We start from the raw sequence: 123262 nt of genomic DNA on the forward strand, positions 1-123262 counted from the left end.
GTCCCTGAACTCCACAGTGTTCAGCCTACAAAGACACAATTTAGAGAGGATTTGCCAGCTGTGCATAAGGTTATAGAGGAGCTTTGAAAGCCACACACGGGGCTGCTCATGTCCTCTGCAAGCCCTCTTGGTGCTTTCAGGCTTAGTTAGCAGTTTCCATGGCATCCTTCTGATGGCTGATCATGCTGGGGACAGGCTGTTTCAGCAGTAGCGTTTTCTGCAATGTCATACCATGTTAACCACTAGGGGGCACCAGTGGGCCTTAATGTTTTAGGTTGAATAAAAACTGTGTTAAGCATTTTAATGTACCTAAAGTTAGCATCAAATTATTTGTCTGTGGATTTGTTTGTACATGATTGCGTAATTTTTACTGGGAGTATAAATAGATGATGATAATGGCTAAAAGATTAGGAAAGTCAGAGATTAATTAACTGCATAGGAATAATTGAAGCTTACTGTAGGTCTTTTTTTAGATAATGATAATTTGTGTTGTCCATTTTTGTGTTCTTGATTTGTCTGTTTTTTTTTTCTTCATCCATTCATTCCTCTGTTTTTGTTTCATGCATTCGCTTTGCCCGTTCGTTCGCTTTGCCCGTTCGTTCGCCTTGCCCATTTGTTCTTTGCCTGTTTGTTCACTTTGCCCATTCCCTTGGCTTACCTATTTGTACGCTGGACTGTTCGTCCACTTGTACATTTTCGTATTTTGTCCCCCGTGCCTGCAGGCGAGAAGCCGTTCGAGTGTGAGGTGTGTCACAAGCGCTTCAGCCGGCGGGACAAGCTCAACATGCACAGCCGCTCGCATACGGGCGAGAAGCCGCACAAGTGCAAGTACTGCGCATACGCTGCCGCCGACAGCAGCAGCCTGAAGAAGCACCTGCGCATCCACTATGACGAGCGGCCTTTCAAGTGCCAGATCTGTCCATACGCCAGCCGCAACTCCAGTCAGCTCACCGTGCACCTACGCTCACACACCGGTCAGTCCGCCACCGATCCTCGAGGCTTCAGGTAGAACGGGGTCATAGTTCAGGCTCACTTTTGAACGTGGGATCCACTGGGAACAAGGGAGGGAGGCGTGTGGCTTAGTGGGTTACGATGCTGTACCTGTGATCGGAAGGTCATCAGTTCAAATCCCAGTTGGTAACGTGATTTCACCAATGGGCGTAAATTATGGGGGGGTAGTAACCCCCCTAATAATTAAAACCAGCTAATAGCGAATTATCATGTCTCCCCTTAAATGGGTGGAGACCTCAACCGCCATAATGTTCAAACCAGTCTTTGGGCCCATGAGCAAGACCCTTAACCCCAAACTTGCTCCAGGGACCTTGATTTCTCTTAAAAATAAGCTAAATAAATAAAATGGAGTTTTATTTTCTGGAGTCTTTGTCTGTTAATGTTTGCTGGCCACAGGCGATGCACCCTTCCAGTGCCACCAGTGCGAGGCCAAGTTCAAGATCAACTCAGACCTGAAGAGGCATATCCGCATCCACTCGGGCGAGAAGCCGTACCAGTGCGAGTTCTGCGATTACCGCTGCGCCATGAAGGGCAACCTCAAGTCGCACGTGCAGATCCGGCACAGCACGGCTGACTCCTTCCGCTGCAGCCAGTGTGACTTCCACTGCGGCAGCAAGATGGCGCTGCGGCAACACTCGCGCGAGCATCAGCCCGCGCAGCCCATCAAGTGCGGCAAGTGCAGCTACTCCTGCTCCAGCAAGGGGGCGCTCAAGATTCACGAGCGCATCCACTCGGAGGAGCGGCCCTTCAAATGCGACGCGTGTGGCTTTGCTACCAAGCAGCGCAGCAACCTTGTCATCCACCGCAAGAAGTTCCACTCCGAGGGGGCCGAGAAGGGCGGCGGAGGGGCGGGCAAGGCGACCCGCGGCGAGGAGGCTCCCAAGCCCGTCAGCTCACGCTACCGTGCCCGCCTGGACGCTGCCCGGGCGTTCTGCTGTGATGTCTGCGGCGCCTCCTTTGTGCGGGAGGATTCGCTGCGCAGCCACCGCAAGCAGCACCGCGACTCGCAGCTCTCCCTACTGCAGGCCGCCGATCCTGGCCGCCCCACGGACCCCAGGGCCCTGCAGCCCCCCCAGCTGTCCGCCTACATCGTGGGCCACCCGCTGGCCCAGGAAGGCACCTTCGTCCCGGCCGCTGTGGATGTGCCGCGGGCCAAAGGCGACCCCGTGGTGCTGAGCCCCACTGGGCCGGACATGGTGGTGCAGGCACCCATGATACAGCAGGTGAGCTTGCTGACGCCCGTCCAGCACGTCCTGCCGCACGCTGAGGTCGGCGAGGCCCTGGAATCCCAGGCGGTGCTGCTCACCCACCTAGGCCCCGGGCCGGGGGACCCGCTCCACCAGGCCCTCCTGCAGAGCGCTGCCGTCAGCGGGCACGACTCGGCCAGCACCCAAGCCTTCATCACAGCCTGTTCCGACCTGGATGGCCTCAATGCGCTCATCCAGGAGGGAGGCACTGAGGTGACAGTGGTGACTGAGGGCAACGCCGCCGTAGGCGTGGCTTCCTCTGTCGCCGCCTCGACTGCCTCCCGGGATCTGACCAAGCAGGTCCCCGGTGACTCTGTCCCTGGTGCGGACGCCGGCCTTGTGGTCCCCAACCTGAGCATCAGTTCGCAGGGCGTCATCATCCACAGCCTACCTCTGGTGGTCTCCGCTCCCTCGCAGGTGTCACCGCAGGGCATGTACCCAGATGCACACGCGCTGGACATCACCATCGAGAAGTGATTCGCCGGCCCGAGCACAGCAGACTGGTCTGTACGTGCTGCCAACTGAGAGATATTTATTTTCAGAAGCTGCTCGCTGGAGACGTGGGATCCCAGCATCACAGACACTCACAGGCTGGAGGTCCTGCGTTCGAAGGACTGAAACACAAATAGGATAGTTATTTTTTCAGAATTAGTAGACTTTGGAATTTTGCCCCACTGCCTTTGGGATCGCAGAATCGAAAAGCTTTGTGTCAGAAATGCAGACTCTGTGGTTCAGCGCTGGCAGTTTCCCCGTCTGTCCATATTTCTGTCTAACAACACGGCCCACACTGAACACACTGAAACCTAGTAACTGCTGCATTTGATCATTCCTCAAGGCTTCCAGTGACACAAAACCAGACACGTTAAATGTGGACTGTTTTCAGGTTGATCAGAAAAGGCAAATAAAGCTTAAATCCTTTGGTTAATTAGACTTTTCTTTCCTGTTGATTGTGGGTTACAGTGAGGTCCTATATAACTGTGTGAGATCAGAACAAGCTTTGGTGGCTTTGAAGGTAAGTGAGCCTCATAGATGGTTAATCGGTCGCCATTTCTGGTCGTCCTCGTTCTCTTTAAGCTTGCAGTGTGGTCCGTATTTTCATTGTGCTGTTGATTCCTTGGCTGTCCTCATCTGGAACTGGAGTCCTTTTTGTTTTAATTGCCATCTTCTGAAGTTGTGGTGTTATGTACAAGCTTGTAGGCTGGTGTGGTCACTGTCGTCCTCATTCAAGCCCTTCCGGAACTGCAGTGTCTGTGTTTTTAAATATGTTTTTTTTGTAATATGGAATTTCAAAATAATTTTGGTGCGACTGCCTCAGAATCAAAATCTTTATTGCTGCACGACCAAGGCTGATGGATTCTTTGCTTGCTGCTGTTGGAGACGCCATGACAATAGACAACTAACAATTATGCAATGATGCAGACAGAATAAATACAAGGCACAAGACAGAGAGGAGTAAACACAAGGTATGTGGTGGTTTGTACAAATCAGACAACTGTCCGTATCTAGCTGCATGTTATCTGTGTTGTTGTTGTATCTGTCAACTCTCTGCATTGCACTGCTTTTAATCTGCACAAACTGCTCTATGTTTCATTTTTTTTCTCTCTCTCTACCTCCTTCCCCTTCTCCTCGGGTGAGAATGGTGTTTTTTTTTTTTTTACCAGGGTATAATCGAATTCACTTCATTACACGAATGCAGGGAGGACATGTTAACATGCAGATGCGATGCAAACCCACAACCCGGGAGGTATGAAGTAACAGTGCAGCCCACAGAGCCACTGCACCCGGATTGCCTTTGCAACTTGCACAGCATCCCCCTGTTCCATATTGGGAAAATGCAGAACGTATAGATTAATATGGCACAAAATCATATGAAAAGCTTTTCTCTTTTGTGCACCTCTTTTAGTCCTAAAAATATCGTTTGTGACATTTATAATTAACTGCTTAAATCCACTAGGTGAAATCCTTTTTCCACTGATCCTCTACAGCCCCCAGGTCCTTACAGTATCTGGAAATGGTCCCGCTATAGATATTCTGGAATAGATTTCACACATCAATGCTAAAATGGTCAGTGATGGCTGCTCTAGTACATCTCTGATGTACTTGGTATTTTTGCATTCAGCAGGACCTCTACTGAGTGTTAGATTATGAAAAAGCTTTATATCTCTCACTGGCATCTTTATGTAAAGACAAAGGTGCGCTTTTTGCATGAAGAGGATGTTATTGTGGGTGCTGATTGTCTTGCTTATGTCTCAAAATGAAACGTACGTCAGCAGATTCCTATCTGAACAAACCCGTCTCATTAATGGGATAACGGTATTAATAGTGGCTGGTGAGTTTACAGATCTTAGAAGGCTCAGTGTTATGAATTACATTTTAACTTTTGATTTTTTTTTAAGGGTGTTACAAGGATATTTTTCCTTTAGACCTTAGAAGCGATTGCTGATATTGTATTGGGTAACGCTTTACATTAACTGCACCTTCATAATGTGTTCATAATGCATTCAAAGAACATTCATAAGCAGCATGTAAGTATACCTTTACATCCTAATATGCTTTAACGGCTTTCATATACAATAATAACAAACATTATTATGCAAATTATAATGTGTATTAAGGTATACTTACATGCTGCTTATGAATGCATTATGAAGGTGCACTGACTTCTATGTATGTTATTTAAAAGCATTGTGAAGGTGCAGTAAATGTAATATTGTTTATAAGCTGTTATTACATGTTATCACACCATTTTGCTTCTAGGATTTCGTTTTGGGTCCCTTGGCTGCCTTTGGCTGCCGGTCATTCATGCTAAATGCTACAGGCTTGTGCAGGTGATGCACACCCCCCCCCCCCCCCCCCCCACAGGAAGCAGGATGAAAGCCGCGCGTGTGATTTTCCTCCGCATGCTCCACTGTTCTCCCAAACTCCGGAAGCATGCGCTCAGGCTAGCTGGTGACTGTCGTATTGTAACGTCATTGAGTTCCCTGCCCTGAAGTGGCGTCTTCCTGCTGCCCCCACAGCGGAGCCTGCACAACCTTTCGCTGTTCAAACAAGGTATATAACTGCTTGTTATAATGATTTTTTTTGTGTAGCAACTGTTTTAAATTAGTTTTGTATAGTAATTTGCTAATTTCAAGGCGGTGGCCAGTTTGCCTTAGGGAGCAATGTTTGGCTCCTTCGGTTTGAATGCTGTTTTTGTGATCAGAAGGTTGGTGGTTCAAATCCTGGTATCAGTAGCTTTGTTCTCTATTAGGTCGTCTGTGCTCCAGGGACTGTCCGTGTGCGACTTCGGATAAAGTGTCTGCTATATACGTAAAAATGCAATGTGTTTACGAGCAGTGAGCTGAAGGCGGTGCTCCTTGGGGTGTGCTTCCATTCACACGGCGTGAGACTGGAGGGGGGTCATGCGTTTTTGGACAGTTGTGCAAAAAATTGTGCCATGGTGATGGACAGCATAAGACGAATAAGAAAGCTGGAGTGTGAAGCCAGAGGTGCATGGTGGCTCTGGCTTTGCTTCTTTCTGAATGGTTTGCCTAATTATACAGATCATGTGCAATGTCTATGAAAAAGTGTAGGAATTGACTTTATTAACTTTTTTTCCTCTCGTAACTTTTTTTTGTTGGCTTTGTGTAGCAGCTGAGGCATATATACAGATATTTAAAGTATTTTTTTAGCGTTTTGCGGGTGTGTAGTCAGGGGGTTAGGATGCTGTGCTGGTGATCAGTACTTTGCCAGTTTAAAGCCCAGGTGTACAGTACCCCACAGCTTCCAATAGCAGCGTATATAGTGGAAACCACTAACACTGGAAGACAAATTAGTAGTAGATGTTGCCCTTGTCTCTCACAGCTTGGACATCAGGTGCTGCTTAATGATAACATCTTGAAGGTGAATGCTGAGATAGCATGGCATGCCCCCCCCCCCATCAGTAAGGTTTCCTTCCAAACTCGAGTTGCAGGTACAGGTCTACTTTTCTGGAGGACGTTCTATGGGGAACAGCTGCACAGTCAGGAAGTAAGGATGGTGCTGTATGTCGTGATGGAAGACCGTGAGCTCCCTGGCCAGAAGGTCAGAAGTAAACTCTGTTTATTAGATAAATATTTACGATTTATTTATTTAGCGACTGAGAAAGTCGGATTAGACCCAGGCTAAGGGCCCCCTAATGAAATCTCTGTCGACACTGGGACTCAAACCAGCATCCTTCTGATCAGGGACAGTGGCCCAACCCACTGGGCCACACTCCACCCCATATTTAATGCTAAATCGTGAGGCACCCACTGTCCTTTATGGCACAGTGTGCCATCTACATATTTTATGACTTCTACGAGAGTCCTCTCTCCGGTCCGTCTTTCAGCCTTCCTCGACAGATTCATTTGGGCTCCATATAAGACACCAAGCAGAGGTCCTTGCTGGACAGGAATCCTGTCCATCAGAAGACACATACATCCTGCTGGCAAATTACAGATGCTGATCAGTCTAACAAAATGCCAGCTGCACACAGATGGAGTACAGGTTGAATTTGTACCCCCAACCCTGTAAGTATGTTGAAACAGCGCCACCTACTGGGCCAATGTACTTCCCCCATTACCCTGTCTGACATTTTTGAAGAAAGCTTTCAGCATTGTATGTTCTTTGTAACTACTTGTTCATGTTTTTTTTTTTTTTAAACCAAGTACCAAGTCACTGCCTTCTGCCAGCAATAATTGCCGGACAGTTAAAGACTCCATTTAAAGAGGCCATCAGAAGGACAATTGATAATTGATTTTTCTGCCATTAGTGATAATGGCTTTTCTGAACTCATTGCGGCCTTTTCCATTTCTTCCATACAATATTGGGGTATTCTAAGCCTGCTGACGCAAATCAACTATCTATTAGTTAACTGCATTTTCAAATGAAATAATTTATGTAACGTAAGATTTTCTTGTTCTGGTCTAACTGGACAAATAGGTAATCATGCTGGATTCTTAAATGGGATTCAGCCTGTTAGATGTAAGTGATTGAAGCTTTTGCTTACAAAATATTTGAGCTTTTGCTATATTGTGGTTTTTTCGTACTTTTTATTTATTTTGCAGCTCACACAAAGATCTGTCCGACTTCCCAGTGCGTAGCCAGTGGAGGGTATGGTTAGGGTTGGGTGGCACTGGATATTAGGCAGGGATACACCATGGATTGGATGTCAGTCCATCAATGGGCACACAGTTACACATACAAATACACTGTGGGCAGTTTAGATATTTCAATTAGCCGATCTGCATATTGTTGTATTTGTTGAAGAATAATGACACAAATTTCTTTCACACACACACACACACACACACACACACACACACACACACACACAGACCTCATATGTGATATGCATGCATACATATACTGTGTGGGCAGTGTGGTTAACTTTATTTTCCATGCACTGCCTATAGGAGGTGCTAAAGGCTCAGCTAGTAGTTTGCTATCATGATCTACACTATGGATCAGCTACCAGAACAAAATTTAAATTGCAGTATCAAGTTGTCTAAAAATGACATTTGTATGTGTGCCATTTTAATTGGTATTTTTAAGCTGCTTTTTTTGTTTGTTTGTTGCATGCCCCCTGTCTCGCTGGTCTTATTGATTGACGGGGGGGGGGGGGGGGGGGGGGGGGTGGCTTGTAACATTCCATCATGGCCTGAGATGGACACTGTGTGGGAAGGACAGGAGGTGATTTCTGATACATCTCTTTGATCTATTATCTGCAACCTTCCAGAGCCTAATCCTGAGGACTCTTGAGGAGAGTGTGGGGGTTGATGAAGAAGTGGGTGGGGGAGGGGGGAGATGATTGTCTTCTCTCACATTCTGAATGTGATGTCAGCCGTAAGCCAAGTTTGTCATACCTCAGCCAAAGTGTTTGTCACAGAGGATTTTAGTTTTTTTTTATTATTTATTTTAAACCTCAGATTAAAAAAAACACACACTCACACACACCAAGCTTTGGTAATAAAATTCAAGTAATACAATACAGTGTTTGGTATACAACCTTTATATATTGTATGTTGTATTTATTGTTCTTGCACCTGGTTAAATAATATTTACATTTCATTGGCTCTGTACCAGTGCTCAGCACAGTGATAATAAAGTTGAATCTAATTTATTCAAAATTGTGAATATTAATTTAATCAAAAACGTGAACGAGAGCTGACTGGACAGATCGCTGCTTTTTTAAAGAAAGGCACCATTACCTTAAAGTCCTCTTTAAAATATTCAGCACCCATTCCCCAAATAAATAGACACTTATGTGTGCACAAAATGTCTTGCACAAAGGTGTTCTGGGCCGCTCTGCTTTGTTGGAAAGGTAGCAGGAAGTTTAAATAACCCTCTGGATATGGTGTGGCACTCACTGGATACTTCCTTCCTCTGTTTGGGATATCAGCTATTGAATGGGGTCATAAATGCCTTCCCAAAAAGCAATTTCCAGTCACGGCCGCTTAAAGAAATTGCAGTTGACGCACATTCTCCTGTGATGTGAAGCAGCCCCAGCAAGGACAGGAAAAAAAAAAAAACTCCGTCTGAAGTCAGAGTTCTAATTAGCCGTTGCTGAGTAATAAAAGATGCAGCAGAGGTCAGAGAGGCAACAATGAGCCCAGCGAGAAGAAATATAATGTTATCCACAGATGTTCAATATCCACTGATAAAGACAGGCTTCATTTGCTGGGAGTTGACATAAATAGTTCGGTTTAACAAAAGTGACAGTTGTCATCATATTCGTTTCTAGAATTTTTTACTTTAATGTTAAGCGTATGTTAAAATCCATTGTGTGTATATTGTTTTTTTTTCCATTTATTACTCATATATATATATAGCACACCATGATCTCAGTGGAAGTCACTATATGAAGCGTGTGTGCTTGGATATTGTCTGACGTCGGTTTGAATTTTTCAGACAAAAGGATTATTTAATAGCTAAAGAAAAAAGGATCAAGCTCACTTTGCGATAGAGGAAAATTTTGACAGTCTGAAGCGACTGTAACGGCAGATGAGTCACAAAAACTGGGTTTACAGTAAAAGCGGGTTAGTGGAACCTCTGACAGGAATTCCACTTGTGCAGCAGCGGTGGTAAGAATTGCATTTGACAATAAATGGACAACAGAGGGATTAACATTCCACAGGCGGTGGTCATTCGGCCCCATTCCGGCCCTCGTGAAAGAGATTCTCTGAGATATGAGTATGTGTGCATGTGAGGTGACATGCTAAATGTGACATGCTAAATTCGGGCTACCTTTATTCGAGCTTCCCAGAAAGGGAATTCATCCATTTATTTAGCAGGCACTTTTAACCCAAGTAGCATATAACTGAGAGAGCAGGGTCTGCCAGTCCTTGGAGCAACTGGCGAGTAAGGGACTTGCTCAGGAGCCCAATAATGAAATCTGTCTGCTGACTCTGGGAATTGAACTAGCACCCTTCTGGTTGCAGATATAGGGAGCATACATAAAAATTGTAATATTTCCCTATACCATAAATTGCTTTGGATAAATGTATCTGATGAATGAGTAGCAGGTGGAGACACACACCTGAAGATGCATGTCCTGTCAAGTTAAACTTCCTGTCATTATAATGTACAGTATGCAGGCATACAATGAAACAAACTAGCATTCAACTGTAACTTTAAAAGCGGCTTTAAACATCACACGACAAGTCAGACGCATCAGACAATAAGGAGTAAATATATACTGTGTATGGTGGACCTTTTGACTATAGCTGTGCTTTGGGTTTGTTTGTACATGATCTCAGGTAAAAATGCATATTTAAACAGCTTAGTAAAAGAACGGTGCTTAAAAAGAACTGGTGTATCAGGCAGAGCGTAAGGCTGTTCTTTCATGCTGATATGTGCAACTGGTGTAAGTTATTGGTGCATATGGTTGGCAAACAGTTATGAATTTAAATTGTTACAGACAGGCCTATGGGCCCTAGGTCACCATGGTATTTTATTTTTTGGTGTACATAAATATATTTGCTGTTTAAAATAGTGCAGATCACTGTCCAGATTATAAAAGCAGGTTCATGTGTGCAAAATGAGTTCGGAGTTTTCTTGTCTTTTATTTCAAATTATTGATCCATAATAGATTGCAGAAGATCAGCACTGGCTCATTTTTGTTAAGTTCTCTTCTGCCATTAAACATACCCTCAGGGCGTAGAAAACATCAGCTACTCAGTGCTTAAACCCTCCAAGCTAAAAGGCCTAACCACTGTTTGAAACCAAACACAGACGCTCTCTAAACAATTTAAGGATCTTCTGTTTTACAATTACTTCTCTGGAATGTAATCCCACTGCAGGCAATTCTGTAATCCAGATTACACCTCTGACAGACTCATTTGTGCTTTCTCAAAAAAACACACTTTTCAAAATCATTTACGTTTAAAATCTGCCAGTCAACAGGCTTATTTATCTAAGAATAATAGTAATGTGATACAAGACTGGCTTTGGGTCTGGTTTGTGGAGTCTGTTAATCTCTGCCCATACTGCGCCTGTAGTCTGGTCGCCTCACACCTGGTCTCTTTTTTACATTTTTATTTGTTTAGCAGATGCTTTTATCTGAAGTGACATATATTTATGGAGGATCAGAGTCAGACACTCCCTAGAGCAATGGGGGCTGGGCATAAGGGCCTTGCTCAAGGGCCTAACAATGTAGCCACTGCACTGGTTTTGGGATTTGAACCTGTGACCTTCTGGTTACAGACACAGTATCCAAACTTGCTGAGCCACACTCCTTCCGTTGTAGTTTCCCTGGCAGCTCTGCCTGCCCACGCGGCCTCTGCTCCGAAACCAAACTTTCACACCCACCCTTCGTGGTCGAATCACCTACGATAGAGAGCATCCTCTGAGCGCTCAGCCAAAGTGTGTGTGCACCTTCGAGCGAGCGGGGATCTACAAGCCGAGCTCCGTCGCCTGTTTTGTTCCTTTTAATTTTTGTTGCCCTGCCTAACTGTAACCCCCCCCCCCCCCCCAAAAAAAAAAAAATCATACAAAAGCTCAGAGTGTGATGAAAGTGCGAGCGTTTGTGTTCAAACACGTTTACACGGGGCACAGAAGGCCAGGGTGTGCTGCAGGAAGCGAGGAGACCTTGGAAACTTTCAGCCCCTGTCAGGTGTCCCATGCTTGGGCTCCTGGGGGCGCCTTCATGCCGCTGTCATCAAAGATACAGCCGCACCGAAAGCGGAGACGAAGAGGCCTACTGTTAGCTGAAGAGCCTTTGAAGGAGCAGTGCAGAGGGGCCAGCGGAGAGCAGGCCGGCCTGGGGACAGGCCAACGACGGGACACACATTTCCTTCAAAACATGGTGACTTACAGGCATGTCGCTCACTCTCCAGGTTTACGGCTCTTAATAACCTTAGCTGGTGACCCTGATGACTTGTGGAAGGTTTGTATATCAGCCAATAATATAATAACTACCGATAATCTAGTAATATGCCAGTAACATAAGAAATATCTCAGTTCTTAATGCAATAAAAGTCGATAATGTAATAACTTATTTTAAGTTATTACATTATTGGTTTGGAAAATGTTTTATATTATTGGCCAGTTATTACATCAACTTTTATTACATTAGGAATGAAAAAATTATTAAGTTATGGGCAGTTGTTACATTGTTGGCTGCTATTAGGTGACAGGGACCCCGTGTTGGTTGACGCGCTTCATATCTGAACACTTTCTTCCCAGTGATGCTGAACCATGCGGAGGCTGAGGCTGAACCGTGCTGAGGCTGAACCGTGCTGAGGCTGAACCGTGCTGAGGCTGAACCGTGCTGAGGCTGAGGCTGAACCATGATCAGGCATGGATCTTCTGTCTGCACTCTTCCTAACTTGACTATCCAGCAAGTTGCATGTTTTGTATACAATTCCTTGCACATTCCGTCAGGTCATATTGTCTACAAAATCATTCCATTTGCTATTTCCTCCTCATCATGTTTCTATCATTGTAAAAAATGTATTATTCATTATTGACTTTTTTTTTTATCCCTTTGCCCTTCTATTAATACTACATATTATCTGTATGGAGTTTTCTGTGCTGGACTGACTCTGCAGTTTGTCCCATCGCACCTTATCCCAATGCCTTTCTTACATAGGGAAATTACAAACATATTTGCTGTCGATTGCTTATGCAAATAGCCTGCTGCTGAAACACAAAATACACACAGCGAACAGCGAGAAACGAAATAAAAAGCAGTAGAAACAAAAATATAAAAAAGTAAAATGGAAGGATGGACAAACGAGGAAACACAGGCTTTAATTGCCATATGGTCGGTTGAACAGATCCAGCGGATCCTGAGGAATAAAAAAGTTGTTATATATAATTTGCCGTAATAGCAAGCCACTTGGAAAAAATGGGGCACATGCGAAACACCGAGCAATGCCGCTTGAAAATCAAAAAACTTAAGCAGGACTACAGGAAGGTGAAGGATCATAATAACATGTTTGAATTCAGCAAAAGAAATACTGCGTCGCGCTTTGTGATGATGTCAGTCAGGGGTGATCACTGATGATGTCATTTGGCACCGGTACCAGTTTTTATTCCAGTGGAAAACCGGCACAAAAGAAGTACCAAACTTTTGGTATTTTATGGAAGTACCGAAAGTACGGTACCTGGTGTGGTGGAAAAGCGCCCATGGACACTATCCAGTGAACTGAGACAAAGACTGGACTCCTTCGGTATTGTGTCTCTTTGGAGAGTCCTTGGGTAACGCTGGTTTGACTTTGTGTCCAATGAGCAATTGCTAGAGGAGTCCCGAATGAGGCACATTACCTGCATTGTGAGGGAGCGTCAGTCACGGTGATCCGGCTCACAGGATCCTCATTGCTGAGGTCCCGAGCGGCTGGACCAGGCAAAGGAGGAGCCCATGTAACACCTGGCTGTCGGCAGATGGATGGGTATTTCTGGAGGGTGGGACTGGACTGCATGTCAGCCTGGTACCAGTGCAGGCTCCCCAGCCTGACCTGACCATGTTAATGTGACCAGTTACACCAAAACAAATGCCCTGAAATCGGGCGGTACTTGGAGCATAAAGCTGATTCTGATTCTGAGATGTCATGGCCACAATTAGACAGCTGTGAGGAAGCTAAATGTTTTCTTTGCTTGCGTGGACTTCAATTCTCAGGCCAGAAAAATGCTGGAAATGTGATGTTTGCACATGGAAGGCACACTGACCCATGGCCCGGCCTTCCACTCCACCCCCGTGTGCTTTTTACAGCCACAGCTTGCCTTACTTTTATTCATACATCCATTTTCATTTTCCCGCAGCCGCTCGGCCTATATGGCATCGTTGTGTTTGTACGGTCAGGCCAATCGATCGATCGGCGATCCAAGGACGATTCCTCGTCCCATCCCTCAGGTCTGCGGCCTCGTAACAGGGCTTGGTGAGGCAGGAGAAGCCAAACCGGTTTAGAGACTGGAGTGTATTCTGGGCACGGGTGTCACTTTGAAAGGACTTACTGCTGACTCTGAGGTTGTATAATTACGTGGTAGGGAGGGAATCTTTTGTTGGGGCCCCCAGAAACCGTTTTTTTTCTTTTTGTTTTGACTAAGAATGATGACATTGAATATGAGGCCAATTAAACTCCAACTCTAGTCTCATGTCACCTTTCTATTGGTGTCAACCGGACGTGAAAGTGCCGCCCCCCGCCCCACCCCAACCCCATGACCCATTATTACGGTCATATTGGGTACTGGGCCATTACAATAAGTGCTCACGGTCCATAAGAGGGATTTTCCCAAAGACCCCCCCCCCCCCCTCACAACTTCGCCTGTGATGCAGTCTGCTGTTTTTTAGCCATGTCACACTAGAATGAGGAAGGATTTGACTCAGCGCACTTTGGCCCTCTAAGCGACCACGGGACACAGGAAAGGCGGTGTGTCATACCTGGAATTTGCCGGAACCTGCATCTTGATGTCCCGCACAGGTAGACCTCCGGGCATCCAGCTTCATACTACTGCGAACAAACTGGTGTCTTCAGCGACCACATGCAGGGGTCATCAGTGAACACTCCTCTGCTCTGTTTATGTATTTATTTTTAGGTTAAATAAGGCTTTAAAAATATTCTTCTCTCATTAGGAGTAACTCTGCAAGCCTGTAACTGATAAGCAGCTGGAAGATGAATGTATGACTGATTATGTGAGTAGTAATATTTTTCTAGTTAATTTTATAGAAACTGCAATTTCACGCAGGTAAAGTGGTTCAGGTCGAGTTGTTTGTATCTGATGGTTATAAGTTCATATCCTTCACCCCCCCCCCCCCCCCATTGACTGCTCTCTTCTGTTCTGCCCTAGTCTACACTGTCTGTTCACATTTTCCACTATTTTAAGAGCTGTTCTCTTAATCTCTGCTGGATTTTTACGTCAAAGCTTCCACCTTTTATGTTGACTACCAGCTAAGCTATTAAGCTCTAGTGAAGTCAAGTGGGACTTTATTGTCACACCAATCATATTCTGTACACAGCATATAGTGGCATGAAATAATGGCCCCCAGATGATGGTGCTACATATATACATAAAATGCATATATAGACAGGACAAGGACAACATTGACACACAATGTCACTATAAACAATGTTGGAATGTTTAGAATAGAAAATAATGGAAGAAGCTGAGCTCCACATAAATAGCTAAGCATTCAAATTCAGTGTTAGATAGGATCTTCACTAAACATTATTTAGTTATCTAACCTGACAGCCTGCAGTGAGTGGGAAGGCAGTGCTGTGCATTTTACAATGGAAGCGTTTGATCGTCTCCTCACAAGTGCGTGGATGTGCATCACATGCAGGTTTATCTTAGGAAGCGGCGGAGCTCTGGCTCTCAGCGACCTCCCGCTGGTGTGGAACGTGACCTTTCCCAGCCCGCAGTGTCAGTGTCGGAGGTGGCCTTTCATACCCTGCACAGAGTAGATGAGAATTAGTTCTTGTTTGGATTGGTCAACAGAGGCCAGTGACTCGCCAGGTACAGAAGAATGGACGTGGATCCCCAGACTATCTACACACACATGAACTACGCCCCTCAAGGACCTGCCCTTAATGCCTCAGTGGGCTATGATATTGTGCTCAGAAGGTCGCTGATTCAAATCCCAGATTCAGCAGAGTGATGTCACTGTTGGGCCCCTGAACAAGGCCCTTAACCCCCAATTGTGACCCAGCTTCCTCAAATGTATGCTGGTTTGGGCAAAACGCAATTGCTAAATAAATAAAATGTAAATATAGGGGGACCTTGTGCTAAGCAATTTCAATGCTTCAAATGAGCTAACAAACGTAACCAGAATTTTATCCTTTCACTGAGTTAATATTCCACTTTATTTTATGTCATCTCAGGTTTTACTGTTTTCACTCCTTCATATATCTCTGATACATTTTACCGGCTCTCAGTATTAGACTGCAGAGTTAGCAGAGGCGACGTCCCGGCCACTCTGTCCTTAGGGAGAAGGCCGCCTTGTTTTGTTAAGCTGGCAGGAATGTGTTGAGGACCTTGGACATCTGCTTTATTAGCATATGTGCCCCCCCCCCCCAAATGCTGGATTTGTAGGTGGTCTGATGTAACCTGACCCCTTCTTCTTTATTTCCTCAAGGAAGGGAGCCCCCACCCCTCTCACTCAGTCATTTTTTTACTATTATTACCACCTCCAACAACAACAATAATAATAATAAAAATAATAATAATATTAATAATAATAACTATAATCATCATTATTATTATTGATAATATTATAGATTGTTATAGAATATAAATATTTAGATTTAGTATTTAGATAAGTTCTAAACTATCAAGAACAACAACAATAATATGTTACTATTGTCCTTGTTTTCATTGCTGCTGTTGATAGATTAGAACTTATCTAAACATGTAAATATCTATATTCTGTTATTTTGCATTATAATTGTTTTTCTTTTTTGTTAGATGTCGATTATTACTTAGCCACATGTGGCGTGTGAGGCGTCTGACCATGCAGCACAGCAAATTCCTGGGACATGCCAATGCCCTTGGTGTCCTGAACTCCTTTGGATGTTTCTTTCTGCGTCCTGGGGTAGCAGTGGACTCAGATTGTGTGAAATGGTGAATAACAGGTTCATGTATGTTTGTTGGGTAATGTGCTGTTGGCCGGGTCTCAGCGCCCCTTTAAGTACACGTCGGCCCTCTTGGGAGACCCCCCCCCCCCCTGCACGCCCCCCGATCCGCTGCTTGCTCTTCTATGCTAATTGGGTCTTCGTTTACAGAAAGTGCGGGGGACCCGGCGTGAGGATTATCTGTTTGCGCTGTGACATTGGATCTGGCCTTTAAAGATGCATCCCACCCTCAGCACATAAGCGCAGTCCCATTGTGCCCTTTGTCACGCAAATCGCTTTATTGTTGCACTCAACTGATGGTAGGGTCTCCATTTTTGATTGGTAGGAAAAAAATGCAGCAAAGAATTGGAATCAGGCATGTTGATTTTGGGTGTGGGACCTTCTTTGTCAGGGATTCCAAATATTTCTCATTCGTTTTAAAAATGGGAAAAAAAAAGAACATTTCAGGTCTGCATAACTGTGTATTTGGAATTAAATATGAAAATGTATGATTTATCTTATTCAGGTTCCGAAGTCAGGCTGTTCTTTTTTTACACATGCCACCAATGCCCTACTGTTTACACTCTTGTCATAGGCATACACCTTCTTTGGGGCAGCTCATTTTTTTTTGGGGGGGGGGGGGTTGGTCATCTTGAGATGCAGCATTGTTTAGATGGATCTCACCTGTCGAGATGGGGCTTTGGGGTATTTCCTGTTAGCACAGTGTAATAGAAGGGGGGGGGGGGCAAACTCAGGAGAGAAGAACCATTTCTCAGGAGCTTGTATTGATAAAGATCAAATGCAGAGGTTTCGAGACCCCCCCCCCCTCCTTCCAGAAATCATCTATTAGAAAGGTCTGCGTAACCTAACACCAATAGGGGAATGCACTCAATCATGCCTATTGTTCCTGCTTACATACAGTTCCTTTTGGGCAGATAAGTATGTCCTGGCTATAGAGATAACAATGCTTTAAAAGCTCGGATGGGGCCAAAGCGTCAACACCTCTGCCGCCGAAAAAATTCCAGTCCAGATTAATGCTCCTAGGTTGGAGAGCAGAGGATGTGTTCATCAATAGCCAGGAACTGCGATGCCACCGCGAATCAATTACATTGCATTTGCTTATCCATTGTGAATAATACGAAAATAAGCACAGGGGCCTCATTTAACATTCAAATGCAGGCAAAATCCTCAATGTGACATCAAAATTATCAAAATAAGACTTTTTTTTTTCCCTCCCACTGTTCGACCGTGTGTAGTAAAGCAGTTTATAAAGTACCTGAGTGGAGATGGTCCCTGGACACACAGGATGTACCTACATCAGTCACCCATAACTATTAATGAATACTGTTGCATTACTTTTGTGAATTTTTAATAATGCTTCATGTTTTTGAAGCTTCAGGAGGGTTCTGTCGCAAAATAAAAACTTTATGCATAATATAGGTCCGTTTCTCGCTGACCTGTTCCTTTTAATAAAGACCATCAATAAAATGTATGCTCAAGCGATCTTTAAAACTTTAGGTAGTCAAGTAAAGTGATTGTAGTCACAGCTGAAATCAAGTGAGAAAAGATGTCTGCATTTCGATCGCCTTAACTGAACAGCACTTCAGTTTCATTTACGCTTTGGCACTTGCTTTGATTTGTAGATGCTACTCTGTGCAGTAAAAATGTGGTAAAATAAAAGGTGTTGCTATAACCATCCGTTGGCACTAAAATTTCAAATGACCGAATGATACATGCTTCACGGTTCCTGCTTAAAGCCTCTGCCTGCTTTTTTTTTTTTACAGGAACATTCCTGTTCTTTGTATCCTCAGGAAATGAGGACTGAAAGTTGATTGTGCTTCATGTTCAACCAATTTCCAGGAACTGGTCAAATGGCCTTTAGGCTCTGTTGTCAGATATGTGTGTAGATTGGTCAGCCCTCCCCCCCCAAAAAAAAAAAGATAAAAAAAATTAAAATACAGCCGCTCCCATATTTATACCATGGAAGGGGGTCAATATGGCTGAGAAGCTTCTCTGACATCTTTTATGTAGCGGAAAGGGTTTACGTTTCATTGTGTGGAAGTAATATCGGCCTGTGGTGTTTGTGGGCCATTTGATAACCATTCAGTACACTGGCCACAAGTTTGCTTTAGAGGCCTTGAGCCTTTTTGCATAATAGTCAAAAGATGTTACTGGTTTAGCCACTAATACCCCTGTAAACACATAACACATAGGTTTAATAATTTTGCTTAGATCAAGTCCAAAAGTTTGATTTGACATATACTTACCTTTTGAAAACAAATTATGACTTTCTACTAAATATAATGCTAGTGCAAAATATATCTTTTTTTTCTTAACATTTTCAAAAATGTAGTTAATATTTATAGGAATAATATGCATCAGATATGACTTTCAGTTATGTGTTTTGCTTTAGTGTTGTATAGTTATTTGAAAGCATTTTGACGCATTTTGAAGCAAGCAAGTAGCCCATTTTACTACTGACAGATGTTGTTGTTGACCTTTCCTCGCCCTCCGCTTTTGGGAAACGTTTCTAGAGCCTCTTTGTGATGGACTCTGATCAATTAACTATATAAAACTGAAAACTGGTAAAGAGGTGCCCCGTGTGATAATGTGTGTGACTAACATGCGGTATTTTTGTCGCATGGCATCCGTTTTTTCATCCCGAAATGCTGTGTTTCATCTAGGTCACAGGAGGAGCAAATAATCTCTTCCATATGTGAGGTCTTGCACGCAGTTAACAAGGTGTTAATTGCATAGTTTGCGCGCGATACCAACGTAAGTGTCCTGCTAACTGCAGGGCAATCTGACTATGTGCTCCTCCGGGGGATAATGACACTTTGTTTGCTGAAAAATCACATTTTTCTGGAATGCAACAGCACGGCACATCCGGCAGGCTTCACCGCACACTGTGTGTGTGACGTAGACCCAGTGTCACCGGCACAGTGTCACCGGCAGGCCGCTAAATGGAAGAGAGGTTTTGTTTTTGGTCTGTGAGCATGTGGCGCTCAATCATATCACAGAAGTGGGACTTTATATGGACACTTTATATGGGCTAAATGCGCCAATCAACCAGCTGTCCAGCTGCTGCTTTCAATGATAATTCTGTTTTTTCAGTTTGCAGTGCTTGGGGTGGCGGGGTGGCGGGGTGGCGGGGGGGGGGGGGGGGGGCGTGGAGGTCGGGAGGGGGGCTAATCCTTAACAACTGTGCTCCTCTGGTGCCATATCTGCGCCACGGCCAGCCAGGGGAATGCAATGGATCCCCCTTTGTCCCTGAAATTGTTTTAATTAGCTACTCCGCGGGGGTGCGGAGGAAGTGGTTGGATGCGCTGGTGGGATCAGGAAGATCAGAGGATTTCCAACCCCCCCCCCCCATATTGAATATAAGTCCCCCGACATAATAACACAATAACATATAGGAACATATAGACATCTTTACTGATTTTGTGATGAGTGATCTACACATTATTCATTATAACAGTGCACTTAATTTAAAAAGTATACTCTTACACACTCTTTGTGTATATGTGTATTTTAAAACATGTTTTTTTTAAATGAGGGCTTAATAATATTTGCATTCATTTTGCATTTACATAAGTATAACCACACATATTACATAAAAAATATATGCACTTTTTTTTTCAAAGACATGTGATTCTTATAAATGAGTTGAAACAAAAAGAAAAAAGGGCAAATTGTGAAAAGTAATGAATTGTGCGTGCTGAGGTCTGATGTCATAAAAATAGGTATGCCGTTCCTTCCTCTGCTCTGGAAAACTTCTGTGAGAAAGTTTATGGGTCTTTGCGTTTGCCTGCAATGTCTGCACCATTCCATCGGTGGTGCTGTTGTGCAGCAATTACACTGGAAGCTGCCTCCGTGAGTCCACAGATGCGCTTCGATGAAGTGCAAACCAGTAGTCCAATAGGAATGGGAAACATGGAGCTGGGGTATGTTAGTCAGAGAAATGAATGACCCAGACTCTGACACACAGTTAAAAAAAATAAAAAATACACACACACACACACACACACACAGTATGCTGCATTGTACCCAGTTTCATCAACCTCTAAGTGGCAACAGCAAATAATGTGAGAGATGTAGTGAGGACTCAAAGTAAGGTCATAATATACTGCCATGTAATATAAAAACAACCAACGTGTCACTTTTCTCAAATGCACATGTTGCTCCAAGTCTGTTCATCCTGGGTGAAAAAAAGTAGCAAACTTGTCGGAGAAAAAAAATCAGAATGGCACTAATCATTAACTTGCCCAGATCTCAAATTCCCAGCTTAATTTCCTGTTTGTCTCAGGAAAGCTAAACTTGCCCCTCTGGAGAAGTGGATCTGGCAGGTGTGTGCCCGCCACTCGAGTTTGGGCTGACCCACCTTCATATTCTGAGCCTCTCTCCACCAGGATGGGGCCTACCCAAAATAGGCCTCCCCACCAAGCTGTCCAGAGCCACTGGTCCCACGTCTCCCCAGGCAGAACAAACAAATGGGGATTGAGTGGCAAATAGCAGCACCCAGTTTCCCTCCAACCCTACAGACCAGCCACGGCTCAACCAGTTATACAAGCAAATATTATTCAAATATCAATCATACAAAAATATATCCCTTACGACTGGCAGAAACTCATTTCTGTATTGATTCGTAGTGTTGCATTGTGACATTTTTTTTAAACATCTGCACTCTGGTACTCATTTGTTATTGTGGGATGTGTAGTTTACATTATAGTAATTATAGGGCAGTTAGGTATTCTGCTTCAGGGTACGACCCAAATGTAGAGAAACAAATATAGGTTCTCCTTTGTTCTCATGGAAAAAAAAACAGCAAATTTAGAAACTGGCCTAAAGATCGTCTGCAGAATCAGTTTGCAGAACAGGGACATTCTCATATTTGGAGATTTTTTTGCAAAGATCCACACTCAATACAACAGAGAAGAACATCACACAGCGTCAAAATAAGCATGAAAAAGCAAAGCCACCAATTCTAATGCCTGTAAAGCCTTAAGCCAGAGGGTGAGAGACTATCAATGCCATTCTGTGCCTTTATCAAGCATGCAACTGCTGGAATTTGTCATCTATTGAAATGGAAGTGAAAGACTCCTGCTGGACTGGAAGGTGGTCTGCATTCAGGAATCAAGATCTCATTCATGCAAGCGGAGAATCACTGTTTATGCCAGCTGTTGGGACACATCTGTTTAATTAAGGTGTTCAACAATAAGATTGGGCAACGTGAATTAAAAATGAGAAGAAAAACAGAAGAAAGGACCTGATTGGTCATTTTCTGTTGATACATTTGACCCCCCCAACCCCCTCCAGCTCCATACTCCTGCAACTCAAATGCGACCCCCCCCCCTCCCCAAAAGCAGGGGGTGGGGGGTTATTGAAAACCATCTGAACCTCTTTTAGTTGAGTGCTCAGAGAAGAGTGAAGACAATTATTCAAGACGCATTCCTCTAAAATGGACCCCCCTCCCCTGCCCAAAGTATGGAACGCCAGCTGTGACGAGCGCATTTGTTGCAAGACTGCTTTGTTCCCACTGCCGTGGCCGTTAGTTAAAAATGGCGATTGAGAAATCAAGGGTATGAATATGCACACCTTCTAACCTGCTGTTTAATAATTACCCCCGCGCTGGTGATGCATGCTCAGGCATACGGACAGCCAACCATTAAGCTTCGTGCTAAGTCACCTCCCGGTGGGGGGGCGCATTGAACATTTGGTCAAGGGTACTGTAAACACGGATATGTAGCCCCCCCCAGAAAAACTTTTGCCCACACTACCCCAGTCTCCTTATCTCTTCTCTAGCTTGTACTTTCTTCCATAGACGTGTGACTCAATAGAGAAGAAATTGACAAAAATGTATTAATCCCAAAGGAAACACAATGCACACATTTAGACATTAATAGACAGTAACAATAATTAATAGCAGTGCAAGGAATGTAAGGGAAAGTATTGCACAGAATTCCATAGTAATGGCTCAGAGGTAGGTAATATTTTGCACAGTGGATTGATATAGAAGTGCTTTCTGAAGATAAAACGATAGTTAGGAGAAATTGGTAACTGATCACCTTAACTAACAGCCCCCACAAGAAGGTCTTTGGGAAGAAGTTTCTTTTCTTTCTTTATTATTCTTTCCAAGAATAATAAGGCTCTATTACCGGGACAGTTTCATCACTATATGAATTTACTGGTTTTACCAACCTCAAGAAAAATAATGGTTTACATTGAAAAAAATGTATCATTTTACTTATTTATTTATTTGTAAATTTTATATGAAATACATTTCTATATCAAATATGTTTAATATATTTATAATAATATATAATAATGTGCAAAAGTCAAAGAAAATGTATAAAGCTATTTATCTGGGTAGTAGGTATATATTTGCTCAGAAAAAAACACACAGTTTAGCATTAGAATATATACAAATGAAGTGTAACATAAACAGTAAATATAACAGAAAAAAACATGCATTTCTTCTGATCTCCAAAAAGTTACTGATATCTTCTAGGATGGCTAGATGAACACCGCTTCAGTTCCCGAACATCTCCTCAGGGGCACCCCAACCATTTCATATATTTATTTAATTAATTAATCAACTTAATCAGTGAAATAATTTGATGAGCCAGACATGTTACACTAATGGTCCAGTTATGTATGAGTTTCATGCAATACTGTGGTAACTTAATAAGAGATTTTGAAATAGCTAAGCTGGCACATTTTGAAAAGAAGTAAAATAATATTTTTACACCAACATGAACATAATTTAAACATAATTTTCTTTGAATGCCTTAGATTCTTGTATAGCGCTGCATATTTTTATACATTTATGATTTATTTAAATATATTGTTATGGATGGATATTGTTATTTCAAATATTTTATATATAATTATGTATGTGTGTATATATTAATAATTTTTACCTAATTATAAGTCAATTATAAGCTAATTGTAATTAATTTGTCTCTTCAACTGACAGGAAGCTGAACGTAATGTCACCGTAAACAGGTAGGAAGCCAACGAATCAGTGAAGCCCAGCGTCTAACATGTGTTAACTCTTTGCCCGTGGGCGGCCATTATTCCTGCTCAGGTGTGGCCCAGTGTCTCAGGTCAGTTGTCGTTGGCGAGATATTAATTGCCTGTGAGTTGGTGAGAGATCCAATTGCCCGCGCGTTTAATGGAGCATACCTTTTCCAAGACGGGGCTCCATGATTCCCGTGAGATTTGGCCCTTTTTCGCCTCTTTGGGACTCGAGCTGTGTAACGTTTAAAAATGCCCTTTAGTGATTGGTTGGCTTTGATTCGTGAAGTGCCTGCATCCTTGTATGCCATAGGGGCACCTTGTTTTGCCCCGAGGGCATGCTTACAGTTATTTAAGAATGTCTTTTTACAGCATCTGGGCCAGAACAAAACACGTCCCACCGTTTCAGCTACAAAGGAAAAACGATGCACTAGGAATGAGCCTGCAGAATATTATGCCTTTGTTAGAGCTGACATTACCATTACAGTTGGTCTCCCATTGTCCCCGAATTTGTTCAACACTTTTTGGTTTCAAATCTCTGCTTGTGAATTGGTGAATTATGCTCTTTTGGTTTTTTATCGCATGACAGTGTTAAGGATCTCGGTTTTTATCTATGTTGACACTATAGTGTTAGACTACCCACATGGAAATAAGTAAAGAACAGTAGTATTCTTCTATAAACATCTAGCATTAAAATGTCTCATGAAAGGGAAGACATTGCAGAATTGTAATTTTTTTGATTTATCTTTGAATGGTCAGACTTCCGCATTCCACCTATAACCTTTTATTAACCTACTCCTAGCCAAGATGCTAAGTATGCATGTGCTTTTTTTGGACAAAAATGAATGGACATTGAATTTGAATATGCTCTATGAGCAACACATTCCATGGGTAACACATGACCACTCCACCCTGTTATGGCGTCCATTTCTATAATGACGGACTAGGAGCAGGTCAAGGTTAATTATGGGTTTGTCATTGCGCCATTAATGTACTATGTGTTGATAAGACTGTGGTCTGAAGCCATACACCTTCCACATAAGCGGCTCTCTGTGCCTTTACAAGGTGAACTCAGCTATCCAAACATGACCGCAGTGGGTTTGTGTGGTCCCTGACAGGCTGAGACCCAAACAGGACTCATTCATGGACTGCGTTTGTTTAAAAAAAAAAAAAAAAAAAAAAAAAACTCGCACACAATTATTTTCAAAGTGAACCAGCTAAGAAGAGGGACTAGGGCTTAACATAGGGAAAGATAAGTTCCTTCGTAAATTTTCCTGGTTCTTCCAAACACTAGAGGCTAGCTATGTATGGAATGCGTCCATATTCCCCAGTTGATGAATGACTTGGGATAGTTGAGTAACTTAATGTCTACCTTAAAAATTGGCAATACTGGTAGAGGGGACAACACCATCAGATATATTTTTGTCTTGATGTTGATAAACAGTGTAGTTCTTTAAACTAGTTATGTTTTTTGGCTTGTCTAGAGTTTATGTGTTACCAAATTAATCCGAGGAATGATTAACAATGGACAGCGTTTGTAGTCTTCCCATACTGAGAGATAACAGAACCGATTATTTAGCTATTACGTTCTCACACAAATTTTTGGAATCTTTTTCCTATTAATTTTTACTTACGTAGTTGATGCCTCAGGACTTCGATTAGCCTTCACTTGTGTAGTGTTGCATGACACATTTCAAGATCGTGGCACAATAATTTGTTTGTCAGAATAAACAACGAACCAATGTTGACCACAGGCATCTCTTTAAAGAATAGGAAATCAAGGAAGTGAGTGTACAAAAGATTTCATTCATTGATCAGCCTAGCTTGAGATTGTCAACACAGATTCCTCCCTGTGACTGTAATTGAATACTTGTTGCAAAGAAGAATGCACATTAATTTGTCTGGGAGATCTCGCCTGACAACTTTGGTAAAGTCCACTATAACAACCTTTAAGGGCCCCCTGACCCAGGGAGGGGGTGACCTCTGACCTTATTTGGGCCTCTTTTATGAGGATTTTTTGGGTCCCTGCCAGATGGCTAAACTATCAAAGGGTTTTTTATGAGAAAAATCTGCCAACAGAATGGAGTAGTATATTTCTCTTATTGTGAAGGTGAAGCCGCAATAGTATACTGAATAAGAAATGTAATTCAAATGCAATGTGAATGCAGCTATTCTGATTTAGATGATGCTATAAGGCCATGAGATCATGTGACCAGCGTGTTCATAATGGCTCTGGAAGTCAGCGTGCACATTTTCAGGCTGACTGAAAAACTGACGTTGACATTTTTGCCTTTTTGCAGTTAACCCCTCGTTTTGTACAGATAGGACACATGACGGTCATGTGACAGATGGTTCTCGTTCTGTTTCTGATTGGCGGACGATGATAACCCACATTCTTCTCAGAATTCAATCAGCCCCTCACAAACCAAACCTCAGATTTCCAAACACGCACTTCATGTGGGTTTTGGGTCATTTTCCAGCAAATGCCACATTTTCTCTGCATTATTTCTAATTCGAAAATGATGTCGCTCTACTTTCCATAATAAATGATGCGTTTTCCGTCATTCTCATTACCGTGAAAGCAGACAGCAGTGAACACTAATCTAGTTAAAAAGCTCTGGTATCTCTGTGCTGATCTAACCCAGGGTTGTCTAGTTTTGATGCATATGAAACAAGACAATCATTGGTTATTTTCTGTCACAAATTTTAACTACTAGCTGACAATTCTTACAGCTGCATTTAACTTAAAAAATGTACCCCAGTTCAGCTCAGTCATTGGGGAAATGATCAGAATGAACTATAAGTGGACTAGTGACCAAAATTGGGAGAAAACCTAGGATTTTTGGCATTAAAAATTACTACACAAATATTGGCAGTAGAGTTTATAAATAAGCAAAGAATGTTTACAAACATCATGCACTGCACGATGAAATAAGCAACTGGAGCAACAGCTGAATAAAGTCCTGTAATCTCTAAAACTTGGAAGCGTTTCCACAGTTTTGGCCACCAGCGTATTTTAAGTTAAATTTCGTGAAACTTGCATAACCATTCAAGGACTATGAATGACGGAATAAAAACAGAAAGAGACAGTTATAGCGACTGACTAATTTGATAGATATTTGAAGCATATTGATAGTTTCACTAGGTATATCTCTGCTTTTGAAAATGACACATTATTTATTCTGCACAACACATTCAAGAGATCAATAAAGGCAAAATCGTTGTTTAGGGGTAGATAACCTGGATTGAATAGTGGGAGCCTCAGCGACCAATATGTTGCAGCAATCCTGATCAGGCTGTTTTTAAGGCTATAATGTTTGAATTAGAGTGAAATTCTCCATGTAGGCTGCAGTATATGCAACCCGATGTAACATGTAAGTGTATATAGCATTTCCCAGTGAGACTCTCAGGCTGTTTATAGATGTCTCTAAACATTTTATAAATGCCACCCAGTAACAGATGGAGCACAGGGTTCAAAATAGAGAATGGACATTCATGTAGAGCAAATTCTGTTTTTCATGGGGGAAGGAGATGTACATCCCCCTGGTCGCGATAACTTTCTATTTCCACATCATTCTGGCTCCGGGATTTATGAAGACAGGACCACACATCCTGTCCACATTTTCAGAATAAAGCTTAGACCCTTTTGTCGCTTTCATTCACTTTTGCTGTTGTTTGTTCAACCGTCAAATGAAAATGAGACAAAACAGAAATGAAAACAAACAAACGTGGCACAGTGTTCCCAAAATGGATTTGTCTTCAGTATACATACTGGTACAATAACATCCCTCATTGGCATCCCACTTTGCAGGAAGGAACTCTTTCTGTTAATGACAGCTGCTGTAAACATCATCCACCCACCTTCACCACCCCAGGTCTGCCCCTGGGTCTGATCACCCCTCTCAGTCCAACTAGTACAAAATCTTTTTATGTCTTTTGGGGGAAATGTCTCCTGGACCCACCAAATATTTCCACCTGAAGGTCTGAGAACAAAGTACTTTTAGCTCAATGTTCTTCAGTGAGCCCCATGTTATGCTGCAGTCTTGTTATTCCTTTTCTATGAATTTTTAGCAATGATGTTCCTCTATACACAACACTTCAGTGCAGTCGACACAGGCTGGAGTGTTCCTACCACTGGCTTACATGTAAGCTGTCTCAGAACATGGAACTGAAAAAAAACTGCACAATTTGCAACCTCTTGTGTGTTCCTCAGTCTTCATAAACCCAAAGGGTTTGAGGCCTGTTGTTTTAATGTGCCAATTCCTGTTCCTGATTGCATTCAAAGGTCGTGCAGGATCTGAAGTCACTGGAAGCAGTTAATGCAGGTTATGGGGGGGTTATATGAATGGAGGACCCCGGCTCGACCAAGCAGAGACGAGGGTAACTGGGGCAAATGCTGAGAGCTTCAGGAACCAATTAAGCTAAGGATCACTGTTTACACAAAAAGGGGTACCTCCTGGTCTTTGTTACTAATCAATGCATAGCTCTCAAATTTTCTTCGAATTCAATCCTCCCAATACATTATGCACACTGTACATATGTGGCCTTTTTAGTGTTAAACATGTTTATGATAACATATTAAATATGATTATTAAATGCAATAAGCAATATTCATATAAATGCAGACTAGGAATGAGAGTCTAAATTATGAAACTTTTCATTTTTAATTGCATGTAAAACTTGTTTTCTACAGCTTTTATCCCATTTTGCTAACATGGACGACCAAAATGGTAAGATTACTGCCCCTGGGCTTCCAGATACCGCTGCCCATTCTACTAATCTGGCTCAAACTTAAGGGAGGATCCTGCAGATCATGTGAGCAAATATCACCTGGGTAAATAGTAATTAATTAATCAGCTAATACAACATCACATAAAGAACAAGTACAACAACAACAATAATAATGATAATAATCTTCCAATCAGATTACAAGGGCCTTATCCCACAGAGCTGGGGGGATGGTATACATTAAATGGGATACCAGTCCATTTCTGCATTACTGGGCACATGCTTTCACACATGCTAAGGCAGATGCCAATTAGCCTGCCTGTTTCAGTGGGAAACATCTCTAGTGCTGGAGGTCTGAATTCTATTCCTGCTCTCTTTGGGCATGGTTTGCGTTTTCTCATAGCCTACATGTGCCCTGCGATGGACTGGCATCCCGTCCAGGGTGTCCCTCTGCCCCGTTAGAAGACGGATCGGTAATAATGGAATTCAGGGTTCTAGTCATCCACGGGCTGATCTTCCCAGAATGCCGCCCCTAGAAGTCGGCTAGCAGAGAGGTAACATCCGTCAGAGGGCCTGGCTCTGCGTGGTTGGTGCCTCGGCGAGGTGGGGAGGCCCCGGGGGGGGGGGCGGCCATGTCTATTTCCTGTTTACCTTCCCCCTGGTGGGGCTGCCACTCAGACACAAAATGCACAGGAGTGTGTCCAGGACCTGTGGAGTGGAGTTAAGCGGTGACCCCTGAACATGGGGTCAACACAACAGCAGGCAGGGTGCTGTGCCAGCGAGCGACCTGGCAGCTTGGTGACTACGTCAGTCGATGGAACATTCAAGGCTCATATATTAGCCAATAATATGTTTTGAGTGACAGGGATGGTGAACTCCGGGGCCAATCAGGTTTCAGCTGAGTCAGGTGTCCCTGTGGCCCTGTGGCCCTGTGGCCCTGCCCCTGTTTGTTGTTGATAAATTAAACAGTTTCACTAATTCAATTTCCCTGACACAATAATGTAATTAATAGTTTAAATGGATACATAATTATCAATCAGGGAAGATTTAATCAACAGTTGGATTACATTTTCCCCCACAAAATATTTTTTCAAAGCAAGACAAGATAACATGTAACTAACAAACATATCATCATATTATTATACTATAACACATTTTGTAGTGTTATGCTGTTGACAGTGATACTGAAGTTTTTCACAAATGTTATGTTTGTGTCATCAATGAAAGATATATCTCACACACACTTGTGGTAAAAAGTTAAAATCAAACCCGAAGTCAGTAAGCAATGGCTTGTAAGATATCTGCTATTCCAAATCCAATTTCAGTTTTATCAGAAACAGATAACAGAAATGTACATCTCCATTGTCTAGTGCACACTGGTGTAACATCACGTATTGTCCGGCTGTTTCACGAGACTTAAACACTTAAATAAAAACATATGAGTACATCAGCGCTGTGTTTATGAATCACTCTCCAGTGAATGTCTAGTGAATCCACCCCCTTGATGACACAATTGATGCTTCAGTAAAAGACTGTGTACCTGATTCCTTGTTGTGTACCTGGTTCCTTGTGTTCTCTGGGTTCCTCTGCTGTTCCGTTGAGTGACAACACAAAGGACACTTATATCCTACACCCTGTATTTTCACAAAGCCTCACCAGTGACCTTCCACTTAGTTGATGGCACTCTTCATGCTCACAAGCACTTTGTAGGTTTTGAAACACCCCTGCACTCTTCATTTACTGGATGTGAGTTGACCCCCCCCCCCCCACTCCCTCTCCTCTTCCCCCTCAAAGGTAGATCAAGCCCCGCCCATTACGATCAGGGACACTGCCTTCCTAGGGTTTTGCACCCCTTGGCCTGGCTTGTTAGACTGTTGTCTCTGTAATCAGAAGGTTGTCAGTTCAAATCCCAGTGTCAGTCCAGTGTTGAGCGAGGCCCTTAGCTTTTTGGTGTTTGGTTTTGCCTGATGTGAGTTAGCTTACCTGTTCTAGCAATACAGTTCATTATTTGACCAGAGAGTCAGGTCATTTCCAGAACCCCTACAACAGTATGCAGTATTAGTTAGTAGTGTTATTTTTACACCTGAAAAGATGCATCAGTGTCTTTTGCTGTTCCTATGTTATATTTATTTCGCAGATGCTTTTGTCCAAAGCGACATCCAAGAGAAGATCAGAGAGCAGGGTCAGTGCATCCATGGCCCAGCCAGTTGGGGGTTAAAGGCCTTTAGAGTTCAATGGTAACATCTCTGCCTCTAAGTTATTCACCCCTCTTCCATTCTATGGGTCTGGAGCCCAGGAAACACACAACACAAGGCAGGGAAAACACCATAGACAGAATCTTATCATATAAGTTTGTTTTTATTAAATACTGGGTCTTCCATGTACATATCAGTAGGCTAAGGCTGGTTCCTTAAGGCTCCAACAATGATGTATGAGCCTTTTATGTCAAGGTCACAGTAATGGTCACTGTACCATTATCTCATAGAAAGCTGAATTTAATGGGGTGGAAGGAAGAATCAGTGGGGTTTGAGGTTTGAGTTCCACCCCATTTCCTGTGGATTTCTTCTGGGGATTCCAACCCAAAGACATGCAGTATGGCTAATTGGTGTCTCTAAATTGCATCATGTGTGTGTGTGTGTGTGTGTGTATGGGGGGTCAGATATATACACATTACATTGTGAGGACCAAATGTCCCCACAATGTGATAAAAAACTGACGTTTTTTTTGACGTTGTGGGGACCATTTTTCAGTCCCCACAAGGGGAAATTCAATTTTATAAAAATATGTGAATGCAATTGAAAAACTAAAAATGCCAAAAGACTTGTATTTTGTTTGGTTACTTATGGTTAAGGGTAGGGCTGGGTAGAGCTTAAGGTGGGCTGACCTGGGATTAGGATTTTGCCCATAGAAATGAATGGACAATCCCCACAAAGATATAAATACAAACGTGTGTGTGTGTGTGTGTGTGTGTGCCCTGTGATGGACTGGCATCTGGTCCAGGGTGTACCCCAGCTGTCAGCTCCATGCTGCCTTGGATCCCTACAGGTGACCCTGGGTAGGACAACCATTTAGAAGATGGAGCGATATATCAGGCCAGCTAAGGAAAATCTCAGAAATCAGGTAATCAGCTAACCCTTCAGAGACTGAGTTCTGTCTTCTCAGCTCCTTCCAAATTTCCTTAATTACAGTACAACATTATTGCATTTGTCTGTATTGGTATTGAGTACCAGTCAGAAGTCCTACTGAACTTTTTCCTACTGAAAATCATTTTTTTTCAAGATAAAGTTCTTAACCAAGCCTCGAGATTATGTAAGTGGATGTGGTGCTGCGGGAGATTATCTGCCCCCCACAATCCCCCCACTCAAACTCTATAAAGCTGTTTTTGGATGAATAAAATTGAAGAGTAGGAGCACTTTTCCTCCGCACCAGGTACCGTACTTTTGGAACTTCAAAAAAGTAAAAAAGAGTATGGTACTTCAAGTTGGTGTAAAAAATGGTACCACCACTGAATGACATCACAATGCAAGGCGGGGTATTTCGTGCTGAATTCAAAAAATGCCTATAGCATGTTATAGGGCAGGGAGATGTGCAATATTAATACCAACATCGCATGTCATGCACATGCAATTCTCATATTACAGGGTCATACAGCAGGGTTGCGATCAGGCTTTTTCATACCTTCGTACTGTCCAGACGTTATAGTGCAGGGAGTTTCACTAAAACATTTTTACTCTGTCATAGGAAACAAAACGTAGCAAGCTTTGCAATTTTAATGATTGTTCCTTTTCAAGATTATCTAGTACATGTTTTAAAAATCAGTTTAAAGTTTATCACTGCTACTTTACATGAGTTCTGCATGTGTTCTCCAAGCAGATCGTAATTATTTTCATCCTTGATGTTTAAATCACTCATAGATGGGTTTGTGAGATTTTTTTTCACATTTTGCTTTATAAATATCCTAATATTTATTCCAACAAAATCACATCGTGATATTTGAATTTTTCTGATATTCACCCCTCTTATAATAGTGTGTGCCCTATTATATTATATTATATTATATTATATTATATTATATTATATTATATTCTTGTTATGTGATCCAGATCTTCTTCCGATTCTTGCAATTAAAACTTAGGTCTCTTAATTTGTCCATGCTACATAATTATTACTATTACTATTATGGTACATTACTTAAAAATCTTTGCTCCTGAAATACTGTTTTGCTACAAGTGTGTTAGCTGCATGATAGCTTGCACTTGGTAGGGCTCTGTAAAAATAAAATGTATTAATCTGAGTGACCCTTCTTCAGAACTTCAAAGTTCTATGAGGGGATTTGGGTCTCTGTGGTCACCTCTGCATCCGAGAGACACGCGGTGATGGGATGCAAGTCGCTACCTGCGACTCCCTCCCGGAGAGTCACCCATTTGGATAGTGCCCCCCCTAAATGGATACCATAGGGGGGCGACTCGCCTCGCAGAGGCTCTGAACAATGGCTCCACCAAGGGGGTGTGGGGGTGTCCCCTGGCATGCCACCAGAGGTCCATCTGTGCTCGGCCTATGTGCATGAGATAAACCCCCACTCACCCCCAGCACCTCCACCTGCTGTGTTAGCCTGGGTGCCCCCCCCCCTCCAATTCTTTTATCATTATTTCTTTTCCATACTTGTCCACCTTGGTTTGTCAGTAATCAAGCGGACGGTGTGTTGCAGTTTCCCGTTGCAAGGCTGCATTGCTGCAAGACTCCGCATGTCGCATGTAATGCAAGGCCAAGGAAGTTTCCGGGTGCATGCATGATGCAAGAGGCACTTGTGCGTAATTAAGTATATCGATGCGCATGCTTTCCATTGTATACAGCTGACACAGACACACAGGATCCTCCAGAACACCCCCCCGCACCTCGGCCCCCGTACCCCGCAGTGCTGTTTTTGCAGTTTTTTGGGCCATAAAGAGCCCCCTCCTCTGCCGGCCGCTAGCTGACCCACCCCGCAGATGGCTGGGGATCAGAGGCTGTCAGCACACTTAGGAAAGCCAAGAGCCGTGGGTCCCGCCCAGCGGGGGGGCACGGCCGCTTGAATGGAGGCATTTCCCCCCTGCTCTATAGTCACCCACTGGGCATTTGTAAGATGATTTGTGGCAAATTTGTTTAATCAATATGGAGGTTCCCTCTTCATGTCTCCCGGGTTTTCTGAGATGCTCCGCATCAGAGAGGATAAACTTACATTCAGCACCCTCCAGGGCACAAGAAAGCGAGTGCAAGCAAAGCTTTGGATAAAGTGGTTTGGTGGGGGGGGGATGAGTAGGATTGATGGACAAGTTCTGTTTGGGTTTGCATGGAACGTTTTGTATGGATGATCAGGACGGGCTTGCGTCTAACGGGTGCCAAGGAGATGATGCCGTGTAATGCATGTGCGTTGCTATAGCGATGAAGGGGACACTGCTCCAGGGGGGAGGGGGGGGGGTCTCTGGCGTGTGCCAAGATTGTATGCCGTAGGACAGGCGGCTGAGAAGACAGGTGTCTTCAATCTCAGTCACAGACTTCCATTGCTGTGTAGTCACAGGACAATGCAACAATACGAGAGAGAGATGGATGGATGGATGGATGGATGGGCTCAATCTGAGCCTGCACCTTGCGTGTGTGTGTGGGGGGGTTGTATGTACTACATCGTGGGGACCAACTGTCCCCAGAATGTGGTAAAACCTTTTACATTTTTCAGGTCCCCACAATACCTTAATTTACAAAAAATCTCTGACTGCAATAAAAACACTAAAAATGTCTAAAGTCTTGTATTTTGCTTGGTTACTTATGGTTAAGGTTAGGGCTGGGTAGCGGTTAGGGTTGTCATTATTGGGATTAGGGTTTTGTCCATAGAAATGAATGGACGCCCCCCCCCCAAAGATGTGAATACAAACATGCGTGTGTGTGTGTGTGTGTATGTGTGTGTGCGTGCGTGCGTGTGAGCGAGCGCCTTTGAAATGCACACATCCCTCTGAAAGCGTGGTCCAGCAGAAGAGCGTCACAAAGGGCCGGTCCGCTTTGGGCACCGACTGCCCCATTCAGCCACTAGAAGCCATGTTCACTTCACAGAAGCCTGACATGCAAAATGCTGTTCAAACAACCTGCATTTGCATCTATATAGACAGATGAAAAACACATTTGCCCTTTAATGCCTTGAACAGGAAGGACAGAAAAAACATATACAGGATATATGACAGAAACCAGTGGTATCCATGCAAATCCGGAGAATTATGGAAACCAAAACCATCATAGCCACACAACAATGTCACTGTGATATATTCAGACCTGCAGAAAGATCTTTGGGGCAAGCAGGGACCTCCTGTGTAGGACAGTCTGATGCATTAATCTGAATGTAATTCTGAGTGTTAATACGGCTTGATTAAATAGAACAATTACTCGCTGTCTAAGCTTATCAGCATTTACCTATGTTTATTATTTTAAATTAATATATTAATTTTGTTTTGTATTAATTGTAATACATAACAGCTGGACAATAAACATGAACAACAAATAATGGATGAAAAAACAAAACAGTACAGAACAATAACTCCGTGCAATAACAGGTCTACAGTATACAATTGGTGCAAGACAGGGTATATAGACAGCAGCCAATACCAATGTATCATTGAGGTATTAATGCCAAACCTGTGCAATTACTCTTGAGATACTTCTCTTTTAGGGTCCCATATTGCTGGCTTTTTAGCAAACGCGTGCATTATTTCTTTTTATTTATTGTTTTTTTATATTAATTAAACCGCGTATGATTTTAAACAAAATAAACTGCATTATCGATGTGTCTTTGAGGCTATCTTGCAGAACTTCTTGAATTAGTCTTGGAATGCTGCTCTTTTGGGATCCCCTCTTGCTAGCTGTTCAGCAAACAGATGCGCGTCTTTGCGTGGACAAGCTCTCAGGACGACCTGCACCTTCCCCCGCGAGACGGGCCTCCTCCCCCACGTGACCAGGCCCTATCTTACACAAATAAACAATTCGGAGGCGTCCCGAAAGAGCCGCCCCTTCCCCTGCCGTGTGAAAGCCGCAGCTGAGATCACTTCTCAGATAAGATAACGACCGGCCCAACCTACAAGTGAAGGCATTCTGATTTTGTTTTCTTTTTTCCCCGCATTTGCATTTGACAAATAAAATCCGGCGGGGATGAGCCGAATGTTTTTAATCCAATATTTTCAATTTGAATAATTTTGAAACTCTTTCATCTGGTATTTGCTTGGCGATGCGCCAAACGGCGTGGTGTTATTTACTGACAAACTTTACTGCTGCATTAACACCAAATTATAGTTTGCAGAATTTATGCGAATTTTACAATTATTCACTTTGGATCCTCCGACGATGCAGATTCTAGTTTAATATCCTTGCTTCTAATGTAGCAGACAGGAGATAATTATAAATAATAATAAACAATATAAGCAGTTTAGTAGTATGGCTAAAATATTAATGAAGTTTTTGTATGACGCCCAAAAGTCATATATGCGACATATATGCACATTGCTGCAGTAGTAACTCTTCTTAGTATTAACTGACATGTACTGGTTTTTATTTGTACTATTAGGATTTTTGTAGATTTTGTAAACAAAGCTGTTGCTTTATAACATCGCTGTAATTCCTCGTTAGAAAAGCCGGCTAAAAATCATCGTGTTGTCATTTTCGGGGTCGATTGAACAGTAATAATGCGTCTCCTGGACCACACAATTAATTTCCAGCAACAAAGGTATGTATGAATGGCTCTCATTGAATTCTTTTATTTCAGAAATGCCCACCCCCGACCCCCCAAAAAACCCGTAAATGGTATCAAATTTTATTTTTCGTTAACCGAGCTTTCAAAAGCCATCCATCGTGTCTGGTATTTTATTGCTTTTTATGTCTCCTTTCCACCAACAATAGCTCGTAGGACACGCACGTCCTAAAATCCAGGCGCCCCGTCATCTCTTAAACACTGTAGGTATTCTGAAAAGCGTAGGAAACTTATGGATGAATAAGTCTGAATAAGCGAAGATTAAAGACACCTGAAATTTGAGATTATTGACCTAATGTGTGACATGTGCTAAAAGGAATCTCTTTCCGCCCTTTGGTTTCACACATCTGCTTTGTTATATTTGCCCAGCCTATTTTATAAGACAAATATATATAATGTATCCTACATCACTTCCTGAGGCACGCTTGATACTTAAAGGTCCGCGTATATATCTTGCTTTCTCAGTCTGCTTTGGATATGTGCCTACGCATCTCCATAATCAAATTCTCATTTCCACAGCCTCCTTTTTTCAAAAGGGGAAGCCGCATGGAAAATAATCAGCAGAACATCCCATAGTTTTGAATGGAGAGCAACAGATGTCTGACAGAAGAAAAGGCTGGTGGACCACCCCCAAACCCTCTCCCTTATGCTCTGCTAAAGGAACCATTTAGGTGGTTACCATGGCACTGATAAGACACTTTCATCCATTCTGCGCACTGCGTGCATGCTGATGCTAGATCATCATTCCGTTCTGCAGAAATGACAGGGGCTGCCGGCCCCTCAGCTCACGTAAGGGAAGCGCAACTCTGGCCATATTAATCACATTCTTTGCAATGTTCTTTGCAGAATTCCTAACACTGGTAACATAAAACTAATTACCAGTTGAGCAGTATAGAAGTCTCATTCGGAGCTGCAGAAGGTGCTTGATTGCAGTTATTGTCTGAAGATGGTGTGCTGCAAAACATTAGGTTTTATCAGTGCCATCATCATCTGTTTCATTAAAAATAATATGTTACTTCATAAATGAAAAGCACCGTATCTGCTCTGGAATATTGAATAAAGAATTCTGGATGTCAATTGTTCTTCTGTTTCAAATAATTTCACAGAAAATTGTGATTCTTTTTAAAAAGTGGAAGGATTCCATACCCTTGGCTGCATCTGTATTATTATTATTATTGTTGTTGTTGTTGTTGTTATGTGGTTTTTCTTATACTAGCTCCCCCAGGAATGTTTATGGACTGCCTGTATCAAGCCCAGTTCCTACAGTTATGCAGTCAGGCTTTTAATGTTGCCACCGTTTTGCAGATGGTTGCATGTATGACTCATTGACAGAAGTGTGAATGATTAGCTTTGCCTTTTCTAGCTTAATTTTCTTTAACTTGTCTTCACCACATCACACGTCGCTCGGTGGCTGTGGGGAAACAACATGTCACGTCAGCCATGTGGGCCCTGCTACACAAATGTTTGTGCACATGAATCTTTACACTGGGTCTGTCTCACGAAGCCGAATTTCTTGCTTAGCCTGATAACTTAAGGTACCCAAGTTTAAATAGACTTTATCTTCATTCACTTATATTCAGCCCAAACTACCTTAAATACGACAAGTTACCCGGCTAAACAAGAAATCCTGCTACTCCTGGACAGTTCATTATTTTTTTACATCTGTACTCCAAATACTGTAAGGAACAAAGCTGGTGGCAGTGTGTAGCGGACTGGGGGGGGGGGGGGGCTCCCGGGTCAGACTCCCGGTCTCCCGGGCAGGTGTCCCTGCCTCTGGAATGGGTGGGGGTGCTGGTGGTGGGGGGGACAGTTGGTGCTTTTCATTGTCAAGTACCTTATGCTCCGTCTTTCAAGGCCCTTCTGTCCCTTTGAAGTCCCCCCCCCTCCCTTGGTAATGACCCCCTCAGTGTTCCCGCTTAGCGCCGCTGAGAAACGCGCAGGAGACCCTCCTCCGGGTGATAAATGCAACCTTACGCGTCATAATTGCATCAAGGAGTTCCTGGCCAGCTAAATGCATTTTCATATCCGTTAATTATAGTCAGGCGCGTTTTGCATGTGCTACGAGGGTTTTTTTTTCTTGTTTTTGAATGGAGGTCAGGATATTGAAACAGGAATTGGTTTTTCGCAGTGCGTCGCATTATGGACTAGAGAGCGTGTCTTTATTTACGCAGCTTTATTGTCAGACGGGTGCAGGGTTCTTATTTTTATGCAGTATTTACTGAATCTTTCAGATGGGTATCATTATGAAGCGCGGCGGCGCAAGGGGTCCAGACCGAATGTAATCATTGTTGATCTGATTGAATTTTTCATGGCTGACTAACGGCTAAAGAGCCCCCCCCTCGGCACAGCACCTGCTCAGCCAGCAGCTGCCTGAGGCACACTGGTCTCCCTTCCTGACCAAAACTCCCCCCCACCTCACTCAGCCGCCGTCCCCGTTGATGGACCCCCCGCCGCCCCTGGTCACAGTCACTCCAAAACTTTAAACTCTGCATATCCTCTAAAACCAAACCAAGTCAAGTAGACTTTATTGTCATACCATTTACAGGTATACAGTGGCAAGAAATAGTGCCCCCCCCCAGGACTGCAGTGCGACGCACAGCCATGGGTGGATAGTTCCGGTCCAGCTAGCGAAAGTCCAGACCAAGATTTTCTTTCAACCAACTAGTTGAGTATGAAGACTCACAATGACAGAGTACTCAGCTGGTTGGTTGAAACAAAACCTTTTTCTGGATTTTTACTCTCTGGACCTGAACTATCCACCTCTGCATATGACAGCAGTGACAAGGGGAAGGTATACGCAGTGCTTGAAGTGAGAAAAAATAAGTGCAGGAACTCGAATTTTCTCGGGCCACTGTCGCTGCATCGGATCAGTTTCAGTAAGTACAGGAACGCAGAAAAAAGTGGCGGAACCCAAAAGACGAAAATACAGAAGTTCCGGAACTGCGTTCCGCTGCGTTCCGGCCCACTTCAAGCCCTGGGTATACATAGTATGTATGTAAACAAGAAGTAATGCAGCAGCAGCAGTGAATCCCTGTTTAGTTCTGTCTCATAGGTAGCTCTCCCTAATATGTAGCTCTGTCATAGGTAGCTCTATCTCATGGGTAGCTCTATGTCATAGGTAGCTCTATATTAGGGCTGGGCGATATCATATCGATATTATATCGCCCATGTGCAATAATCACTAGGGCATCAGATTGACAGGCGCAACATTTGGCAGGACGCCAGGTTTTCGGTGCTGTACGGACATTAATTTACGCCCATAATTTGGTAAAAGGATTATTAGTATGGCTTAAATTTATTAATGAGATACGTTTTGTAAAACCCAATGCTTCGTCTGTCATCTGACCGGGCGGTGACTATTGCGCATGCGCAATATAATATCGATATGATATCGCCCAGCACTACTCTGTGTCATAGGTGGCTCTATGTCATAGGCAGCTCTGTGTCATAGGTAGCTCTATGTCATAGGTAGCTCTATGTCATAGGCAGGTCTGTGTCATAGGTAGCTCTATCTCATAGGTAGCTCAATATCATAGGCAGCTCTATGTCATAGGCAGCTCTGTGTCATAGGTAGCTCTGTGTCATAGGTAGCTCTATATCATAGGCAGCTCTGTGTCATAGGTAACTCTATTTCATAGGCAGCTCTGTGTCATAGGTAGCTCTGTGTCATAGGTAGCTCTATCTCATAGGTAGCTCTATGTCATAGGCAGCACTGTCTCATAGGTAGCTCTGTGTCATAGGTAGCTCTATCTCATAAGTAGCTCTATGTCATAGGCAGCACTGTCTCATAGGCAGCTCTGTGTCATAGGTAGCTCTATCTCATGGGTAGCTCTATGTCATAGGCAGCTCTATCTCATAGGTAGCTCTATGTCATAGGTAGCTCAGTCCCCCGTCATGCATCGGTGGCATTACCCTAGCCGTTGGGTACCAGTGCATCATCCTCATTTGCATTGCGACCTTGTTTACTTTATCCTCAGAATCCTACACTCTCCAGCCTCTTACACACCTTCCAAGTTTCATCTGACCCATGAAAACAGGTGAGCATTTTACTAAAGCTATTTATGTGTCCCACTGCCATGCCTGAGGACAGCAGATCCCTTCCTGCGATGGAAATCTGCAGGTCCTGTTCACCACTCCATCTGCAGATCATCAGCCCAGTTCTCTGCATCCTCACTCCTTTTGATGCAGGATGCAAGCATTTCACTTCTGGCTCAGTCTGGTGTAAAAACTGCCTGGTCTTGCCTCTTATTTATGTTCCATTGCACAATAACTTATGTATCGTTTGACTGATTACAAGCAATATTGACCCATCAGGGTTTCTGTACCTACAATGGTGTTTCACTCACTAAAGGTGTTCGCTTTATGTTTTCTCATACAGTTCAAATATACTCTTTATGCATGATATCACTTATTTTCTCTTCAAGGCAACAAGAGATGTTACCTAAAAGATGTACATTTCTAATTGTATGGTAGTTAGTGTGACTCATGAGGCACTGTGAGGCAGAGTGCATTTCTGTGATTTAAATGGGGGGGGGGGGGAGTGTCAGTGCATCTTGACAGGAAATCAGCGGAGAAAGGGGGGCTTTTTCACACGTGTACAGCATGTCGGGTACAAACACTGTCCCTCTGTGAGGATGTGTGATTGGCTGACTGTGACGTTTCTACTGACTTCCACTTGTGTATTACAAAAACAACAGAAAAGATAATAAACCAAATTTTTAAGCTGTGAAAGAAATGAGTGGCAAATAAATGGTTATCTTACGTGTCATGCAACATTTATCAAACTAAAAATGGCCAGTTAGCAGAAACAGTAATACTTCAAGCCATGTTTTCAGCAACTTATGAAGACTTATAAAGAGATAAATATTTATAAAAAGGCATAATACATTATAGCCATGTGTATTAGGCATTATGAATTCTTTATGAAGCTCTCATCTATAATGCACTATAGATCCCCCTATAACGCATTATAATGGTCGGTATAAGCATTAAGGATGGTTTGTACTGCATTATAAAGGTGTCTACAGTGCATTATAGATGAGAACTTCACAAGGCAGTCATAATGCATAATCAACAAGGCTAAAATGTGGTATGCCTTTTTATTAATATTTATAGGCATATTTATAATGCTTTATGAATGCATTATTATTTGTTATGAAAGTGTTTATAAATGACTAAAAACATGGCCTTAAGTAAAGTGTTACCATAGAAACTGTGTGTGTGTGTGTGTGTGTGTGTGTTACGTACATGGCTAAAGGTAGCTTTGTTTGGTGCCATTGAAGGTGACGCAACACAGTGGGGCTTTGTTCCTCTGTCCGGGTAGCGGCACCCAGGCCTGCCACACAGCAGGCCTGCCACACAGCAGACCCACATGCGAGAGCCTTTTTAACGAGGTGTTCAGGCTGCACAGAACACTGCTTCCTCCCTGGCCAATGGTCAGCATTCACACAAACAGGTCATAAATCTGCCCAAAACAACCAGCAGTGTTGATTTGGGCAAACATAATTATATAATAGAATATAGAATAACTGGATAGTGGGGGAATTGTCTTGTTGCATATTTGACCGTGCTTTCCGTGATTCTGTGTAATGTAGGGAAATATACTTTTTATGCATAATATGGGCACTTTCCATCTATCTTTGTGTGTGTATGTGTGTGTGGGTCAGATATACATTAAATTGTGTGAACCAAATGTTCTCCTCAGTGTGATAAAAACCTGTTATTTTGACATTGTGGGGACCATTTTTTAGGTCCCCACAAAGATCTGTGAATGCAATCAAAAAAGTAAAAATGCTAAAAGTCTCATATTTTGTTTGGTTACTTATGGTTATGGTTAGGGCTGGGTAGGGGTTAAGGTTGTCATCGTTAGCATTAGCATTGTGTGTGTTTATGGGTTAGGGTTAGGGTTAGGGTTAGGACTGGGTAGGGGTTAGGGTGTCATCGTTAGCATTAGCATTGTGTGTGTTTATGGGTGTGCCCTGTGATGGACCAGCACAACCTCTAGTGTGTCCCCAGCCTTGTACCCTGTGTTTTCTGGGTTGGACTCCAGGTTTCTCCAGACCCTGCATTATCTTTCTGGCCAGCACATATCAGGAGGAGCTGGGAGATGATTGTCACATCTAATCTCCCAGCAGTCCTACAGAATACTGGCATCACATGAGTACTCACAGTGGTCTCAGGCCGTACTGATGGCCCATGAGTACTCACAGTGGTCTCAGGCCGTACTGATGGCCCATGAGTACTCACAGTGGTCTCTGGCAGTACAGGCAACCAGGGGTGTACCTGGGAATTCTGGGCTTCCTGATAAAATGTCACCTTGGGTCCCCCCACCCAATTCTACATTTAATATTACATATTCAAGGGCCCTTATCCATGCCCCTTCAACACCCCTTCTGACATCCCCTGAGTCCTCAGAGGTCTCAGACAGTATTTACAGCCCATGAGTACTTGCAGAGGTCTCAGGCAGTACTAGCAGCACATGAGTACTCACAGTGGTCTCAGGCAGTACTAGCAGCACATGAGTACTCACAGTGGTCTCAGGCAGTACTAGCAGCACATGAGTACTCACAAAGGTGTTTTTTTCCATATTTTGTTTATTAAACAGTTGCCATATTGTCTTTAAAATTCATGACATAAAAATGGTATCTATCTATCTATATATTTGCATTCATCAGAAATACTGCTGTTAATTTGCTGCTGTGCTGGTACCTGATACCTCCACCTGTTTGACCACAGCCTGCCCTGAATAAGTACTCATATGCTCTTAAAGTAAGACATGTAAATCAGCTGTCTTCTCCCTCCAGATTCTGAAATGATTTCTGTGTGTGTCCTTCTCACCTCCAGTGTGACTGCAGACCCCCCGCTGGGCAGCCCACAGTGACCATGCATCCCATTGTTGCATTTTCAACGTGAAAGAATGTTAGACAATAGCAGGAGTGATTGATTTCCAGAGTGTTTCAGTGACCCCCCCCCCCCCCCACTCCATCACCACTATCCCAACCCTCCACCCAGCAAAAAAATTAGCCAGACAGTTTTGTTTATTGGCAGATCATTTTGTGAACATCATAAATTAACCGTCATAGCTAGTTTTTGAGTTTCCATGAATCATGCTCTCCTTCGAGGATGTACTAAGCTTTCCTTCATCAAACAGGAATAGAAGACGATGATCTCTGCCTTGAGAAAAATAACAGCCACGAAATACAGCTGTGACTGACCCCAGCGATGATGACCAGCACCCCCTGTCACATCTGACCTAGTAATCAATTACAGCTGAGGCCACATGGTGCCCCAGGCTCAGAGATGCCCCCCCCAGTGTCACTTCACAGCGATATAGTGGCTCCTGGGCTTCTTCATCTTTTCATACACAGATGCCGGGAATGCAATGTGTGTCTGCTCCAGGCCAGACGCAGAAGGCCATCTGCCCTAAGGACAGTCGGTCACTCTGCGTCATGCGTCAACCCCAGGTCACGCCTTGGAGACAACCTTGGCGTTCGGACGGCACATGCAAATGTGAAGCTTTTACGCTCAAGAATTTGCAGAACGACAGGATTCCTTATGATGTCCACAATCCTAATAATACCTGTGATCCTTAAGATATCCACAAAAAGTAAACCCTAACCTTATTCAGTGTTTTATGGTAGAATTATGTTTTTTTTTAAACTAAATCAAAAGACAGTGTGTATTAATTATGGCCCAGGATAAGTTATAGTCATCTCTGTTATTGATTTTTAATATCTAGTTACTTATACTACTTAAATTCTGCTTTTTGTCCTTTTATAGACAGGCACTCTTTTTGCCCTACTTTATTAAAGTATTTCCTTTGAAGAGGGTCCTCATAAACAAATAACAGAGATGGTACACATAGGAAGGGAGTGAGAAACAGGCACAGCAGGGGCTCCCCCTGGCCGGGGTCCTTCACTGGCACTTCCAATTTATAGTTTGTTGATGCAAGCAGTTGTCATACTTGTGTCATAACAAAAGTTCAGCTATTAGCTTAGCCATCCCTAAAGAGAGACCTTGAGCCATATGAGGCTCAAATACTCATGCATGCTAAAAAAGGGGATACGCACAGACTGATACATCATTGCCCAAATTCAGCCATTTTTCAAGGTTGGGAACTTTTCTATTAAAATAATTTTTTATTTGATAACAATAATAGTGATATTCAAGATTTCCCCACTGGCATCAATGAAGTTCTCTTAATCTTAATTGTAGTATTAAATGTGCCTGGTGTTTGACATATGAAACTAAAGTTGACTTTATTAATTTCTGGTATAGATGAGACATTTTGCTTTTAACTTCTAATCATTTCCACTCTTCACACCACCCACCCGCTCAGCATGTGTGCGCGCGCACACTCGCGCTCACTCACACACGCGCGTTACCTCGAGCGGCCATTGAATGGCGTAGTAGCGGAAGTTACATTTTCGGTAGGTGTAACATTTTCGGTAGTGACACACCCCCCGGGCTCAGCGTGATCCCCGGGATTTCACATCCGCGCTGGAAGCAGAGTCGGCGTGTCGGTCCGGGGAGGTCGACAGCTGCCGATCAGTTACCTCGGTGCCCTGGCCGGTTCTGAGGCCACGTGAAAGCGGGTTTACACTTGCAGGTCGCGTTTATAAGACGCATGATGCTCATTTCAGGACGCGCATTCCATTTAAGAAATAATTATTTAATGTACTGTTATTTATTAATTAATGCCACTTTAAGACGCAACACTTTGTTCCACTAGTTTGTTATTGTGTATTGTATATTGCTTGTATATTTTATATATTGTATGTAGTCTATATTGTTTGTATGTTATTTTTCACTGTTTCATGTCATTTTTTGTTCTTCATCGTTAAATTTTGTTTAAGTCTGCAGGGAGGTACGCAATTAAATATTTCGTTGCACTTGTATTTTTGCAAGTGACAATAAAGGTTTTGAATCCGAATCATCAATAGTATATATTAACATGCGTTACATTAAATAAAAAAGTCACGACAGATATTTGGGAAACTAATGAGCAATAATGGTTGCCAGTTAATTTTCAGCTTTATAGACAGATACTATTTCTTTGCTAAAGTGTGCCATAAATTCAGAAATGTAAATTATTAAAAAATATAGTTTTTCCTAAAATAAACATGTATCTATATGTCTGACAGGTTCTTGGAAGAAAGTCTATTAATATTATATTTTGTACATCTTTTTTCTCCGTTTTACTGTTTCATAAAAACTGCAAAACCTGAAAACAGTTAAACGTGTACGATATCTCATATATTTTTTGCTCCTGCGTCCTCTATCATTTTATTTCTGAAGGTATTGAATTAAAAATAATTGGAAATATTTTAATTCCAAAAATTATATTTTGATTATGCCATTATTTTTTTAGATATTTATTTTGAAAAGTGTCACAGGGGTAATATTGTATGTAATATTGTTATGACAGGGATGTCATGTCTGGATTAGAATATATAAAGAAACTAAAGTAATTTGACTCAAGAAAAAAAGATGTATCCACAATATATCAAATGAACTATCGAAAACAGTGATAAAGTTAAACCAAATGACTAATCCAATTCATATGCTTTTCAGTCTCAACAGGGAAATAATAAAATGATCAGATACAAATCCATATAGCATTTACTAAACCTGCCACACAAAAACATGGAATTTGACCTTTAAAAAGTCAGCATACCATAATATTTACCATTTTGTGATTCATCTACATGATTCGCTGAGGGCCGGCTTTCCTTTAGCTCTTCACAGTCGTCTGATACGTGACAGTCATCGGCATCTTCTTCTGACTTTGGTTTTCACTTCTCTAGCTCAGCATGGCTGCTCTTACTCAAGTATTTGTAAAATAAGTCAGTCCTGTTTACACATTAATGGATCTTTACCACTTATGCTCTAGTCTCATTGTGAGCAAAATACTATTGGTACCGGTTTGTTTGATGTTTTTTCATTGCACATTACTCGCGTTAGGGAGTTCCGGAAGTCGAGTACAGAGTGTTATGAAAGTTGTGTTGTTCATAGGGGGATACGGAATTATACTGGAAACACATTCATTTCCTTGATGTAAAAGTACGTTTTTAATGAGGAAGTCCCAAAAATATATTTTATCTTATGGCTAACAGCTCACTGACTCAGTACCCTGCTTTTTACATCCCACAGAAAGAAATAATAGGCATGACTGTAGGTGTTTACCAGGGCAGATTGTGCCAGTCATATGGCAACACCATCCTTTCTCCAATCCACCCCCCATCCTTTTGCCTCTTTTATTTCTTTTTTTTCCCCTTTGCTCATCCCTTTCTTCCAAATCAACTCTTGCATGAGAACTGTTGCTGCAGTCTTTGTGTGGACTTAATGGTGTTATTTATGGTGGAGAAGAGGAAGTATTTCAGCTGCATCCAGAGGCAGTGGACAAAGGAAGATAATAATAAAATGAGATCTAGCGAAGCCCCACACTGCAGAAAATCTCAAGTTAGTGATTAATCACCTGAGCAACCATTAAAAGCTCCCTAAGACTGCTTGTAAACCTTCAGGCTTGGGGAATAAAAGCATAATTCTGTACAAATGGTCAGAGGAAAGGAGAATCCAGGATGTTTTAGTATTTTACACAAGGTCACTCTTGAGGAAAATGTGCTTTTCTTCAGCTTCAATACAATAATAAACTGCCATCTGGCAGGCAACTTTTTGCAATCAGTCGATACATATCAAAGTCTGCGAGTGCAAAGCTTTGGACAAAAGCTTTAGGGGGAGAGAGAAAGGCGACTGCAAATGTACAAGCAGGGAGCTCAGTCATGCAGACACCGATGCTTGAGTCCAAGGTTATGGAACATCTCAGCATATTTTTTTTCCAATCCACATATTTCATAAATAAAATGACATTAAAGCATACTGTTATTGTAATAAAGAATAGTGTTTGACTGTAAAAACCTTTGAAATAAATGAAGATTGATTTCAGTCCTTGATCTCGGAGAGGAATTTAACCACAATATTAATCAAACATATACACCATTCTCTATTTCTTTCCACTTTTTCTATGAAGCACCAATGTCTGGTGTCAAATAATTGGTTTGTTATACTTCATTACTGTCTGGTGATTGCAGCGTGTTTTATTTAGAGTGTCACATTTGAGGAATCGGATCTCAAGATGAAAGCAATTGTTTTGGGAAAATTTCAAAGCTGGCCAAGGCTTTCCCCTTAAAAAAATAACAATGTTGTTCAACAACGGGGAGCTGCTGATTTCATGCTACGTGTGAGGTTAAGGGAGAACCACATCAAGTGGCTGAAGATGATGTTTGTGCTGACTGCTCCTTCAGCTCCGATCTGGCACTTGTTAGAACAGACAGGAAGAAGCAAACATGTGGCATGGGCCGAAATCATAACGATGCCTGTTGCTCTAGCTGAGTTTGTCACATGATTAACATGCGTTCTAATATTTAATTGACTGTTCCTGTTAATAATTTTACTTGGTTGAATGTGTTCAAACACCTTTTCAACTCACAGAAGTTTATAAAAATATTTTTAAATAAAACTCCCAGACTTAGATGACAGACATCCTTCTTTTTGTTCAGAATGATGTGAACTATCTCCAGCTATTTGAAACAAATCGCCATCTTTTCTGGTTTTAAAGCCTGAATAAGATTTGCTGCTTTTTGCCCAGTTATTAAATAGGTTAATGCACATCACTCACAACAAACCAAGAGAAGTGTTTGCTGTTTAAAGCAACAATTATAGCACCATACACATGACTGTGTGTGTTCAGGCATTGTGTCATTCTTCAAAGTGCTCTAGATTTCAGTTATAAAGAAATATGTTTACTAGGTAAACAATGACAAAGTAGTTAAAGTGAAGGCTGTTTCATTTTGGCTTCTCCTGATCTCATTATGTCTATGACAATAAAATGTATGTTTCCTTTGACCTTTGTTCAAAAGAAAAACAGAAATCTTTGCTCTGATCCCAGAAACACTGATAAATCACGATGTATGCAGTTCTGACGCAGCTCTTTTAAAAAAAATTCACCAATGTCTCTTGCATATTGCCGTCTTTTGCAAACACTTCTTAATCCGCGAGGGTTGCATGGCTCTGAGAAAGACAGAAAGGCTATACAGAAATGTATGTTTGTATGTGGTGATAACAAAACTAAATCTAAAATTAAAAATCAAACCCAAAATGTAATGTTAAATGATGTTGTTGAATTACTCAACAGAAAATCGTACATAGATAGATAGGATATTTGCTGGATTAGAGTAGCTGAATACATATATTTCGACAATAAAAAGACATTTACACATTAAAAATAACAATAAATAATACAAGATATATCTTGCTAGCTACAGGGCATTTCTTCCGAAATATAATTCTTCCAATTATATTTTGAGGAAGGAGTTTAAATGAATTTTGATATTAGCTTGAGATTACATGAAGCAGTGCTTAACATTTTAGGGTTCCATCAGTTAAATGAGTTTGTCGCTTTCATGGGTTTTTTGAAGGTACATTCTCAGACACCTCAAAAGACGGTCTCGGGCCCTCAGTGTGTGTTCTCTATCAGCGGTGAGATGAAGGGTTTCTCCTAGGATCGCAGCCTGGCTGTATGTATCTACGCTTTGTCCGTTATAGCGGCAATAAAGCGTCTAGACGACACTCCCCCCCTCTCTTGACCCCCATTCAGGCTTTTGTTTTTACAAGATATACGGAGTTTCCTTTTGTGTTACAATAAACAAGTTTTTAAAATTATTTATTTTCCTATCTGAGGCAGAATGGCACTATAACAACGATGAACAGAATCAAGATAGATTACGTGGTTTTAAAACTATGCATTTGGTTAGAATTTGGTTAGCAGATATGTGTGTGTATGTGTTTGTGTGTGTGCGTGGATTATGTTTATATTACATTGTGGGGACCATTTTTTCAGTCCCCACAAAGACCTGTGAATGCAATCAAAAAAGTTGTTTGGTTGCTTATGTTGGGACTAGAGTTTCCCCCATAGAAATGAATGGGGAGTCCCCACAAAGATATAATTACAAACCTCTGTGTGTGTGTGTGTGTGTGTGTGTGTTATAATGACTCAGGACTTTGAGGAACCATCTGTAGGTACTGAGATTTAGGTGTGTGAAACTTCCCATCAAACTGGACATGTCTTGGGAAGGGCTCATGCACGGTCAAGTGTGCACTGGATCTCGGTGGGGGCTGATGGTTCAGATACTGCTTCGGTCCACCTGGTCACATTCATAACCCTGTCACACAGGGCCATTCCAAAGAGAATCAGTGTGAGTTTTACCATCTCAGCTGTCCTTACATAAAATCAACCATGCAGACAATATTAGGACCACCTACTCCCTCCCACAGTCCGAGGACGGTGCTGTAGGACAGCTCAGTTACATCCTTGCATGCCATTTATACATCTCTCAATTCTTTAGCCATCAGATGACAAATGTGACCATCACAAAACTTTTGGTACTTAGCTACAATCCATGCACTCCACAATATCGTGGGTTTGTAACAAAAAAATGCAACTCCATCCCATAATCATCTGATCCCCTCATGAAGAGAAAGCACTTTGGGACTGGGACTGAAAGCAGCTATTAAATGCAAACCTTTGCTTATTCGTTTGTTTAGAAGGCCTCTGTGCCTGAAACCCTTTCAGATTATATAGCCTAATACGTTTCTTCGACAACGGAGGATAAGGCCCCGATTTGGCGTACAAATGTGGGTGAGTAACCAGTCAAAAGTACAGAAGTCTCATTTATTACAAATGACGTGTGCCATTCGCTAGTGTAAATTAGACATGTCTACAGGTACCCAAAAAGAACTCCTTCAGCAATAAGTAATATCAGAGCTTACAAAAATTTGGAAGAGCACTTGGCAAGGTTGACCCATTTACAACGACTTTTCCTGAAGCCCAAGGTCACAGAGAGCAAAAATCTGAAATGGCTTATTGTCTTACAAATGTCCTTGGTGGGCATTTACCACACGGCTCGTCGCTTTGTAATCATAAAAAGACACACCATTATATTCGAAAGCATCAATCTACTTTCTTGTACTGCCAGGTTTACAGGGTTGATGTTCAGGGGGGTGGTGGGGGGGGGGGAGGGGTTGGTTGGGAAGAACCTGAAAATGTTATCCTGTCCTTTTGAGCAAAGCCATAAATTCTTTGTTGCCCCTTTTAACACTTACCAGACCTGAGTGACCTTATAATAAAGAAGGTGGGACTTCAGTGATCAACACAGACAATATGATGGTAGATTATAAGCAGGTAAAGGGTAGCACAAATATATAAGATGCAGTTTAAACATAAAGGCCATTCATTTCTCTCCAGATTGTAATTAGAAATATGTGGACTATAATATCACAATTTTATGGCATGGTTACTGTATTCCAACTAAAATCTTACTTAACAGATAGCGTTAAATAAATTGAAATTCAGTAGTTGCATAAATAAAATACGGTAACACTTTACTTAGGGCCATGTTTTTGGTCATTTATAAACACATTCATAACAAATAATAATGCATTCATAAAGTATTGTAAACATGGCTACAAATATTTATTTAAAAAAAAGGTGTAACACATTATAGCCAAGTGTATTATGCACTATGAATGCTTTATGAAGCTCTCATCTATAATGCACTATAGATCCCTTTAAGGATGCTTTGTACTGCATTATAAAGGTATCTTTATAAGGTATCTCATATACATTTACAGTCAACATTTAAGATGCATGTTTTCTTCTTGTGAGGAGCCCAAAAACATGGTCATGATTTATATCAGCCTGACAAGGAAGCACACGTTCTTTTGGTATTAAAATCAGATCTCAGCTCTCCAGCCTCTTAAAGGTAAGGTATAGCATCCCTCTTAAGGATGAACTCAGTCCTGTGTTTGAGTGGGGGGCATTGTAGTTCTTTTCTATTAATTCTATAAAACATGTATGAAGTTATCTGACAATTAAGGGAAAACATTATATTAACACTTACTTTCTGTCTGAATGACAGAATAGCATACACATAAATTTGACTAATCACGTTGATGGAAAACCCAATAAAAATAATTATCACAATTTCTAATTGCCTCAGTTACGTTTCCTGATCCAATCACTGATACTCTCTCCCGCCTTGTGCAGGACCAGACAAAATTTTTGTTAATGTGATATTCTGCAACTCTTGTAATGATGTCAAACAAATTTCAGGAAAAAAAAACGTCCTTTGTTGTGGTCTTTAAGCTTACAGACGCTCTACTGCGTTTAGCTCTATATCTCTGGATGTTAACTTGACTAAATTAAATGCAAACACTAATTATCAACAGCAGGATTTCACAACACTGAGCCTTAATCAAAATACAATGACTGTAAGCGAAAACCTATACAGATTTTATAACTGTATGTTAATGTCTCAGGCTAATGTTCGCAAGGGACAGTTTTAGACATGTTAGTTGTAATTACCTTACTCAGCTCAATGGATACCCTATTAGAGCAAGGGTTGAACATACCATGATTTTGAGTGCAATACAATAAAGGTCACGAAATCAAATAAATGTCTACCACTAAGGCTAATTTCCTTCTTTCAATGTTCTAATACACATTTAGAGGACTGTGGTTCTTTATTTATTTATAGAAATGTTGTCTAGGTGCAGAACCACTTCAGAAGTACATGGTTTCCCTCAGCCTTCTTCACCCAAGCCATGCTCAGAAATAGGTGACCATACAACTTCTAGTGCTCGTTCTTGAATTTGCCCGTCATTCACTCACTATCCCATCTTCAATTTTCCCACAATGCTTTCTTTAATTTACCTGTGACTGGTGACAACTGATTGGGTAGAAACAATTTGTTTGTTGGTGCGAATTACTGGAGATGTTTGATAGAGGCGTCATATGCGGCCACACTCACTACAGATTGTTTTATTAGTAGTGCCCCTTCCAAATACACCTGCACTTACACTACAGGGTACCCAGGGAGCTGGAAGGATTTCATGCTGTTGTACCAAAGAAAAAGTAATAAACCTCATTTCACCCAGAAATACTCAGATACACTTTTAAGTGTTTGGCACATCTGTGCCAGATTGCGATTCTCATGAAGCTCAATGACAACCACATTTTACATGCTTGCACAGTTATATATATATATATATATATATATATATATATATATATATATCCAATGCACCCTCCCCAGACATGGTAAAACTTATTAACATTATTTTAACGTGAAGTATAAATTAATAATTGCAACAAAGACAAATTAATAAACACCATTCATTTAATTTCACTTGACTGTGAAAAACAGAATACACAAATAAAGCAGATTTGACGTCACAATGTACTATTTAATCTGTGCCGCCTGGGGGCCCCCTCCCAGCTTGGGGCCCCCTCCCAGCTTGGGGCCCCCGGCCATTGCCTGCCTTGGCTGTCTTGCCCGTACGCCTCTGCTTCCGACCACTGTTCCGGGACAGGGTCATGGGTCTATATAAGTGTATAAAATTTACAACCCTGTTCTGCGTTTGGAAGATGGATGGATATATGCTTAAGACCCAGAAAGAACATGGGACATTTTACATTATTTAGACCAGGGTTCTTCAACTCTGGACCTCGATTCCAAATCCAGGCCGTGTTTTCAGTTCTCCCAGGTAGTTGTTTAATAATTACCGATTCTGATTGGTCAGAGGCTTCACACCTGACTAACAGGTAAAGGGAGGCTGGAAAACCAGCAGTGCTCGGACCTCAAGGACCGTGAGTTGAATAACCCTACTTTAGACGTTCAGCTCACCTTCTCCTTATTACTGTTATAGAACAGAAGTAGATGTTAGGCATTGTCTGGGGAGAGAGATATTTCGATTAAGAGGCTGAATAGAGAAGAGGTTTGTCTTTAATTATGTGTTAATTTAGGTCAGGTAAAGACCTGAGCTTCCCAGACTAACTGCTCCACGAGGCAAATCTCTGGTTATCCTGTGCATTACCTAGCATGACCTGTTTAATATGGCATGAATTTCTCAGTTAATTGGTGACAGTTAGGACGAACACTCTATGATTAAAAGTGATGTATGAACAATCTGAGTGACTGCTCATATCCAGCCTGCCCAGGAAGCCTCATGGGCAGATGTGGTGTCATGTTTAATTACATGCAAAGCATTAATTACTAAAGAACTGAGCAGATGGGCATCTAAGAAGTGGAACAAAAAGGTACAGACAGGAAGTGGACAGCATCGATCATGTGATGATAATATCCAATCACTTATCACTGAGGCCTATGGCCAGTGTCCAAATTGGGAAGTTGTCTTGGGCCTGGAAGAAGGCCCAGGAGGAACAGGTTACATATTATAAAGACCCGATTGAAATCATTTTGTCCCCGGCCCAGGAATTATGCACGTGAGCCTGCCTGTGGAGACAGTATCCATCTGCTTTTTTTTATTACTTATGGAAGTAGGGTCACGAATGATCCAGAAAATAATCCAGAACACAGGTGGCATGACAACTGGAGGCAAATTCCCTGTGTGTGGAAATGTTCTTGGCCAGTAAAGCTTTTTTCTGGATCTGATTCTCTCCTGGTTTCGCAGGGAGGGTCCACCAGGCATGTGCACATCCACTAAATAACTCACAATGTTACAGACTGTCGGCAAAACCTCAAAGTCACGATACTCACTACACCCTGAGCCACCACTCCGCCCACAAACGGGCTGTGTGCTTCTAAATATTCAGGTTATGTAACTCTACCTGGATCACGGCGCCTGACACACAGCAGATGAACAGTATGTGTGTAAACTCAGTCTTTCCATGCAATCCCTACAATATAAGAAAAACAAAAGTTTGCAACTCTCATGAACACAATAAAGCCAAGCTTGTACTGTAATACATAATCTGTACTGTCTATATAATCCCAGTTTTGTAACCTCTCAATCCCACCTGTGTATCTTGCAACATGATATAAGACATTTATCTGGTTTAACTCTGACAAAACAAAGTTGCAGTTAGGATGCAACACCAGCAACATGCCAGGTTTCCACATGCCCAGTGAAGGTAGGAGCTAAGGAGGACCACAGCGCTGTAGGGTCTGACAGATCCCCCCGCCTCAGTCTGGCCCACTTTGGCCTCTTGTTGTCCCCTCTGCAGGTTTTGACCCCATTGTTTCACCGTTTCCCCCATTAACCTGAACCCCACCTTGACTTTAAAGATCCCAGAAAGGAAAGCGGAGTCCAGACCTCATCCTCACGTGGAAAATATATGCTATTGACACTTCAGTGCTGCATCAATAATGCAATAACAATATGCAAACGATATAATCTCGAGATGATCCAATTTAGAGTATTGAGTTACTCACCAATTTAATGTGCTTCCCCTGAATATTGCGCTGAAGGGGTGCAATTTTGGGGGGGGGTGACACTCGTTTGGTGCAAAATGGAACTATACACAAGCAGCTGAATATTTTGTGAGGTGAGTTGCATGATAAAACTTGGAATAAATATATGAGGGAATTGGAATAAATTTATAAACAGCTTCTGTTAGGTAAGAAGGATGAAAATACCAGGAAAATAGTGGGGAAATTGAGAAGAATATGCATCCCACATGCAAAATGCATAGGACTTCGTATAAACTTACATTTCCTGACATCAATAAAAAAATGTCAAAGATACTGACCTTCAAAATCCCACCGCGCAAAACTGACATCATGGGATTTCTACTAGATAGAAGAAATAGGATACCAGAAAATGATAAAAGAGTCCATTAAAAAAATCTACAAAAATCACTACGTCAGCAGATTTTAAATGGGAAAATGACAAATGAAATTACAAAAACAAAATGTGTATCCAGGATGAGAGAATCCAAAAAGGGGATGCAAGGACAAGTCCACTTTCCCTACATGTAAATTTGGGAACGAAACATGAAAATGCCTTAATTTGAACTCCTGATTTACTTCTCAAAACTTGTATAAGTAGTCACACAAAAATATTTGAATTTGGATATCACAATAGTAAGTAAGAAAATCATACAATGTAAAATAAAAGTACTAAAACAAGCAGTTATGCATACTGTTACGGTGAAAATCGCATGTCATTTTTCAGGCAATGATCAATAATATGTCGTTAGAACACGCCAGCCTAACACAGCGCCAATTATACTTACGCTTATTATAAGAATAGGAAGCCGCATATAACTGCGTAATACATTAATGTGCAGGTAGAGGGTATACACTTGGCGTGTTACAATATTACTGTAAGAATATTGCTAATTTATATAAACAAAAATAACTTAAAACAAAATAACTTTGTTGAACGTTAAGTGAGAATCGGACTTCCCGTACCTCCCTCTCATTCTTCTCTCCCCCTCACTCTCTCTCTCTCTCTCTCTCTCTCTCTCTTTCTCCCTCCCTCTCTCTCCATACCTCTCGCATCTCCCTCCCCCTTCTCACACTCTGCTTTTCTCATCAATGGGCTCCTATTTGAATAATCTGTAAACATTTGGACTGGAGCCAATCAGCTGTCAGGGGCCCATGATAAATCGCAATGCATTATTGATAATAATAATTACACTGACATGCGCATTTCTACTTGAAGGGCTAATTTCCCAACTCTACAAATTTGTTGTAAAGAAGACGAAGGGGGGAAAATATTGCAACTATTTGCTCCCAATGGTTACACCATGTCGAGGCGCAAGCAAGCCAAGCCACAGCACATCAACTCCGAAGAACCCGGTCCGGCGGAAAACGGTGAGTTTGGACCAGCAGACTTTTGTACGCAATGTTAGCAGCATTCTGCTTATTAACCATAACGCAAATTTTAATAATCATTTTTTGCCCCATGCACTTTGGTCGGGATCACGACCCTTGGACCTGGGCATGCTTTTGACTAACCTATTATTCTAGTTTGCTGGTCCGTTGGTTTGTGAATCACTTTGATCCTAAACCTTGTGGTGGCCAATATATGTATCATCCATCTTCCTTTTAAGGTGTAATTTCCGAAATCTGGTTGGATAAGTGCGATTTGTTGAATCTTGCAGATATTTAGTCGTTGTAGTAAATGAAATCAGTTTTGGTTATTCGGTATCTTGTGTAATATTGGCTTTCATTAACCCTTAACCCGTTTTGCCTATTTTTGAGCCAAGTATGTAGGTTATTGATCTTCGGCGTCTGTTGAACACGTTTTTTCTTTTACCTTAAGTGGAGCTGTTCGTAAGAGCTGTAGAACAACACCCCTTTAGTATGCATGTGATTTCGCGTGGTCGATTATTAATAACTTTATATTATTTCGATGTTTTTAAGCATCAACTATAACTTTAATACAGTCACATCGACGAAGTCCGAGCTGCGGAATTTCCCCCTGCAACCACGGCTTTCGTGTTGAGTTTTTTCACTGTCGGTTCCGGGCACATTTTGCCTGTTTCTGCGTTTCCATTCAAAGATCACGGCATGTCCTGTCCATTCAGGGCCAAATCTAATTTGGAGTATTTCCCGGCATAGCTAACCCCCTCCCCGGGTTCATTTTTTTTATTGATTTTAATTGCGTTTAGCCTCTAAAGTGGGAGACGGACCAGTATAGACCCCAACTGTAAACTTCTCGATTGATGCGGTATCTAAGTCTAGTTCCAGCTTGTGTGATTCGTGTGAGCGTTTTGCATTGTAACAGGTATGCTGCTATTTTAATTGTATAAATCCACCACACCGGGTTGTGCCAGCTAATTTGGATGTCCGTTTTTAAACAAGTGTCCGGGCGCGTTTATGAGCTGGCTGGCGTGCAATGACCCTTCGGTAACAAATGTCCAATTTGATGCATGCCTATTTTTATGTTTATTCGGCTTATTGGGGTGATGGAATAGTATTTGCAGGGACTTATAAGTAGTTGCTACATGTAGACGTTGTCCATTAAATATTGTGCTGTGATTTAGTTTCAAAATGTGACGTTTTTGGATAAACGTATTCAGTTAGATCGAAGGCGATCGTTTTTTCCCCATTTCCATGTGATTTATGTGCGTGCGAGTCATTACTCTGTGTTTATAATGGACGCGTATCGGTCTCTGCTTTACTGCGCCTCGAGCTGCTGTTTGACGGCGCCGCCTTGTGGTTAGAGGAGGTATCACGTGAGGCTGCGTGCGTGTCGAGTGTAGTTTTTCGGTAGTAAATTTTGGTTCCGTTTAATGCATTACTTCAGCGATACGTTCATGCGAATGTTAGGCACATGCGGGAACTAGTCTTGGTTTGAATGGTTTCGCCATATTTGTAGATTAGCAAGAAATCTCCCACCCAGTTGCCCAGTGAGCAATTAACAAGTCCACGAGTTCTGGAATAAGAATGCAGACAGGTGGTCCCTACCCCCCTTTCATAAGACCGCATTAGCATTTAACAATGGGTCTGTTAAATGACCATTTATAATCTCTATCGGACAAATTAAATTTCAATGGCATATATTCAGCTATTTAATCTGGCTTCTTGGGTCTTTGGGTGTTTAGAATGGGAGGGAATCCGACTCCTCCCTCAAGACAATGTAGATTGTTTCTGGAATATATTATCTGTATTCCATATAATGCCACTTAATTTTGCTATGAGTCTCCCCGCCCCCCCCCCCCCCCCGAAAGTCACAGAAGTGACTGCACAATGCGTACTTGCAACTGTGAAGAAGTCTTGTGTGCATCCACATTGTTATAAAACTTACTGCTTCTTGGTTTTTATTACAGGAACGGCCCCTCCCACGTCTAAAACATAAAACATTGTTATCCCTCTTGAGGTTTCGCCAGTGCTAAAACTGATTCTTGTCTGTGTATGTACTTTGTCTTTTGTGTTGAGCGCTGTTGTCGCGGTATAATCCTCTTAAATTCGGCAGCTGTTATTTCGTCATTACCTCGTTCTGAAGATCCATTCATTATCGATTTGCAAATAGTAAATGTTTGGGAAATGGACGTCAGCTCCACCTAGTGGGCGCGCTACATTTCTACTGTAGTTCTCAGTAAGCTTAGTGGATGTTTGGTGTCCAGTCTCTTAAATGATATTTGTGTATCACGTGACTTGCAGAACGTGACATTTTTCTGTTTTAGTTTTGGGATGTGGTTATATGAATGTCGTGGACTGTGAGCTTTATTGGTGTGTTGCTTTTTGCCACAATGACCTTGTCATTAACCCCCCCCCCCCCTTTCTTTTGGGAGTGATGGCAGTAAACTTGTTTAGACGACCAAGCTTGGTACCTCACTCGAGTGCACAATGTAACAACATGTGTGCAGTGTTGAGGCATTTGATTTTGGGAGCTTGTGGTATTCCAGTCTGCAAGATGTATGTACATGCATTCAGTGGAATGTTGTGGTTTTCATCTAAATGCTTTTAAGAACTTCTGTTTCCTGTTTGTTTCAGGATCTCTTCAGGAGAGAGCAATGGAGGAGGATGGGATCGAGGTGAAAAGAAGCAAGATGGAGGAGACAAAGATATGTGACGGATGTTGCGCCGAGTTCTTTGACTTATCAGAATTCCTCGAGCATCAGAGAACTTGCACTAAAAGTCAGGAGGTTGTTATCATGAAAGACTTCTCTCAGGGCTCTCCACAGAGTTTCCCCAGTGACCACAGCGCGACCCAGTCTGGCAGCGAGTCACAGTCCAAAGGGAATGACGGCTCCTCTGATAGGATGGAGGAAGAGGTCAAGTCAAATGAGCCAACAAAAACGATCCGCGCAGACGTGCCTGCTGGAAACTCTAATGTTACACTGGAATCCATGCCTGGCACCAAAGTGGCCGTCACCCAGCATTTGTCCAGCTGCAAGTCTCCAACCTCCCAGACCAATCTTCATGCCATCCCCATGATTCTGGAGCAGCTGGTGAACTTGCAGCAGCAGCAGCTGCAGCAGATTCAGCTGACGGAACAAATCCGCATCCAGGTGGCCATGATGGCCCCACAGAGCCTGCAGTCCAGCATCGGTGCTGCCGTTGATCCTTTGAAGGCCCTCGGGGCGCATCTGTCGCAGCAGCTCTCCGCGGCCGCTGCCTTGATTGGGAAAAGGACCGGAAGTCAGAGCCTGTCCCTGGAGACTCTGAAACAGGGAAAACTACCTCACTCCAATGGTGTCCCAATGTCGCTAGCAGCGAGTGTGGGAGTGTCTAAATTGGACATGTCAAAGGGGATTCCTGCACTCTTTCCTCAGTCTCCAGGTGCAATGGCTTTCCAGAACCCCTTCACTGCCATCTCAGCCAGCATAGACCCTACTAAGAAAGTCAAGGGGAAGCTGCCCACTATGGCCGAGCAGAAGGCTGGGTCTGGGGAGCAACTCTTTAAGCACAAGTGCACGTTTTGTGGGAAGACGTTTGGAAATGACAGCGCCCTCCAGATACACTTGCGCTCGCACACTGGGGAGAGGCCTTACAAGTGCAACATCTGTGGAAATCGGTTTACCACGAAGGGCAACCTCAAGGTTCACTTCCAGAGGCACAAGGAGAAGTATCCGCACATCAGGATGAACCCCCATCCAGTGCCTGAGCATCTTGACAACATTCCGACGAGCAGCGGCATCCCATATGGGATGTCCATGCCCATTGAAGAGTCCAACTTTGTAGATGGCAAGCCTGTAATTGGTGTGCCTGCTGCAGGATTCCATCCTTCTGTGCTGCAGGGCCTTAAGGCGTCATTTGAAACTTCGCTGGGGGGTGATATGTATTCTCAGAGGCCCTCTTCATCTGGCAGTGATGGAACCTCAATCTCATCAAGCATGTTCAACCAAGAAATGGGACTGGACCAGAACCATGGGTCTCCAGAAGGTCCTGGAAGTTTGCCCCAGATGAATGGCAATGGTCTGGTTGCAGATGCAAGCTCAGGGACGGCTAAGCTTCAGCAAATGGTAGACTGTTTGGAGAAGAGAACCAGTGACCCCAATGAGTGCATGATCTGTCACCGGGTGCTGAGTTGCCAGAGCTCCTTGAAGATGCACTATCGCACCCACACAGGGGAGAGGCCATACAAATGCAAGATCTGTGGCCGGGCATTCTCAACAAAGGGCAACCTCAAAGCCCATTATGGTGTCCACAGGGCCAACACACCATTGAAGATGCAACATTCCTGCCCCATTTGCCAGAAGAAGTTCACCAATGCTGTAGTGCTGCAGCAACATATCCGCATGCACATGGGTGGTCAGATTCCCAACACTCCTCTGCCAGAAGGCACATTCGAGACTACCGAGATGGAAAACTCTCCAACTAATGAGAAGGCCCTTGATGTGAATAGTTTTAATGATGAGAGTCTTGATGAGCCTGATGTGGAGCTGGACTCTCAGGAAAAGCCCTCAGAGCTCTCTGAGCCCCTGAATGAGGCTTCAGGTATGAAAGAAGACCATGCATCTCACCCTCAGCCCATGTTCTCTGGCATTGCTGCTCTGGAAAGCCACATGAAGAGCTTGACCTCAGCCCTCAACCTGCAGCAGCAGCAGCAAACCAGTGTACCCGAGACTGACGTCACACCTAAAGATGCCCCACCTGTGTCGGGGGAGATAACCGGAGAGTATCAGAATGGCCGGAGTCCTGCAGCCTCAGACTCTATGTCTTTCCAATCTTCATCTCCTGTCGATAGCCAGCAGGGCAGCAACCAGTCAAAGTCTCCCGATTCTGCCATCATTGAAGAAGGTGGCAGAGCTGCTTCTAAGCCAGAGGTAGAATTTGGGTCTCAGGATCCCGAATCTGGAGGTGCTCTTGACCTGACTTCTGGCAGTTTTGTTCCAAAGCCAGTCAAAGAGGAACCAGGCCTTTCCATGACCATGGGAGAATACGGTAAGCCCCCCCCCGATGACCAGTGTTGGGGAAGTTACTGACAAAAGTAATCCATTGCAGATAGAGGTAGAAAATCCAGGTCCAGAAGGTACAAATCCAGACCAAGGTTTTGTTTCAACAAGCCAGTTAAGTACTTTCACACTCTATACCCAACTGGTTGAAACAAAACCTTGGTGTGGATTTCTCTGCAATGGATTGCTTTTTGTCAGTAACGTCCCAAACACTGCATATTGCTCTGTTCTTATTAGCAATGTCCAGTTTCTTGTGACCATGATCAATATTTGCTCTTAACTGAAGCACATTCAGTAACCCACTATAAGTATGTAGGGAGTCGTTGCTTTTTTAACGGATTTTGTATTGCCTTTCAAATAGGCTCTAGCCATGTCCCTTACATGCGGGTTCCCCCAAGTCTGGTCAAGCTGGAGATGCAGATCCCTCCGGAGACCCCAATGGGACCACATAGCCTTTTTGGTACCCAGATGCCCTTGGGTGTGGGCTCGCAGTCCGGCAGTGCTAGTGCACCACGTCGCTCCGGCAAGCAGCACCTGTGCAATGCTTGCGGAAAGAACTTCTCCTCTGCAAGTGCTCTACAGATCCATGAGCGTACGCATACTGGGGAGAAGCCCTTCGCTTGTACCATCTGTGGCCGAGCCTTTACCACAAAGGGCAACCTGAAGGTAAGCATTTTCATTGTGGGTCTAGGTTGTTACTGGCAGTTATTTTGCCTAGCTGCAGATGGCCGGATTTGTAACCCTAACGTTGTGGATTCCACCTTCCTTCTAGGTGCATGTTGGAACTCACATGTGGAATAACTCTGCAAGGCGGGGACAGAGGATGTCTCTGGATAACCCCATGGCCTTGATGGCCATGGGTACAGAGCCGAAGATGGTTCCTGAGATGATGCCACCCCCGAAGGACCTGCCACCTCCTCCCATGAACTTTGACCCCTCCATGTGGAACCAGTATGCCGCGGCATTTTCAAATGGTCTGACCATGAAGACCAATGAGATTTCAGTCATCCAGAACGGAGGCATTCCCCTCCCAGGTAGCCTTGCCAGTGGCCCACTGGCAGGCTCCACTGGGGGTCTGATGAAGATTGATAGCTCCCAGGCTGGTCTACCTGGTACCATAGCTGAGATGGAGAAAAATGGTGCAGAAGGTGTCCCAAAGTCACAGTTTTCACACTTCATGGAAGAGAGCAAAATCGCTGTGAATTGATTTTTGTAATTTTTTCCCATCCACCTCTTGCATTTTTTTCTAAGTTCTATGACAAATCTAATCATCCTACTGAAAAGGATCATGGCTTTTTATAACTGTCGCTATTTTTACTTGCTTGGGAATAAAGTACAATCGCCTTTAGAGCTTTGTGACCCTTGATGCAATGCTCCCTTGCTGAGGTTGTATGGGTTTCTCAAAGCATTAATTGATCCCTTTTCCCAGTAACTTGAAGGGTGCACCTTCTTTCCCTTGGCGCCATTTTGAACAGTTTACCTCTTAAATGCTAGTGTTTCTTATAGTAAAACTTGAACTGCTGTAGAGATCTTGGTTATATTTACAGTTTGTATGTGTGGAAACGAAGCGGGTAACTTTTTTTTATTTTTATTTTAGTCTTTCCTCTGGAAGTTGAATGTATTCCTTACTTGAAACAGCTGTAATCCAAACTTTGTCCCTGCCAGGAATGTACGCTAAAGGATAACGCCTAGTTGCAAATGTTTGTTTGAAGATGTATAGTTGATATTGGGGGAAATTCTGTGTTCTGTCCTTTTCTTTGTAGCTACTTACTGTGTTTGAATTGTCTAGCACCTACTATTTCTTTCACCTAGCCCATAGAAAATCTTTCATTCTCATGCAAGAGGATATTTTTCAGGGCTCTGGTGCATTTTGCTGCTTTGTGTATCAACAGTCTGGTTTGGAGAGCACCAGTAGTTTGTCCTTTTTTTTTTTTTTTTTTTTTTGCTGTAAATGGTTGTTCCATGTTGCTTTTGTGGTGAAATGTATATAGTTTACACTCTAAGTGCCTAGCATTGAACTACGTATGCCAGCAGCATCTACTCGAACCACCACAGATGACGTTGTAATCAAGATGAAGCTCCTTTCCCTCTGGCCAAAAATGATCAAGACATTTTTGTGTCTCAGTGTAACGTTCAGCTTCCTGAATTCAGATTTCTGCCAATATTTCTGCATATGTCCCTTTTATCCAAACTGGTAGGGCCTATACCAATGTTTTAAAGGCTATCATAACACTGAATGCTCTCATCCATGTCTGCACTTTAATCCCTATATATAGATCCACCATCCTGGTTTCCTAACCCTGTCTTCAGTTGTATGGTGTGACTAGCCTGGTGCCAAATGTGTGCCCCCCCCCCTCCCCCGTGTTATGTTTAGGGACAGCATGGGTTGAGCCTTAGGACTGAACGCCTAGATGAATGTTTTTTTTTTTTTTTTTTTTTTTTTTTTTTTCTGTCTTTGTTAATCAAAACATTCCTCACAACTTTGGTGTACCATCAGCATTGTAAATAAGTACTTAACTATAGTTGGCAGGATATGTTTGGATGCCCTGTGGAAATGTCCAGCAGCCATGTATTCTACACTTTTTGGGGGGGGGGGGTGTGTCCCCCCCGCATTCTTGTAGACTTTCTGAAAGTATCTCTGACCTAATGCTTGGAGTGGAGGTTCCCTTTTTTAATTTACAGACACTTTACACATCTTGTTCCGAATTTCTTTTCCTTCTGAAATATGCATTTGCCAAGTTGTGCCTTGATCTGGATTTGTGGTGACTCTCTGTAGTTCACGAAATGAGAATTCTTGACTCTTGTCAAAACCAGTTTATTTGCCATGTTTACAGTGTAGACCTTGTAAAGAAGTCATTCCTTGACTTTTCCCCTCCTTATTCGGATTTTTTTTTTTTTTACTTTCAGTTTTTTTTCCTTCTTGGAAAATAAAATCAGGGTGACTTTTTTCCAAGTTTTGTCCATCCTTAATAAAGCAATATTAGAATTTGCTGTGGCTTCTGCTCTGCAGTGTTTCCCAGTGGCTGGATGCTCCTCCCATAAAGCTGTTATTTTACTACCATTGAAATGTTATGTGGCTTCATTTGCTGTGTCATCAAATGGGAGTATGGTTATCCACATACAAAGTGTGCTTATTTAGCCGTGCTCATGTCCGGCTGCCTCTCCTGGATTTGCATTCCCCTTTCCATACCCTTAGTACCTCTGTTTTCTTCCACCAGATCCATAACATAGGTTGTGAAATTTAAAACCTAGTAAAGGCACAGCTTATTGGTAAACGCACACATTGTTATATTGTGCATTGTGGTTTTGCAAAAGCAGAACGTCAGCCGCTACCTGATCTTTTTCTGAATCCCCGTACTGCTTTGGGTACGAATATCTTATGGTTGCAGTTTTAGCCCTGGGTTATAATTGGGAGTTACTGCAAGTGGACAGTCACGTGATAAAGAGCCCAATCAGCGGTCTCTTCAAGAAGCATGAATTGGTCAGGTGGTATATAAAAATAATGGGTCTTTATCAATATTCTGGTTTCAAATTGTTTAAAGCTGTACATTGATCCCATACACGCAGCTCGGAGTCTGGCAGAGGAAGTGAGAGTAGGCACAAGTCTTTGTATTCACACCAGTTAACATTTAGCAATTTGCTCAATATGTGGACTTATGTTTGCTTTCTTTTAGCCACTGTAAATGACAATTTGGGGTCCAAGGGAGATGATACAGATATTGAAATTTCGAGAAATGCATGCGTGCAGGTTCAACGACTGGCTGCTGCTTATGTGGTTGTGTCGTCACGCTTTGTTTTCTGACACACACACACACACACACACACACACACACACACACACACACACATATATATATATATATATATATGTGCTGTATTACTGATTAAACCATTTATTTTAACTTGTTACTTAATACAAGTGGAGTATCACTAAGCTATAATATGTAAACACGAGTGATATAGTGACGTAAAACGATAGACCCATGATCGTTCTTATTTTGATTTTTATTGTACGATTCGTATAAATAAAACGAGTGGTCAGATAACCAGTAATACAGTTAAAAATACGTTCGAAAATATTTTAAAGGGGTTTTGCCCTTAATGTGTGCAAGCTGTATTTGAAATGTTATAATAAACAGCGTTGTGACTGCAGGTTAAAAATGAAAAAGTATAAAACAGTAACTGGGGTCATTCGCGAACCAGAGACGTAAAATATAATAGCGTGACTATATTTAATCCTCGCTCTGGCATTTCGGTGGATCCGTGCAGAGACGAGCGGAGAGCAGGCGAGTCACGGTGTGAAATGAGCCAGCCTCCGCCCAGCGCACAGAAAAGGCGTTTCACTGACATAAACCGAAAACTGCAGGAATGACGGACAATATCCCACTGCAGCCGGTGAGACACAAAAAAAGACACGACAATAAACACAAAAGCGGGTAAGGAAATCGCAATCGGAGTTTTGGTTATGCCTTAACCAGATGTCCCCGGCACTGGATCCGCGGCTCTTGTTTAAATGTCAAAATATGAATTACTGGGAACGCTTAAGCCTGCCGCCTCCTGTGTTCTGCTGGTATAGAGAACTCACACGCGATGCATGTGTCTGTCTTTAATTATTAATGTATCTCAAGACCACCTTTATGCGTTATTATGTAGCGATCGAGAATAAATCGGTTTAAATCAGCCTGCTACATCTACCTGTAAAGTCGCGCCCTGTCGGGATATCCTTGTTCCGGTTACTGCATGTAAATGGGCGTCAATATGCTGTGCCTGCTTGATGTGCACTTGATGTACGATACAGAGTGAGCCATTTTAATGCAGATAAGGCTAAGCGTTGCCTGCTAGCTCGGCAGCTTTGTTGAAGGGCACCGTCTCACCCGGACAGGCCTTGAGCTTTGCTCCCATAGCAAAAAGCATCGTGCATTTGTATAACAAATAAGACGATCGCCCATGTTACACCACACTGCCGATTAATTGTTTCAGGCGCCAGCTATAAAAGCACGTCGGGAAAAGACCGATGCTGGCCGCTTTTCCACCTGTGCAAATGAGCCGGTCACCGAAACCCAGCGTTTTAAAACCCAATAGTTTTATTTTGTTGCTGGTGGTGGATGTTCAGGTTTTTGTTGCCGCCCGATAAAAACAAAGCAAAGTCAGGCTCGATAAGAGTAGGCGATATCAGCCTGCGATGGCGTCTGCAATATATAATGGCAAAAAAAGGAAACGTTATTAAAGTTCATGTCCATATCGTGAATAAAAACGATATTTATAATGCGTACAAACCGAAATCGGAACCTTTGGTTTGAGAATACAGCAAAAGAAGGGGATGTGTCATGATGTAATACAAAGCAGTACTACTGAAAATCAGTGTATTCCAATGTGATTTTAATCCATTTATAAAAACATCCATGCTTGGGACAACGATAGTCAATCAAAAATTCAAAAGCAAAATCGATATTTAATCGCATAGCCTACATCATAGAATTCATTTTGAAGCTGACTAATGTAAAAATTTCTCATTTAACTTTTCTTCTGTATAATGAACGAAGCTTTGCCGACTAATGATATGCAGATCAATGAAAAGACCTGGAGCGAGTATAAGGCTATTAACATACCAGTGATACACTGGAAAATAAAATCGAAATGCCATCCTCTCTCTGAAGTCAAAATCCCAGTTACATAACATTAAAGTAACATTTTACTAAACATAGGCCTGTGCAGACACACATATGCATACATAGCCTATATTTAGTACTAATTATGTAATTTATACTGGGCGACATTATTATAAACAAATTTCACTAAGTGATTAATCATTAACTAATCACATTATAGAAGTTATTTCCATTTGCAAATGTATAAGGGTATAAACTGGCATTTAAATGTTGCTTTCATCACCCTGAAAGCAGTTTCTGGAAGTCAGTGCCTATACATCGCTATTTTCCGTCCTCTCACCCATATCTTTGGTCTCTTTTTCTGAATATTGACCCCCATCCTTCACTCCGGCCTGTTTACTGCCTCTGGGGAGAACCCCTGTGCCTTCTTTAAAAACAAACAAGCTAAATAAATATTAATAATAAACCTTTCTTTCCTATAAAGTGTAGCCTATCAGAATGGCATCGCCGCACAGTGAAATGACAGGCTGCGGCGATGGCCGGGCCTGTAGAAGACACTGCTGTAGGCTTTTAGCTTTTGTACCATGATGAATAAGGACAATGCTGCTGTTGAGATCTGCAATCTGCATCTGGTGCTGCAGGGATTGAATCTGACAAACAAAAGCGACATTTTAGCATAATGAGTCACAGCAGGATGGGAGACAAATAAGCAAGAACGTGTATCCAGTTCTCCATCTTTATATATAAATGTATAATTATTTTAGGATGCAGTAGTGTTTAGGATAGAGTTGAAAATTTATTTCAGTTATAGTGAATAGATTGTTGACTGTGGATACTTTTAATAGCCTTGTATGTTAGGGCGTTTTTTTCTGTAAATGTTTTATAGGTCATTCTTTGGTGCCTTAGGGATACAAATGGTTGGTTGTCTTGCTGAATTTTCTAGTCTATTCTCCCAGTGTTTGTTGATAATTATGCGCTGTTACATCGCTGAGCCGTATTAAGATGTAGCACAAAGGGGTGTGACTGGGTTTCAAACCGGCCTCATACCAGAAGTTATCATCACCAGAGACCGCCTTCAGCCATCCCATGATTGGTCAGACACTGTCGCCACACCTCCCAGTAGGCTTTCGGGCATGGTGATTGGTGGAATTGCACAACAGGCCTTCTCTTGTTGTGGGAAAACATAGTGTGCCAATACAGTAGCTTGCATGCGACTTGTGTACTTGAACAGCACTTAAGATAATAACCCACTTCCCCGCACTGCTGTACATTTGTGGACTTGAATGTGTGGTAAATATGGATTCATTTGGTGGAGAATGGCTTGATTATAAAGCATGAGCACTTTCTGTATTAACTATGCATCCATACAGGTGCAGGTTATGGTTGTGGAAATTTGTACGGTGACCAGAGGATCTATGGTGTTGTTTCCTACCAGCTAATTTAAACTAAATAATTAAGTGAAACATTCAACTGTATTAATGAAAACTATACACTGCTGTGGGTGAAATTGTCAGCTAATCAGCTAACGTTTTAAATTGTTGGTGGTTGTTGTCAAACTGAATTTATGGATGAATCAGCTATTGTGTGTTCAGCATACACCTCACCATTGTACTGCTGACATGAGTCTGCAGAAGAATCACAGTATATCTTTTGGCTTAAACCTTCAGGACTTGATATATGCTTCTGGTATGTGCCTCTGCATGTCACTCACAGTACGAATCAGATAAGGTTTGTTCCACACCACAGTAATACAGAAAAATAAAAACTTTGAACATCTTTGGTAGCTCTTGCTCAAATTCGGTTTTGATAGGCTCTTTGTCTGGTCGCTGTGCAAAGCAGATGTGTATATAAATCTGCTAGAAAGAAAATATAAATCAGGCTTTTTGAAATGCAGTTAATTTAAGATTTTTCTAGATAGGGTGAAGTAACATATTGGGAAAACATTATATCTCTTGACTGAAATGGTTCCTCTTGCCCAGCTGCTGACCATGTAAGTAAAGGTTCTCACAAAAGTTTGTAATATAAACCAGGTGCATCCAGGTATCTAGCTGTTGAGTGGGAGGATAAGGATCTGTTCATGGCTGTAAATATAAAAAAATGTTCAGTGCTGTCAGCTTCAGGCGGGATGTCGTGTTTTAGGGCTGCTACGGCTATGATGAAGAACTACTAACAAGAGACATTGTGTAGTTATTTTACAGTTATAAACAGCTTTTAAAGTCCTAAAAGGGGCCGCTTACATCTCCAGAGCCCCCCCTCCCCAGATGACGGCGAGCTGAAAGCAGTACGTTATTCGTCTTACTCATATAGTTTGGTGCACATTTGCGAAATTTAAGGTTCCACTTTGAAGCATCCTTAAAGTAAAAAAATTCAGCGACCATTCTGTTACTTAAATTTTGTCTGTATTGAAAGATAGAGACAACCACTGGCCCACCCCCCATCCACTGAGATTGCCCCCCTTACCTGACTGCTGCACACCATAATCAGGCGGGTTATGCTGGAGATGTTCAGCTTTCATCATTGTCTTTGAAAGCACCTGATTGCCTGCAGGAGGCAAAATTCTGCATCAAAGACTGAAGTGCAGAGTCCAGATACTGCACAAGCAATATGACACATTTAAAAAGTGAGTCCTCTTACAAAGAATGCACTGTGAAGGAAGCAGAGCCGGCTTCACTGGCTTGAAATGGTGATCTTTCTGTTTCGTACGAGTACCAAAGATCCATATGAGGAAGCAAATTGGAGGAGGGAAACCTGTTTTTGCTTCTATCACACAATAGCACTGTTGAGACGGTTGTGTACTGCTCTGTTCTCAGCTGTGCATATTAATAGGCTCATCAGGTACTTTCTAGTTAGTGAATCTGTTACATTGACTGTTGCTGTTCTTAATTATAACTCTCATCCCTTTACTATGACATTACGGACTATGTATTTATAGCCTTGTAGGTGTAATCTATAAGTAACATGGCCAAACCAGAGGTTCACCATTTACCAAATCTGTAACTCTGTACTGTTGCATGTTCATGTATCACATTACATTACAGATGTGCTGAAATATTAGACTGTGTAGAAAATATGTCGAGTTTAGCGTGCGTGATCTCAGTGCCATTGACCTTAAATTGTCACTTATTGGTCTGGTCATGCTTCTTTTAGGGATGAACTTGGGGGAAACAAATTGAATAATTGTTTCATGTTAAAACAGGCTTTCAGTCAGTATAATATCTTTCATAAACTTATATAAATCATTACCGCTTTGTCTATAATTTATGATTTAGCAGGCCTATAATGTACCTTGATCTTGTGTGTTCATTTGGACTTGAGCCCTGCTTCCGCTAAAACAAACACGGTATCTTCCTCTGACTTCACACTAGTATAGCCAGTGATGAAACCCTTGTTGGTTTGCAAAGCTAATTTGTATAGGTGGTCTAGTGTGTCACTAAGCTGGAGGAACCTCCACTTGAAGCACGTGTCCTTCAATCCCAGCCCTCAGTGAGGGATTTGCCTCCATATGCTGCTGGCATTTAGCAGGAGAGCATGCATGCACCGTAACCTGGCCACTGAGCTATAGTTTTGTCTAACCGTGATCTGTAGATTTAGAAGGATGAAACCAAGGTTCGAGTGTCTGCCCCAGCCCTTGGTGTGTGCAGTTTGCCCGGTTCTCCCTGTGACGTCATGGGTTTTCCTCCAGGTTCTCCGGTTTCCCCCAGCTGTCCAAAACCATGCTAAGGTGAATTGGAGTTGCCATAGGTGTGAATGTGTGTGTGTGAGTGGTGTGTGTGAGTGTGTGTGCGTGTGTGTGAGTGAGCGGGTTTACCTATGGGGACATAATGTCCCCATAACGTGATAAATATCCGTTTTTTTTTTATAAAACTCTATTTTATAAAAATCGGTGACTGCTATGAAAAAACTAAAAAAAAACTCTTGTATTTTGTTAGGTTACTTATGGTTATGGTTAGGGCAGGGTAGGGGTTAAGGTTGTCATAGTTAGCGTTAGCATTTTTCCCATTGAAATGAATGAGCGGTCCCCATAAGGATATGTGTGTGTGTGTGTGTGTGTGTGTGAGTGGTGTGTGAGTGTGCCCTGCGATGGATTGGTGCTCTGTCTGTGTTATTCACTGCTTTGCGGCCATAGTTTCTGGGACAGGCTCCTGATTGCCATGACCCTGCATAGGACAAGTGGGTATGGAAGATGGATGGATGGATGGATGGATGGGCTGTGATGAATAAAGGCATGTTTATGCATCACATAAGGAGACGTTGGCCATGGTCTTTGAGAATTTAATTAAATTGAAACTTTATTTGCCATTTGCTCAGGTACAGTACAAATACACAGGAATTCATGCACGGTTCTTGTGGGAAAGCTGTGGATTCTTATTTCCAGCTGAGCTGATTAATAAGCATTTATTGAGGAATCGAGATTGAATTCCATACTTCTGTGTCACAGCAAACCAGATGTGTGCTTTTGGAAAATAGTCTTGCTGTTTGTTTGAACTTGAGCTTATATTTATGAGAAGACAGAGAAGGTTAATTAAGATTAATTAAGAGAGGTTTGTTCATTAATTGGGGACCAAGTCTAAATTGCCAAATGGTTTGCTGTTTCAGTGGCAACATAGGGGATCAAACTATTTAACTGTTGTATATAATCTCCTTTGTATGGACTGTTTTATGGTTACCTGTTCTTTATTTTACTTTTATTATCTCGTGATTGTTTCTTGTACCTGATATTCACTGTAATTTTGCTGCTTACTTGATCACATAAGATTGTTACAGTTAATTATTAAAGATATCTGTAAGTTTTTTTGTGGAATGACAAGGTTTCAACTTAAAAAAAAATAAAATGAAAATAAAATTAAAAAAAATGAAATTGTTCAGTATGGCTTCCATGGACACACATTAAATACTCCAAGGAACCAAATCTGCACGGACTTGTTTGACTAAGGCGGACAGTGGTGACGCTGTGAGATAAGAGGCCTGTACCACGGGGGAGGGGGGGGGGGGGTGGGACCGGAGAGGCCTTCAGCTCGGCTCGCTCCCTTGCAGATGCTGCCCCTGGTCGAGATGCTGTGGCATGGGCGACTTCCAGCCCCGCACCGTGTGGCTGGGCTGCCCCGAGAAGCGGGAGCAGCGCTACCCCCGCAACGTCATCAACAACCAGAAGTACAACCTCTTCACCTTCCTGCCGGGGGTGAGTGCTGTTCTCCAGCACCTCACAGCCTTGCTCGGCTGCTCTAGCATGCTCATATCCTCTAGTAATATAGGTATTGTGAAGTAAGTTGGTTTTTACATTCAATGTAACATCAATGCTTGTCAAAGCCCATCCTAGACAAGTTTCACTGACTCTGTTGGACTGTGTTGGGGAAGTTACTCACAAAATTAATCTATTACAAACAGAGGTTGGAGTTGGAACTTTCCATCTCCATTTGCAATGGATTCCTTTTGTCAGTAACTTCTCCAATACTGCTGATGGTACTCTTGCTCCTGCCACTTGGCAGAGAAGCTTGCCGGGGGCGGTGGGGGTGCTTCTAAATTGGCACCCCCTCAGAAGGTGGTGCCCTAGTCAGAGATTGTAGCATTAATAAGAAGACAAAGGATCTGCTACCTGTTTTGGCTGGTTCCCATGGCTACCGGTTTCCGGAGACGCCATCTCCATTATGAGAACTGAATAATATTGAATGACAAAGCTGATTGCATTTGCATGACAATTTCAGATTCTTCTAAATGGAAAATAAATGTTTAAAATATTTCCTTTTAAATAGTTTTGCTTGGGGTCTCAATGTCCAGATTAAGTGGTCTGAGTATTTTGAGAATGTGGCACTGCAGTGTTAATGAATCTCAACCGCGGCATGTGGCGTAACTGTGAAAAGCTGCGTGTTTGCTTTATGACACAGGGGGTATAAGCATGATGTGGGACAGTATAGATTTCTGTCATAAGTTAGGGAGCCATCAAAGGGAAGCTGAATAAGGGACAGCTCTAGACAGGCTTAAGTATGTGTCATGCATGTAGTGCAGAAACTTCCAGAATGTTCAAGATTTATGGGCCCTTTTAGTGCATCTGAGCCTGTTTGGCTTTCCAGACTGTTCCAAACCAGCATGAGCAACAAATTAACCGATGGATTCTTAAATCAAAGTCCGTGTCTAAATTTAAGGGGCAGTTGATAGCTCTGTTTCGATTTGCATGCTTTTCTCATGTAATTGCAGATATGAACTAGTTACAATGTTTAATTATTTCCTGATGTTCAATGTTAGGTATCATTGTTCCTTATTTTTTGCTGTGTGTGAGTCTGAAACAGATATCCGAATCAGAATCAGCTTTACTCGCCATGTACAGCCCGAGTAGAGGTTTGCTTTGGTATAACTGGTCACATTAGCGTAAAATAAGGTAAATTACAAAACCACAACAGAGTACTAACATAGAGCAATAACCAACCAGCAACACAGTATATACAAGTAAACAAAACAGCAGAACAAACCATCCATATAGTCCAGTGCAAAAAATACAGCACAGATACAGGGTATTAATACAACAGCAAAGGGATGAGATAAAGTATTACACCTAGAGACAGAAGTGTAAAAATAAATGCTAAATAATAACAATAATAATAATTTTTAAAAAGACAGCTAACATCAAACTGCTTTTGAATGTTACTAAATTCTCCTGAGAAGTTTCCCCGTTCTCTGTCCCCAGGTGCTCTTCAATCAGTTTAAGTATTTCTTCAACCTGTACTTCCTGCTCTTGGCGTGCTCCCAGTTCGTACCCGAGCTGCGCCTGGGGGCCCTTTACACTTACTGGGTCCCCCTGGTAAGTCTTCTGGCCCCATATATCAGCTAACAGGTTAGCGTTTGCCCTTCTTATCAAGGGAGTCACCAGATGAAAGGAGGCCGTCTTCAGCCGACTGGCTGTTCCTGACCTTTGGGGCTGCATCCCACACTTTGTTTCAGCACAGCCCTTGCTGGTCTCCTTATTGGCAGAACAGACTCCCATCGGCTTCACCGACACAATGTTTGATCTGAAATCCGTATGAATCGTGCACTGGATTGCATGAGTAACATTACTGCTGATGATGAGTCACGTTATTGCTGATGATGAGTAACATTACTGCTGATGATGAGTAACATTACTGCTGATGATGAGTAACGTTACTGCTGATGAGTCGAAATAATCAGGGCCCGATCTACCAGGGGCCCCTTGTGCCGGTCCTGGCCCCATTCTATTGACTGGGCCCCTAGGCAGCTGCCTCTGCTTATGTCTAGATGTGGCCCTAGATACAGTCGATAGTGTAATCTGCGAACCCAGCTATATAGCAATATGGAGTATTCTAGTTGGTCTTGAGCTGCCGCATTGGCTTTAGCTCTAAGTCTGCCATGTCTCCAGTGTGTTTCTGCTTGTGGTACAGGGTTTCGTCTTGATCATCACCATCATGCGGGAGGCGGTCGAGGAGATGAGATGTTTTCTTCGAGACAAGGAGGTGAATTCCCAGATCTACAGCAAGCTGTCCACCAGAGGTGAGATTCAGGAGCTGTACACGCATGCAGAAATTCTCTCGCAATTTGATCTTTTTCTACTAATACACACGACCTTTCAGAATGTATAATAACATTGCGATGATAATCCCTGTGACCCTGACCAGGATGGATGGATGGTGATCATTATTCAGACACCTATCTTTTTATTTTTATTAAGTAAAGATTATGGGCATAATGACATTTCTAAACTAAATTTAAGTTTAGTCCTATAGTTTGGCTATTAAGGAACTGTCAGGTAGAAAATCAGGGAGTTTTCTATTTGTACTTTTGCAAAAATAAAATGTACATAGTTCTGTATGTTGCAGTTATATTTATGTTATTACTGCCTTTCACGGTGGAATGGATTTTTCATGAAACAGACCTTTATTCACATTTGGCAACTGCCAAGACAATACATGATTGTGTGTTGTTTTGCTTAATTAGATATAATTTGGTGACAGGAATAGTAGTACTATTTAGTTCACATTTTTTCCATTCAGTTAGAATGTTGACATGCTCCTTTGTTTGTAGCCACCCTATTGGGTTGTGGGGCATGTTGCTCATTGGTAAATACTGAGTGGATTCAAAGTCCAGGCAGGGGTCCCTTTGGAGCCTAAAATGAGGTGGGGGTGGGGATGGAGTGAGGTGGGGGTGGCAGCGGAGGCATTTTGCCTAATTTGAAACAGGAATTTAAAGTGTATGACAGGAGGCCCAGACATGACAAGCCAGCGCACGGACTGAAAATCCACTGACCGCTTGTGACTCACCAACCGTTTGCTTTTGAACTCGCAGCCCATGTCACTATGACCAATAGGACAGCTGCAGCAGAAGTCACCCTGACCTAGAGCCAGTAGAGCGGTGGACCCCAGGGCTGCCCCAAGAGTGCCCGAGTGAATCTTCTGGGCAGGTTCTGTAGGCTAAGATTCTTGCTCTCAAAATGTGTTCATTTAACAGCAATTTTACCAACAAGGAATAAGAGTGAGATTTTTTTTTTAATTCAGGATTTTTTAACCTATACTCTGGTGTTTTCGTTCAGGTGATCATTTGGCGAACTTTGGTTTAGATGACAGTTTCTTCCAGTGGATGTAATTTCTAAGAAAAAGGGTTATTCTGACTGCTGGTGACTCTGCTGTTCAGACATAAAATTCAGTCCACTATGTGATTGTGAGTCTGATTCAAAGTCCTTTTTATAAGGAGCCATAATAATTAGAGTTAAGACATGGCCATTAGGAGTGGCAGATCTTTATCTACAGAAGCAAATTTATAACAAATGTGTGTCCATGGGAAAACATGCAAGAATTTTCATGCAGGCCTTTTTCCTGTAGTCCATAATTATGTCATGCCCTTAGGTTTTTAATGTGATTTATAAATTGTCGTTAAACAGCACTACGTTTTGAAAGAATCGGAGTACAGTTAGCTGAACTCAAGGCTGAGGGGCCGCAGCCATATTTCAGGGGTTCAGGATGCCCAACAATATTAATGTGCTTTAATGTCTTGCATATGCAGAAAGCCAGAGGTCATTGCACAGGTCAAAAGGTCAACACTCTGTTTCAGACAATGTTGGCTTTTCATTCGGAGCTGACAGAGAAATAACTCTGAGTTCTCTCATTAACGTTGGCCTGCCCGAAAGCTCGGGTGCCTCAAACCCCCAGAACAAGGTGAAATTTTAGCAGGAATTTTCAGCAGCTTGAACCTTTGTGACCAGTGGATGTCCGGAACCAGTTTGTTACCAGAACTATCTCCTGGAGCCCGGCCCAGTCTGTATGAGCGGTTATTGGGGCTGGTAGTCGGGTAAACAGTGAACTGTTGACTTACCAGTGTCTCGCTAACAGTTCTGGTGCCAAATGTTCCACATGCCTCTTACTGCTATTAATGGCCTTTGAAAGGGTTACGGTTAAATGGGACGCAGTCTGTGTCTGTATACAGTACTGTGTAAAAGTCTTAGGCAGTGAAAGAAAACTATCTTCGCCTTCAACTTCTAAATCAAGATCTTACTCCTTGCTTCAGGCTCGACTGTGATTTTATGGGTGTTAGATTGAGCCAGTTTAGCCGTTTTCATAGCCAGTATTAGCCGTAACCACAAAATATACTCATGTATCTATTAACGCCACAATTTGCATAACATGTTTGGCTAATTGATACCTCATTGAATTATAACTATGTATGTACGTGTGATGGTGGTGAAATTTAACAGATACTTGGAGAGGTTTGAGAACTGAAGCTTCTAGCCGTCCAACAAGATATCAGTAACTTTAGAGAACAAAAGAAATTCTTATTTTATTTTTTATTATTTTACTGCTCATCTGCATATTATCGAATGCTGAATTGTAATTTTGTTCTGAGCAGATTTACACTCTACTAAACATTTTCACATTTGCACATTACTGTATTTTTATGTTATATGTATATATGTATGTCCTTATATATATGTTCATATCTATGTTTATGTAGTGTAATGCATCCTTTCCTCCGGGGTTGTGGTGAGCGTTGGAGCCTCTTCTTGGAGACATATGGTACAAAGCAGGGGGCTTGTTGAGATGCCAGCATGTCAGAGGGCTCATACGTACACTTTCTCACACACACACACACACACACACACGCACACACACACGTACGCGCACACACACACACGATGCCAAACATGATGGTCAGTACTGAAACATCATGTTTGTGGCCTGTCATAGGAAAACATGAAAGGAACATGCAAACTGCATGTGTGTGTGTGTGTGTGTGTGTTGCCCTGGACCACAGTTATGTACAACAAATAAAACAGACTGGCTCGAACATTTGGTAAAGAAGATCATTTTTAGCCCATAATTTACAGCTCAGTTTTTTTTTTTGTGGTAAGGATCATTGAACCGCCCGCATACCTTGAAGGAAAAAACAGATTTTTAAATATTGAAATGACATGGCGTAGATCCATAAAGTGGTGCATCAGGTATGCATGTTTACGCAGTTGTGCTTTTGAGCATAATACTCGGGCTTTAATCCTGCTGCCCGCGGACGTGGTTAGCGTCACTTTACCGGGGTCCACTGTCCTTCCAAGATCTTCCGGGCCGCTCACGGAATTCGCCGTGGACACGCTCTTCAGTGCTGCTCTTTCGTCTTCCCTGCAGGCACGGTGAAGGTGAAGAGCAGCGCCATTCAAGTGGGAGACCTCGTCATCGTCGAGAAGGTAGGTGGAGGTCTAACCGTTGGACCATTGATTAAGGCCCGTAACCCTGACTGCTCCGGGCGTGTTATGCAGACTGAGCCTGCTCTCTGTCCGTAACCTTAAATGTACTCCTAGCTAATCACTGCAGGACTTTTGACTCAGGCTTTTAATAAGCTGCCAGATCTCCTGCTTCTTTGATGACGGGGAAATGTTCCCATCAGGGATAGGTGTACAGAAGGGCTCAGTGTCATACAGTACCCTGGACGTGGTCCAATACCCGATCTGGTTTGTTCTGCTGGCTTATGAGGTGCCATACCTAGGAATCGAAATGGACCTTTCTCATGTAATATAACAATAAATGGTTTGAGCCCTTCAGTATTACGTAATTCCGCAGAAGGTAAACTTAGCAGTTTGCGGATGGGTCCGTTTATCTTCCTCCAGGTCGTAGGTGAACTGATATCTCATTAAATTAAAAGTAAACCCTTAAAAATAAAGTGGGTGTTGTAGACCCAAGATCTATTTACCCAATGCACCATTATGCAGCATGAAGCACTGAGACTGGGGAGGAATTCTAGCCTGATTCGAAATAATGGAAAGATCAGTCGGCTAGGAAAGCGTTAAGAATTCATCTGACGGCCTTCGTGGCTGGGTTAAGTCGAAGGCATGGGTCAGACAGAAGCCTAAGTGGGGTCCTCTTTGGAGCAAGGTGGCTTGATTTACAGATGGGCTTTTCATGTAGACGGCTAAGCGTAGATAATGGAGCACATTAGGGCAGCATCAGAGGTATACCTGGGTGGAGAGGGAGGGAAAAGAGCCACTGCTTCGCTCACTTTTCCCCCCTTTTATTTCAGAACCAGCGCGTTCCTGCTGACATGATCTTCTTAAGGACCTCGGAAAGAAACGGTAACATCTGCCATTCGTCTTTAAAAAGCTGGGATTAGCCTGGAAGGGCTGGGAGGTGTGGCCACTTAGCGACAAGCACCAGTAGGGGCTCGATAAGGGGCTCGATAAGGGGCTCGCGCTGGCCTGGTCTCGCGTCCTGGTCTCGCGTCCTGGTCTCGCGTCCTGGTCTCGCGTCCTGGTCTCGCGTCCTGGCCCCATTTTTGCACCCAGGGGGAGAGAAAAACAAACTTTTACATGTTGTTTAACTTTAAGAAAATGAAAAACATGCAAAATAGAAACAGAATAATCTAAACAAAAATTTAAACAAATGTGAAACAAATAAAGAGCTGGGAAGGTATAGATTCGTTCAATCTGAATAAACAAATGAAGAAATGACCAAGACATAAGAAACTGAGGACTGAAGGGTGACCAACCAACCAATCAGCCGAGGATTACCAACGCTTTGGCCACCCGGCCAAATAAAGCCACTTAACTTCTAGTTACTTGGGTTTTCTGTGTTTTTAAGTTCAAAGAAACACCGTAAACTAGAGTCCACCTAGGAACATAAGAAACATGATCCATCTTAGCTGATATTTCCTGTAAGGAAAAAAAAAAAGCTGTTGATCTTACGGGAAGGAATCTTTGGTAATCTTCCACACAGATGGAGGCCATTAGGTCATAATAAGGAGCCTTGGTGTTCGGGGCATAGCCTTCCGAGTGGGTGGGGGCTAGGCACCTTTTTTGAGCTATATGCAGACCTTCATGTGGACGCGCTTTTTGTCTGATGAGTGTGACATACATGCACAGTGCTGCGAATAAGGTTGGTGGGCCAGTCTGCAAGGCAGCGCTTCCAGGTCGGCTTTAAGTCCCGAGAGCCAACCTTATGGCTGAGAAAAGGCCATTGAGTTTAACCTTTGATTTCAATTTGTGGTTCATTCTTCCAGATATGACAAGATTAACATGTTGGAACAATTTCTGTGCAAATGGAATTGGAGTGATTGACCTTATCACCTAATTATTGCATGAAATGCTGTAATTTGGACATCTATAGTAAAGCATGTTTTTATTATTAAAAAGTAAAAATACAATCAGACCTCGGACATTCGCGAGGTTCCAGAACCCGTCGCAAATGAGGAGGATTCGCGGATGTTTGGTAGAGTCACTAAAAATGGTAATATGTGCCTATTTCTATAGTTTGAACCCTAAATATGACCCCAGTCATGCCCCCAAAACACTTTAATTTCATTTAAAAGTTAGCATAATACATTACCTTTAAAAACAAATAAATGTTTGATGTAAAAATACAGTACAGTATCGCCTAACGGATATTTGTCACACTAGCACATTTACAGTACAGTATACTAATATTACCCTTACTAATTCATAGCACACAGCATTGGCTGCTGTTTTCTTTCGCATCCACAGTAAGGTAAAATGAGTAAACGAACGGGACTGTAAACTTATTGACAGAAGTCATATATGTAACCAAGGCACAATTTAATAAATACGTAAAGGAAACATGTACTGTATGTACAGGGTACAGGTATTCAATCAATTATAAATTACGTAAAGACGTACAGAAATAGTAAATTGTAAAAATACTACGTGTGCGCGGATCTGTGAATTGGCAAATCGCGAAGCATGAATACATGAGTGTTGACTGTACTGCCTTTTTGCTGGAGTTTTTCATTCTTCAAAATTACTCCTGTTTATATGGTATTTATGTGTTTGTTTTTCAATTAATGTGTTCCTGTTGTTTTTAGTCTTTAGACCATTTTCCATTTAGCGTACTTTTTTAAAATTTGAAACAAGTTGTGCCATATTGTGCAACAGTGCCCCCTAGAGGTTCTTTAAAGCTCCACATTCCTTAGCATGGCTGATAAATGGAGAACATGTCAGGGAAGCATCTGTCCAGCCATCTACCAGCCGCTTATCCTGGTCGAGTCTCTGGGATCACAGTAATGGCAGATTCTTTGGGTCTTTAGCTACTTGCTGCATAAGACGTGTCCCGCGTCATCATCCATTCAGTTTTTTTTCCCCACTTCCAGGGTCCTGCTTTCTGCGTACAGACCAGCTGGACGGCGAGACGGACTGGAAGCTACGCTTACCTGTGGCCTGTACCCAACGGCTGCCCACTGCCGGCGTGAGTCATGTGACACACCGTGCTGAGAAGCAATAAAAAAAAAAATGCATTCTGCAATTTTGAATGAAGAGAAAGTCTGCACATCTGAAACGAGCAAAGCTGGTCGTTATTCTTCCATTGTCATTGTGCGTGGTCTTTGCTGGTTTAATAACGATTAAAACGCACAGGACAGAAAAATCTGATGAAAAGCGAAGGTCAGATAATTCTTGAGCACTAACAGATGACAGTGCTGCAGTGCTGAGCCCTAACCCCACGACTGCTCCTCGCAGGACCTCCTTCAGATCCGATCGTTTGTGTACGTGGAGGAGCCCAGCATCGACATCCACAATTTCGTGGGCACCTTTACCAGGGTGAGTGGCACTGTGTGTGCCTCGGTCTCTGCCCTGTCAGCCGAATTTTTTGACCCTTACCAACCTTCCCCTGGGGGGTATACAGGAGTAGGGCTTATGCCTCCCACCATACAAAATCTTAGATTCCCCCCCCCCTCACTTCCTCCCCTTGAGTGATATACTCAGGGTCAATTAGAAAAAAAAAAATCCAAAAGCTAAGCCGGAACAGCGTTGGTTCTGTAACAGGCACCTGATCTGCATGCAGCAAGTTGTCCCTTATAAGTAAAATGGATTTAGTCAGTTCTTAATGAAGCACCTTCAGGTTTCCATGGGTAGTTTGTGTGCCACTGAGTTTGTATCTCCAGTTAGCCATGTAATACAACGTGTGCTGATTTGAGTTTACTAAGGACATCCTTTATAAAATCCTCCAGGCTAATTACTTTCACTTCCAGATTTTAGGTTTAAAATTGGTATTGCATATACATTCTATAAAAGGACAGCTTCATAATGTTCTTACCACACAGAATAGAAAAAGAATATCTTTATTGTCGTTGTACATGTAGAATCTCTGTGTGCCTTCCCACCAATGCCAGATATTATCAAAATAAAACAGAGGACAAGTAAAATAATAATACATACGACATAGATATACAGACTGAAGCAGACTGCAGTAGTGCAGTCATATATTCTTTTTGGCATATCTCTCAGTCGTGTGTGTTTATCGCAGGAGGATGGTGACCCCCCGGTGAACGAGAGCCTCAGCATCGAGAACACGCTGTGGGCTAGCACTGTCGTAGCCTCCGGTGAGCCTTGCCGACGGTGACGCTCATCCTGCACATGGCTGTCAAGTCTCCCGTTTTGGCCGGGAAACTACCGTATTTTAAAATGTGTAATGAAAATAAAATGTGAATGACAAGTGGTTATTTTAGATTTCCTGTACACCTGTCTTAAAACGTAAGGGATACTGGAGCTTGGTTGGGGTGGTGGGATGGCTCGCGGTGGGTGCCGGAAAATTTCCCTTATTTTCAAATCCAAAACTTGAACAGGTATGATCCTGTAGCCAAACAAGGCAGATCCAGTGAAGCATGGGCTGCAGTGAGGTCCCCTTGAAGCCACAGTGACAGGACGGGCATTGCAGTGCTAAAGACAGAGCTATGGAATAATTTACATAGTGAAAAAATATCCTGCACAATAATAAGTAATATAAGAGGAGCAGAGACAGAGGGAAGACTATGACTCTTCCTCCCTCGTTGCGTTGCCATGGAAACCCTCCGTGTGACTTGGGCCAAGGTCTGAGGGCCACCATCTTCTCCCTGCGTCACGTTTTCCTCTCACCTTATTCTGGCTTTCTCTTGGTTCCCCCCCTTCCCATTCTTTATATATATTTTTTTACCAGATTGCATCCAGATGTTCATTTCTACTTCCAGTGGCATTCTCTAATTACCTTAATTGCACATGAGTGCTGTTTTTCCACTAAGAAGCAGTTTTGAAAGCTGGAGGTAGGCTTGGGGGGGGGGGTGAACATCCCACCCAGGATGCCTTGCTTCTGATTGGTCAGGTGACACACCTCCCTCCTCTCTCCCTGACAGGTACGGTGGTGGGCGTGGTTGTGTACACGGGAAAGGAGCTGCGCAGCGTGATGAACACGTCCAACCCCCGGCACAAGGCATGTTAGGAAGGCGGGGATGTACCTACACAGCACACACACAAATGTATCAGCAATTTACTTCAAGATCTATCTATCTATCTATCTATACACACAAATATATCAGCAATTTACTTCAAGATCTATCTCTATCTATCTATCTATCTATCTATCTATCTATCTATCTATCTATCTATCTATCTATCTATCTATCTATCTATCTATCTATCTATCTATCTATCTATCTATCCAAATACACCAGCAATTTACTTCAATATCTATCTATCTAATCCATCTAGTACTCATTCTTCCTAAAGCATAGTGTAAGTGCTGAGATTGTTCCTGCTGTAGTCTGTGGGATCTGATTGGGCCCTGATTTAGTGAGACCACGCCCCCTGAAGGCCACCTTCCCATTGGCTCACTCATCCAGGTGGGTCTGTTTGACCTGGAGGTCAACTGCCTGACGAAGATCCTGTTTGGGGCGCTGGTGGTGGTCTCTCTGGTCATGGTAGCCCTGCAGCACTTCGCTGGACGCTGGTACCTGCAGATCTTCCGCTTCCTGCTGCTCTTCTCCAACATTGTGCCCATCAGGTGATGCCCAGTGGAAGCTTGCTTTAGACGTGGCCTGTTTGCGTGAGGGAGTGACACCTTCGACAACATACATTATATACAGAACTGTGCAAAACTTTTAGGTCATCGAATGAAATGTTTAAAGCTTTTCATCTGGGTAGCAAGTGCATACAAACTAGGAAACACAATTTTAGATTGGAATAACTTGTCGGATTTAAGGTACCACAGTTTAAATGGACTTCATATTCGTTCATTTACATTTTGCCCAGACTACTTTAAATCCGACAAGTTACCCCAATAAGCCAGTAACCCCGCTTCTTAGCACAGGCCCCAGGTCAGTTAATTAATTAGCTTAATTATATAATTAAATTGATGAGGCATCGATTAGCGAAACATGGTACGTGGTTGAGTCAACAGTTTTTAAACATAATTTTCTATTACTGCTTAAGACTGCACAGCACCACATATAATATGACTGGTTCTTCCCTGTGGTTAGGGGTCTTGGTGTCTCTGAATTGCCCATTGTGTGTGTGTGTGTGTGTGTGTGTGTGTGTGTGTGCGTGTGCGTGTTTGAAGTATGTTTATATTACATTGTGGGTACCAAATGTCCTCCACAGTGTAATAAAAACCTATTATTTTAACATTGTGGGGACCATGTTTCAGGTCCCCAGTTTTGTTTGGTTACTTATGGTTAGGGTTAGGGCTGAGTAAGGGTTAAGGTCATCATGTTGTGAACAGAGTTTTCTCCATAGAAATGAATGGAGAGTCCCCACAAAGATATAATAACAATCCTGTGTGTGTGTGTTTGTATCTGTGTGTGTGCATGTGTGTGTGTGTCTGTGTGTCTGTGTTTGTATCTGTGTGTGTGTCAGTGTGTCTGTCAGTGTGTGTGTGTGAGTGCACCATCCCTTGCTTAGTGTGACCCCCATCTCCTGTTGCATCTCGTACCCACAGCCTGCGTGTGAATCTGGACATGGGCAAGATGGTGTTCAGCTGGATGATCCGGAAGGATTCCAAGATCCCCGGGACCGTGGTGCGGGCCAGTACCATCCCGGAGCAGCTGGGCCGCATCTCCTACCTGCTGACCGACAAGACAGGTGAGTCGCTCCGAGGCCCCCCCGCTGCTGCCCCCCCCCGCTGCTGCCCCCCCCCCCCGCTGCTGCCCCCTGCTGACAGGGGGACGGACTGTCACAATAGCTGCTTTCCTACATTTTCATGAAGTCGCTTCTGTGCCTCGTCATACTCGAATAGCCAGTTTGCCCAGTTCTAACGAAATTGAAAGTAACAGAAAAATCTCTTTATCAACTTTAGCCAGAGTCTTACTGAACACTAAACACAATATTAATAGTAAAGAGAGTTTTGAGTGCAGATATCTAGTCCTCCTGCTCTTTGCTGCGAGTGTAACGATAATGTGATATAAGACCAGTGTTTTGATGTTTTAGGCCGTTTTAATTTGGTTCCTCCTTCATTGGTCCTGTTCACTTCTTATCTTAAAATCACTTTAAATTCACACTCACGTTATTTTTTTATAGCAACGATCGTTCCGGAAATAACAGCAGTTCACATTCCATAGCATCAGCCCACTTCCCCCGTCTGTGGTTTCTCAGGTAATCATGACCGTCACAGGCTGACCCAGGACCATTCCTTCCTATAGTAACTTAGGGCAATAGAAGTTCCTGTTGTGTGTGTTTTAAGTGAATACTGGTTGTTTATCAGGAACTGCAGATTTCCCCAAGCAGGGGGTATGGGGTTGCCATATTGGTTGGCATGGTGTGAGGGCAACTACCAGTTTTAAGGTAATTAAATAGTAGCAACTTTATGCAACTGTATATCATGGGAACCAAAATTTAAAGCTGTTATTGATAATGAAAGTAGGGAGTGATGTATTTGTTTTAATATTTATCAGATCATATTGTTTAGTAAATGTTTATTTTTAGGAATGGGCAATAGTATAGCCCAAGGTTTGGACTTTGGATGTGCAGGTCAGTGTCATGCCAGTGTAGCTGTAGCCAGGACTGCACATTTATGCATTTTTATCTATTTTGTTGTTTTGATGTAAGTTTTTGGTAGATATTTAGTTGTTAGAAAGTATTATTTTTATTTATATATTGTTTTTACTTAATCTTAATGGCTCACTGCACTGGGAGAAAATAAATCACCTTGGGCTCAACCTCACCTTCCTCTTTCTTAACCTCAAACGCTGGGTCCCATCCTAACAGCAGCCGCCGAGCATGATGGGTACTCATGTTCTTTTTGTAGCCCGCGGCTTGGAATTCAATGTCACAGAAAGGTCAAGTTGCTGCATTTAGATCACACGCCGGTAGAAAGCGGCCGGCCTGACGTGAGGCCCGTCAGCGTGATTCACAAATGGTCTCCTGCCAAATCCTGTTAAATCTTCCCTCCTCTCCTTGTCTCTATGTGGCCGAGATGCGCTTTGAAGTGCGTAATTACTCACCTTTTATAGGCGTTTTGTATGGATTACCTCTAAAGGCTGGGAGCTGATTTATGACCTATTTAATACCGCGTTTGTTACCTCCGGGATGAGGTGCGTAGTCGTCTGGGCCCCGTGGCCCCCGAGGCCCCCGAGCGTGTGTGCATCACTCCCACAGGACTTCCATGTGCGTCTCACGGAATATGGCGGAGGACAAGAGGACCGCCTGACGCTTCACTGATCAGTTCTTCAGTTTACACCTCATACCAGTTCTATAGTTTAGACCAGAATAACCTGAAGCTTTCATTAACGTGTGAGAGCATAGACTGGCTGTTGGCAGTGCGTCATTATTAACATTTACCTTTATTTCTGTTCTGTTTTCCTATGATTTTTATTGTAATTGTTCGCTTGAAGGAGGCAGCTTGTCAGCCCCACTGTCGTCCAAGCTTGGTGGTCACAAATCCTGCCTTGAGCTCTTCATCTGAGCTGCAATTCCATGCTCCCCTGCTTTTTGAGTATAGCTCATTGGGTTTGGGATCTGTACCAGTGCCCAGAAGGTCATAGGTTTGAATTCTGTGGACAGCAGACAAGTCATGTCACTGTTAGGCACTTGAGCAGGGCCCTTAATCCCAAATGCTTCTGGCTTTCCCTGTTCTCAGACCCCACAAACCGCTGCTCTTTACTGTGTTTACATATGCGTCTGTGTCTGACATGGGGTATGTGTGCCCAGAGCCCAGTTTCCCCTCTGGGATGGACGAAGTTCCTCTGGTCTATTCTGATGCCCTTCTGCATCACGTGCTGTTCTATTGAAAGCAGAGTTTGACTCTTATTTGGCTGCTTGCATCTGAAAATATGCTTTTAAATTCATGTAAAATCCCCCCCCCCCCCAATCAGTACATGATAAAAATTCATAGAAGCTTGACTACATAACTGTCAGCACCAACAAGGGCTTTTACACATCAGCGACAAACATCAGCTTCACCCTCCCTCAAAATTTTGGTAAAATACCATATAATTGCAATATGTGAGCAGCATAATCTCAAAAATCTGACTCTTCTAGGAACACAATTAACATTTCCTGTTTGGTCAGTGCGCCTTTTATCAGAAGAACAACAGTCAAGATGTGAAAAGTGGAGCTACCTGCCAGCCTTATTCAGGTTTTATCAGAGCATTTGGTTACAAAGCAGGCAGCCTCTGGACAGCAGAGCTCACCACCAAACGGCAGCAGGAAGATGAGGTCAGAGATTTCGCAGAAAACTTGAGAGTTTTCTTCTACGTACTGATGATGGTGTGGCACTGTCCAGGGACGCGTTGTGGTACCAGCTAAATGTGAGCAGAACAAATTCTGAAAACTGCTTGGAAGGAGCTGCCTGAATTTTTTGCCAGAGAAGGGAATCAAATTGGAGAATCCATAAACTTTTCTTTCTTTAATTTATATAAATTTGTAGTGGTCTAGCTTTGCATTACCTGAAAATAACGTTTGTTCACATTCAGTCTCAGAAATCACCTGTGTAGTTTTCTTCAGGATCAATGTATTGTCTGTCTGTCTGTGTCTGTCTGTCTGTCTGTCTGTGTCTGTCTGTCTGTGTTACTGGCCCTATGGGAATCCTTTCTTACACGCCTTCATTCAAGCATTTACAGTCTTAGTGACATGACATTCTGCTTTAATCAATGTACCCCCATAACACGCACAAGTTGCTCGTAAAGGGCCATAAGTTTAAATAGTTCACAAACGATGGATCTCCTGCCGACTCAAACCTCCATCTGAGCTGAAATACTTAAAATCATATTTATGCGTGCGTGTGTGTGTGTGTGTTTTTTTTTTTGTTTTTTTTTCCCAGCCAATATGTTCTGCTGTCACTACCCCTTGATTTAGGTGGTGATGGATGAACTGCTGGGTTGCTCGAAAGATGTGGAATACAGTCCTTGGGCAATGAGTCATAAGAGGTGGAGTGCGTTTGTGTTCTCAGACTGGCGATGATCCGTGACAGAGGGTGCAATTTACAGCATCTCTCCTTCCGCCTTTGTCCAGAGGACGCAGGGTTATGGACAGGCGAGAGAGGTAGCAAGAGTGAGACACCGCCCCCCGCCACCCCCCCGCCACAGCCAGTGGCTCTGTGCCACACTCGGGGACAAGCCCCCTTAATGGACTCTTAAATCAAAATGGGGGCTGTTAAGGCTTTTATCCAGGGCAGATCTGTACTTTTCACACGCCAAAGCACCTTGAGAATTACACCCTGCCTCAAAGTTTATGACCCTCACTGCCTGCAAAATGATAGAATTCCCTCTTCCTGCTCTAGCTCTTGATTGGAATTAAAAGGTGTGCAGGTTAAATGTCACGTTCGTGTTCCGGTGGGGAGTAAAAGCTGTTATTTTCGCGGAGCCCCCCTGAAGGCACCCTAATATAGCAGCCTGGGGGCTTTAAGCGGAGTGGCCCTTCTGGGGGGGCGTGGCGGCAGTGCAGAGAACCTGCCACTGAACTCTATGTCTCTGTGTCATTAAATCGCCATTAGCAGGGATTCTTGCTTGGTGTCTGTGCCCTTTGTCCTTTGGCCATGGCAACATCCGCGTACCAGGCCGATAAATTCCACCAGCGAGGCTCTGATCCGTCAGCAATGTGGGCTGATTCTTGAAATGGCTCCGAATTCACGAGCGATTATGGTTTATTTCGGTCTCTGTCAGTTGTGATAAATTAACGTCAAGTCACACGCATCAAATGAAGTCGAAGAGCATATTTCCAAAACTCACGGGGGATATGTTTTCGAGAATTTCTGTGGACTGAGAGAGTTTTGGAAATTTACCAAAAGTTCTTCTCCGGATTACAGGAGGACGGGTTGAGTTTTGGTTTTTATCATATGATGAGGAAGCCTGACTTTAGGTCACTGATCATCAACTGGCGGCCCGCGGGCCGGATCCGGCCCATTGAGCCGTTCAATCCGGCCCGCGACTGGATTCCAAAATTGTGAGGATCAAAAAGAAAATAGTGGTCCACTCTATTAAAGCAACTAAAAATAACAACAACTGAGTCTCTCGTCAGAATAACCACCATTTATGACTATATTTAGGCTATGAAATGGAAAAAGTATAAACATTAAACATAATGTTAAGCCAAAATTAGATTTTTATTTGATTTTCTTCTTGGGGGTCCAAGGAGACTGTCTGGTAAAACTCTGGCCCTCTGACAAATATAGTTGATGACCCCTGCTTTAGGTCATTGGCATCTCAAAAATGGAGGGAGTTTTGGAAATTTTCTGCAGTACATTGGATAGCTAGGCCAAAGAAACAAAAACACTGAATAATAAATAATGGATTAAAATAACAATACACAACGTACACAACAATGAGTGTAAGAAAACAGTGGGTGCCAGACAGTAGCCAGTGCGAAATAACATTATAGTGCAATACGCCTTTGGAGACCTTCCCTATCAGCATTAATGAGGTAGGTGAGCTTCGATAGCCTGGGGAAGAAACTTCTGTTTGTTCAACTTCCGCTAATAATTTTAATCAAGGCTCCTATTTCGGTAGCTCACCATTTTTCGCTTAGTTGGGGCGCGAGAGCTAACGCCCGTCCTCCTTTGCAGGTACTCTGACCCAGAACGAGATGGTGTTTCGGCGCCTCCATCTGGGCACCGTGGCCTATGGCATGGACTCGATGGACGAGGTGCAGAGCCACGTCTTTAGCGCCTACACTCAGGTGAGGACGGGTCAGCTCGCCGTCGCCATGGCAACTGGATGATGAGCGCGGGCGGCAGTGTGGCCTTCTGCCAAATTCTCAGTATCTTCTCCTTAAATTCGTCCTGAAAGCTGGTTGTTCGTTGCCTTCCTGTGGGGTTTGTGTCTGTTTGTGCCAGCTGGCTAAGCAGCGGTACCTTAATGGTGTGGTGTGGTGCCAGTGGGAGGAGCTCCTGTAGGCATTGTTGTAAAAACCAACTGGCACTTAATTATCCTTTTGAGCAGATGCCCCCTGACCTCCTCTGGCTGCCCCTGTCCCTTTGACATCAGGGGTCAGGGCAGCAGGAAATGCGATTGGCCGCTAGCTCGGGTCCAGCTTTAGCTAATTTATTAGCTTCGTCATTAACCCCAAAAACACAGTCCTAAAAATAGCCCGAGCTGAATGTAAAACTTAATTGTTCATATGTTTTCTCCACATCTGTTTATGTTTGCCCTGACTGATGTGAAATCGATGTCAGAGGGAGCGACCACCACTTAATAGCTTTCAAAACAACCCAGGATTTTGTTTTGTTTTTTTAGGGTTTGAGAAACTTTTGTTTCTTTCTTCTGTTTTTTTTTTTTTTTTTGCTTAATAACTTTACTGTGAAAGACTTGTCCTCAAATTGAATTTGGTGATATTCTGCCATCTGGCATTACCGCACAGACGCCGTTCCTCAGCCCCACCAAGATAGTTGGGTTTTTTTTTTATAAACCAATAAACCCGATTTAAAGGTTTGAAAGGGCCAAAAACATATATCTTTGTTTTCTATTAAGTCAAAGTACTGTTTTCTTTGCCAAAGTCCCTTTAATATGAGTCAGCTGGCGGAGGAGCCGGGTTTGAGTCACGCTTCTGCTAACAGGGCTGTCTCCCAGACTTTTCTGGTAATACTACATGAATCTGAGCTTCGGCCCCCCATGTGATGCGAGTTTCTGCGTTAAGGTGTGATGCATTGGGTTAAACACCCCTGCCGTGCGTCTGGAATTCATTCGCACAGGCTAATTATTTTCATGGCCCTTTGTTCCGGTGTGAGAAACGGATTCCTGTGCTGCAGCCTGGAAGTCATTTTTTTAAGCTTTTTGTTTAATTTGACCGTGGAGGTGGCCCAATATGTTCCTCACAGTAGCACTCCTTGTGACCCCCTCCCCCCCCCCCCACCTCCATTCCCCCCTGCCACCCGGGCAGCCCCCTCACGACCTCCCGGCCACGAGGGCCCCGGCCGCCACCAAAGTGCGCAAGACCATCAGCAGCCGGGTGCACGAGGCAGTGAAGGCCATCGCGCTGGTGCACAACGTGACCCCCGTGTACGAGTCCAACGGCGTGACGGACCAGGCGGAGGCGGAGCAGCACTACGAGGATGCCTGCCGCGTGTATCAGGCCTCCAGCCCCGACGAGGTAGGCGGAAGGCCTCCAGGCTAGCTACCTAAAGTGTTCCATGGGTTGCATTTTATTTTCCACATTCACACAAAAAACTGTAAAAAAGTGTAAAAAGAAATCTCACCAGCTACTGAGATATGTAACTTGGGTAGCCTCGCTAACCCTTGTAACTTGGGTAGACTTATGAGTAAAGTGCATAATTTCAGTAGAGAGACTCTTGAGTAAAGTGTGTGACTCGGGTATGGAGACTCATAATTAGCGTGTGTAACTTGAGTCAAGAGACTCATGAGTAAAGTGTGTTATGTGCATGTTTACGTGCAGGTGGACTTACAAAGGGGTTGAGTTTCCCTGCTGTGAAAAGCGGTTATCACCACAGCTTGTGTGTGTGTGTGTGTGTGTGTGTGAATGATTTCATAAACAGGAAGTGAAAAACCCATGCTCGCTGCTGAGCTGACAGGACAGCATGGGCAACCCCATACTTTCCACATCTTTGCCTGTAAACGGCATCACCTGTGCCTTACACACACACACACACACACACACACACACACACACACAAACACGCACACACACAAACACGCACAGTCCATGTATTCATATCTTTATGTGGACCTCAGTAGGTTGAGAACCCCGTACTGTAGTAGACGCCCACCAGAACACCATGTACGTTGTTCTAGTAACAAAAATTGTTAAATAAATGGGTCAAACTGCAAGAGGCTTTGGACAGATGCGTTCTCACATAGGTAACGTACAGTAGTGACACTGGCTGCTGTTCTGCTTTACACTGTTTAGTTAGTGGAATGCAGGCCTCTTCGTCACCTCACAATGAATGCAGACCGTATCCCTACTGCGTCCTATCTTACGGTTACCTCTGTGATTCTAACCATGCCAGACCATCCGGTAATGGGTCTATAAATGCCATTTTATGCAGGAGGCTGTTAATTTGCCAAAAGGGCAGAAAATGAGTCACAAGGTTCCCAGCACAAGTAGGGTATGACTGGTTCTGGGATATGACCCTTGAATCTTGTATTCTGGACGTGGCCTCCCCAGGATCGTTGGATCTTCTACATCAGGAAGTCTGTATTCGGGGCCAACCTTTTCCTTGTGGGCTGTTGCTGTGCGGTGCTTGTTCATAGCTAAACATCTGTCTCAAGTGTCGCCAATCAAAAAGCAGTCAGTGGTTCGAAATAATTGACGAGTATGTTTCTAAAACTCCCACGGGATACGTTTTTGAAATATTCTGTGGATTTATTGAGTTTTGGGAATTTAACGAAAGTTCTTAGTTGGATTTACAAGAGGAGTGACCGTCCAGACATTGTAACATATGATGTGGAAGCCATACGCTGACTGTCTCAACTGATAAACATCAAAAAATAGACTGAAATTTGCTCTTGAATGAACAGAAGTATGAAGGAAGAATATAACCACCGTGCAGAAGAAATGTAACTGGCAAATTGAAAAGAAAAAGAGCAGAGTGAGAGCACGTTTTCCGTGGTTGGGAGGGGGGCAGCTGTTGGCAGACGCAGATAAGAGCGGCCTGGTACATCTGCCGTCTGCCGGAGGCGGGTAACGCCACCTTCCCCTGCCCCCGTTTGCTGAGACGTGAGGCCTGGCGTGGGGTCGCAGGACAGGACTGTTTAGCCACAAGGCAGTTCGGAAGGGCACTGTCGCATCCTGTGTGGGCGCTAACGGACAGCCCGCCTCCGCTTCTGAGGCCCACCTGTTGGGGGCGCCACATGAAGGTGCCCATCATTGGATGCTGCCCCCTCCTCAGTCTGAGCCCCAGCCAACGGAGGCCCACTCAGGAGAAGTTCTAGGATTTTTAAAAAATTATTTTTTTTTAAGTGGACTTAATTCATAGAGAAAGACCAACCCTATTGTTAGCCAATAATACGATTTGAATCTGTGAGTGACAGGGGAGGGGGCACTGCAGGGGCCAATCGGCTTTCAGCTGGGGCCAGTGCCTCTATCCAGCAGGGGAACTTGGCCTGAGATCATGTCCGGCCTCTGGTCTTTAACATTGTTCTGACAGCCTGGGAGTGACTGTGGATCCAGTTGGACGGGGACAGATCACCAAGGCTGGCAGATTGGCCGGGTATGTGGGACTGAAACGATCCTCCCCAGCTCACACAGGCTGGGGAGTCAGACAGCTGACCTTAAATCTGCCAGAGAAATCAAAAAGAAATCATCTCCTGCCTTCTTATCTCTAACTTACTGGCCAGTATCAAAGTAATCGCAAGTCAGTCTTTAATAGTCAGGGTCTCTCTTATTTGGGTCAAACTGAAAACAGTTCTGTAGCTCTCCCCAGACCTTGATTACAGCAAGTAATACTCGTGATGATCAGTGCAGGCAGGCTTTGAGGTTACCTCAGGTCACACTCAGAAGTATTCTGTGTTCTCATCTGAGCGACATCTCGCTTCGGCGAGGAGGCGATAACTCTGCATAGGGCTCACTCACACTAGACCTGGTTGCCTAGTGTACCATGCCTGAGCACGACTGTTTGCCCTCCCCCATCCACCGCTATTCTGGCCACATATTGCACTTAACAATCCTGGCCTGAACACGCTTTTGTCATCACTGCGCGACTTTTTTTGTTGAAGAAAGAATAGGAAGAAAAGCCCTATCACACAGCACAAGGGAGTTTGTGATTAATGTTCTTATTTTGTGCCTTATTTGGAGTCGTTTTGGGCATGATGACACACGGCCCTCATAGATTTTCCGAGTATGCGACACATTGATTTTCATTTACCCATGCTGCACATATTATAAGAGTCCTGTATTTTGCCCAGTATCTCAGAGTTTTTATCTATAGCATCCTGTTGTTCCTGGATACTCTCATCAGCCCAAATTTCAGGCAAACACTGCATCACTGCTGTAGACCAAAGTGATCCCTTTGCCATTATATTTGTTAAATGTTTATTGCTACCCAATCTGTACACCCTACCCAATCTGTTCCTTCCGGGTCTGATTTGTGTATAGTGTTACATCATGGACGATATGTCTGTGTTCCATGTTCAGGTGTGGTTAGCGTTCACGCTAGTTGTGCACCGTATCCCAGTCCGACTGAACTGTGCCTGGGCCTACCTTTTCACGTGGGCTCACGCACCATAAGGAGTGATCACGCTAGTCAAGTGAACTGGACTCTGGGGGTCAAACGTGCTCGGGCACCATAAGGATTGATCACGCTAGTCAAGTGAACTGGACTTTGGGGGTCAAACGTTCTCGGGCACGGTACAGACCACTCAGTGTGAGTACCGAAAACAAATTATTATTGCTATGGAGAGCAACATGCGGTAGACAAAAAGACAATGTCCTCATAGGTATCAATGAAGTATCACTATCATGTTTTCTGTTCTATTTCTGTGGCATTAGCTTAGCTTCCATAATATACCCAGTCTGCTCCACACACGCACTGGAAAGATTCAGTTGTAAACGTGAGTCATGTTTACTTAAGTGTGTTGGCATTCCCTGAATACACAGGTCACACCTATCTCTGACTTGCAAGCAAACTGCCAGACGGAGGTAGAAAAAAACACCCTGCTTCATCAGACGGATGAAGGAGACCTCATTAAGGACTCACATGGGCGTGCTGACAAAGTGACTCACCGGTCTGGGCCACTCATTGGACTGTGTTTTGTTTCTTTTGGGGAGTTACACATTTTTATTGGTGTGCCTGTTAAATGAGCCATGTTTTGCTGTAGTCATTAATGCTCTTCCTAATAGCATAGATGAAGAATTGTGTTTATATCCCAGTGTGGGGTTACATGGGGGTTTAGTTGTTCTCACATCCAGGGTTTGGAGTTTGATTGTTCTCCACTCACTCTAGATGTGTGGGGTGTACATGTTGTCTTCCAGGTACCTTCACCGAATTGAATTGAATGGAATTGAATTGAATGGAATTGAATTGAGGCTGTATTTGCCACAAATACAATTTAAAAAAAACATTGGGTTTAAGATAAAAAAAAAAAAAAACAAGACATATAAAAAGCTGCATTCAGGTTTTTACTATAAAATTAAAAAAATAAATAGATAGAAAGATAAAGGAGGTGCTTGAGTGTTAGATAAATATGGTGATTTGAAAGTCTGAGTCCAGTTTGGCTCTGACTTTAGGGTAGGCGTGAAGTACTCCAGGGGCCAATCGGCTTTCAGCTTTCATCCTGAATGTCCCTAGCAACCGGCCTGATTGCTGCCAGAATGATGGAGCTGTGAAAGCATGTCTTGTGAGTGGTAATGCTCTCATGTCTGAGGCTATACCCAGACACCCTCCCTTACCATACGCAGTTATGGGAATTGGTGTGATTGTGTGTGTTAGTCTGTGAGCTGGAATCTCATGCTATCCCATTCAGAATGTCCCTATATTTCCTGGGATAGGTTCAAGGCTCACTGTGATTCAGAACTGCAGTGTTTCTCAACCTAGACTTCAGGTATACTGCGAGCTGGGACTGACTGGGGGTGACTGGACTGAGAAACACTGCTGTACTGAATAAACTGTTAAGAAGATAGAGGAATATCTAAGCATAAACACTGATCAGTTTGTACTTGAGAAGGTAAATATTGGTTGTATTAAGATTACATTCAAGGTTCATAGGAACATGTTTACCAGATAATTTTCTTTACTAATCTGTCTCCTCAAGCCACCCAGCATCTCAAACACATTAAGACTTTCTCACCAAAACAATCCTGTCCATCTTCTGCCTGTAGGTGTCACTGGTGCAGTGGACAGAGAGTGTGGGGCTCACTTTGGTCGGGAGGGACCAGTCCTCCATGCAGCTGAGGACTCCTAGTGGACAGATCCTGAACTTCACTATCCTGCAGATTTTCCCTTTCACGTATGAGAGCAAACGAATGGGCATCATAGTGAGGGTAAGTGATGTGTGTGGTGATGTGGACCCATAGCTGCTCTGCTATAATGTAGCTGGGCTCGTCCTGGAATGGAGCTGCTTAATAATCGGTTTATGAAAAATGTATCTCTTTTTTTTTGGTAGCTTTTAAGTGAGATAATAGTTATTTTGAACTTACCCACTTATCCAAGTTTATATTGTAACAGCAGATGGAAACACAGCTTGAGGTCTTTGTTCATTTCCTTTGACCCAGTGAGTGTGAATCAGTGCCCTTTCTCTCTCCCAATCCATTTAAATTCTTGGCACGGAGGATGCGATGATATTGAAAGATTTACTCGCTCAACGACGTTGGAAGGAAATAGTAGAGAATCCTCTGGTGTGTACCTGTTCGATCGAACCCGAGTCGCAGTTATCTGGGAAAGGTGCAACCTAGCGGTGACCCCTGCTGTGAGGAAATGCTCCAAGGACCCGCTGTTATGGTTGGCCGTGGTATAGGAGGACCGCTATCTCTCCGCTCGAGGAAGCCGGCGGTTTGAGCTTCGGCTTCCCTGAGGAAATCCCCTTGGGTGTTTTGGAAATCCCCCGTGTGCTCCCAAAGCATGCTGTCTGAAAAGCAGGGGAGCAGTCGGGTTTGTATTTCCTGGCTGGTTTACAAACCGGCCGCCTTTGGATATGCCTGAATAAAAAAAAAATAATAATCAATGTTCTAAAAATATAATCTCCTTTTTCTGTTTCTGTCGGAGGTCTGCAAGAAGGACTCTTGAAGATGTTCCTTTCATATTTAGAACTAGAAAATGTTTTGACAAATATCCCCCCCCCCCCCAAAGACACTGTGGTGTCGTATTCCCAAACAACGTCTTTCCATTTCCCCCAGGATGAGTCTACAGGAGAGATCACCTTCTACATGAAGGGCGCGGACGTGGTGATGGCAGGAATCGTCCAGTACAACGATTGGCTGGAGGAAGAGGTATCGGCTCATTTCAAAGGCAGTCAGACTTTCCCGTGCGTTAGGCCACTGGGAGATGCCGTGTGTGAGGAGGCGTGGCTTAAATTTACGAAACAAACTGTGTTTAAAATTTTGCTTAAAAGGCTCTAGGGGCCCATGAAATCACTAGATATGTTCAAATATAATGTCTGCTCACTTATGTGTATGGACGTTCACCTTTTAGAAGTACAGGTTTAATTATAGGTCATTGTTTTTAGTGGTTTTAAGGTTTGTGGGCAATGTGGAGCTTGACAGATTAATGATCTGTGCCTGTGCTCAGAAGGTTGTGGATTTAAATCCCATTGCAGAGTAATCATCACTGTTGGGCCAATGTGCAGGGGCCCTGGACTCCAACTGCTTCAGGGCACGCTCATGAACAGCATGATGGGATATGAGAAAACTACCAATAAAGGACTGCTGTACTATTAGTTTTGGAACTGTTATGACATTGAGAAATAAAACGAGTAAAACAAGACCTTTGAAAGCTGTGTGCTGTGTTGGGTCTTGACCTTGGGTTGATCTTAATTTTCCTGACTGATCACAATTTGAGGATGTGCTCCTGTCCCGTTTCAGTGTGGGAATATGGCCCGAGAAGGCTTGAGGGTCCTGGTGGTGGCCAAGAAGTCTTTAACAGAGGAGCAGTACCAGGACTTTGAGGTGAGCCTGTGGGGTATCGGTGTGAATCACACGGGATGAAAAACAGGACAGGAAAACGTCCTTGCGTTCTGGACACAGGAAGTCTGTCAGGCTGATATTTTCTGTTGCTGAATAACTTAACCGTTTAATAAAAAAAATAATTTAAAAATGGCCTTGGATGCAATTATCAAAAGTCAGTTTGACCTTTCAACACTATCCATGTTTGCAAAATATTTGTAACATCTGTGAAAATCATTAGAAGTGAAGTGTGTGATTTTGCTGTGATTTTGAAGTCTGCAGTGCTGGGGGAAATGAGCCAGGGGGCGGTATAGCTGCAGTTTATGTTGACCCATTGTTGGAGATGTTCTGGCGGCAGGGGAGGGGAGCATTCCTGGGCAATATTCTATGTTTGATTGTGATTTTAGTGGACTCACTTTCGGTGTGTAAAGACCAGCTTGGAAACAAAACTACGTTGCGCCCCCTGCAGGAGGCTTGTGACCTTGCTCAACATTTGAGAGAGAAGTGTCCTCCGGAACTGAATAATTGCCCTCTAGCGACAGGGAATGTGGCCTCCAGCGGGTTTTGGTACCTTCTGCCAGCGTCGTCCCCAGTTGCTCTGTAAATCTTTGGGTGGCAGTGGCCCCAGCCTGCCCCCTGACTGACCCCGGCCCCTTTAGCGGCCGTCCGTATGTGTGCCTCTGTGTCCCGCGCCTGTGATCGTACGGAGGCAGTGGGCGGCGGTGAGTCACGCGGTGAGTCACCGCAGAGTGTTCCTACGTGACTCACCCAGATTGTTTTGGCCTGATCTCAGCTTCGATTTTTTGGCCTCATTGCCCGTCGTCGGGGTCGGTCGTCCCAAGGACTTCGACCAACTGTCCGTGGCACTTCAGATACACGTGTCACCCTTGGTCGATGTTATTCGCCCCTTTTCCTGATCCAGGGACCCTTCGGTTGCCCCCATAATACCTCGTCAGTCCAGCTGTGTCCCCTTGACTTCGATTCCAGCTTTTCTAATAAGACTTTCAAAGAGTGAATTTGATGTTATTTACCGGAAAGCTGCAGTTATTCAAGTTAAAGTCGGTAGCCTCGACAGTGGGCGGTTCCCCCTGCTGTCAGCTAGGGGCGCTGTTGGCCGTCTGCACTGGACAGCTCCCCACAAAGGCGCTGCTTGACTAATGCCCTGAACACTGCCTGGATGGATTAGAGACTCCTCGAGCAGGAGCACTTGTTGTGGAAAGCCTGACTGCGTGTCTTTGCTCTATTTCATTTTGTGCTCTTATTTCACAGGCCCGCTACCTCCAGGCCAAGCTGAGTGTTCACGACCGCTCCCTGAAGGTTGCCACGGTGATCGAGAGCCTCGAGATGGAGATGGAGCTTCTGTGCCTGACGGGCGTGGAGGACCAGCTCCAGGCCGACGTTCGCCCCACGTTGGAGATTTTGCGCAACGCCGGCATCAAGGTGGGCGCCGTGACTAGGGAGCACTACGTTTTAGTTTGCGGTCGGCTCGATGGTGTCGGTCTCCTGGGACACTGTGGCCATGACGCCACTGTCTCTTTCCCTTCAAGGTCTGGATGCTGACCGGGGACAAGCTGGAGACGGCCACCTGCACGGCCAAGAATGCGCATCTGGTGACGCGTAACCAGGACATCCATGTCTTCAGACCTGTGAGTGATCCAACTTACTGCAAGGCCGGTCCCAGGCATGAGCGAATGAAACTCAGGGCCCCCTCACCAGGACTCCTCCATCTGATCACCCTGTCCATCAACATGAAGATGGATACAAATGATAAGTAGGTTCATCACATTTTGCTTAGGGCCCCGAAAAGAGTTCAGTGAGCCCTGCACCCACACCCCCCAAAATGGCCACTGCAGAGAAAGTATGAAATTCATTCCCCCAGGCATTTCCTGTGGGAGTGGGCGCGTCATTGTTCCATGCGTCCTACTTCTCACTGCCCCCCCCCCCACCTCCAGGCTACCAAAGATAACTGCCCTGGCTTTGTACGTACTGGAGGGGCCCAGAGGCCATGGGGTGGGGGGGGGGGGACAGAACTCTCACTTCCTAATTACCTTCCCAGATCCTGACTGGCCTTCCACTGCGGATGCCTTGCGCACTGCGCCGGGTGGGCGTTGGGTCAGGGCAGGCGGCCGTGGAAGGTTAAGGCCGCATGGTTCCTGAACGGGGACAAACAATGGCTGGCACCAGATGAAACCTGTGGTCCTTTTCCCGCGTGGGTGCAGGTTGGGCCTGAGCAGCTGCCCCCCCCCCCCCCCCCCCAGCTGCTACAGGGACCCCAGCAGTACATCCTCTACACGGCCGATAATATCATTTCCTCCCAGCTGAGAATCCTCTCACCGTTTTTTCCCTTCGCATTCTTAAGGTCAGGTGCCCAGTGCCAGCGCCTGTCCTGAATATTATCTCATCGTGCCGCTTGCTGGGGTGACGGTTTGGACGCGGAGCTCGGTGCCCCCCTCCAAGCATGGTTTCCCTGCCTCTCGCCCCTAACGGCTGCCTTCCTGTCCCCCCCCCCCCCCCCCCCACCCCAGGTGACCACGCGGGGGGAGGCCCACCTGGAACTTAACGCGTTCAGGAGGAAGCACGACTGCGCTCTGGTGATCTCTGGGGACTCGTTAGAGGTGAGGTCCCCCGGAGGTGACATGGTGACACGCTCGCTGACAGCGGGGGCCCACGCATCCCCAGCGGCTGTGATGTGGTCGGCCCCCACTGCACGGTGCTTCCCACTATCACATTTACCCCCCCCCCCCCCCACCCTCATTCACTTGCAGGTCTGTCTGAAGTTCTACGAGTACGAGTTCATGGAGCTGGCGTGCCAGTGCCCCGCAGTGGTTTGCTGCCGCTGTGCCCCCACCCAAAAGGCGCAGATCGTCCGGCTGCTGCAGGAGCGCACGGGCAAGCTGACCTGCGCCGTGGGTAAGCCAGCAGTCGGGGGCGGGAAACACAGAACAGGCTGAGGCTGTGCAGAAGAGCAATAAACAACACAGGACAATAGAGAATGAAATAATATACAAAGTAGCAGTCAAAAGTTTGGACGCGCCCTTTGAGTCCCAAGCCACAGAGCTGCCACCCACCAACAAACACATTTTTTAAGTTTGTAGCTTCATAATTCCGTTTATGTTATTTTATAGTGTTGATGTCTTTATGATTATCCTAAAATGTAGAAAATAGTACAAATAAAGTTTTCTGTGGGTATGTGTGCCCAAATCTTTCAATGGTACTGTGTGTGTGTGTGTGTGTGTGTGTGTGTGTGTCTGTGCGCACATAGCTGTTGGGTGAATTAGTGTGCATGTCCTGCGGCAGCCTGGACTATGTACATGTGTTTGATTGAATTGAAACTTTAAAGTTTAAAGAAGACAAATAAGAGAAGACTATGACAGATAGATGATAGATGGGGGGGGGGGGGGACTTGATTGCCATGGGGATGACACTTTTTCTGGTGACATGCAGTGCTGCTCTTGCTTGGTCCCTGTCTTCGGGGGTGGGGGGGGGATGGGGGGATCAGCCATGATATCCTGGCCTGATAAATGGGAAACTTGCTATGCACATTGAAGGGAAAACGGAAGTTATGTCATTTGGCCGCTATAACTCTCGGGGTCCTGAGTACACTGGGTTTGTGCTGTGAGGTTGCCGACGATCTGCTGAGCTCCTCGCCGGGTCACCGCAGTTCGTGGTTTTTAGGCTGTCATGGTTATGTGTGACCCCATTTATCCGGGCCAGTACTGAGCAGTGTTTCATTTCATTAGACATAATTCATTATTCAAGGGAGCGCTTGTTTCCAAGGCTGTGTATGGATTAGACCCAATGCAGTGACCCGTGATCAAATAATTATTGTTGCGAGGGGCGGGTGATATCCAAGGGAGCAAATCATAGGGAGAATTTGGTCATCAGCTCAACCGTTAAATGATGAATTCAAGTCCAGGCATTAATAAAATCAGCAAGCATTGGGGGCCCAAGCACCTGGATAGGTTACTCCTAGGATTACTTATTGTTTAATATTTTATGGTTTCTAGAAAACAATCAAACTTGCACAGGACACTTACATTTACTTATTTAGCAGATGCTTTTGTCCGAAACAATATATAAGTGAGGATTAAAGAACAGGGTCAGACAGTTTTCTTAGAGCAAATGGGCTTAAGGGCCTTACTCAAGGGCCCAATAGTGACATCACTCTGACAGCCAGGGGATTTGAACCAATGACCAATCACAGAGACAAAATCCTAAACGGCAGGGCCACACACTCCATACTTGAAATGAAGCCCAGATGCAGGCAGGACCTTGGGTCCGGTTGTGGCACCGTGAAGTAACTAACCAACTGCTGTAATGCTTCAATAGGGGATGGAGGAAATGATGTCAGCATGATCCAGGTGGCGGACTGCGGTGTGGGCGTGGAGGGAAAGGTACGTGCCGGGCCTGTGGGCCGATCCTGAGCCTGCCGCCTGTCACAGTGATGTCCCTCGGTAGAGGGACAGCGCAGTCAGAGACGATGCTGATTGACAGTGATTGGTTAGAGAGGGGGAGACCTGTTACCTCAGACTTCCAGGGCTGGGGGGTTTGAATCCCAACTCCCCTGAGTGTGTGTGTGTGTGTGTGTGTGTGTGTGTTTGTACTTTGCATGTTCTCCCTGCATCATATGGCAAAATGGCATCTCTGAATCACCCATTGTGTGAGCGTTTGTGCCCCCTGTGATGGACTTGCTCCCCATCCAGGGTGTTCCCCACCTCACACCCCCTGTTTCCTGGGATTTACTCCCTGATCTCATGCCGCTTAAGCGGTTCGAGAAAACGAGCAGATGGTAGGAGTGAGTGTACACATGGCATGTACTGTGGATCCACACTTCGCCGAGCGATGAATTCCTAACGGTTTAAAACGCTGAGAGACTCAGCCATTCTGTGGAAAATCTGCTGTGCTGAGATTTTTAAACTGATCAGAATTAACTTCATTCAAAACGTGGTCTGCAAGAACTACTAAGAGTGTACAATAAGGATTCGTAATGACTATATCGTTTTATTCGACGTTTAGAGAGACTACCTTGGATATCAGCCATGCTGTGGTTATTTCAGAAGGATGTTTGTTTGAAGCCCCATTTCAGGTTCACGCAGGGCTGCCGTGAGGGAATGCCACTGGCGTAAGGCTGCTCCTCCGCATTCAAAGATTCCATTTAATTATCTCAGCGCTGAGCACTCTTGTCCTGTCAGTAGCTACAATGAAACGTTTCAATCACCTTGACGTGGTGACGCTCTTCACGTGTAAGCACTTCTTGCGTCTTTAAGCTGAAAGGTGGAAGTCAATGGATTCTGAGACTTGACTTGAAGAACTTGCTTCCCTGGACTGATCCTTCCCGTCTGTAAAGGAGGCGGTTGCGTGGTTGTGGCCTGTTTAACGTGTGATGCCCAGATCACGGCATTGTCTGAAAGCATGAGGCATTGCAGGCAGATGTTGCATGACAAATGTAATTAGGGCAAGAACATCGAGTCCCGAGGATGAAGATGTGAAGCTTATGCGAGTGGGAAAAATCCACTGACTAATCCCCGATAGCGACAGGGCCACGAGAGAGACGGGAATCGATTTTCTCTGAGAGCCAACGAGACGTCTGAAGGCTTCCAGCCCTCGCTGGCTTTCGCCCACAGAACATCATGCTGTCTTTTTATAGACAAGCCATTTTAGCCTGAGTTGTTAGTCTATTCTCGCAGCAGAAATAGGCCGTCGGCTCGTCTGAGATGTCTGTTTTGGTTTTTGTTGTTTTTTTTGTTGGTCACAGGAGGGGAAGCAAGCCTCGCTGGCCGCCGACTTCTCCGTGACTCAGTTCAAGCATCTGGGCCGCCTGCTGATGGTCCACGGCAGGAACAGCTACAAGCGTTCGGCCGCACTCAGTCAGTTCGTCATCCACAGGAGCCTGTGCATCAGCACCATGCAGGTACGGGGGCAGGCGGGTGACTCAGCACAGCCGGCCCCGCCGGCTCCCCCCACCGCGTCGGTTGGCCGGCGATTGCTGGTTCCGCTCCCTTCCGCCTGCTGGCTCGCGGTGCGGCTCCTGTCTGGAAGCTCTCGCGTCCTGGCGGGAGCTTGGGTGCCCGCCTTGTGCTTCGTGCGGAATCGATTAGGACCCTGGGGCACGGAGCGTCGTCTGTCCTTTATGCCAGCGTGGCTGCAATCGCCTTTATCTGTTAGATACCTCTGTGTAACAGCATCAGGGGTGATTTTTAGGATTTTAGGGGGTTTAACCATATTTTTAGCCAATGATATGTTTTGAATTGGTGACTGACAGAAAGGGTGCACTCAGCGGACCAATCAGCTTTCAGCTGGGGCTAGTGCCCCTGTAGCCCCGCCCCTGTATAAGCCCCTGGACAGTAGGTTTTAAGATGGTGACTCTTCTTATGTTTACATGTCCTGTTCTGTTGCTTAGCAGATGGCTTAATTATTTCTAACCAGTATTCAGAGCTGCTCACACCCATAGACATCACTCAAGGCAGTGTCAGCTTCCTTAACCACTACGCCCCCTGCTGGAGGCTGAATCACAGCCACACCCACTGACCATCAGCTTCTCTCTTCCCCAGGCTGTGTTCTCCTCCGTCTTCTACTTTGCCTCAGTGCCCCTCTACCAGGGATTCCTCATCATCGGGTGAGCAGCGGCCGCGCCAGTGCTGACTAATGCCACGAGCATGTGAGCCACGCTTGTGCGACCCGTGGCTTCCTGTCGCATTCTTTTTGAATGACGATTGTTGGCCCCCGGGAGCCGTACACAGAAATTGCACTGAAACGGCCCATTTCACTGAAAGATCCCGAAACACTTTAAAAGCAGCACACTGCAGTGTCTTTGAAAGACCAAAAGTCAAAGTTGCATGAAATCATTAGTTATATATATCCATCCATCAATCCATCCATCCATAATGGCTTTTCCAGTACAGGATCACAGTGAGCCTGGAGCCTGTCGTAGGAAGTACAGGGCGGGGGACACACTGGATGGGATGCCAGTAAATCATAGGGGACAGATTCAGCTCGGGATGTCGGTCCACCATAGGGGACACACTCAACTCAGGATGCCAGTTCTTCATAGGGGACAGACTCACCTCGGGATTCTGGTCCATCATAGAGGACTCACTCAGCTTGCGATGCCAGTCCCTCACCAGGGATAGACTCAGCTCAGGATGCTGGTCCATCATAGAGGACTCACCACAGTATTCCGGTCCATCATAGGGGACAGACTCACCTCGGGATTCTGGTCCATCATAGAGGACTCACTCAGCTTGCAATGCCAGTCCCTCACCGGGGTTAGACTCAGCTCAGGATGCTGGTCCATCATAGAGGACTCACCACGGTATTCCGGTCCATCATAGGGGACTCACCACGGTATTCCGGTCCATCATAGGGGACTCACCACAGTATTCCGGTCCATCATAGGGGACACGCTATATGTCTGGATATATTTGGTCCATCCATCCTCCATCCATCCATCATGCTACAGGGTCACAATGATATCTGCTTTTAATTTCAAGCACATAGAAATATCTCAATAATTGTACTCACCAGAATCCGTTCCTGTGTCTCTACACAGCTAATATAGCCCACATGGTCGATAGGCAGACGAGTGCATGTTCTGAGGGTGAAATGACCACTTCTTGCTGGTGTTGAATATGTCCTATAATTACAGCCACAGCAAGACATCTGGTCTTTTTTAGATCTCAATGACAGTTTTTTGTAATGTTATAATTTCAATATTTTAACTTCTGTGATAACAGTGTACTGTGGGAGAGGTCTGATTTCAGTTCCTGCTGTTCCACATAAATGAGGAGTTGGCTTTCTGCTTGCACGTTTAAAAAATCCCAATTTAAACCTTAAAGATGATTCCAGATCGTTGTTTGATTGTACAATCCGCTCAGTCAGGAAATCTGTTAACATGCAATTTAAAAGGACATTGCAGAACTTATAATAAAAGCAATGACAGGCTTCAGCAAGTGCACTTTTTAAAGCACGATCTGTTGGGCTTTCTTGCTTTGTTTTAAGGTATAGGGGAGAAAATGAAGAGTTACCCAAAAAGCAAGTGATCCTCCAAGTGGAGATGCAGTGAATGTGCAGGTCACATCTGTTTAGAAACATCTGCTGGACAGTTGTTCATCGCATGTGGACTAACGTGAAACATGTGGCCGTTAAGTTGCTGCGCTATGGGGCTGGTCTGGACTTTAATGAGGTTCTGTGTGTTACAGCTACTCCACCCTCTACACCATGTTCCCCGTCTTCTCGTTGGTCTTGGACAAAGATGTGAAGTCAGAAGTGGCCATGCTCTACCCTGAGCTCTATAAGGACCTTCTGAAGGTGACGTGTGTGTGTGCACGTGTGTGTGTGTGTGTGCACGTGTGTGTGTGTGCACATGTGTGTGTGTGCATGTGTGTGTGTGAGAGAGAGAGAATGAGAGAGAGAGAGTTTATACTTACCAAACTTAAGATTTAACTGGTTAAATCTGACTTTTTAGCCGTGGGGACATTTTTCAGGTCCCCACAATATAAACCTCAAAAATCTGTGACTGCAATCGAAAAACTAAAAATGCATGAAGTCTTTGAATTTTCTTTGGTTACTTATGGTTAAGGTTAGAGATGGGTAGGGGTTAAGGTTGTCATTGTTGAGAGTAGGGTTTTTCCCATAGAAATTAATGGATGGTCCCCACAAAGATATGAGCACAAATGTGTGTGTGTGTGTGTGTGTGTGTGTGTATACTCCGGTGTGTGTGTCCATGCATATCCATGTGGGTCCATATTTCTGTGTCAGGTTGTGTTTGTGCATTTTTAAAAAACCAAATGATACTTTATTTTGCAGTTTGCACAAGTATGAGTTCCGGTACACTGGAACTCTTTCAGTTTTCACATTCCCCATCATGCTCTCCTTTGAGACCCAGACACACATATACTGGATATATGCAGTTGAGAGAGAAATACAAAATAATGGAAATGATGCATGAAAAGGACTTCAGCATTGAAGTACCTATATCTCGATTACAAATGCAGCTACAAAGGTGAGTCATGTTATTCTGAATGCCAATTATCAGTATGTGTCCACTGTAAAGAGGCCTGACAACAAGCTCTTTGATATGTGAGCTTTTAAAGCGACATGAGGCAACTAACAGAGTTTCAAAGAGGCAAAACAGTCCGCACCCAAATCACAGGTGCATTAGTCAGAAAAAGGACAATATTACTTAATTTATTTAAAGGGAACAGCCTGAAAAATCGTGACGCCAAGCGGCAAACGCAAACTGCATCTGCAGCTGGTGACAACGCTGTCACCGGCTGACTGTCAGACACTTAAAGGGGTAGCAGTCAAAAAAAAATGCTAAAATGACCTCAAAGACGACCGCAGAACCTAATCAACAGCACTGTGACCCGATCTTGACCAAAACCGTAAGTTGTGAGCTCCGGCAAGCTAGATTTGGCAGGACCGCAGCTTGGAAAGCGTAGGAATCCAAGACCAACATGCAGAGATGCTTAACCTGGACCCCGGAGCAGCGGGGAAAAAGTAATATGCTCTGAGTCATTCTTCACCCTTTTTCCACGCCATTCATCCATGAAAGAACGGGGGGTTTTTCTCCTTGAAGGACTGTCCAGCTCTGAGGACTGGAGCTGTTGTAAAGGTGCTGCTCTTTATTAATGAATATATTGCTTCAGAGATTTTTTCCAAATCACATATGTGTGTCTGTGTATGTGTGTGCATACATGAAGACTGCGCTTGTGTGTGTTTGTGTTTGTGTGTGTGTGTGTGCGCACACATTTTTGTAATTATACTTTGTGTTTGTGTACTTTGAGGACCAGATTTCCTTCCAATGTAATAAAAAAGGGTTACGTTTGACCTTGTGGGGACATTGTTCTGGTCACTACAAGGTTAACCACAATTTTGTAAAAATCTGTGAATGTAATCAGAAAACAAAGTCCTGAATTTTGTTTGGTTACTTATGGTTAAGGTTAGGGATGGGTAGGGGTTAGGGCTATCATAGCCAGGATTTGGGTTATGCCCATAGAAATAAATGGAGAGTCCCCATAAACATATGAATACAGTGTGTTTTTCTGTGTTTTAATCAGAAATTTCTGAATTTTAATCAATTATCAGAATCAAAAAGCTTTTTATTGGCCAAGGGATTTAAGTCAAGGGAGGTGATGCTACGATTATATAATTCCTTGGTAAGACCCCACCTAGAATATTGTGTGCAGGTTTGGTCACCATACCTTAAGAAGGACATTGCTGCCTTAGAAAAGGTGCAACGGAGGGCTACGAGAATGATTCCGGGTCTTATGGAAATGTCTTATGAGGAGAGGTTAGCTGAGTTGAATCTGTTTAACCTCGAGCAAAGGAGACTAAGGGGGGGCATGATCCAGGTATATAAGATTCTAACAGGTCTGGATGCTGTTCAGCCAAATGGCTGTTTCAATATTACTTTAAATATTAGAACTCGTGGCCATAAGTGGAAATTAGCGGGAGAACATTTTAAAAAGAATTTGAGGAAGCACTTCTTTACACAGCGTGTAGTTAGAGTATAGAATAGTCTTCCTGCTAGTGTAGCGGAAGCTAAAACCCTGGGTTCCTTTAAATCAGAGCTAGATAAGATTTTAACAACTCTGAGCTATTAGTTAAGTTCTTCCCAAACGAGCTTGATGGGCCGAATTGTCTCCTCTCCTTTGTAAATTTCTTATGTTCTTATGAAATTCTACACACATTTTTTTTTTAATTCTAGACTGTCTACCTACATTCAGAAGCAGCGTGTGATGGAATATAGGGTGAAATAAGCAAATAACAAACAAGTAGTAAATAGGGGTGATGTTAGGAAGAGTTACAGGATCCCAGTTGGATAAATGCAAAGTGTCTGTTGATAGTAGGGCTTAGATTCAACGGATTTACTGTATTCCTCTGAGGCATTAAAAACGTCTGTCCTCCATAAAGAGAAGCAGCAGGATCTTCAGCATTGATGTCGGGTAACAATTGTGTCTGAGGGTGTAGATGTTGCCATTTATTGTCCACATCAATTAAAACACTGTCTTTATTCAGGGTCGTCCACTGTCCTTCAAGACATTCCTTATATGGGTGTTGATAAGTATTTATCAAGGTAAGTGTGATTTTAATGAAAATCTACATTTTAACGAAAACACTCATGCGACCTGTTGTGCAGTCATATTGTCCCTTGCCGAGGTGCATTTTAAGCAAAATTGAATGTAGCTATACTAAGTAATGCACCAGCTCTGGGTTGGACGAGGGCTGGGAAGTCTGTGGGTTCGAGAGAGGGAGGGGCCTTTGGGAGACGATAGCCCCACCCCCGTCAGTAACTGCAGGCCTGGGTTCAACTTTCCCGGCACATTTTTCATGGGTTGGCATCTGCCTTGAACAATGCCTCACATTCCCTTAATCAGCGCCATAGCTGCTGGAGCTTTTCCATGTTTCTGTGGCCGAAAACATGGAATGTCCTGGGGTGGTGTTTTTGCTGTTCTTGGTATAATGTCAGGATGTAACCAGAAGAATCGGAGCATTTTTCGTTTGGCGCCACCCCCCCAATCCGCCATCACCACAGTGCCATTGATGAATCCGGTTCTGGAGCCAAGAGGGGTCAGAGCTGGTCCTCACGGGTGCATGTAACTGAGCCTGGCGGAATTAGATTTTTATTTTTCATTTGTCGAGTCTTTAATTTAGCCGCACACTCAGCCCCGTGGGACAGACAGCCGTACACCTGCGAGATATCATCCACGTTTCGGCAACTAAACAGCCGGAAGCATATTTTACATCCCGTGTCTGGGGTCATAAAAACACTGGTGGGGGGAGTTTATGGAAAAACCCAGAATTATGTGTGGGAGGGGCTGCTTCTGAATTTTCCATCAGCAAGGACTAGAAAGAGTGTCGACCAGCCCCTAATGTCACACGACTAATGTCACATGACTAATGTCAGACACGTGACTGTCAAATGACGTCCGAACAATCTGTGGCATACTTACAATGCCGCCGCATTATCCGTTCTATGTCACGCCACAGCCCTGGAGGGCACAGACGTTAACGATGCAGCAAACTCACAAAGGTAGCGCAAATAAACGGATTGTGGCGAGTGCGTGAGTGATGAATTTTAATAAATCGGATGATGGCTTGTTTAAAATGGAGATTGCTCTCTTCAGTAACATCCCGTTTGATTTAATACTAGCAGCAGCACAGATGGGAAAACAAGCAAATGACATGACAGTCACGGTTACATGCTCACGGAACACTGCAAATATTACACGCCTATGACATTGACAACTGACATAAAAACACGAATATACATGTTAATTTAAACTATTCAAAGAGGAGAGTGTGGTGCAAAGCATGCCAGTAACTGCATAATTAGCCCAGCTGACCAATCCCGGGGTGTCACATTTATGTCAGCCAATCGTGGACAGTGGGTGGGACCAGAATAAACGAATAAGTTTGCCTCAGGGACCCTACAGAGGTGATGCGTCAAAACACTGATGAAACCTCAAACCACGTCGTATAGCCAAAACGATGTCAATTCTATTGATTTGGCTTAATATGACCCCAGTGCGGATTTGGCTTTGGCCTTAGTGCTGTGGGACTGTGCTGGGGGTCTTGGGGAGGGTGGAGTTGACTATGGGGCCAGGAGCTCTGACACTGATGCACCGTCCCCCCCCACCAGGAAGCATCATCATGTACGGGGCCCTGCTCCTCTTCGAGTCGGAGTTTGTGCACATCGTGGCTATCTCCTTCACGGCGCTCATCCTCACCGAGCTTCTGATGGTGGCCCTCACGGTGCAGACGTGGCACTGGCTCATGATCGTGGGCGAGCTGCTCAGCCTGGCCTGCTACGTCGCCTCGCTCGTCTTCCTGCACGAGTTCATCGGTGAGTCCTGTGACCCCCCCCCTCCCGGGTCACCCGCCAGTGCCTGTCTTTGCGTACATCCTGGCTGGCTGATCCCCTCGTTCCGGAACGTCCCGCGTGGGATCTGATGTCCGCCGGCGTCCGCTTTAATGACACCGAGCACGTCCTCCGGAATGCGCGGCTGTTCGGAAGACCCCCCCCACGCGACCACGGCACTCCTGGCCCGCTCTGCTGGAGCGGAAATTCCACAGGCTGCCACCGACTTTCCCCCATAATGGTCTTCGCGGATGGCCAAGGTCTCCGTGTTTGTTACAGGAGAGCGTAACACTCCGTCCACCACGCCCCTTCCATCTGATGGGCTCTGGCCGTCCATGAGGCCTTCAAACTGAACAGACCTCTCGTTGACTGTTCCCGTGCCCTAGAATGCCCTCCTCGGCAGCCCCTCCTGCCGACCAGGTTAAACATGTTGGGGTTTTTGCCCCCTCCAACCCAAAACATAAGCGAGATATTTTACCAAATCCGTCGGCATGGCTGTGAGCGGATCCTTCTGACGGCTCGGCACGGAAGATCCGCCCGCGCTCCAGCTCCCAACCCGCCCAGTGAGTCAGCCGGTGTCGATGGCCTTCTCAAAAGATGAAGTTATTTCTCCACACTGGCACCTCCCCCGAACCCCGGCTCTGGAGAAAGCCCCCATTGTGGAGCAGTGCAGTCAGCACGCACAGTCTGCTCCCAGAAACGGCTGTGTGGCATTTTTTGATGTAAATTCAGGCCAGAGGGGCAAATTCTGGAGGCAGGATACTTGTGGTGTTTGTCTTCCACAGAAACCATCCGTGAGGACCTACTGTCCCATGCTGTGTAGCTAGGAGAGAGATTTATGGATGGATGAATGGATGGATGGATGGATTAATTGACTGATTGATTTTTCTTGTTGCTGATCCCAAAGGGAATTGCAGGTATACAGTGCCTCCATATACATATTTAGACACTTTAAAGATATGTACATCAATAGACAGTAATATTACAATAAACAGTGACAGTGTATGGACTGTTAATGAAAGTATCGCACACAATCCGTAATGCGCCGCTCAGATGGGGACTTTCCCCCATTTTAAATTATACTGCACTGTTCAAGGTGGTCAAAGAGCCCAGAAAGCCGGTTCCTATATAGGTGTAAAAATTCACAGTAGATTCAGAAGTAACTTTACAACCTACTGCAGCTGCTGTTTGACGGCCGAGACGATGCCGCGTCAGTCCACAAGGCCACATATGCTGATGCTGAAGATAAATCAAAGTAACAGCAATTTAGATTTACACAAGCGTTTAACACAAACGGCACCTAATTTGCCACCCCATTTACCATAAAACAGGCAAACGTCATTTAAACTTATAACTTGAACTTGTTATAAATATAACAATGGTATAATCTGACAGAACAGGAGTATAAAATTTTAAATTGCATCATTAGTAGCCGTTAACCCTGTTTTCTTTTTGCAGCTGGGATGTCATTTTTTTTAGTTCCTTATTTCTCCTGTCTTACATTTACATTTAAAGCCACTTCCCCCTCTGGTCAGAATGGTTTAGTCCCGACGGCCGGTCAGACGGATCGTGCTTTAGTGGTTCAGGAGTGGCCACATGTAAGCAAAGGGCGCTCGGTGATTATGGCTTTGTGGGGCGACTCACACAGGCCGACTCCATGGGTTTCCAGACACAGTTTTCCTGTGTGTTATTTTGGGCCTGAAAGTTATTTCTGGATACCCCCCCCCCCGTGAGTACTGGTGCACTCCTGATAATCTTCTCCCTCATGCCCGGTGTCTGTGCGTGCCAGGTCCACCGCCGCGCTTATTTCCCATCTCATTGCGCCCACCTGAACTATGACGTCCCCTAATCAAACCGACCATCTGAAATGATCTCAGGTGTGATTGTAGGATTTTTTTTATCTCGCCACTAAGACCGTGCTGAGACTCGGCTCGGCTCGGCAGTCACGGTCGACCCAGGCTGAAGCGTCCATCAGGCCTCGTTTCCACGCAGATCACTCTTCTGGGCACAGAAGTGAGGTTTAATCTATCTGTAGACCTGCCAGTGCACCCTGTCGAAATGTGATCATTTTCAAAATGTATTTCTTCTTAAAACAAAAAAAGAAAAAATATTCAAATGTTCTACAAACAGGCTGTAATATATCGTGTATCATCGGTAGCTACATTTTAACGTCAGTTTTAAGGTGAATCCTGACCACTCTGGCTTCCAATTGCCGTATTCAAGACGAGTCCAAGATGGCTCATCTGAACCGCTCGATTAACCCACACGGTGCCATAAGAGTGCCCCCACTCAGTCTCACCCGCTGTCTTCATCTGTGTCCCCGTTCCAGACATCTACTTCATCACGACGCTGTCGTTCGTCTGGAAGGTCACAGCCATCACCTTGGTCAGCTGCCTGCCCCTCTACTTCCTGAAGTACCTACGCCGGAGGTTCTCCCCTCCCAGCTACTCCAAGCTGACCTCGTAGGCCGGTGCCGGCCCCCAACCTCTCCCGAAACGTGACCCCTGCCGCCCCTCCATCCAGAGGCTCACCGTGTCGAGGCTAATTGCAGTGTCGGCACTGGTTTTGGTGAGGCTATTGTGCTCATATGTGTTGGTTTTTTTCAGAGGTGAAAAGTTCAGGTACAGAACATGAAAATCCAGACCAAGGTTTTGTTTCAGCCAACCAGTTGAGTATAAAGAGCCAGCCACAGCGTATTCAACTGGTTGGCTGAAACAAAATCTTGGTCTAGATTTTTACTTTCTGGGCCTTAACTGTCCACCTCTGTTTTTTTTTTTTTTGTTTTAATTGTTGTGGAGGAGATAGCAGAATTATAGGGACTTTGAAGTCATGGAACGGTTATCAGTTCCGATCCCCAAATTCTTTTGTGCCATTTTTTGAAGGCAGATGAATGGAGACTGGGTTTGATTGGCGAACTGCTTTTGACCAGGCAGCCCAGACTAGCTGTATATGCCAAAAGAAGTACCACCAAACCTATCAAACACAGCATCACTGGGAGGCCAAGGCTGAACCGCGTGGCGAGGTTTCCGTGACACCTTGGTGACATCCTAAGTATGCTGTTTTTCCGGTGGTCGTTTGGCAGTGTTACGTTTTTATTCTTTGCACTTTCTAGTCCTTTCTGCAGTGCGGAGCAGCTGTGCGTGGACCCGCTGTTTACGCTGCTGCCTTGCAGACTGGGGTGTCCAGGGTGGGAGAGATTTAGGAGACTCTAGGGACGTTTAACAAACATCCAGGGAATGTTTCTGCAACTTTATTTACCGGTGCACAGGTCTCTAGGCGCCGCATAATTTATGCACACTGAACATTGTGTACTTTAAAAAGGAAAAAAAAAGGAAATATACAAGTTTGCCAACATTAGGCCTAATATAGCCACTGGTGAAAACTGGAATTAACAGATTGCTATGAGATGTTTTTAACATTTTTATGAAAATGCAGATTTTTTTTTCCCAAACATAGGAGGTTAAGTCCTTAGGTATCATCATATGTGGAATTATTTTGCCAGAGGAATTAATGCAGAATTATTATGCGCCATTGGGCTACAGAAGGCTTCTGATGAGCCGGGCCCTGTTAACTGGGTACGCCGTGTTTTTTCGTGCATGACGCAGCTTTTTGACACGGAAGTGTGTGTCTCAGCAGCTGGTCGGAGTATGACTCACGCTGCCAGAGCGACTAAACCGCTCAGCAGGCCGCTCGGCAGGCCGCTCGGCAGGCCGCTCAGGGAGGCCTTTCGAGCATCTGGAAGGCCTGGTCTACCCAGAACCGCAAACAAGTTACTATTCGCGTGTTCCACCCACCCCCGACGTATGCTACGCAGCCGCTGAGTGGCGTGTGCTGTGTCTGTGTCTCGCGGTCACCCGTGACGCCAGCGTGACTAAGCCGTATGGTCGTCGGCTGCAATTACCCCGCCACACGCCTCCCCGACCGTGACTGTGGCGTAAAACCCCTGCAGTCCACCCCCAGGAATTCTGCAGAACGCGTTGTTTTAGAATAGCGCCTTTTATAGTGAACACCTGTAGAATGTAACCCTTGCGTGCATGGAAAACAGACGGCAAGGAGCCAAGTGCATGGCGGAAAGCAAAGGGGGCGGGGCTAATCTCAGATTTTTCATTCAGCACTATCAGGTAAACAAGTTTGAGTGGATGGACAACACTCAAATCCTTAGTTTGCTAGACCCTTTCATCTGCAGGTTGGATAATATGGTTCAAAGATACTATGTGATGCATGTGTCCTTTTTACCCTGTTTGTTCTGCAAAATATTAAAGATGCGAAGGTCCTGTAAAGGATGTCATTTAAGATCATGTCACAGACAGGTGAAGCATAGTGATACTGGGTGCCAAAAGTGTTCTCCTGTCTCGGGGAACTCGTCAATATCAGTCAGACAAACGTCTGTCTGTCAGCCGAATCCAGCAGCACAGAAGACACTCTGAGAGTCAGATCTGCTTTTGCTATGTGCTCTTACGTTCTCAATAGAGCAAGTGGTGGAAATCCGCGGTCTCCCGGTGTCGTAAAACGTGAGCTTTGGGATGCACTAGTGTAGTTCGTCGAAGTGTTCGTGAATGGGAAGCGTACGGGGCATTTCCCCACCGTTATGTTGTATTTTTTATTTTTTTGCCAATTTTGTATTCCAGTGTGTCGTGATCAAATGTAAATAACAAATGGCCTTTTTATTTATTACTCTTATGTCCGTAATTGCACATCAAGTTGTAAGAACAAAAAGGGATGATTGTGCTTATTAATGTTGGTGGAAATAAAACATTTTCTGTTATTTCTTACTTGTTGTGATTGTCATTTTTGTTAAAATTTTATCAATGCAATGGAACTGACTTGTTATTTTCCAAAATATGAGAAATAGGGACAGTACTATATGACAGTCGAGACGATGGTGCTGTTTAATGTATTATTATTACTGGTAATGTAAATAAAGTGCATTGACAGAGGGACTACGGGCAAGGTGAAGTGTCTAGACCGAGCGGGGTGTAGGTGCTCGCCGTGTTCAGCTTTGACAACCCCTGGATTAGCTCCCAAACACACAAAACACGGCATTAACGAAGAGCCAGTTTTTTTTTTCTTCTTCCATTTGGAGGCGTGGTGACAGCCGACGGCGGGGGGATGTAAAAACCGGCCGTTTACCTGCCCCCTAAGCTGAGAGCAAACAAACAGTAGCTTTTTAAGGTGTGCATGACAACGGAGGTGGGGGCTTCTCAAGAGTCTGAAAGGTCCCTTTCAAAATGCAGCTAGTCCAGAAAGAAGTCACAGAAAGCCCCGATATTAAAAAGTAGCCTGTACAAGTACGACACTGACGTACGTTCAGTAAATGAATTAGCAAATTGTAGTGTTGAGATCCCATTTGATGGTCTGTCAGGCATAAAAAGTAAAGTTATTGACGAGGACTTCTGGATGCGTTTTGGCACAGGATCTGCGGCATTCCTTCGCTGATTTCTGTGCCCTATTTTGACCATTAGAGGGCGCCAGTCCACTAACAGCATGCATCCCCCGACAAGGCAAAGAGAGAAGGGGAAACCCCACTCAAGGGCAACTACAGGGCTCACTGTATGTATACCGTGCTCTTCACGAAAATCTCATTGATGTAAACTCACAGTGGGAGATGTGACAGTAATGGCATACTTTCCTTTTAATAAAACGTTTTCCTCCAAAAAAATGTCATATTGAAAACCTGCCCTCTCAATAAAAACCTTAATAAATGTGTCCACACAATACCAGACTTACAATTCCAGTCTTCCGGGCACTTTCCTATTACTCCATAGTGTAATAATTCCCATTAGCGAAGCGTTGTCTTTACACTTGGCCAGCAATTCAGTGAAGCAGGTAATTCCATCCCAAAGAATCCGTCTAAATACGCATGCAATTATAATTCCGCCCCTCCGGTTTCAGCACGGCTCGTCCCTCGGCATGACCACGTGTTAGAAGAAATGAGAAGCATCGTAATCCTCTTCATGGACCGTTTGACCGGAACATCGCCCGTGAGCAAACAGATCGTTACGAGACACCTCGTTTTCTTTGTTTTACGTCCAAAGTCATCAAGTAATAATGAGGCACATAAATGTATAATGTAAAAAAAAAGATGGAGCTGCTTCATTAAATGTGTGTGTGTGTGTGTGTGTGTGTGTATATATATATATATACTGCTCAAAAAAATGAAAGGAACACTTTGGAAACACATCAGATCTCAATGGGAAAAAAAGTCATGCTAGATATCTATACTGATATGGACTGGGTAATGCGTTAGGAACAAAAAGATGCCACATCGTTTGATGGAAATGAAAATTATCAACCTACAGAGGGCTGAATTCAAAGACACCCCGAAAATCTAAGTGAAAAAATGATGCAGCAGGCTAGTCCTTTTTGCTGAAAATTCATTGCAGCAACTCAAAATCGTACTCAGTAGTTTGTATGGCCCCCACGTGCTTGTAGGCATGCCTGGTAATGTCGGGGCATCCTCCTAATGAGATGATGGATGGTGTCCTGGGGGATCTCCTCCCAGATCTGGACCAGGGCATCACTGAGCTCCTGGACAGTCTGAGGTGCAACCTGGTGGCATCGGATGGACCGAAACATAATGTCCCAGAGGTGTTCCATTGGATTTAGGTCATGCAAACGTGGGGGCCCGTCAATGGTATCAATTCCTTCATGCTCCAGGAACTGCCTGCATACTCTCGCCACATGAGGCTGGGCATTGTCGTGCACCAGGAGGAACCCAGGACCCACTGCACCAGCGTAGTGTCTGACAATGGGTCCAAAGATTTCATCCTGATACCTATTGGCAGTCAAGGTGCCGTTGTCTAGCCTGTAGGGGTCTGTGTGTCCCTCCATGGATATGCCTCCCCAGACCATCACTGACCCACCACCAAACCGGTCTTGCTGAACAATGTTACAGGCAGCATAACGTTCTCCACGGCTTCTCCAGACCCTTTCACGTCTGTCACATGTGCTCAGGGTGAACCTGCTCTCATCTGTGAAAGGCACAGGGCGCCAGTGATGGACCTGCCAATTCTGGTATTCTATGGCAAATGCCCATCGAGCTCCACGGTGCCGGGCAGTGAGCACAGGGCCCACTAGAGGATGTCGGACCCTCAGGCCACCCTCATGAAGTCTGTTTCTGATTGTTTGGTCAGAGACAGTCACACCAGTGACCTGCTGGAGGTCATTTTGTAGGGCTCTGGCAGTGCTCATCCTGTTCCTCCATACACAAAGGAGCAGATACCAATCCTGCTAATGGGTTAAGGACCTTCTATGGCCTTGTCCATCTCTCCTAGAGTAACTGCCTGTCTCATGGAATCTCTTCCATGCCCTTGAGACTGTGCTGGGAGACACAGCAAAACTTTTGGCAATGACACATCAATATGCGCCATCCTGGAGGAGTTGGACTACCTGTGCAACCTCTGTAGGGTCCAGGTATCGCTTCATGCTACCAGTAGTGACACTGACTGTAGCCAAATTCAAAACTAGTGAAAAAACAGTCAGAAGAGATTAGGACGGAAAAATGTCAGTGGCCTCCACCTGTTGAACCATTCCTGTTTTGGGGGTCGTCTCATTGTTGCCCCTCTAGTGCACCTGTTGTTAATTTCATTAACACCAAAGCAGCTGAAACTGATTAACAACCCCCTCTGCTACTTAACTGACCAGGGGTGAGTTTCCCGAAGCCTTCTTAACGCTATGTCGTTTGTTAGTTCTATCTTTTAACACAGAACTTAAGAACGACGTAGCGTTAAGAACGCTTCGGGAAACTCACCCCAGATGAATATCCAAGAAGTTTAGTTTACTTAATGCTATACTCTGATTAATAAGCGTTCCTTTAATTTTTTTGAGCAGTGTGTGTGTGTATATATATATATATATATATATATATATATATATATATATATATATATATATATATATATATATATATATATATATATATATATATACACACAGGAAGTAATTAAATAAATATATAATGATTATTCTGTGATAGGTTGGCACCCAGTCATGGGTTATTCCCCGCTTTCCGAACGCTGCACTCTCAGACAAAAGGGTAACAATTTGTGCCTTTGCTTGTCACTGAGGCTGTACCATTGTTATTGTACCTTTTAAGGTACAGAAATAGACTCTGAGGAACATCCCAAAGGTACAAACAGCATTAATTCACCATCAATGGTATAGAGTCCATTTCTGTACCTTAAAAGGTACAATTACCTACTGCTAAGGGTACAGCCCCAGTGACAAGTTACAAATTTTCACCCTGTTTTCTCAGAGTGTGTCTCAGTGACCTCCACCACCCTGTATAAGGTAAAGCTGGTATAGAAAATGAATGAATGATTATTATCATTAAATATACAGTGGCTACAGCGAGGTGTAACTTGACAGATGTGGGTTGGAGCTCTTCCAGTGGGGTGGAGTCTGAGCACAATCTCCTGGGGTGTATAGGAACCGGCTTGTGGGTTGGCTCACCAGGATGGGGCACACCCCCGCAGTTACGAGCCTCTCGCCCCCCCGGCTCGGGGTCCAAGGAGCTTCAGAGGGATTCCGGAGGAAGTCTAAAGGAAGAGAGAAGAAGGGAAAGTTCTTCCCTGGCCCGGCTGGATCTTAGCAAACAGAACCTCAGCTGCTGCTGCAGATGGACAGGCAATAGGAAGGGAGGTAAAGCCGGCCAAGGAGTGGTGTTTTCCTGTGTTTTTACCACACTGCTGTCGCCAACCTTGTTTTTCAGAACAAAGCCAACTGGTCATGCGAATCAATCTTGACAAAATATCCCCATAAAGAGTGTAACTCCTAAAAGTCATGAATGTATACCCACAAAACCTTGTTTTCTTAAGTAAACTTTTTTGATAATAATATTATAATGAGGTTAGGAATGATTAATGAAAGTCACTACATAGTTTGTTCCCCACATCCGTGCATAAGGAAACAACCTTCTGTCATTAAAATCACCCCCATGAACCCAAGAAAGGCCCTGAACCACAGCAGGGAAACACACAGTGAAAATGTACAGAACATCCATGAAAAATTACTTTAGAAAAAAATCACAAGATATTACTCATACGGTCTTAAAAAAATCAACTGTAAGACACATTAGTGGATTTCGTGATTGAGAACATCGAACTGCGGGGTACAGAGCCGACTCGATGCTTCTGCGCCCCAGCCTGGATAATCGGCTGGCTGAACAGCCGGCCCTAATGACCCCATAGCTTATTTGGCCTCTGCCCAAAGAAGAGAAACCACAAATAACAGGAATAAACAAAAGAAGCACTCTCGTGAACACTAGGCATTCTTCCTTCAGGCACATTTACAAAGGATTTAGGTAATGACAAGCAGCTCGTATAAACATGTGGTGAGTGTGTATTCACACCCTCCCGGGTGCTATTTTTAGCCTACCGGGCCTGGGGTGCTTTGTTTAGACTTTGAGCCCACTACTACACCAGGGCACCCATCTCATTCTTACACAACACCTTACACGCAGCTCGCAGGCGGGGTGAACCTAACCGCCGCGATCTGTCCTCTGCTGAGACCCCGCCCCCATCCCGACGCTGCCCCGGGGGGGGGGAGGGAGATGGGATTTTCATTCCTCGGCCTGGATTTAAGGCGCCCTGACGAGGCAGAAGCTGTATCTCTCCCTCACGCTCATGCACAGGTAAGATCAACGGCTGCAATGTAACATGCTAAAGCTTCCTGCAAAGTCACATGCACACGGCATCGAATTTGCTGCAACAACCTCAGTTTAACCAAATTATTTTATTCCTTCCAGTGACCGCACTGAAGTTCATGGCAGTCAGATTTGCTTGTATTGCCCGACTGACCCCAGATATCATTTCTCCCTCCTCTTAGGGCACCAAGGTTTCCCTGACTGACATGCCTTTCCCATTAAACGTGGTGTTTTTGCTTTGTGGCAAGGTCTGTAATCCCGCTGCAATTAATTGCCCCGGGTCCGATTCAGCCGGGTAATGGGCTCAACCTTTGGAACTGGAACACCATTGGTGGGCAGCCAGTAAAACCAGCAGGAGACGTCGATGGGAGCCCTTCCTTTTTCCAGCTTTCCTTTAAATTTCAGGTCCTGGCTGCCTGTTTGGAGCAATATTGCTGATTGAGGGTTTTTTTTCTCTGGGGGTGCTGGAGCTGGGCCAGGAGGGGGGCAGTCAGAGTGGTATGACCAAAGCCTGGCCTGCTCTCCCATCATTCTTGTGTTTCACATCAAGTGCGGACACTCCTTTGATGCGTGGGAAAGTTTGGTGCTCAGCTGGGACTCCTCTCTATTTCTTAGCACATTTGATGAGCCCCCCCCCCCCACATGGAGCTTTGGTTTAGCCCATTTAGTTGTAAAGAAGACACTCACCTTTTGGAAACCACGTCACTGCAAACGCAAGTGACCGAGCCCAAAGCTTTCAACCCTTGTGAGGTCCTTGGAAGCCCTTGCAGGCAGATGTCATGCCACAGCCCACCCTCTGCTCCTCTCTGGAGACTCCTGGAAGTCAAAAAGCCATAATATTACTGTCAGAGCAGTCAGCTGCGCCATGAAGGCTGTAGGACAAAGATCCCAGCGTGTGCAGATCCAGCCCTGTTAGCGTTAGAAGCTGTGACGTCTAATCAGCTTTGAAATTTGAAACTTCACCCTTTTGGTGACTGGAGAAGACAGCTGACTACAAGAAGCGTGCATCACCCCATGTACGTTTTTAAAAAATAAGAACATAAGAACATAAGAACTATACAAACGAGAGGAGGCCATTCGGCCCATCAAGCTCGTTTGGGGAGAAGTTAACTAATAGCTCAGAGTTGTTAAAATCTTATCTAGCTCTGATTTAAAGGAACCCAGGGTTTTAGCTTCCGCTACACTAGCAGGAAGACTATTCCATACTCTAACTACACGCTGTGTAAAGAAGTGCTTCCTCAAATTTGTTTTAAAATATTCTCCCGCTAATTTCCACTTAAATCTTCTTAGTATTATTACAAACTTGCCAGTGAGACTTAATTTGGACTAATGATAAGCGTAAAACATTTGCACTGTGTGCTTTATTCATTAATTAACTATCAGCCTTTTGTAATATTTTTGCAATATTTTTTTTGTGTGATGATACTGAGATTTAAGAATCTTTGCGTAAAACCTTGTTATCACACCCTATCTTGGGTGCCTTGAAGTGGGTGTACGTAGAAGGGTCACTAGTGACACGTTTATTTCTGTCCAGTCACAGCTCACTGATGGTGGAATGTGAGCAGGCCTTTTGTGGAAGCCCTAGAGTTACACGCCGTAGATACTGCGTGATGTGTTAATGATGACCACATCCAATCTATAGATGGTGTACACTTTCTGAACTGGTGGAGAAAGGTTATTCACTCAAACAAAAATACCTTAAAATCAGAAAAAAAAACACCTGAAAAATGTAGATAATCCTAATGGTGGTATAAACAGAAAAAACATTCTGCATTCTTGCTGTGATACTAAAAATATCCATTTATCTTCCAACCACTTGTCTAGTAAAGAGTCACTGGCATAACCTCGAGCACAGGGCAGAGGAACACCCTGGATCGGATGCCAGTCCATCACGGGATACACACACACACACACACACACACACACACACACACACACACACATATTACACTATGTGTCATTTAGAGACACCAAGTCCCCTATAGGAAATCCACACAACAATAGGAAGAACATGCAAACTCTGTACACACAGATCGGCGTGAGGCTTAGTGGGTTAGGATGCTGTACCTGTCATCAGAAGGTCACAGGTACAAGTCCTATGGCCCCTAAAGTAATTTCACCATTGGCCCCTTGAGCAAGGCCCTTAAACCCTGATTTCTCAATTGTGTGTCACTTTGGACTTGCTATGTGTAACGTGAAATGTAGACAGAACAGGGATTGGATTCAAACACCTAAACTACCAGCACTCGATACTAAAAACGTGTCCTGGTATAACTTCAGCTCCCTACCAGTGGAAGTATGTTTCCCTCTGGCATGTCGGGAATCAGCTGCACGCTGTGCGCCTCGTCCGGGAGTGAAAGCAGGTCCGGTGTACCTTACAGCTTCCTTTGCTGGAAGTGAGACACAGGGATGGGAGACAGGTGACCCACTGACACAGTTTGACACGACCACTGCTGTGCCGTGCCCCAAAACCTCCGTGCCCTACCTGGGGCAGTGGGCAAACAGGCCCTGGGAGGCTTGCCCTGCTGGGGGGGGGGGGGGGGGGGGGCGTCAAATCGCTGTCCTCAGAACACAAAGGCCAAGACTCCTGTCATTCTGTTCATTTGCTATACCTTTAACTAAATTTGCATTTTCCCGTTCCTTTCCTAAACAAGCCGAACACGGTTTCCATGAGGCACGGTATAATAGAGCATTTCCATATCAAAATTCCACTGCTTTTATTCGGAGACTGAAATAGACACGCTGGATTTGGAAAAAAAGGATAGCAGCGGGGTTATGCTATAACCCAGACATCGTCGGCTAAATGAACTTTCTTACAGTGATGGAAAACACGGCGCAAGGCTGGAAAAAGCATCTCCTGCTGAAAGTGTAAGTGCAAACACGAGGATCTCAAGGTCCCCACAGCTGCCCTCCGAAAATCAGAGCCCTGCCGGACTTTGCTTCTGAAGAAATGAACGTCTCGCAGTCAGAGAGGGAGACACGCCTTCGTTCGTGAATGACAGACACAAACACAAGTGCCTGTCACTCATTTTCTCAAGAATTTTAAGTTACTGGTTACCAGTGAATGGATTTTTTTTTGTATGACATGCTTACCAAGCATACCTTTCTTGAAAAAACAATTCATTATTTTATTCAATAATAATATCCGCAATTAAATATTGACATTTTTATAGATATATTTTAATATCTGAGTCTGAGAGTCCCACACAAGTCCACATTTTAATCCTTTATAATACATGTTATTTGACATACACTAGTCAGTCCATATGTGCTATATAATTAAAATGTTCGGTCAATAAATTGCATTCCATGAGAACATATACTGTATTTTTCATAACCACTTATCCAGTATACCGAGTGGACCCTATCCCAGAAAGCATAACACACAAAGAACGGGAATGCCAGTCCAGCACAGTGCATTCCCAGAATCATGGTCCCCACAGAGCGCTCCTCAGGTGTAAGGCTGCTCCCTGATGCTCCATTAGACTGAACACAGTACAGTTTCTGAGGCCTGCGTGAATTTACTTTGGCTTTTATAACTATCTGGATTTCACAGTTTCCTGCAAAGGACACCAGGCCCGAATACAGTGCGAAAGTGTTAATGTGTAATTACGTTTTCTTGAAACATTTACGATCTACGTTCACATATAGACATGTTTATTTTAAAAGACACGGCCGATTCCGAGATTTCATATTTCATCGTGACCACACATGTAATTATAGTGCAATATGTGACTGTTAATAGAAATAATATGCAAGGGTTATGACAGGTAAAAGTAATTTCCCGATCTTGATGACAGCACAAGTGCTGTCTAAGACGAGCCATGTGACTGAATGCGCTCTTTAGTGGTGCTGAATGAGACCTGTATTAGGGGAAGACTGGGCTAAAGCTCAGATTGTAAAAAACGAAGGAAAAATCTGCAATCTTAATGCACACAAGTTATAAAAGTGAACTCATGCCCAACACAGCAGTCTATATTCCTAATATCGCAAGCTAATTTACTAGTACAATTCATGCAGTTGAAAGTCCAAGAATGGCAGCCTTAACCATTCCGCATTCGGCGAAGATATAAAATCTCCTATTCCTTAAAAGTCTGTGTACTTAACACGCCAGTAAAAATATCATGGGATAAATTCAGACGTGCATGTTAATGTGAACTCCCTCCACGTACTCCTCCAATGAAGGATTTTTTTCTATCAGACAGCAAAACAACATAACGACTACCTAGCTCAAAGAACAATTTCATTCCAGGTTTTGATTTACAGTTCTGCTCTGTGTAACCATCGGTGGAGACATAATAAAACGGAGATTTAGGAACAGAAAAAAAGACTTTAGTTAGATATGACTGATGCCTGAACACCAGGTTTGATCTACCACATTAATAACGATGTTTTTAAAGGATCTA

General features: G+C 43.8%; 3 protein-coding genes and 2 long non-coding RNA genes across 10 annotated transcripts in view; 4 read left to right on the plus strand and 1 right to left on the minus strand.

Moving 5' to 3' along the window:
• Window positions 1-3183, plus strand: part of zfp64 (zinc finger protein 64 homolog (mouse)) — a 6146-nt gene extending 2963 nt beyond the window's left edge. For all 6 annotated transcript variants that reach the window (XM_023835349.2, XM_023835351.2, XM_023835352.2 and 3 more), the window contains 2 exons: window positions 723-974; window positions 1408-3183. In XM_023835349.2, the coding sequence (XP_023691117.2) occupies window positions 723-974; window positions 1408-2735 (1580 nt within the window). In that variant the 3' untranslated portion in view covers window positions 2736-3183. The remainder of the gene's footprint in view (window positions 1-722; window positions 975-1407) is intronic.
• Window positions 3184-35708: 32525 nt separating this feature from the next.
• LOC111855681 (uncharacterized) lies at window positions 35709-36800 on the plus strand. The gene is made up of 3 exons (XR_002840951.2): window positions 35709-35792; window positions 35966-36019; window positions 36336-36800. It is a non-coding gene; the product is annotated as an uncharacterized lncRNA (long non-coding RNA).
• Window positions 36801-55328: 18528 nt separating this feature from the next.
• sall4 (spalt-like transcription factor 4) lies at window positions 55329-63515 on the plus strand. Its single transcript, XM_023834904.2, has 4 exons — window positions 55329-55492; window positions 58121-60514; window positions 60887-61191; window positions 61298-63515. Exons 1-4 carry the CDS (start codon window positions 55426-55428, stop codon window positions 61730-61732), a joined length of 3201 nt encoding a protein of 1066 aa, XP_023690672.2. The 5' UTR covers window positions 55329-55425; the 3' UTR covers window positions 61733-63515.
• Window positions 63516-64777: 1262 nt separating this feature from the next.
• On the plus strand, window positions 64778-113985 carry atp9a (ATPase phospholipid transporting 9A). The gene is made up of 28 exons (XM_072713643.1): window positions 64778-64961; window positions 71169-71313; window positions 72814-72927; window positions 73523-73631; window positions 76748-76806; window positions 77637-77688; window positions 79716-79810; window positions 80080-80160; window positions 80867-80942; window positions 81729-81805; window positions 82215-82375; window positions 83309-83451; window positions 88367-88479; window positions 89680-89889; window positions 94573-94734; window positions 95587-95679; window positions 96271-96354; window positions 97621-97791; window positions 97899-97997; window positions 98877-98966; window positions 99117-99261; window positions 100681-100745; window positions 102107-102262; window positions 102903-102967; window positions 104550-104658; window positions 107371-107428; window positions 108995-109198; window positions 111543-113985. The coding sequence occupies exons 1-28, from the start codon at window positions 64894-64896 to the stop codon at window positions 111677-111679; spliced, it is 3141 nt and encodes a 1046-aa protein (XP_072569744.1). The 5' UTR covers window positions 64778-64893; the 3' UTR covers window positions 111680-113985.
• On the minus strand, window positions 109448-121245 carry LOC111855756 (uncharacterized). Its single transcript, XR_002840959.2, has 4 exons — window positions 121145-121245; window positions 119544-119672; window positions 117665-117750; window positions 109448-110452 (listed from the first exon to the last, which is right to left on the minus strand). It is a non-coding gene; the product is annotated as an uncharacterized lncRNA (long non-coding RNA).
• Between the last annotated feature and the right edge of the window lie 2017 nt (window positions 121246-123262).

Source organism: Paramormyrops kingsleyae, chromosome 6 (assembly GCF_048594095.1).
Source record: "Paramormyrops kingsleyae isolate MSU_618 chromosome 6, PKINGS_0.4, whole genome shotgun sequence".
Lineage (NCBI taxonomy): Eukaryota > Metazoa > Chordata > Actinopteri > Osteoglossiformes > Mormyridae > Paramormyrops > Paramormyrops kingsleyae.

Bases quoted from the DNA above. Each gene is read 5' to 3' on its own strand.
- sall4 (XM_023834904.2), top strand. From the start codon at position 55,426: ATGTCGAGGCGCAAGCAAGCCAAGCCACAGCACATCAACTCCGAAGAA. The intron at 60,515-60,886 runs GTAAGCCCCCCC...CCTTTCAAATAG, and splicing joins CATGACCATGGGAGAATACG to GCTCTAGCCATGTCCCTTAC. The intron at 61,192-61,297 runs GTAAGCATTTTC...CCTTCCTTCTAG, and splicing joins CCACAAAGGGCAACCTGAAG to GTGCATGTTGGAACTCACAT.
- atp9a (XM_072713643.1), top strand. From the start codon at position 64,894: ATGACGGACAATATCCCACTGCAGCCGGTGAGACACAAAAAAAGACAC. The intron at 71,314-72,813 runs GTGAGTGCTGTT...CTCTGTCCCCAG, and splicing joins TCTTCACCTTCCTGCCGGGG to GTGCTCTTCAATCAGTTTAA. The intron at 77,689-79,715 runs GTAACATCTGCC...CCCCACTTCCAG, and splicing joins AAGGACCTCGGAAAGAAACG to GGTCCTGCTTTCTGCGTACA.